The sequence below is a fragment of the Azolla caroliniana genome, unplaced genomic scaffold (genome assembly GCF_043228905.1).
Source record: "Azolla caroliniana isolate FFs.n. ecotype wild unplaced genomic scaffold, voAzoCaro1.0.p SCAF_2, whole genome shotgun sequence".
In the NCBI taxonomy this organism is placed as follows: Eukaryota; Viridiplantae; Streptophyta; class Polypodiopsida; order Salviniales; family Salviniaceae; genus Azolla; species Azolla caroliniana.
The window spans coordinates 23,213,979-23,339,055 of NW_028230437.1; the positions used below are offsets into that span (position 1 = coordinate 23,213,979).

Below are 125,077 nucleotides of genomic sequence, written 5' to 3' on the forward strand. Positions count from 1 at the left end.
CCATAGCTTCCCAAGTTCATATTCCCATCACTCACAACTACTAGAGTTCCTAGCCTCACCATGACTAGTTCCATGTTTTTCATCCATGCTCTGTCGTAGTCTGCGGTTGGTGTGTCCGTGACAGTTTGAATCCCTTTCAACTGGAAACATCACCCATCTTCATCATTGCCCTTGCTTCTAGAGTTACCATCATCATCGTTGTTGCTTCCATGAGAGTTACCATCATCAACATCCTTGGTTTTAGAGACGCCATCATCACCATAGTCATAGTTGTTCCTTCTAGAGATGTTTCCTCATCATCATTGTCTTCACTGCCTTGTCTTCACCATCATCATTTTTTAGCACCTCTTCTTGTCTTCATCAATGCTACGTCGCCCAACCTTCATCATCATCAACACTACTTTTCATGATCTTTCAATATCGTTATTGTTCCACCCTCTTCATTGTCATTGTCATCATCTATAGGTATGATTTTGCATCACGATTTTGGCGAAGATTGATTTTCGATCGCTCACCTTCACTATTCCGGTGGGGGTTACAACCACTCACTTTCATGTTGGGGAGCAAATCATTGCTCACTTGCACTCCATTTTCATTTCGGTTGAAGTTTCACTCCACTTTCCTTTGGCGATGATTGATTTCGATCGCTCACCTTCACAGTTCCGGTGGGGGTTACAACCGCTCACTTTCCTTGTGGGGATCGAATCATTGCTCGCTTGCACTCCATTTTCATTTTGGTCCACATTTCGCTCCACTTTCTTTTGATGAGGATCAATTTTGATCAACCACCTTCTAGTTCTTGTGGAGGTTACCACCGCTCACTTTCTTGGTGGGGGTCACGTCGGTTTCTCACTAGTGCTACCGTTTGTACCATTTCTGCTATGTTTTGCACATCGGTTTCCCTCTCGTGATAGAAGAAGTTGAGTCAACCGCTTCACCTATACTCCTTCGCCCGTTGTTGTTCCAGTTCCCCGTGAAGACCGCACATGGTCGCTCACGTCCGTTGGTGTTCATGTCTCTAGTGAGGACCGCACATGGTCACTCACACCCGGTGGTGTTCCAGTTCCTTGTGAGGACCGCACATGGTTGCTCACATCCATTAGTGTTCGTGTCTCTGGTGAGGACCAGCCATGGTCACTCATGTCCGTTGGATTTCATGTCTCTGGTGAGGACCGCACATGGTCGCTCACGCCCATTAGTGTTCGTGTCTCCAATGAGGACAACACATGGTCACTCACATTCGTTGGTCGTCCAGTCTCCAGTGAGGACAACACATGGTTGCTCATACCCGTTGATGCTCCAATTCCCGTTCACCCTTACACCACGCTTTCGAAAAGTCAGTCGTAAAGGGGAGGATAATGTCACGACACAATGACATCAAATACATAGTTGATGAGGATTATATTTGCAACCTCACATCAACAAGATGTCATGCTCAACCATTTTGATATGAGCATGTATTTTTATATAAAAGTTTAGTAGTCTAACATATAGTACATTTCAAAATCAAAATATTCTAGTTGTATGGTATATTCTAGAGCTATTCAATCTCAGAACTTGTATAAATACTTGTAACCTCTGTTGTCCCTTCCAAGGGATTCAACACCAGTCATTGACAGATCAATCTAGTATTCTCATTGCATGCCATATTTTCTCCTTCTTCTTCATATTTGTCTTTATGCTCTCAAGTTAACCCTAGCTTCTTATGTTCATAGTCTTGTCACCCACAGCTTCTAGAGTTCCTAGCCTTGTCACTTCCAGTTCCACTTATCGGTCGTAGCCTCATCATCCATGCTCCACCATAGTCCATGGTTGGTGTGTCCTTGATCAGCTAATCTCACCTCTCCATCCATATTATAACGTGATCCTTTTGGGGAAAAGTAACAAATGGCAATAAGATTGTACTACTTAGTCCTTCGTGATGAGGACTCTGATCCACATAAAACGGGCGTTTGGATTTGTTCGTAGTTACATTTCTTTCTTACTATATAGCTCTCTTCAAAACAATATTGCAACACCTCCAAATCTTCTTGTAATATGTCCAAGTGAAGTTTGTCTATTTGGGCTCAAGTGCGTCTTTACTATGAAAAGTATATTTGATATCTCTATAATCTCGTCTAATCAGCCAAGGTCTATCCAAAATGCATCATTACAATTCCATAGGGTCATCTTGTTTTTTATCATTTGTCCCATGGGTCATGCATCGTCAATTAATGGCGTGATCATTTATTGTCACTCGTCCGGAAAGAGAGAGACACAAAAGCCCTACCATATTGAGAAGTAAGGGTGTGGATAATCAACATCAAAAAGAGGCGTGTGGTTGTTGATCGTTGGGAGTTTACATCGAAACTCAAGGATCTTCTTCTTCTTCTTCTTTTCCACAACATATTTGTTGTCATATAGTTTCATTTATTGATTCACCATGAAATTTAGGATTCTTAGTTTATATTTTATTTTCTAGAATTTTAACATCGTTGTAATCATTTACCCAACAACTTGTAATCACTATTTTATAAACTTGGGAATTTCTTCCTTAATCTAGCATTTCTAGAATGAATATTGTAAAACCAATTCGTAATCTCAAGATTTTTGGGTCAATTACGTGTTAATCTCACGCATAATTCACTGTTTTGATCGTTGCTTCGTTTGACTTTGGGCTACCTTCAATTCTAGGTTATCTTTGAGTCTAGCCTACCTTCGAATCTAGCCTAACTTTGACTCTAGGCTACCTTCGAGTTTAGACTACCTTCGACTTTGGGCTATCTTTGACTTTGGCCTACCTTCGACTCTAATAATCATTTTACAGTGATGAGCCTTCAAGTCAACCATCCTCTCTAGTTCAAGTCCCCAATGGTCCAGCTCAAGTAGCACACGTACGCACCTAACTTCATGATGTCGTCTTACGATGAACAATTTGCATCTTGGTGAGGTCTTCATCCAGGTAGATAGGGTCCCCTCTTAGTCCTTGGAGAATTAGTCTCTTCTTAAAAAAGGCCAGTCTAAAATTCCAAGTCTTTAAATTAAAGGACTAGGGCGTTCTTTCTAGTATTGTCACTCATGGCCCTTGAGGTTTTAGTGATAGGTATGGCCACTATATACCCTAACATTTTCCTGAGTGTTTGCGCATCTTCATCAAGAGATGCACACCTTCCTTGAGTCTGGTGATACGTACATTTACTAGGTGTTGTGCTCGACACATTTCTCTTCCTCAAGGAGAGTGTTTACAATATTTTCTTCTTTTATTTATTTTTTAATGTTTCATTTTACTACATCCACCCATCCTGTTTTAGCTAGTTCCATGTCATTTTTAACTTCCTCCTTAACTTTTTTTATCTCTTCCTAAATATCTTCCAAAGAGGATATTTCGCCATCTTCCCTAAATACCTTGAAGTTATGGATTTATTTTGAGGCTGATGTTTAGGGAAAAGTGTGCATATTTGATCACTTTTATCACTTGTACCCAGCGCCCCGTCTCACATTGCAATGCATGTGAGCTAGGTCTCATGGAATCAATGGTTTGAATGACAGACAACATGATGGGATCTAACATGTATCAATGTGTGTGGTTTCCCCATTCCACAAAGAAGAGACAGAGAGAGAGAGAGAGAGAGAGAGAGAGAGAGAGAGAGAGAGAGAGACGCAAAGTTGGGAGATGTTGGAGAAGGACAAACACTATTTTTTATGTATCTTCTTGCTACGTTGTCTGTTTCCTTTGTTCTTTGGCTCTTTTCGAAGCGTGCGCATAGTGCTTTCTAAATAGTATTTGCACGTATCATTTGGTAGTCTTGGTAGAACGTTACGAGTAAAATTTCCATTCGGTTGCATGCATCTCATGATCGCTTGCTTTGATTCCTTCTCCAACACAATTACTTGTAAGTGAGCTCTCTCCTATTTCTTGTCATATGGATGGTAGTGTTTTCATGAATATGGACGAGTCTCCAAATTCTTCAAAGGATGCATGCATGGTTGAGTCAGTATCGAGCCCAAGAGGGGATGGTAAAGAAAACGATGTATTAGACATAATAGTAATGACATGTCTTATGTTGATGCAATGTGACAAGATGATATTGAGAAAGATGATAGTCATTGGGAACATTTAATATGCATGGCAAATATATTAATGGAAGATTGTACAAGGGAGAATGTAAAAGTTGTTAAGGAGTTTGTTGACGATGAAGTGGCTAAGGTAGAAATAGACAATTAAAGGAGTTTTTGGGCTCATTTGCTAATTTTTGTGATAAAGGGGTCATATTGTTTTTCACGGGGAACATACCTTTCCTTTTGAGGGTCAAACAATGGTTATGTGGGATTTTACAAGTTGATTGTGTTCAAGATGTTTATGTCGGTCGTTGTGGATTTTATGAGGTTGTTTTGGTATCCCAAGAGTATAAAGAGAAATTACTCAATAAATTGCCAATTTTTTATGAGAAAAGTTTGGTTCATATTGTTCTGTGGAGGCCACTAGTGGAATACCAAGATATATTAAAGCAAGATTGTCCCGTATGGGTTGAGGTAGAGTGCACATATTCAGTGGTTTGGCCAATATTACGATCAACGATGGAAAAGTTGGGAAAGATCTTGGTGCCTCCTAGTGTTAATGCTCAAAATCTATATCGAATGTGTATTCTTTGGAATACTGTTATAAAGAGGCCAAGTTGTTTATAGATTGCATGCTCTAGTATGCCACCTATGTATTTTCAACTTAAATGGGGTACATTTGCAAGATATTGTTTCCATTGTGGTGTGTTGGGGCATTTTATGGCTGAGTGTCCTCAAAAAAGAAATAATGTAATGGAAGTGGTACATGATAAGATTCAAATTTTGACAATTTCAAAGCAAACAAAGGAACCACAAATTGTGAATGAGAAGGATGGAAAGACTCTAGAGGATGAAGGACAATGGTCAATAGTTTCTGGAAAGATGAAGAAGTCTAATAAGAATGTTGGGCATAATGTATCTATGGAGAAGGTCACACTAATTCAACAAACAAATCCCATGCGGATTAAACCATGGGCTCATCAAGAGGATTATCCAAAGAAATTATCATTTGATAATAAAGGTAATTTGTATGTTCCTTGGAATAAATGGAATCGGTGCTTCGTTCACATGACGAGTCATCGGGGTCTGGAGTTTTGCATTCCCATAGTAATTCATATGCAATCTTAGGGGATTTATTTTAGGATATGGGAGAAACATTAGCAGTGAAGGAGAAGGAGATTTCTCGAATAAAAGGAAAAAATAAAGTATGAAGATCACCACACGGAATGTGAGGGGATGGTGTTCTAGATTTAGAATGCATGAGGTTTGGAGGATTGTGTTAAGTGGGCAATGGGATGTTTTATGTGCAATAGAGCATAAAGATCATCGTAATATTGGTTTAATTAGTTATTCTAAAGGTTATACATTATGTTATGCTTGCAAGGTTCTTGGGGATTATTTTGGGATTGTCATGTTTATAAGAGATCAATTTCACCCAAACTTAATTGTTTCAGATGAATTTGGAAGATTTATTGTGGTAGAGATATGTTATGAAGGGCAAGTTCTTTGGTTAGTTGGTGTGTATGCATCGTGTCAGGAACTCTATTAAGGCAGAGAAGGAATTAGTACTAAAAGAAGGATTAGTACTATTGTTGGGGAATAGTACTAAGGCAGAGAAGGATTAGTACTATGAGAGGTGTCGAACTTTGAGAGAAGGAATGAGTGAGTGAGTGAGAGAGAGAGAGAGAGAGAGAGAGAGAGAGAGAGAGAGAATGATGATGCGAAAGATATATGTATTATATGACGGAAGATATACAACAGTAGTTAGAAGGCTTAAGACTGGCGTTGAACCGATTTGGTTCGAACTAATGCCTTGCGCCTCCTTTTATAGTGTCTTCAGGAATACTCCTGAAGTTTCTAGAATGTTCCAGAGAAATCTGGAATATACATCAATTTCCTAATAAAACCTAAATGAAAATAATATCCTTCAAATTACAACTCATAACCTAATGGTAAAGTCTCGACCCGCGTAACAAAAGGTTATGGGTTCGAGTCTAGTTATGACACTATCCCCCCTTTAAAACGACGAGTTTCATGAGTCGTTTTGGATTGAGGACCCGGTTTCTCGGGATATCGTCGATGGAAGTCTTCTAGAAGAGCACGAGCATTGGTCACATTCTCGATCGGTTCCCAAGTACGCTCGCTGGGACTATATCCTAGCCAATCGACTAGATAGTAGAGCTTGTTGCGAACAATCTTGGAATCGAGGATGGCAGCGACCTCATACTCAGGTCCATCTTCGAGCTCGATAGGAGGTGGAGGTTGTATAGTACGTCCTGGGATAGTGCTCTCGTGATAGGGTTCGAGGAGAGAACTATGAAACACCGGGTGTATCCGAAGTTGCGGAGGTAGCTCGAGACGAAAAGCGACATCATTAATCTTCCCGATAATACGGAAAGGACCTAATCGTCGATAATCCAACTTCTCACATGGGCGAGTAGTCTTGATGTGTCGTCGTAGCAGCCACACCCGATCTCCAATGTTAAAACTGGATGGAAGTCGATGACGATCTGCGTAGTCCTTGTGTGATTGTTGAGCTTGCTGGAGTTGAGTAGATAAATCCGCTTGTATCTTGCGTAACCGCTCCAAACGATCCTCCGCGCAAGGATTTGTGGACACTTCTGGGGTTTCAAGGACACACCACCGGGGATGATATCCCGTATAAGCGTAGAATGGCGTGACTTTAGTCGATGCGTGGATAGCGTTATTATAGGCAAATTCGGCGAACGGAAGAATATCTGCCCAGTCATTCTGATGATAGTTGAGAAAGCACCGCAGATACTGCTCCAGTGTTTGATTTGTTCGTTCGGCTTGACCGTCGGTTTGTGGGTGGTAGCCGGAGGAGAGGTTACAAGTGACCTTCAGCATTTTAAAAAGGTGCTTCCAGAATTTTGACACAAACTGGGGTCCACGATCGCTGATGATATTATCAGGGAGTCCATGATGCCGACATACTTCCCGCATGACAATTTCGGCGGTGTCTTCACTAGATATTTCTTTAGTACATGGTAAGAAATGAGCCATCTTCGTATATCGATCCACCACTGTGAGAATCGCACTGAATCCCTTAGAGACTGGAAGATCTGTAATGAAGTCAAGAGCAATGGATTGCCATGGCTTGCTTGGAATTGGTAATGGTTCTAATAAACCATATGGATGATGTCTTGGCATTTTCGCTCTGCAGCATGTATCGCAAGTCCGAACAAAATCTTCGACAAATTGTCGCATACGGGGCCACCAGAATGATCGTTGTACTAAATCTAATGTTTTAGTACTACCAAAATGTCCTGCTGTATATGTGTCATGGCAGTTTTGTACTACTCGAAGGCGGCAAGAACCATTAGGAACATACAAAAGTTCTTTAAAGAAGAGTAATCCATCACAGTATTTGAATTGCCGATAATCCGTACCTGGTGATTGTGATTGTGAACATGACGCTCGAGAGGGGTCAATTTGTGCTAGTATAGCTTGGGCGAAAGCGTCAGTCTTCAAGTCCTCACGTATAGTATTGGTAATGTCGGAATCCACGGGCATGTCAAAGATCTGTGCTGCTTGCAGTCGTGCTGGACCCAAGATTACTTGCTTCTGGTTATCGAAAGCTGGCTCACCGGGACGTGGTGTTAGATACGAACGCCGTGATAATGCATCTGCCTTCCCTTGGTGCTTCCCCGGACGATATGTAATTTTGAAGTCGAAGCGTGTGAGGAAATGGGCCCACCGAGCTTGACGTCGATTCAGTACACGAGCATCTTGAAAGTAGGCAAGGTTCTTGTGGTCACTGAATACAGTGACCTGATGAGGAGATCCCTCCAGGAAATGCCTCCATTGCATAAAAGAATCAACTATTGCTAATAGCTCTTTATCATGAATTTCGTAGTTGATTTCGGCGGCGTCAAACTTACGGGAGTGGAAAGCCACAGGATGTAGCTTCTCGTCGTTACCCTGTTGTGACAGAATGCTCCCCAATGCGAAATCCGATGCATCAGCTTCGATAATGAATGGTTTTTCCGGATCCACATGACCTAAAATTGGAGCTGATGTAAACGCCTTCTTAAGACTCTCGAAAGCCATGTCTGTCTCTTTAGACCAAATGAATGATTGTCCCTTCCTGGTGAGCTGTGTGAGAGGCAGCACAATTTTTGAGTAATTTTGTATGAACTTCCGGTAAAAATTTGCAAAGCCTAGGAAGCATTGCACATCCCGCACCGAACGCGGAGTGTGCCATTCTATCACCGTTTTGACCTTGGCTGGGTCCATAGATATGCCTTCTGAGGAGATGACATAGCCGAGAAACTCCACTTGGTTGCACCCGAAACTACATTTCTCTAACTTTGCATACAGACCATGTTCTCGAAGTCGTTTTAGTACTAATAGTACATGAGAATCATGTTCTTCTTGGGTCTTTGAATAAACCAGTAGATCATCCAAATAGATGATCAAAAAATCATCCAAGAGGTCTCGAAATATATCGTTCGCCATGTGCTGGAAGACTGCCGGCGCATTAGTGAGTCCGAACGGCATGACCGTATACTCGAAGTGCCCATATCTGGTGCGAAACGCGGTCTTCCATTCATCTCCTGGTCGGATCCGTACGAGGTTATAGGCTCCTCGTAAGTCGATCTTCGTGAAGAACCTGGCACCGTTGATCCGTTCTAAAAGACTTGAGATAAGGGGAAGAGCATACCTATTTCTTACTGTGACCTTATTCAAGCCACGGTAATCTACAACGAGTCGAAGCGAGCCATCTTTTTTCTTGACGAAGAAAATGGGTGCGCCGGCTGGAGATTTCGAATGCCGAATGAAACCGTTCTCCAAATTCTCCTCTATATAGGCTCGAAGGACTTCTAGCTCGGTTGGTGACAAATTGTAGATCGGCCCCCATGGCGGCTCTTTTCCCGGTTGTAAGTCGATGGCGCAGTCGTACGGCCGATGATGAGGAAGTGTGTTGGCTTGTACTTTATCGAACACATCAGCATACTGACGATACTTCTCGGGAAGTTGAACGGTGGACTCCTCTTTGGTGGTGCTGGAGGGTTGTACTGATATTGCAAAGAGAAACATTTCCTCCTTGCGCCCTTCCTCACGCAACTGACGTAGCGAAATGGTTGCAACCTTCTGGGTAGATCCTTGGGTTTGTCGCAACCGGATTTCCCTTGTCCTCCAATCTATGTCTGGGTCATGTAACTCGAACCATGGTAATCCTAAAACTATGGGATGTTCTGGAATACTAATAATATTAAATGATACTACACATGTTAAGTTATCTAGGACAATATTAACGGGTTCCGACTCTTCTATGATATTACCAGAAGCAATGGGACGACCATCAATGACTACTACTGAGGCTGGACATGGGAGCTTTCTGAGAGATATCTGATGAGCTCGGGCAAAATTCCTATCCATGAAGCAAGAATTAGCTCCGGAATCTAGAAGGGCTAAGGTATGTACTGGAGGGGTACTTTTAGTACTAACTGCTACTTGGACTACGAACACATCACTAACTTGCTTAGAGGGAATGGAACCACTAATGGGCTGCACAGATCTAGGGCTGTCCAACCAAACGGCTCCTATTTTGGCTGGACTTAGTCGTTTAACTCTTCTTCTAATTGGCTAAGGACATCAAATTTGTTTGCGAGATTCGGACTATTAGTACTATTAGGACTATTATGACTATGAGGATTATCAGAGATTCCTACTGACATAGACTCGGGTTTAGTATAGTCAGAACTAACAATGACTTGGTTTACCTGCCTTCTTGGTCTATGGGGACAGTTTATCGCGATATGCCCTGGTCCACCGCAATAAAGGCATAATCGGTTTGTTCGGCGTCGTTGCTTTTCCTCCTCCGATAGCGGCCCACGACGACGTGTAGTGTCAATTTCCATTGGAGTTGGAGTACTTACTGGAGGCGCATTATGTGACTCCCTTTGAAAAGGTTTCGCTACCATTGAGGCATAGGTAGGCTCGGATCTTGCCCTCGGCATCTGAAATTGTCGTTCCGAACGTCGCTCGAAGAGGCGGTTGTCACATCTGACCGCTCGACTGATTGCTTCTGTTAATGATTTTGGCTCTTCAGGGAAAGTCAAGAGTAAATCCTTGACATCGTTGCGTAGACCATAGCGGAACTGCTCCATCAATGCTTGATCATCCCAGGGGATATCGGCGGCGAGTAGGCGGAAATCTGCAGCATATGCGGAGGCTGGACGGTCACCTTGGCGTAATCGCCGGATTTTGTTGATTGCAGTCCTTATGCTGTCAGTATCTCCAAAACATGCTTTAAACTCACTTATGAATTCTTCAAAATTATTTAGTACTGGAGATTCCTTTTCTAGTAGCGGAGCGAACCATGCTAATGCTGAGCCATTTAACAACGTGCCTACTAAACCCACTCGTGATGCATCGGTGGGATATCGGGACGGATGCATTTGAATAACTAACCGTACCTGGTTAAGAAACCCTCTAAACTGCGATCGCGTTCCATCGAACTTCGTGGGAAGGCCAATCTTGGGTTCTTTATGAATCCCTTGTGCTCCGTGCCCTTGTTGTTGCATTGCTACGATGGTTGCTTCGAGTTGTTGCACGCGTAACGCAAGTTCCCCATGCTGTTGTTGCGTTTGCTGCTTTTCTAAGGAAATTTGCTGAAGATCCCCCAACAAGCGTTGATTTTCTTGTTCCAAAGCATGAAACTTCTCTTTCAAGCATTGAAATTCCGAGAAAACGGATTGATACTCTTCAGCGCTAACGGTGGCCATGGGATGAAGGAAAAGGGAAATAAGAGACTAGTAGGAAAGGAGAGAGACAGAAGGAAGAGGGAGACTAGTAGGAGGAAAATCGGTTCAAACTGTCAGGAACTCTATTAAGGCAGAGAAGGAATTAGTACTAAAAGAAGGATTAGTACTATTGTTGGGGAATAGTACTAAGGCAGAGAAGGATTAGTACTATGAGAGGTGTCGAACTTTGAGAGAAGGAATGAGTGAGTGAGAGAGAGAGAGAGAGAGAGAGAGAGAGAGAGAGAGAGAGAATGATGATGCGAAAGATATATGTATTATATGACGGAAGATATACAACAGTAGTTAGAAGGCTTAAGACTGGCGTTGAACCGATTTGGTTCGAACTAATGCCTTGCGCCTCCTTTTATAGTGTCTTCAGGAATACTCCTGAAGTTTCTAGAATGTTCCAGAGAAATCTGGAATATACATCAATTTCCTAATAAAACCTAAATGAAAATAATATCCTTCAAATTACAACTCATAACCTAATGGTAAAGTCTCGACCCGCGTAACAAAAGGTTATGGGTTCGAGTCTAGTTATGACACATCGAATGTTTCACAAGAACGAAAGTTGTTATGGAGATCTCTAAACTCAGTGCTTGATCATGGTAGACCGGGTTTATTGATGGGAGATTTTAATGTTTGTTGTGAGACGAATCAATCAATATCTATCCACTCTATTATGGGTGGACCAGAGACTCAAGAATGGGGAGATTTTGAGACTGAAGTCATGTTAAGGGATGTATGGAAATGGATCAAGGGAGATGAACCTGGTTATACCTTTCAATCGGCTCAATATAAGGATACTTGGAGTAGGTTGGATTGAATGTATGTAATGCATACCGAAGGATTTTTACTAGAGATTTTGGATATTTCAGTGTCTTATGGGTCAATTATATCAGATCATTTCCCATTAATTTTTGAATTCACTCACCACTCAATTAGAGCTTTTCGTGAGTTTTTAGTAAAACCACCGTTGATTTTTAATTCATCATTTTTGGATCATGAGGTCTTCCATGCCTATATATGTCAATTGATTGATGCATTTGCCTATCGTGTTCAATTTGATGGGTTTGAAGCATGGGAAGTATTTATTGCAAATGTTCAGAGGTTAACTAGGTATTATGGAATTCACCATGCTTTTAAAAGGAGAAAGAAATTAAGTCTCCTAATTAATTTGCTTGATAAATGCAACTCATTGTTAACTTATTGGCCAATGGATGTAGAGTTGATGGGATATCAAGAGGTATTAATTTCTGCGATGCATGATCTAACGGCAAAAAATTATCAATATGCTAGACTACATCGTCTAAGACAAGAAGTGGATGATGCTAATTGTCAATGACATAAGTTTTTTCATGAACTTCATGAATCACATGCACGCATAATGTGGTAAGGTTAGAGAAAAATGGTATCATGTGTTATGATCCTCAAGAAATTGTGAAGAAATGCATAGAATATTGTACAAAATTGTTGGATGTACAAGTGTGTATCGATGATAATGTTAAAAAGGATAGATATGTATTTTTTAATGGAGTAAAAAATCATGTATCGCATGATGTGGCACAATCATTAGATGCTAATATTTCCGAGAATGAGGTGGAACATGTCATGTCACATCTAGCTAGTGATAAGAGTCCTGGGTGGGATGGATTAACACATGAACTCTTTAAGAAATATGTGATTAAGTTAAAGGGGCCTTTTAGGGTCTTATTTCAGAAGGTGTGGACATCGGGGGAAATGCCTCATTCTTGGAAGATTGGTTTGATAAAGCTTTTGCCAAAGGTGCCTTCTCCATCTTCCTTTGCTCAATGGAGGCCTATTTCATTGATGGGGGGAATGTACAAGATTTTTGCAAAAGTAATGGCCAATAGGTTGCATAAGGTTTTACCTTCTATTATTCATAATGCTCAATATGGGTTTTTACCAAAAAGAGACATTTTACATAATATTTTAAATGTTCAAATGGAAATTGACTATGCAAAGGAGTCTAAACAAGAATTAGTGTTGTTACAATCGAGAAAGCCTATGATCATGTGGATTGGTCATTTATAAATCAATTGATGTCTCATATGGGTTTTGGTGATCGTATGCCTAAGTTGATATAAACATTAGGGGAGGGTTTGGTTTCACATGTGATGTTTAATGGCGGAGTAACACAACCAATTTCTATTCGGAGGTCAATTAGACAAGGATGCCCGGTAAGTCCTTTACTATTCACTATTGTGACACGTCCTATTCTTGTTAAGTTACACAATATGGCTATGGAAGAAGAATTGCTTGGACTAAGGTTGCCATCAGGGAAGAACCGACAAAGGGGGAGACAAGAAGAAGAAAGGAGTCGAGTCGACAAAGGAAGTTGACACATCCGAACAAGTCGGAACAAGCAGCAACGGCGGCAGAGTCAAGAAGGACAGAGCCGACCGGAAGAAGAAGGCCAAGACCCGGACATGGTCCGATGTGGTGAAGGGCCTGGAACCGGAAGACGAATCAGGAGCGACCAATTCGGACAAGAGCTAGAACGAGTCAGAGACAGTCGATTCGGTTCAACAAACAGATTCAGAAGAACCGGATCAATTCAAGGCCAAGAGGACGAGAAGGCAGCAAAAGTCGACGCCAACACGAAGGAATGGGCAAGTCGACAAGCGCCGAAGTCACAGCAGCGAGGGAGCTGATTTGGGCCTGTTGAGCAGACAAACCGACCAAGGAGGTCGAGGTGCACAAAAACAGAAGGGTTGCGGCAAACGGGACCGGACCAGATGAGGAGCCCGAGCAAGGCGGAGTGATGCTAGAAGGAGCCGAGTGGAAGGACTGGCTGCCATGGAGACTGACACTACGATCCGACCTCAAGATTGAGCTTGAGGGGGAGTGTTGAGCAGCAAGCTCAACCGAATCCAAATCAGCATCCGGAAGGATGAGCCGGATCGGTGAGCCGGTAAGCAAGTGAGTTGGTGAGCTGGGGTGCCAGTTAGCCGGATCCATTAGTAACCAGAAGCCTAGTAGTAGCCTAGACTACTAGGTAGTTAATGTCTTGTAGTTAGTGTCAGACGCTCGTGCGAGCATTGAAGTACACCGTACTTCTGTCAGTCTGTATGGACTTGTATAAAAGTGTTCACTGAACACATACGATGTATAGTGTGTTACAGATTGAGTAATATGTTGAATTGAACTTTCGTGCTCTCTCTCTCTCTCTCTCTCTCTCTCTCTCTCTCTCTCTCTCTCTCTCTCTCTCTCTCTCTCTCTCTCTCTCTCTCTCTCTCTCTCCTGCGTACTATGTATATTCTAATATCTCCATTAAACCTGCGTTTCTATGTTCGGTTTTCTATTGCTTCTGCACGTTATTCTTTTACATAGGGGATGCATTAAAAAAAAGAAACATTACTAAAGGATTGTGTTTCTTTTGTTTGGTGGAATTGGAACATAGTAGGCATTGATTTGTTTTATGCCCGATGGCAAGGATGGTTTGGAGGTGTATTAGTTTAGTGTGGATGGCTCTAACAAGAGTAAGTCTATCTCCCTTCAGTTGGGTTTTTGCACATATGGAGAACAATGAACCGATGCCTCATTTTAAAATTATTTTTGAGTTCTTGACTAACATAGTGTATGACCTATCATAATGGTCCTATGTGTATTTGGGTCCATGGGGTTCCCTCCTTTATGTACGGGGACCACAATGGTCATAGTCCACTATGGTGGAACACCCTCAACGAGGGCACACTTGAAGATTAGAGTTAGAAAGCGAGTTAGGCAGTCCTATGTGGTCCATGGACTTCCTATGTGTTCTGCTCGCAGTCCTATGTGGTCCATGGACTTCCTATGTTGTAATTTCTTTATGACCTTCTTGACCCTAGAGGTCGTGAAAAGTGTCCCCATGGTAGGTCAGGGTGTAGAAGGCATTGTAATGGGTGGTTGGTTTGGGACTTGGTAAAGTCTCTCTGTATATGTGTGGCAAGTGTTGGGATCCTCGATGGGTGTTTGTGGTCTTGGTTCCCGTAGTCTCTTCCATGCAGTGGCGCAATTGCTACTCATGAACATATGGTAGAGTTCCCAATATTGGGATGCCTCCCACGCTTGTCTCTTACGATGTGTCAACTTGTGCATTTCTTTGCAAGCTTGTGCCATGTCTTTAAATTGTATGTAGCTTTAGGGAGTCCTATTATATAATCAATTGTGCTTTCCCCTCCTCTATGTGGGAAACATGTGAGCTCTTCCGAGTCTGGCCACTTGGCTAAACCATTATATATGACCATCCAATGCCGACTACCAAGTTCGAGCAAATGATGGCCAAAGCTCGTGGCATCCACACCATGATCTTTTGATCTACGTGTGGTGCTTATATCTAAAGGATAATATGGGATTACTTCATCCGATAGAGGTTCGTATGGAGAAGGCCCATGTGGCACTCTATCATCAACTAATCTCACATTTCCATCCATATTATGATGGGATCCTGTCAGGGGAAAGTAACAAATGGCGAAAAATATTGCCTAGTCATTGCTAGTGAAGACTTTCGCCCACATAAAATGAGCTTTTGGGTTTGTCCTTAGTATTTCTATCCTATTAAGTAGCTCTCTCCGAAACAATATTGCAATATCCTTTGGTAGTGTGTCGACGTGAGGTTTGTCTAAATGCGGACTCCCAACGAAATCCTTCAACTCGTGGGAGTCCTCTATTTGGGTTTTGGTGCATTTCTACCAAGAAAAGTATATCTGATACCTTTAATATCTCCTCTAGGCAATTGGGGTGTGTCTATAGTGCGTCGTTACAATTCCATAAGGTCATCCTAAGTGTAATTTTTGTCACATGGGCCGCATGTCGTCAACTAGTAGCGCGATAATTTATTATCACTCGCCCATCTCGATAAAAGGCATGATGCCCTTCTTTATGATCTTGCATGACTCGTGGCATACAATTTTTGCGGAGCTCAATATGCATCTTAGTGAGGTCTTCATCTAGATAGATAGGGTCCCCACCTAATCCTCGAAGAATTGGTCTCTTCTTAAAGAATGTGATTCTAGATTCCAAGTCTTTAAATTGAAAGACTAAGGCTCTCTTTCTAGTTGTGTCACGTCCGACCCTCCTAACTTTGGTGATAGGTGGGGCCTCTGTGTACCCTAACATTTTCCCAAGTGTTTGTGCATCCTCGTCGGGGGATGCACTTTCCTTGACCCCAGTGGCACATACATTTAAGTGTCAGGCCTGACGCATTTTCTCTTCTTGAAGGGTAGTGTTAACAATATTTTAATCTCTCATTTCTTTTCTAATGTTTCTTTTAACCATGTCTACCCAACCCGTTTTAGCTAACTCCATGTCATTTTTAACTTCCTCTTTAACTTTTTTAATCTCTTCCTCTATATCATCTATTGAGGATATTTCACCATCCTCCCTAGATACCTCAATGTCATTAAGTTTTTGTATTTTGACCTTAAGGGCGTCTTTTCCTCTCTATCTTTTTTCTTGTGGGTTTCAGTGTCTTTCGCCCATTTTCTCATATCATTCTCTATTTTTGCTAAACGATTAAACATATCTAAAAGTATTCTTTACTTATAGCCTCGTCTTGTATATCCTTATGTTCCTTAGTTCATTTAGATGTCATTGTGGTGTCAATAAGAAAAAAGATAAAAGAAATGGGTGGGAGCCTTGGCTGAGTCTATGTGGACGTCGCAGTCACATCGGCATTTCGTTGGTTCGCATGTAGCACACTCAAAGTGAAACGCACACACCTCAAAGGTCCACCAAGGATGTGCACTTTACAACGGTAACAAGAATGCAGTCCTTGTCAGGGGATGCACCTTCCTTGAGCCCAGTGAAACGTACATTGACGCATTTTCTCTTCCTTAAAGGTAGCGTTAACCATATTGAGTGTGTGTGTGTGTGTGTGTGTGTGTGTGTGTGTGTGTGTGTGTGTGTGTGTGTGTGTGTGTGTGTGTGTGTGTGTGTGATTAGGAAACAAAATTCAATAGAATGATTGAAAGGAAAGGAATAAACAAATAAAGAATGTGAGGAGAAAGAATGGTAGAAATCATTGGAAGGATAATCAAACAATCAAAGAAAGTAAAAAACTTAGTTATTTTACAATTTCGACAATGGAAATATAATTATGGCCCTCACCACCTAATGGCACTAGGGTATAACAAAAACTATATGGTCTACATTGGTTAACTTTATAATAGATTGAATGCGAGTGCATCTTATGCAAAAAATTAAAAAAACAATTGAATTAGATTTTCCGCACATTTTGACCCATGATACATTCATGATGATGTCAAATAATCATGTATCATAATGTACGAGATGCTAGATTCATCATAAAGATTAGAACTATTATAAACTATCAATATCCATATTCTGCATCTCAAAATACAAAAAGAAAAATATCCATTCATCATTTCTTGTGTTGTGTTGCAAGGGAACTATTTTTTTTTATAAGAACTAGGGAAACATATGCATAGCCTACGTTGGCATGCGTAAAAAGTTCATGGGAACTCTATAATTATTTAATATATGTTCATAACCATAAACCTAAAATGCACAAAATGCATTTACCTCTTTTATAGTAAATGATTTGGCAGAGTCAGTTACCCATATATATTTGAAAATTGTCATCTAGTGAACAATGATGAATCACCTCAATGTTTGAATGGATGAACGAGAGATAGATAGATAGATAGATTCTATTATCATCTTCGGAGGTCAAATATGACCTATGAGACCAAAAATATTATATTTCGTATGATACATGTGAAAGTGTGCAGCAACTCTTGATGTTCAAGAACTTTACCAATGAATGTTGCAATTGAAAGTGCACATTGTGGTTGTAAAAGAAATTTGTGCAAGGATTGGGCTTGGCCGAAGATGTGTGGAAAGCATGGTTGAATATGAGAGAGAGAGAGAGAGAGAGAGTTTTATTATTGTTAGCGAATGTCCAATATGATCTACGAGACCAAAAAGATAACATTTTCATGTAATACATATGAAAGTGAGAGTGCACCCTTGAGCGCCCATGAGAGGATTCATGAAAGGATCCAATAGTCGAACGTGATCAATGGTAGAGCATTTTATTGGTGTGATACTCAATCCTAAACTTTTTTAGAGCAAAATGTCATTAGCTAACTAGTCTCATTACATGTGTCCCAATGTACCAGCTCACATTAAAGTGAGTGTGAACTAAGTTGTATGGAAAAAATGTTTTAGATTACAAACAACAAAATGGGCTCTAACATGCGTTGATGTGTGTGGTTTCCCTGTTTGGCAAAGAATATGGTTTTGTAGTTATGTGCAATATGTGATGTAGTATAATATGTGAAGTGTGAGCCTCCACATTTTCCCCATGCCATGATACATTGATATCGCAAAAATGCCCCACTCATAAAGGCATCTATTAATGCATCATGAAACAAGTGTGTTGCATCATTTTACAAATCATTTCTCTATATCTTGCATCCACCCATAACACAAAATTTTGCTTTTATTCATCTTTTGGATATTTTTTCTTACTTCCCATCTACTCGAGAATTTTTTGAACTGTCAGCATCTATTCAACAACTCTTTCCATGGCTATGATCTCAATAGGAAGTGATCTCGTCTCAAGTAGGAGGGTGTATGGTGTTTGTTTCTTTACTTGGGGGACACTTTTGTAAGAAAATGCTTTGGGACATTTTCAAGTCTCTCCGCATGGAATTAGGGATGTTGTCATAGAGAGGGGTGGGGGGGGAGCATTGCATTGACATCTTACAAACAAAACATACACACCACATGTCAAAGTAAAACTTATTGGTGGATGTCATACACAAATCACACAATTTAGTGACAAATAAATGATTTCATGGTGGGGGAACTAATAAATTATGCTTTGCGTTAATGAATTGCCTTAAAGTAAAGGTAAACCAAAAGGTGTAGAATATCGATGTCATCCCTTCAAACCTACTAATTTTGGGTTATATTTAGTATGTTCGTAAGTACATCTTAATAATATACCTTTACACATAATCCTGCCAAGGAAATGTAAACTTAACATGATCATGTTTGCAAGAATTTAATATTGATTATCCTGCTTTAAAGGCACAAGTACTCATGGTGACCATTAAATGGACTTTCTAATCCATCCACAAGTTTGTCTTTTGACTTGGCCAAACCTTGTTTTTAAGATGTAACTTATCTATTCAACTTTGATAGCTTTCCAATACAGTTGCGTTGATTTATATAATGTTATTTTAATAATCCAAAATGGGAGTGGCCATTACATGAATGAAATCCATGTGCAATTGTGATTTATGAAGATGAAAGTGGATTTCGATATACATATGACTACTTGAATAAATTTTATGTGTTAAGCACACATTTTAGTTAAAGAAACAAAGAAAACTCATGCATGTTTGGAGTGTCATTGAGATCGACTTGGAAATCATGGGATGCATATTTACATCAAACCATTGGCATATGATCACACAGAATAATCAAGCACTCAATTGCATGTAACTATGTTTTGCATTTTCAGAAAAACTAAATATGGCAAGCAAGGAAATGATGCCATAGTTCATATAGTATCCCCACAATATAGAGTTTCCAAGTTTTTTTTTTTTTTTCCAAAAAAAACTCTTTCCATTAGTTATAAAAATTTACAAATGAGACGATTATGTACAAATCCCTAAAGGGACACGATAGTTCCATCTTATGTGGATGCCCACTGACTCAAGAAAGGGAGAGGACGACCACTGTTGGATGAAGGCTATGCGTTGTCTTTCAACTCCCTCGGAGCCGCCCTTAAGGCCATCATATTGGCTCTTCAGAGTGGCTACAATTTCACTCCATATCTCTTGCAGTAACCTTGTTGGATGGGCGGTTTGGTTGGAGAAGACTCGCCTACATCGTTGTTTCCATAGAATCCAAAGGGTTATTGGGCTGACCAATTCCAACACCTCTTGAGATTTGTCATTAAGAGGAATAGAGTGGACATTGTCGCTAGAGGAGAAAAGGACCTCATGTGCTTTTATCACCAAAGTCATCCCCTCCTCCTGATGCTCGTATCCAATTGCAACCTGCCATGATAGCCAACATACACTTGATTAAACCTTGCACCTGGTATAATTGCAGCAAGCGGCCAACCCCCCGCCATATTCGATGGGACATTGGGCAGTCCCACAGAGCGTGTCATATGGATTCTACTGCATGTCGTATAGAGTTTCCAAGTTTTGAAAGACACTTTGTTGCATTATCTTCGACACCAGATCAAGTGGTTTGCAATTAAAAAATGTGCAAGAGTAACTTTGATGTAATAACTTCATGGAAACAATCAAGAGGCAACAAATCATGTTGTATTCATGCAAAACATTATTTGTTCATGCCCCTCTTACTAACACAAGAAAAGGGATACTATATAATGGCCCCATCTATATAATGATCACCACACATTGTGTGCAATGTCTGTATGTCATGGTTTCCTAACAAACTATCCAATCTACAATCTAAGCCCATGCAACCCCCCAAAAGGAGATACATTGATATTGTTGCACTACATTCAAGATGGCACTATATCCCTACATCAATGCTTCCTAATGTGTATGGATTGCTACTAATTTCGAATGAAAGTGAATGTTATATTTACATACATAGTAAGGAAGGTGACCGCCGATGAAGGCAATTAGTAACAAGTGTCACAAATAGAATACACATAAAGATGATGGTTTTTTTCGTTGTTCACGATATTTTCTCTTTTACGCGAGAAAATAGCAACATAAAAACTTATGACAAAGGTGAGGAAGAGCCATTCCTATTCCAATATTTAAGTTGAAATATGGCTTTCTTTTTATCCATACATACATATATGCACATATTCCAAAAGAGCAATGCATCTTAGAGCTTCCATCCTAGTTCAAGAAATCATAATATATCGCATCTCTCTAGAATTAGGCGCCCTTTGAGGAAATGAGTATGAGATATAGGTACTTGGCAAAAGTGTCATACACACCCTTGAATATAAAAGCAAACCTCTTCATGAAATGAAGGATTGCATGTAATGTTGCACCCTTTTCATACAATCCTCAAACACCTTACTTTAACGAGAATACCTTTTCGTCTGCAAGCATACTTAAGGCACATGTTCGCACAAATGCTCAGCGTAGTCCTTTTTTTATTGCAAAAGTATTGGAGACATGATCATATAGTCTTAGGTGCAACGAGAGGATGCAAAGCTTGCTTGTACCTATCATGGGGCCCATACAATACATTTAGTGCCAGAGATGTCATTATTAAAGTGTTGCTTTGACCATGAAAGGTGTGCTTCTTTTCTCCTCTCTCTCTCTCTCTCTCTCATTTTATTTAAGTTCATCCTTACATAGGGTGAAATACTCTACTTTCGGATAGGCGTAATCATATACCTTAACAAGTCAAATCGTATTATAACCTCGATGGAAGTAGGATGTTAACCAGGATGCTCATAATGCGTGGGTATGGCACATACAGTTATGACCTTAGTGGAGAAGTAGGACGTGAACGTACGAATACGGGAAGTGCTCATAAATAAATGCATGGATAAGGCGACACACACAAACACAAACACAAACACAAACACAAACACAAACACAAACACACACGTTCGAAGATCACAGAGGAAGGCTGATTCGCGATCCGGAGTGAGAATCGTTGTGTTTCGACGACGGAGGGTTTTCTGCAAGAAGAGGTCCGGTCTCTATGTGAGGATTTCGAGCACGGGAAGTCTCTATGGTTGGCCTCGGCCGCACGGCCCACGACTCTCGGATGGGCACTCGGGAGGCTCGGGAAGAGAAGCCATGGGATGGGCGGGGGGGGGGGGGGTATATGTACGTACACAAAGAGAGAGAGAGAGAGAGAAAGAGAGAGAGAGAGAGAGAGAGAGTCCCAAAAGGAATCAAAGAGAGGAATAAAGAAAGAATGGAAGAGAATCCTCATGAATCCATGACTTTGTGAAGTGGAGAGAAAAAAACAAACAAAAAGATAAGGAAGAAGAGAGAGAGAGAGATTCAGAGGGGGACAAACCCTAATTCCATAACAGAGATGCACACACGAGAGAGAGAGAGAGATTCTAGGGGGGGGAGGGGGGGTTGGAAACCCTAATTCCATAACAGAGATGAGGGTAGAAACCCTAATTCCATAACAGAGATGGACACACACACACACACACACAGAAGCAGCAAAAAAGGAGGCCTTCCATTGATTGGACGAATCGTCCTTCCTCCTCCATTCAGTTTTCCATCTAAATTTCTCTCTCTTTCTTTTTCTTTTTCTTCTTCTCTCTCTCTCTCTCTCTCTGGATCTAGTACAGTTTTTCTTCTTCTTCTTCTTCTTTCGTATATATATATATTTCCTTCTTTCACAGCACACACACACACACAGACACAGATTCGGACATGGTGCCGCTCCTCGCCTTTTCTTCTCAAACAGAGCCATGGTGACTCCTTTTCAAGGTTTCCCCTCCCCTCCCTTCTACTTGAAATCCAAATGAAAAATTGACAGATTTACGGAAGCTAGACGACATATTTTGGTCTTTCTGATTTCTTCAGAAGACGGAGCTATGGCGAACCTTGTTATTTTAGGGTTTCTTTTTGAAAAATCCAGAGATTAGAAGTGGAAGGTATTTTTAGTTTCTTCGGAAACAGGGTTATGGCTACCCTTTGTTTCAAGGGTTTGACTTTAAGATACAGAGATTAGACCTTTGAGTTCTTCCGATTTCTTCTAGAACTGTCCTTTTTAGGGTTTTTGTTCAAAGCCGAAGTGAAAATAGACAAACTATGGAGATGAGACTTATTGGGTCGTTCTGATTTCTTTCAAAAACCAAATCTACGTGAACTTTATCGTGGGTTTCTATCTGAAACATATGCGAAGAAAGACAGATTTACAAAGATTCCATATATTCGTCTGGTTTAGGGTTTCTGCTGGAAATCCAAGTGAAAAGGCCAAATTTGCAAAGAATAGACATTTTCTGGGTCTTTTTAGATGTTTCTTCTTTCTCCTTTATAAGAAGAAACAGAGTGATGGAGAGAGAGCTTTGACTACTGTTTCTATCTTTAGAAACTCTAAGTAGAAGAGCTTCAAACAAAAAGACAGATTGACAAAAAAAATAGACTTTCTGTAAAACTTTCAGATTATTCCATATTCCACTTCTTCTTGTTTTCTGTTGGGTAATTCTTTCTAGATATGGATGACGGAGATGTAGGCCATCTCTTTGCAGATGAAAGCGATAATTCTGTCGAGAATTTCCTAGAAGAGCTATGGAAGAACACACATTCTTGCACCCACACCCACACATGTAATCCTCCTGGTCCAGATAATGCACACACTCACACATGTACCCACACACACACTCAGCTTTTTGCCTCCCTTGATGGCAAATCTCTCTCAGCCGGAGCGCAAAATATTACCTCTTCAGATCACCATAGCCCGTCTGAACCTTCGTCTTCCTCTCTCAACCTAAGGAAGCAACCACAAGGTGTTGGGAATAGAGAGGCAGTGAGGAAGTATAGGGAGAAGAAAAAGGCCCAAACTGCACATCTTGAAGAAGAGGTCTTGAAACTTCGGGCTATGAATCAACAATTGGTGAAGAAATTGCAAGGGCATGCCAGCCTTGAACAAGATGTGATAAGATTAAGGAGGATTCTGGCTGAGTTCCGGGGCCGAATCGATGGCGAGATCGGTCCCACATCATCAGGCTGCAGGGGTCGAAGCCAAATCGATGGTCGAGATGTGATTGCACCCACATCATCATTGTTGCATCAGAGCCAGATTGATGGTGGAGATTTTATGCCTGTATCATCATGCTGGGACCGAAGAATGGATTGTGGAGATGTTATCACTGCACCACCTTCATCTTCATTGTGTCCGAATAAGATTGATAGTGGAGATCTCGGCGGTCCTGAGCCCACATTGTCATCATCTTGCCAGGTTGGTCAAAGAATGGATGGTGGAGATCTCACATCATCATCGTGCAAGGGTGGTCTAAGAACTGAAATAGACGTTAGAGATTTCGCAGTGGCTGGGCCCACATTGTCATCGAGGCGTGGTCGGAAGTCCACACAACTGCCGGAGCCCGTGAACACCACCACCTGTGTTGTGTACGAGAAGGAGAGGATGGGTGTGACCACCATAACTGCTGCCCAACCACCACCGCAACCCTCACCAGCCATCATTTCAGGTGGGCATAACTATCTCAATTCTTGCAATGTAGAATGTCATTCCGATGTCCCTTGTTTCTACTCGACCGTTGTGGTGGGTAGTGTGGAAAAAGGCTCTTCTACTCCTCAAGAGCATAGCTCTGTTGCAGGCCGAGGATCCTCATTATCATGTGAGGATATGGATGGTAATGGCAACTATAGTTTACGATCATCGAAAAGGAGAAAAAGGAAAGGTTTAGAACCATAGGCTATATATATACACACACACATATGTAGTCCCATGTATTGTTGCATTTTTCTTCACATTAATAGGCCTATGGGCAAAAATGGACGCAAAATGAAGAACGGAACTATGGATGATGCATGGCTAACCATGGTCTATACATAGTTTCTCTAGTCTTGTGTTTTGGTGGTGTTTTGTTACGTCATACTTAAGATCGAAATAGACGAAGGAACTGAACCATGGGCAATGGTGAATATTACTGCTCTGGTTGCATGTTCTAGTTGATTTTTTTTTTTGTTTACTCGGTACTGTATGTGATCTTGAAATGGGCGAACAAGGAAGCATTGAATCACAGGCTGGGCTATATATGGCCATGTATGACTTCCCTAATCTCATGTTTAAATGAGTTTTTTGGTTTTTGCTTTATGCATCCGATTTCATGGCGAGTGCTTCATACCTGAATTATACGGCCAATGCATGTTTACATCAATGAAAGAATGATACATGGCCGATGTCTGTATGTAGTCGATGATGCTCGCATATATGGTGTCTTTGTGCCCCAAACATAATGCTTTACATCTTGTCATGAAAGTTTGTCAAACAACATGAGCCAATCTAAATAAGGATTTGCTTTAGTTTGTTTTCCTCAAGATGGTGGTAGAGAATAAAGAACGTCCAAGTAGGGAGAAATAACTTGGATTTGATGTACATATATGCTTCCTGAAGCTTCGGATCTTTAGGGTAGGACATAATCAGGAAAAAAGTCTCGTAGGTCAAATGTATGAAAAAGAAAATCTGTATAGCTCAGAGGAAATAAAAAGTGCTTTGAATCATCAGGTTATTTGTGTTGCTAACTTGTTCTGTTTCTCATGGTCTTTCTAGTTTAGCTAGTGGTTCATCAATGGTGGTTTATGAAATGATGGGCAGTCATGACATTATTGTTAATGTGGTGGGGCATGTTATGGACAACATGGTTTCATCAAGGTTGGCATTGCTTAATGATCACCCTTAATTAAGTATAGAATGATGTTTATGTTTTCATAGTAATGATCATTGCATTTTGTTCTCTGTCCTCTGGTATGGAAATGATGTGTCAAAACAAAAGGGTTAATAAACATTGACATTTATGAGTGGAGCGTGAAGCTTATGTATGAAAACAATTTGCTATGAAAATGGCATTTTAAAAGGGTAAAACATGGCTATATATGAGAGACTCTTCTACAAAGGCATTTTTAAAGCAAAGAGGGTTCAATGTATGTATATGCATCATGTCTATTATGTTCATGAGCTGTATGGTTAGTTTGTCATGCAAGAGATGGGGCTTTTAAGTTGGGATGTGGATTCTGTTGCAAACTCATGTTGATTCATGACCTTGTGAATCTTCCAATGTGAGAGGTATGTACAAAGATAAATTTGGTGGTATCATGTTTTTGGAATGATTTGGGATCATAAATGAACACCTTGTAAAATTGATGTGCCAATAATGAATTGCGATGCTATAGATTGACAGGTAAAAAGAGATAAGAAATGGGTGGTTTGGTCACATGTGCTTTCACATTTCTATGACATAGAGCTATTTGTTTCTTTCAAGTGTAAAAAGAAAAAGGATTGATGTGGTACTGTGGTTTTCTACCATTGTATGTTGTCAACACATCAGCACGAGGTAATGTCTTTTCATATAAGATGCTATAGACAATGCTTCGTATGTATCTATAATCTTCGTGCCTTTTTCCAATGCTATTTTTGTAATTTGTAATATGCATACGGTGGTTGGGATTGAGATATTGTTTGAAACTTGAGTGTGATACCAACGAAGTATTTGTAACCTTTGAGAACATGATAGTGTGGAGACAAGATTATGGGTGCTCACACCTCAGGTTGTGTAAAAGTGCATGGGATAGTCACATTATTAAGATGAATGGAAATATGCTATGGTTGTCAAAATATTGAGTGCTTAACATTTTCCAATATAATTTGCTATGCATAGTGATTTAGTATGATCTAATTTACAAAGATTTGTAATACTCATATTTCTTTTCACTATCAAATGTTATGCATTGAGAATAATTGTCTAGCTATATACAATGTTATTGTTTTCCATGAGTCAATATTGGGAACTTAACAAACATATCGGAGGTTGTGGAGATAAAGGCAGAGATTGTTTTGTTGTATTAGTGCATGCATGGCTTGGTTGGATATGCATAAAGCTTGTGTATCTCTTCTTCTAGCCCTTTTTAAATGGTAAGAAAACATAGAGATTGAATACAACTATAAATGTACAAATAATTTTGGAAGATGGAGAAGCGAAAAAATTTAGAGGAGATTGTGGTAGAATGAAGACTCCAATGTGCAAGAACTAAAGAGGTGACAACATATTATTTAGTGATGATGGATTGGTTGTAGAAAATTGGAAGTATACAACACATTGCTAACTGACTTCTTGTAGAAATGAATGATGATTGTCAATGAAGATGGAATGATTACAAATGGATAAATCTTATGTGGCCACTGGCCACCCATACATTTCCTTGTTACTTTGCCTTCTCTAGGGATTCCCTTAATTCTCTTACACATGCCCCTCATCTATTTGTCATGTCGCCCCCCCTTCATGGCTCCTAATTTATTTCAAAACTTATCTTAGTCACGTATACATAGTCCATTTATGTTTATAATATTTTGACACCAAGCATTAGATTGTGCTAAAGGAGAGGGTTCCTTATCACTCACTATTTCCCTATAAAAGTAAGACAAACTCCTCTAAACTTGTACCCAACCAATAAAGTGTGTCCTTGGTTGGAAGCATGACCTCAAATGCTACCAATCTTGTTGTTTTCCTAAACACAAGGTAACCATTCAACATTATAAATTATATTTCCCTCTATGATCAAGGGATTTGTCTATTGTTGAATTGTGCATTGGCGTCTAGAATATAATATCCATCTCTAGGCTTCAGCACATGACCTCAAGGTTATAGATTTTGAGGTTTACTAATTAACCTCGAGCAACTACCGGAAACTAAGTAATTTATTCTCAACCAGAAGATTTGTCAATGGGTAAATAATGTATTTATGTGTCCATTTATATCTATTTGAGTTATGATGGACTTGTTAAACTTGGTCACATGACCTCAAAGTTCTAGATTTTGCAATTTGCCTTAATAAAACACAAATATCACGCCGCCTAGTAGGAAGAGTATTGGTCCTACCCCAAACATCCCTTGATTAAGAAATAGATACAAGCCATGTGCTTAAAATAACTTTTTTAACATTTACTTCACAATATTAATTAGCATTGTGGTTAGTGCTAATTACAACTCTCTATTATGAAATTAGACATAATTGTAAAAATTAACATTATGACTAGTGTTGAATATAGAAATAAATAGTATTGAGATCAATGCAGTATTTAGTATTGTGACTATTTTGATCATTAGCATTGTAATCAGCACTAATGATAATGCCAAACACTCTAATTACCACACTAATCACATTTCTAGTTTAGACATTGCATTGCAACTAATTTGATAATTAACATTGTATATTATTGCAATCCCACATCGCTAGTTTAGGTGTTCTAGCTTGTTCATCCCACCAAAAAAATGATCCATGTTGGAGAAATGGTTTCACAAATTAGTAAATACATATGATTCTAAAAATGTGGGTGTAATTACTTCTTTTCTTTTACCAAGGACACAAGCTAATATTTTTGGAAATAACACGAACCAAATCAATACCCCTAAAAGTTAGAAATGACCCATTTTTCCACAACCAAGTTAATAGTTCGTGAATTTGTATCTATAGTTCATAAATATGTGTACGTGTGTGTTCGAATGCACACATGTGCATTTGCCAATGGAAGTTGGAACAAGTTGTCCATTTCTAAGATATTTTCTCTTCCATAGCTAATATCAATGTTTTAAAATTGCATTATTCTTGATAAAGTTGTAGAGAATGGTTTAAAACTAGCTTACCAAGCTTGTGGTGTTTCTAGAATTTCTTGAAACCAAATGCTCATTTATACCTATACATACTTCATAGATTAGAGGCCATGCAGTTCAAAGGATTTTTTTTATCGTAAAAGATTCACCGTAGTATTAATGGAATGATGCCCAAAGGCTATAAAGAACTCATACAAGAAAACATAGCCATCATACCCTCATCACCCACCATGTGGAGTAGCTAAAGCCCTCACCCATATACCTAAGCATGAAATCAGGGTCCTTCCAAGACGGGGGGCGGAAAAAGCCATCTCAATGGAGCATATCTCCACTTTATTCTCTCCCCAAAAGAGGTGAAGACCTCTGCCCTTTTCCACATTTCTCTAAAATGTTGTTGCTTACGAAACACAACATCAAGCTCACTAGTTATTGCCTCATATTGGCCCCTTAGAGTATGCAGAAGCATCAACCATATCTCCTTGACTAACTCAATTGCATTATGTTTGACTTTCTAAAGTTCACGTTCTCATCTTGCCTCCCACAATACCCAAACTACTAAAGAAAATATCATAGACCAAACCTTGTCCTCTACCAAACAACAGATTGTTGTAGTATAAGAGACCTCCAATACATGTCTTCCATCGAAGAGGAGAAGAAAATCAACACACTCCTTTTCGTATTTTTGTATTTCTTCAACCAACCTCCCCCATCTCACAAAACCCCACGTGTACATATATTTATCATAAACAAGATACAAAATTCTCAACATTCTCTTCCAAACTGCTCTAGCAATAGGACATACCCATATGACCACAACTATCACATTTTAAATCATGGTAATACTCCCACATCCATGATTTCACAGGGATCCCATAATGTACCAACAACCATCTAAACAATACAACTTTTTAGGAATTTGCATGGCCCATAGCCATTTCCAATAAACACCCAACCATTATATTGTGGCCCCCCAAAGGTGTTCTGTGAATCATTAACTAGTTGGCATCCTCTCATGTTGGTTGTGTACAAACATTTTGCAAATTCTTTCTCAATTACCTAAAGGTCATATTTTAAGGTGGATTCAAATAAGGGCTTTTGTGAAACTTTAGCACATTAGTGTCACATCATGCTCATGCCAATCATGCATAAATCTTTGGCAAACTAATTGTCTATTGTAATAAGGAATCCCAATGAGGGATTAACCAACTCAAGGTAGAGAAGTCTTTATGATTCATAAGTTTGACTAATGTAGTTTCTCCTTGTTGATGGAAGCAACTCCACCAACGTGGAACGTCGACGAAAACTAGGAAAATGGGATTGATTGGTTATTTCAACAATTCACACACAAAAAGAGGAGAATGTTGAGTTCTCATCCTTTGAATGTGTAAACTCAACCAAATAGTTAAGAGAAATTGTGCAACACAAGTATGGGATTGATGTGGCGTTAAGCTCATTGTATACTCATGTGATGCATATACATGTGTAACTCTTGTCGTTGTTAAGTTTTTCTTAGGCAAGTTTGACACACTACCAAGTCCTAAAAAGTTAGTGCATATACTTCTAAATGACAAAGAATTTTTAGCCTACTTTTAGCGACTTCTCTTTTTTTACCATAGGCAAGTGACTTGACGTGATAGCATAGAATTCAATCTAGAGCCCTATGCGTTACATACTGGCATGCTCACACACCTAATGCCCATGCACCTAACAAATTTGTTAATGCTTTACATATCATGATTCATAATTATGTTATGACAAATTCTATGTATAATACCATGTTGTGCTCAATGCAAGAAAAGAATTTGATAGGGCATGCCATGTTCACTATAGCCCTGATTTATTCTACAACCATGATGCACACATCCATGACAAGGAATTTGATAATGCTTCAATGAGCATGTCATAACAACATGATTTATGAGAAATAGTTAGTGCGAAGAAACAAACTTGTGTTACTTTTCAAGTACCATCCCTTCCTTGAGTCCTCGTAAACATGAACATGTCTTTTGAACAATGTGAAGTTGAATACATGCCAATGTTATCTTTTCGTGATGTGAATGTAAATCTATGCACACCTTATGGTTAACATGATGCTCTCCACTAGTGAGACCATAAGCTTAAGGCAGATATGTACAAGTTGGTGTTGGTGTGCAAAGTCACGTGTGTATCATGTTATTACACATGATGAGATTGTGTTAATAAAAGAAGAACATTTATCCACATATAGTTTGTGTAGACACATTGAGTAGTGCACCTTCAATATCATGGATACCTTTATACATGAAAGTCTAGCTTGAGGGAGGGATCTATGGGGGAATAGGTCCATTCCTAGAGGTTTGACAAATGCCACAAGTAAGATGAAATTTCTTAGTATGTTATTGCCCCTAAACGAGGTTGACCTTGCCCTAGATGGAGATATTATACCTCAATCCCCCTTTGGATATGAGAACCAAATGGTCTTGCTTGGTGAACAAGAATGCTAAAGAGCAATACGTGCTTATTTATAATGAGTTGCCAATATATCCTTTTCAATGTTATTCTCTTAGCCGGACAAGGCCTAACACAAGGTGTCACGGAAACACTTCACCAAAGGGGTGATTACGGCATAGGATTAATATTCAACGATTACACCGACTTACATAGGTTACACGATTAGAATGCTTCGGTTAATTACACGCGTAAGATATAACAGTAATTACAGAACGGAAATCAAGACAGAAGTACAAACATCATAAGCTCTATTAATTATCCGCTGTCATTACAATGGGGTCCGGGCCTTTAAATAGGTTTCCGGCCCGTAGTACAAAACGGTGCCTCTCGCACCTATTCGGGATCCGTCCGGATCTGGAACGGCATACCGTTTCCAGTCCGTCCGTCCACACTATGCTCATTTACAACCATCTAATTAATTCCTTCACTCCGTATTTTGGACTCCTTGCCGGCCGGTAACACATGGCACGCTCGTGGGACAGTACCTTGTACGTCGAACCCTTCTCGGCCCCTTCATTGTTCACCCAAATTGTCCAAAATACTTGGTTCAAGAATTTCCACTTGTTCTTCCGGTTGTGGTTGTTGCGGCTGTGCTTCCTGCTGCTGCTGTGGTTGAGGTTGGGACTGAGGCTGCTCCGGCTGCTCTGCTTGCTGCTGCTGCTCCATTTGTTTCACTGACTCCGGCATCTCCGTTTGTCTCTCTGGCTCCGGCATCTCCGTTTGACTGCTTCCGGTCCGGTCTCCTTCCAGTAACGGTTCCTCATCACTGAGGTTGACCGTAACTGGTTCTCGTTCTTTCTCTCCCCGGATCCGGGACCTCTCGTAGCTTTCAAACTGGATCTACGCCTCCAGCCTGTCGTCGTCCAGCTGAGCTACAAGTTGCCGGACTTGCTCTAGTTGGTCCTCTGCCAAGGCTTGAAAGTCTTCGGCAAGCTCATCTCTTATGCCGGTGAAGTCTTCGGAAGTCAGCATATAGCAATCCTCTCCCTCCTTCCGCCGGTTCTCTACGTCAGCCCGGAGCAACTGGAGTTCCGCCGCGTTCGTGGCCCACTTGGTCCACCATTTGACGGAGCCGTTGTAAATCAAGCTCTTGGTCTGGTTCAACCAGGCCCGCATGATATCCTGGATGCGACTTGCTCCCATTTGTGCTCTGCTTTCCACCACTTGTCGCTCCTCCTTCAACTGCTTGATGAGATTTGACGTATCCTCCGCCTGCTCTCTGTAGCGCGTCAGCTGCCCTTGATATGTCGTTTGCAGCCTCTGCAGTACCTCCGCCGCTCTTTCTTTTTCCGCCTGCTGTTGCCTGAGGAGCTCTGTCCGAACCTTCTCCGCCTCTTCCAACCGTCTTCTGTTTTCCGCTTGTTCCTTGGCGAATGCGGTTGCGGTCCGATCAACTGCTTGCCGGAGCTCATCCATCCGTTCCTTGTGCTCCGTTTGCAACCGTTTATACTCCCGGTGCAAGTTCTCAAATTCCTCTGTTTTTAGTTTGAGCTTGCCGTTGATCTGGCGATGGTTCCGGTCCTCCCGGTCCTTTACCTGCCGGAGTTCCTCTTTCAGGCGCTCTACTTCTGTTTCGGCGTTCCTCCGGAGTCTCTCCTTCTCTTGCAGCATTTTCTCCTTCTCCTCCTTGAGCCGGTCGTACGCTTGGTGGCCTTTCCGTAAGCTCTCCTCGGCCCGGCGTAGATTCTCAGCAGTCTTTTTGAGTTCTGCCTCCGCTGCCGTCTTCAGTTCTCTTTCGCGGCTCCTTAGCGCTTCTTGGGCAGCAAGCTCATCCTTTAAACCCGCAAGCTCTTGGGCTTGTGCCGCATTTCTCTCCGGAACGGTTTCCGTTGCCGGGGTCTGATTGCTATGTACAGGTTGATCTGACACTTTATTCTGTACATTGCCCGGAGTCACCGGTGCTTGGACTTGTGTTTCCCTTGTTACCCTGTCCAAGTCTTGTTCAAGGCTCCGGATTCTGGACCGGGCCGTCTCTAGATCTACGGTTGTGACGAGCAACCGTTCCTGGTGCGCTCTCTCTTCCGCCTCTATATACTCGACCACTCCGGCGATTTGCTCGCCTACCCACCGTAGCCACATGCTACTGGTGCCTTGTTGCTGTACTGGTCGGGTCGGCTCATTCATTGTGGACTTGTCTGGCCTGAGTGCCTGCATATGCCGTTCTGGTTCTACTCCTTGGCCGCCGTGTGCTCTGGCTGGGCTCGCCGGCTGTTGAGTTCCGGTTCTCGCCGTCTCCGGAGCCGTTGGACTGACTTCTTCTATAGAAGTCGACAAGACCGGTTCCCTACGCACCGGTTCCGGTTCTTCCCTTGTGGTTTGCTCAGGTTGAGTTGGGGGCGTTTCTGCCTCTCGCGGGTACGACCGCTCCCCTCCTGTTTCGGCGGTCCTACTTCTTGACCGTCGTTGGAGGTGCTCTTCTGGCTCCTCCGTTTCCTCTTCCTGTGTCACGGCATGTTTCTGTGCCGTCAAGGGTTCCGGTTCCTTCTGTCCCGGTCTCCGTAAGGTTATCTTGACGGGTCGGACCGGTGACACCTCCTCCGGTTCTGGGACCCGTTTCTTCCCTTTCGTCGCCTTCGACGCCAGCAGCTGCTGACGTTTGGACGCCGGCTTCGAGGTGCTTCCTTCCGATACTCTTGGCCGCTTCTTTGGCTGGACGGTGTCGACCGGCGGCACGAGCAATGTTATCCATTGAGCTACGGCGTGCCAGAGCTTCCGGCCCTCCTTGCCGTCCTTCCCTCGTACCATGTCGATTGCCATGCACAACCCGTCTGCAATCAACACCGGCCAGTCCACCTTGATCCCTTCATAGGTGGCTATGATCATCCCTGCCCGATTTTTTGGCATGACAGGGGGTCGGGGGTATACGTGACCGTACTCATGGAGCACTCGAGCTATCTCCCTGAATAGCGGATCTTCGCCGCCCTGCGTCCGATAGCCTTTGCCGGCAACAGAGTACTCACCGAAATATCGGATGAGTTGCTCCGAGGTTGGGTTATCGATCTGAAAGATTCCTCCCTCCGGAAGGCCTGTTAGCGCGCGGATCGCTTCCTCGGTGATGACCTCTGTGGCGAGCTCCTTGATGACCCGGTCGGCTTCTCTGTGCGGCGGTGCCTCCATGATGGCCAAGAACCCCTCCAGTCCGTTTTGCCTGAACCATTTCCTGGCCGCTTCCGACAGCGTTTGTGGTTCCATGTCTGCTTCAAGGTCGAGGGAAGATGGCGAGGTAGAGTGGTGATGAGAGTGAGAGCGAGAGAGAGAGCGTTCTGAGCGCGGGGGTTCTCTGCGTGCAGGTTCGCGTTTGCTCAGCTTCCACTGTCTTGGTGCTTCTGTGCTTCTTGGCTCGCGAAATGAAAAGGTCTCCATGCGTTCTGCTTCTTCTTTGTGCGTTTTGGCGCCTTTTTCGAGCATGCACACGTCGTGTACCAATTTAGTATTAAGTAGCGTGGCGTCTCTTAAATGCCCACTACGTACCTTTTCGCGCCTTGCTTTCACACCCGTTCATACCTCGATTTTTAATGTTTTTTTTTTTTTTTTTTTTTTTTTTTTTTTTTAAAAATTTTAATGACGGTGTGTGACCTTACACATCCGTAGGTCCCTTCGGACCCTGACCGTTTTCCTTACGGGTTGCCGTGTCTTCCTTCGTCTCTACTACGGGTTCCCCGTCGTCTTTTTCTTCCGGATCGATCCGTACCGATCCCGGACAGGTTCCCGGTATAGTGCCGGTGAGCTGTATAAACGGGTTCTTTGGCATCGGTCCTTTATAGGGCTTTAGTCGAAATCCATTCACCCACTTGCCTAGTACTTCCCCGGCAAGTGTCCCTATCTGATAGGACCCGTTGTATTCCCGTGTCAGCCAATACGGGCCTGTCCATCTGAACCGTAGTTTACCCGGCATTTTGCCCATCCTCGTTTGGAATACTAGAACCGGCTTTCCGATTTCGAACATCTTTTCGTTACCTTTCCGGTGACGGTCAACGAACGCTTTCCGTCGTCGTTGCTCCAGTTCCATGTGGAGGATGCTGGCCAGCCGTTGCTCCTCCAGTTCGCATAGTGCTGCTAGCCGCATTTCCTCCGACTTCTTTTCATTCAGCCGTTCCCGTAGTTGGATCCGTAAGCTTGGTACCTGAAACTCGACCGGCATGACCGCTTCTAAGCCGAATGCTAACCGGAACGGCGTTGTCCGGATACTTGTTTTGTATGCCGTTCTGTACGCCCATAGCGCGCTATGGAGCTTTGTATCCCAGTCCGTCCGGTTTTCGTTGACGATTTTGCGGAGAATGTTCTGTAGAGTTTTGTTGGTGGACTCCGCTAATCCGTTCGCCTGTGGGTAGTACGGTGTGCTCCGTTTATGAACCACGGCATAGAACGTTGTTAAGCTTTTCACTACCTGGCCGAGGAAGTGCCCTCCTTGGTCACTGATTAGTTCAATCGGACATCCATATCGGCACCAAATGTTCTCGTAAAGGAATTTTGCTGTGGATGACGCGGTATTGTCTCTCAAGGCCTTAGCCTCCACCCATTTAGTGCAATAATCCGTTGCCACGATGACATAACGGTTACCCGTTCTCATTGCCGGTGGCTTGAACGGTGTCGCGTTGTTACGCAAGTGCGTGTGGAGTCGAGGCGGGACCGCGGGGGTCTCGAACCAAAGAGCAAGCGAGGGAGGAGAAAGAGAGAGTACCGACTACGCCGGACCGGGGATACGCAGGGACACGGCCCTTCAGCACGGAGAACGCAACAGACACCGACTCAGACAGATGCGAATGACTAAGTATGTATATTAAGAAAATGGCTAACACGACTACAACCCTCGATGGGGGACAGGTTGGTTACAACCGAACAGGCCGGCGAACAGATGCCGATGCCTGTTCGCTTCGAAGGACAAAGGGGTAGCAGGTCGGTCGAAGGTGCTGCCGGAAGCACTCGGGCTTTCCTCGAAACAGCGCGAGCCTCCTCCGAACCCTGCACAGAAAGCTATGGAGCTCAAGAAGCGAGGAAACAGAGAGAGAGAGAGAGAAGCGTCCAGAAACGGTCCGACAGCACTTCGTCCTCTCCGCGCCAGGCCTGCAACAGCTCTTTCCTGCTCCTTATATAGGCCGACGAGCAGGCCGTCATGTCAGCTTTATTCCCTGTCCCTTTTGGACAGGGATCCGCTCCGTCATTCACGCGTCCGCGTAGTTACGCCGCCGACTCGTACCGTTCCTTCGCTCGCGCGCCCGACCGAAAAGACTGTTCGCGCGGTCTTTGTCTCCACTTGTGTTAGGGCCCGTTCCTGCCGATTATCCTCCTAATTCGCTTCTATGCACAACTTGGAGCTTGCGCGCGTGAAGAACCGGTTCCCACGCCTAGGTGCGCCGATTCCGCCTATGGACGGTTTTCTTCACGACATCCGCCCCCACCTAACTGCGCATCCTCCGGTATACGCCAAGAGAGTTGGGACGGAGAAAACCGGCCCGTCTTCATTCCTCGCCCGTCGGTTCTTCCTCGTTTTCGGATCGTTCGTCACTGCTGACTAGGAGAGCCGGGTCCAGCTCGTCGTCATGTCGCTTCTTGAACGCTTTGATCCGCTTCCCTGCAACCGGTATCGCCATTCTCGTGCCGTCGAGTTCCGCCAGGTGATATGTCCCGTTGCCATTGGCGCTCCGTACCGCGTAAGGCCCAAACCACCTTCGTGCGAACTTCCGTGTAGCTCGGTGCTGGTTGTCGAGGCTGCTGTCGTAGACGAGCACCCAGTCACCTTCTTCGATCTTCTTCGGTCGGAGCCGGTGCGTTCGGTCGAACCTGGCTTTGTTCTTTGCCCTCGCCACCCGGAGCCTCTCCGTAGCCAGTTCCACGTCCTCCGGTCTCCGCTCGAGCTGTCGTATGCGCGCGCCCAACAACTCCTCCCGGCTCATCTCGTCCCGCCAGGCGACCGTTGCCCACGAGGAGATCGTCCGTTCCATCGGCATGACCGGCTTCTGGCCGAACATGAGCTCCGTCGGCATGTACCCGGTTACCGAACTGTGCGTGGTCCGGTCTGCCCATAAGGCATAAGGTAGCAACCGCGGCCAGTTACCGACTTGGCCTCCGCACGCCCGAACCAACGCCTTGACGATCGGCCCGTGTCCGCGCTCCACCTTCCCATTCGCCTCCGGATTGTACGCAGTGGTGAGCGAGAGCTTAACTCCGAGCCGGTCGAACAGCTCCGCGGCTTCTTCGGTGTCCAACTCCCCTCGATCAGCCACGATCTTCCCGACGCACCCGTACCGGCATATCACGTCCTCGATTAGGAACCGACATACGGCCGCGGTTGTTTTGTTCGGGAGGGCTCGGCCTTCCACCTGGTTCGTCAGATCCTCCCGTGCTAGGACCAGGTACCGCATCTGTCCTACCCCCATTGGCATCGTCACCAGATCTACCATCCATTTGAAGTGAATGGTCGGAGGGTACGTAGGGTGAAGCTCGTCCCGGTGTCGGACTATGGAGTGCATCTGACAGCTCTCGCAAGTTGTCACGAACCGATGCACGTCCTGGTACTGCCCCGGCCACCAATACTTCCCCTTCAGTTTCTCAAACGTAGCCCATGTTCCACGGTGTCCAGCCCAAGGGCTGTCGTGGTAGGCCGTCAGCAGCTCCTCCTGTTCTTCCTTCATCGCCACCACCCGGAGCGGAGCGCCGTCCCTCTTCTTCGGGTGCTTCCATAGATGGCCATCCCGGAGAAAGAATCGGTAAGCTTTCTTCCGGATCCGGTTGGCCTCGTCTTTCGTCCATGACGCATCCGGCGCCATTGTCCTCAAGAACCCGCCGATCTGCAGCCACTCCCCGTCGTACTTGCTCGCGTCGAAGTCGTTAAGCGCCGGAGTGCTCGGCCCGCCGGTTGTTACGTATGCTGCCTCGAAGAAGTCCACGCCGACCTCCTCGTCCTCCGAAACCATGGCGCCCTCGTCATCGAATCTCGCCCTTGAAAGCATGTCGGCCATGGCGTTGTCTTTCCCGGAAATGTGTCGTATTTCCGGGTCCAGGGACTTGATGTACGCTATCCACCTGAGCATTGCCAGGTCCGGCGTCGCGCATCCGGAAACCATGCCGAGAATCGGCATGCAATCCGTCTCTATGATTACCTCTGTCCCGATCAGATAGTCCTTGTCGGCCTTTACCGCCGAAACGATACCCCAGAGTTCGCGTTTAACCTGGGCGTATCCCCGTTGCCGCTCACTGAGGACCTTCGCGCCGAATCGGATTGGAAACCGATTGCCGTCCCCGTCTTCTTGGTTGACGACCCACCCGATTCCGGTCGGACTCGTGTCAACCGTTATGTACACTGGGGTGCCCTTCCTGTAGACGGCCTTTCGGAGCGCCGGTGCTGCCGAAAGAGCCTCCTTCAGCTTCCGGACCGACTCCGTGTGCTTGTCTAGCCATTCGAATCTTCGCCCTTTCTTCAATAATCCGTACAGCGGCTCCGCGACGTGCGCGTAATGCGGGATCCATATGTGGTAGAAGGCGCATGCTCCCAAGAATCTTCGTACTTCCGTGACCGAGCTGCAATCAGGCTTCATCGCGGAGATGGCTTCTATCTTTGCCGGGGACGGTTTCCGGCCATATGGTCCACATAAATGTCCGACCACCATGATTTCCGACTGCCCGAACGCTGACTTCTCCCCCGAGAAGGTGAGCCTCGCATCCTCTAGCCTTTGCAGCACCTTCTCGCAGTCGTCGATGTGCGTCACCACGAATCGCCGGCATCCGTCCGGCCCGATCGTCTCGTCCTTCTCTTCTACCGGGCATCCCTTGATCGGGATGTCGTCTAGAAACGGCATGGTGATGTCCGGGATGCAGTCCCTCAGCACCTTGTTCATTGCATTCACCATGTGGGCCACCGAGTTGGTCCCTCCTTGCGGCAGCGTACACATCCGCACTAGACCGAGGGGAGTTCGCATCGTCGTAATGTCTCTGCTCTCCACGGCTAGCTGGAACTGGTCGTACCCTGAGTATAGATCACCGACCGAGTAAATCGACCTTCCGGCGAAGGCCTCCGCGAACTCGTCTATGGTCGGTCCGATCCCTGCGTTCCGAATGGTCACCCTATTGACTGGTTGCAAGTCCTGAATGAAGCGCAATGATCCGTTTTTCTTTGGTACGGTAAACCATCGGTTTGAATACGGGGCGCTCGATGGCTCGAGAATGCCCATATCAACTTTCTGCTTCAACAGCTCCATCAACTTCGGGATGTGAGCTCTCGGAACCAGAATTGGCTTGAGATTCCACGGTACATGCGGCACCGTGAATATCACCATCGGCTCTACGGTCGTCGGGTCTACGCACCCGATTTCCTCCGGCGAGAATGCGAAGGCTTTCCCGTGCCTTCCGAGCATCCTCCGAAATCGGTCTTCCTCCGCCGGTAGTAGGAACCCGCCCCCACCGATCTTCAGCTCGCGGAGCGTCTCGTTGGTGAAGGTGTGTCCTATGCAGGCCGGATCTCGTAAGCTGGGGTCCGATGCACCCCCTTTGATTCGGGATTCGCTGCCCTCCGGTAAGGGCGCCGCAACTGGCCTCACCTTCCGGTCCACAGTCTTGTACTTGGTGCTAACTCGGGCCGTCCGATCTGACTTGAGCCCCCGACCAAAGTCCGCGATGACTTCGTACATTTCTTCGGAACATACCGGTATCGTCCGGTCTTCGTTAAGGTCTTCTTCGACTACCTTCCCCAGCATTCCCAAGGTGTCGTCGAAGGAGACCGCCTCCACGGCGCCACTGATTCCTTCGTCAGGGCCGAGAACTCCGCACGCTCGAAGTCTCCCCTCCGTCTTTGTTTTCTCTCGGCCGGCGATGCCGACCATCGTACATGCTCCGCTGTCGGAGAAGCAAATTTTCCTACCTATTGTACACGATTTTATCGTACAGATGTGGGGTTTTCCCGGAGCATCCGGACTGTCGCGGCCCCACGCCTTGGCAGTCCTCTCTAAAAATCCTCTCGGCTTTCGGAACCGAGGGAGTCGCGGTTACGTTCGTGGTTCGGCCGTACCGTCAGAAACTGGACCGAATGGCGCCCGTCTTGGCTTTTGACCCTCGCGTAGGCCGAACCATTGTCCAGCACCTTGGTCTCCATCCTCGCCGCCGTGATGTACGGCTCTCCCAGTATGACCGGATGCGAAGACGTCTCCTGCACGAAGAAGTGCTGGTCAATCTCGACGTCGCCGATCTTGACTCGCACATTCGGACAGGCCCCGTGCAGTTCCTCGGTGGCGCGCGTTGCCGCCCTTATTTTCCATCCGTGCTTGGTGTTGATCGGCCATTTGCCCTTCTTATAGAAGTCCATGGACATCAAGTTGATCTCCGATCCGTGGTCCACCAAAGCTATCACCGGTTCCTGGACATCGCCGATCTTCACCGGGGTTTCCGTGGTTGCTCGGGCCCAGTGTGGTCTCGAATAGTGGCTTTCCGCCCACTCGTCTCCCAGCGCCATGTCGTCTAGGTGCGTCGTCCGCACTTCCACCGGTCTTTCCGGTTCTGTCTCCGTCGACAGCCTCTTCCGCTTCACTAAGTCCACGATGGAGTCATGGAACTCCTTCTTGGCGATTCCCAGCACCTCTCGTAACGACAACTCCACCTTGCTGTCGAGGATCCGCTCCTCCAGGACCTTTCGTAAGTCTGTGGTCCTTTCTATCTCCGTCCCCAGACGGTACCCGCCCTTCTGGGGCTTATCTTGCGTACCGGCCCCGCCGGCTTCGTCCCGTCGTGGCCCGGACCGGGTCTCGTATCGTTGCGAGGGCCCGGTCGTCCCGGGTTTCCCCACCCGCTTCTCTTCTACCAGAGCCTCGTAGTTCCGGCAAGCGGCTTCCACGAAGCCCGTCTTTTCCTCGACCGGGTCGCTCCACCCGGTCATCTCCCGTACCCGTTTCTCCGCACGGTCCGATTCCTCCCCTTTAAGCCCTGCACCGGCAAGGCCTTCTAGCATCGTCGGCCAGAATCCGGCTTTGCTTTCCTTTCGGGCCTCGCCGCCCCCGACTCGAATGCCGGCCGACGCCGAGTAGTGGACGGTTTCCGCGTGTCGGGCCGCCGCCTCTTCCATCAACCTTTTCATACCACCTCGCCCGTCGTTTCGGCTCAGGGCCCTTCGGGTGTCGCTGGCATGCACCCGTCCTTCCCACAGGTACACCACCCTGTTCCTCAGCGCCTCCGCGAAGTCGCCGCAGTCCTTCCGAATGTGGCCGACTTCATCGCACCACATGCACCTGTTTCCTGCCGCCGGCCGTCGGTCACGAGCCGGTTCGCCTCCTTCCCTTCGGGCCTGCGCGATTTGGAGGTCCTTTATCGCCTTCGTCAATTCCTCCAGCGCCGGTCCTCCGGTTGAGCCTCTGACTACGCCGGTCGAAGCCGAACCGGTTTCCAACCACTCTCGGGTCTCTTCCTTTCGCACCTGTGGCGCTGGTTCGAGCTTCCTTGCTGCGACCGAGCCCGACCCGGTTGCCCCGTTATCCGCCCATTCTCGCCGTTTGTCGAAACGGCCACAGACCTTCCTGACAGCCGCCCAGTCGGTAGTGAGCCCGTCTTCGGTTTCCAGCAAGAGGCCCACTTGCTCCCGATCCCGCTCGTCGACCGACTTGACAAACAGCAAGACCCGGCTCGTGTCCAGGATGGTTCGGTCGAGCGCCGAAAGGCGCGCAAAGTTTTCCTCGAACTCCCGGAGGAGTGCCGACGCGTTTCTTCCCTTCCCCGGGGATTCCACCCATTCCATGAACCTTCGCTTCGAAAGCCGGAGCGCATCGTCCAGCCCGTATTTCTCTAGGAGCCGACCTTCGAACTCCTCCCAGGTACGGCTCTCCGCCCGCACCTCGAGCACCTCCGCATGGATGCCCGGCATTGCGACTTGGGGAAATCCGGCAAGACGCCTTTCTTCCGGAATGTCCCGCATCAACATTTCCGCACCGTAGGACGCCAGATACTTCGTGGCATCCCTCCCGTCGAACCGGCCGATCGTGCCGACGACCGCCTCAATAGCTCTGTCGAGGGCACCGGTGCCCTCGCGCGCGTTTACAATCCGATCCACGGCCGAAGCCATGGCCTCTGCAAGATCCGACCCCCTCATCTTCTGCTCTTCTGCCGCCTCTTTCACGTCGGGTTCACCAAAGATGTCACGTTGTTACGCAAGTGCGTGTGGAGTCGAGGCGGGACCGCGGGGGTCTCGAACCAAAGAGCAAGCGAGGGAGGAGAAAGAGAGAGTACCGACTACGCCGGACCGGGGATACGCAGGGACACGACCCTTCAGCACGGAGAACGCAACAGACACCGACTCAGACAGATGCGAATGACTAAGTATGTATATTAAGAAAATGGCTAACACGACTACAACCCTCGATGGGGGACAGGTTGGTTACAACCGAACAGGCCGGCGAACAGATGCCGATGCCTGTTCGCTTCGAAGGACAAAGGGGTAGCAGGTCGGTCGAAGGTGCTGCCGGAAGCACTCGGGCTTTCCTCGAAACAGCGCGAGCCTCCTCCGAACCCTGCACAGAAAGCTATGGAGCTCAAGAAGCGAGGAAACAGAGAGAGAGAGAGAGAAGCGTCCAGAAACGGTCCGATAGCACTTCGTCCTCTCCGCGCCAGGCCTGCAACAGCTCTTTCCTGCTCCTTATATAGGCCGACGAGCAGGCCGTCATGTCAGCTTTATTCCCTGTCCCTTTTGGACAGGGATCCGCTCCGTCATTCACGCGTCCGCGTAGTTACGCCGCCGACTCGTACCGTTCCTTCGCTCGCGCGCCCGACCGAAAAGACTGTTCGCGCGGTCTTTGTCTCCACTTGTGTTAGGGCCCGTTCCTGCCGATTATCCTCCTAATTCGCTTCTATGCACAACTTGGAGCTTGCGCACGTGAAGAACCGGTTCCCACGCCTAGGTGCGCCGATTCCGCCTATGGACGGTTTTCTTCACGACAACGGTCCGACAAAATCCAACCCCCACTTCTGGAATGGCTCTAGTGGAAGTACCGGTTGGTGTGGCATCCGTGCTTGCTCCGTAGGCTGGCCCATTCGTTGGCATAGGTCACATTCCTTAGCATACTTGACGGCGTCTTTTAACGTCGTGGGCCACCACAAGCCGCTCTGCCATACTTTCCTCGCCGTCGCTTCCCCGGCATAGTGTCCTCCGGCAACCCCACAGTGTGCTTCCCGTAAGATTACTTCTTTCTCGTCACTTCGGACTGCCCGTCTCCATATTCCATCTGCTCCCTTGTGGTAGAGAGTGTCCCGTAATAGACAGAAATTGCGGCTCTGCACCGCCAGTCGTTTCCTCTCGTCCCGGTTCATTTCCTCCGGTGGCAAGCCCGTGCTTAGGAACTGGTGCATGTTTGTCAGCCACCTATCTTCTGATGCCACCGTGTCGTCTGCTGCCGTTTCCGGGGTAATACGGAATAACTCTGCATCCGGGAATTCATCCGCTACTCCGTCGCCTGCTTCTCCGGACTCTAACCGACTCAAATAGTCCGCTACGGCATGCTGGATACCGGGCCGGTGGAAGATCTCGAATTCGAACTCCTGCAACAGCAAGGTCCAACGGGCCAACTTACCGGTTAGGGACGCCTTGGACACTAAGTACAGAAGCGCCGAGTGATCCACATGAAAGGAGAACTTCCTTCCCAATAGGTAGTGCCGAAACTTTGTGACACTGTAGATCATGCCCAGGGCCTCCCGTTCCGTCGTTGAATAGTTCTTCTCCGCTTGGGACAGCTTCCGGCTGGCGTAATATACCGGCCGGTACCATTTGGGCTCCGTAAGCTGCATTAAGGCGCTGCCAATAGCGATGTCGGACGCGTCCACGAACACGTGAAATTCCTTGCTCCAATCCGGAGGCTGCACGACGGGTGCTTGCGATAAAAGTACCTTCAGGGCATTGTATGCCTTATCCTCCGTATCCGTCCATTGGAACGGTGTCCGATGTACCGCGGTGTGTAATGGTGTAGCCAAGTCCGCCAAGTGACAGAGCATCCGGCTGTGCCACCGGATCTGTCCTAAGAATCGGCTTAGTGCTTTGGCCGTTTTCGGCGCCGGTGCCCCTAGTATGGCGTTTACTTTGTCCGGGTCGACCGCAATGCCCTCCTTACTTACAATGTGTCCCAGCAATATTCCACTTGAAACTCCAAAGATGCATTTTGCTGGGTTTAAGCTTAGCCGGTATAACCTACACTTTTCAAGGCATAACCGTAGGTGCTGCAAATGGTCTTTTCCCCGGCTATAGACTGCAAAATCATCCAGGAAAACTTGCATGAAGGCAGGAATGTATTCGTCGAAGATCTCCATGATGATTCGCTGGAAAGTTGCTGGTGCCGTTTTTAGGCCGAACATCATGACTTCGGCCACAAACACCCCCCATTCGGTGACGAACGCTGTCTTCTCCTGGTCGTCCGGGTGCATCCGAATTTGATTGTACCCGCTGAACCCGTCTAGAAAGCTATAAACTTCATGACCGGCGACGGCATCCAGTACTCCGTCCGTGAACGGAAGAGGGAATGCATCCGTAATTGTGGCGGCATTTAGTTTCCTGTAATCTACACACACACGGATTTTACCGTTCTTCTTGGGAACGACGACGATGGGGCTCAGCCACGTCGCTTTCTTTACCGGCCGGATGAAGCCCACTCTTAGGAGTTTGTCGATTTCCTCCTTCACTTTGGCGGCGTAGTTGGGGTTCATTCGGTAACGTCGTTGCGCCACTGGTTTCGCGTCCTTGCCTAAGTGGATCTGATGCTGATATAATTGAGGGTCCAGCCCTCGCATGTCCTCGTATGACCAGGCGAATACGTCGCGAAACTCCGTGAGAAGTTTGATCATCGCCGCTTTATCTTCCGGCTTCATTTCTTTGGCGATGTGAACCGGCTTTGATTCGTCCTTGCTTCCTAGGTTCACTTCGTCGAGCTGGGATGTTTTTACCCGTTGGGAAACGGCCATTTCCCGTTCCAATGCTTCCTGTGCTTGCCGTAATTCCCGAATCGCATCTTTGTCTGGTTCGGCTTCGGTGTCGTCCCGCTGCGGCAAGTATGGCGCTACGGCTTCAGCTACGTCAATCTCGAAGAGTGGTACGATCTTCGGGTGTTCCTCCAAGTACTGGGCTTCTTCGTCGTCTGCCAATCCTTCAAGCATGTTCACACATTCCGCATACAGCGGTGTGCATTCCTTACCATTGCTTGTCCGTGGTTGTGTCGGAACCCGGACCTTGGCTTTTCCTCGCCGGAAGGTAATCATATTTTTCCGCCAATTTTGCTTGATGTGTGCTGTTTTCAACCATGGTCTGCCCAGCAGCAGTGGGTACGCGCCTTGCGCCTGTAGCTGCAGCACTACCGCCGAGATGTGAAATGTGTGGCCTCCTATGGTGACTTCCAATTTCCGTATTAAGCCCGTCGGCCGTACCGAGCTCGTATCCGCCATCCGTAGCCAGAACGGGCATGGCTCCCATTCATGTATACCCAAGGCATCACACGTACGGAGGCTTATTACGTTCACCCCGGAACCTCCATCGATTACTGTGCCGGGAAGTTCGTGCCCTTTGACAATAGCTGTAATCACCGGACTGCTAGTGTCCACTACCGTCGGTCCCTCCTCCGGGTTCGAGAAGAGGACTGGTGCCGGTGGGGCTATGCCGTCTGTCATACCCGTTTTTAGCCCTTCCGTAAATCGCGGCACGAGCTGCAAGAGTCTTCCTAACGGCAACGTGATCTGACATTCTTGCAGTGCTTGCCATGTCTCGTTTTCTGGGTGGCTACCGCCGGCACTCCCTATGGTATTTGCCTTTTGCCGTTCCGCGTCCGCGACGTTCTTTTCATTGGCTTCCTTCACCCATTCCGTCGCCTGCTTTCGTATGGCCTCTTGTGTTTCCCACTCTTTGGCTATGCCTTTCGACCGTGTGGTTACTTGCTGTAAATCCGCCACTTCCGGAACCACCATATTAACTGCTGGTCGTTTTTCGTAGCTCTTTACCGGGCACTGGTTACTGTAGTGGCCTTCCTGCCTGCAGTAGTAGCAGTACTCTTTACGGGTATTGCTGGATTCAGCATTGCTGGTAGCCGGAGTCGGTCCCGTAGCGAGTGGTGCGTTCTGTGCCGGTTGGCTCCTTGGGGTTCCATGTTCCGGGTCCCTACGGTGACCACCTTTCTTGAAATTACGTTTCTTATTATTCTTATTTTTATTTCGGTAGTCCGGTCGTGCTGGATCGTAAAATCGGCCATAGTCCTCCTGGTGCCTTCGGTAACCAGGGGAATGGTCTCTGTCGTATTGCTCGTGTCGTCTGTTGGGCTCCCGATAACGGTCCGATCGATCATACCGGTCGTAGTTATCACGCCGATTCCCGTATCGGCCATCATTATCTTGCCTGTCTCCGTACCGGACATCCTGTGCCGGTCGGTACCGGTCCATTTTTTGCCAACGATCTTCATCTTCGTCTTGGCTGCTTCTTGGCTCGATCCGTCGGACGGGTGGTGCTTGTCGGTTTAACAGGTTGTACTCGCACCGGTCCGTTGTATGACTCTTGGATTGACAAATCACACACTGAGTGCGCATGGTGCACTCCACTGCCGAGTGTCCGGCATTCAAGCAGATTGTGCATTGAATTGCCTGCCGGAACCGGAGATCTTCCTCGGTGGGTAACGCCCGTTGCAGTGTTCCCAGCGTAAGCCATGAGCTTGTCTTTTCCATTTCTCTGACCCGGTCAATGACCTGATCGATGGTGCATCCTCGAAAGTCGATCACCGTACACACCGTGCGTAACGGTTCCCGGAGTGCGTTTAAAAATATCGTCCGTAATTCCTCCTCCGGGGGTGCACGGGCAAGCTGGCTATGCATCCGTTGGAAACGGATGACGAATTGGGGAATGCTTTCCCCTGCCTCCTGCCGGATCGTATAAAACAGGCCCACCATTGTCGTCTGGTCGACCTCCTTGTGGAAAAAATGCAAGAATTTTGCTTTTAATTCTGCGAATGTTGTGATGGTCGCCGGGTCCTGCGACCGCCGCCATCGTGTCGCTGGTCCCTCCAACGTGACTCCGAATTCCGCTATCTTCGAGCGTTCTTCTTCCTCCGGTGTCATTCGCTGGGACGTGTGATTTGCTTCCCATGTCTGCTCGAAGTCATCCACATGCGCTTCCGCATCCGGATCATCGCGGTACTTTGAGTATTGGAACGGCATGTCGTCGTCCAGTATTAAGCCGCGGTTTAGTGGCGTTTGTTGATATTTTTCCGGTTCTTTTTCCGGCTCTTTTTCCGGTCCCTTTGCCAGCTCTTTCGTTGGTGTTGGTGGCTTTGCTTCTTCCACTTCCGGTGTTGGTGGGTTGACGGCTTCCGTTTGTGGTTCCGGATAGCCCTGGTTGCGCGGTTCCGGTTCTGGAGTCGGCACGGTATCCGACCCGTCGTCTTCCGGGCCGCCGGGGGTATCGTTGCTGCTCCGGTAGTTCGTGTGCACGTTGTATCCCCCTTCGGAATCCGATTCGTAGGCTGAAAAGGCTTCTGCCTCGTTTTCTCCGCTTGCCAGCGCCTCCAGGAGTCGTTCGGTTTCCCGGAGACTACTTAGACTGCTTCCGTCGTCCTGGTCGCGAGTTTGCCGTAACCGGAGAGATTCCTCCGCGACTCTCCGGATCTCGTTGGAGAACGAACGATCCGAGCAAATTTCCTGCGCTGCTTGCTGGAAAGTCTCACGCCGTCTTTGCCGTTCGGCGAGGCGTCGAGCTCGGTCTGTACCCAAGTCGTGCGTTGGTCTAGTCATCCATTACCGTCGTTCGCTGCGAGAAAGCAGGAATCGTGGTCGCCAAAACTGTGTTATTCTCTTAGCCGGACAAGGCCTAACACAAGGTGTCACGGAAACACTTCACCAAAGGGGTGATTACGGCATAGGATTAATATTCAACGATTACACCGACTTACATAGGTTACACGATTAGAATGCTTCGGTTAATTACACGCGTAAGATATAACAATAATTACAGAACGGAAATCAAGACAGAAGTACAAACATCATAAGCTCTATTAATTATCCGCTGTCATTACAATGGGGTCCGGGCCTTTAAATAGGTTTCCGGCCCGTAGTACAAAACGGTGCCTCTCGCACCTATTCGGGATCCGTCCGGATCTGGAACGGCATACCGTTTCCAGTCCGTCCGTCCACACTATGCTCATTTACAACCATCTAATTAATTCCTTCACTCCGTATTTTGGACTCCTTGCCGGCCGGTAACATTCAACAGTTGGCTTCTCATTTGGTTAGACAACGACTTGAATAGAGATGACAATGAATCACCTTCTTCATGTGTCTAAAGCCAATATAGGAAAAGTTTGGTTATGTTCTTGATAGCCTAGATGAATCATGAGAGAATAGGACATAAGCCTAGGAGAGTATTTTTAGGTTTGGCTATTAGGAAGTTGAATAACAATAGTCTTACATGTAATAAACCTTGCCATCATAATAAAAATATTTTGTTTTTTCTACAAATGATTCTTGCGAGTTGACTCAACTCCTCATGGATATCATAGATATAATAACCATGATGTCAACTCCTCAGTCTTAAGGATGTGCACCCCACCATAAGGTTCCACCAAACTACATGACCCGCATCATGAAGATGATTAAAGAAGTACTTAGGAATTGCTCTCCAGACATAACCATGTATTTTTTGGACGATACTCCCATCAAACGATGCCTAGAAGAAGACCAATACGAGACCTTTAGGAAGGATGGGTGGAGGTGCTTCATGGTTGATCACATTATTGAATATCACAAGGCGTAACAAAAGCTAAAAGAAATTGGGAAAAAATAAGCATATTTGTGGGCTATATGGACCGCCAACAACTCTTCCCAAAAAAAGTAGATGTCATCCACTAGATGAAAGAAGGTCTGTGGGATGCAATTTGAAGTGAGGTGGCTATTGAGCCCATGTGCATTTACAACTTTTGGATTTCACATTATGCCCATGTCCTTGAGCCGAAGGGAAGAAACTTTAGGTGGGTCAAGAGTACATTAAATCAATGTGAAGATTAAACAAACTACAACTTGAGGACCACCTCTGAGAAAATCCCACCATGCATATGGGGCTTCCATCTTTGTAATGGGGATGCAAGCTCGACAACAATGATTAAGTCGTGAATCAAGAGAATAAAGATGAGAGTCACTATGTGTGACATATTATCTAGATCCAAGGATGAGGGGAATGTTGTTGGATGATGAGGGTCTAGTTCTTGACTTTTTTAAGCCTACAAGTGTGATCACCAAAAAATTGATTGGGAAAACACTTTTCAATGTCATGACCAACATGACACTAGACTTGAATGTCTAATAATTTATATGTGTTAATATTTTGTATGGTTAGTCTAATCTTAAAGGAGTGGTCACAAGGTGACTTGTACACATAGACTTGTGGGTAGCATGTCTTGCATAGAGAGATGCAAGGTGGCACACATTCATGATGTAACTTGCATACTTGATTGTATATAAAGGGGGTTCCCACACTAGTTGTCCTCAAGAAGTTCAATACTAGTTATTGGGCGTAATGGATTCTACTTAGTCTCATCTTCCTCATCAATGGTCTTACGTCTCTTTTTTCATCTTTTTGTATTCCATTATATGTTGCTCATCTCACAAATACTTCTTGCATGAAGGGTATTGATGGAAACACTGAAAGAATATTCTATGAGTATCGCTAAGGGAGGTGTATGAGAAAGATGAGCAAACTGTCTTGCTAACTACGTTTTGTGATAGCCCATTGGACAAGACATAGAGGCATTTGGATGACATTCACAAAGCTCAAAGAAAGATATTGGTGACTTAAGTGTAAGGATGTGTCACATTTTCTAGAGTCATGTGAGACTTGCCAATTGCACTCAAATGTGGTCGTGAACAACATTGTAATTTGGTACATGTTGACGAAACTTATGTGGAGACATAAGCCAATAATGCCCTTTGGGTAGACGATTACATCATAGGCAATCGTCCAATGAAAGGAAGATATGAGTAGGGAGGACCTTCTTGTGATGAATGTTTTGAAACTCGAAAGGTGCCATTCAGACTTAGAGATAGAAATTGAGTGCCTAAAAGAAGTGAAGTTCAAGAACAAAATATGGTTTCATAGATAACATCTCCTCTAATAGTAATAGAGAAGAATTGAGGGAGGAAATTGGGTGTTGATTTACTTTAAAAAAATTATTTTACTGTGTTTACTTGTCATCAAGGAGAGTTGCAATACAGAATCTGGTGTGAGTTTAAGTGACCAATGGTTGGAACACTTGCAAGTGGAAGAATGTTGGAAAACCCCATCTTCTTTTGGTCGAGAAATTTTAGGGTTATCAAATATTTTATATTCCAACCTATGCTTTATGAGTAGTTGTCACTCTATTGTTGAATCATGCATCCAATAGACTAGTCAACACTTTCAAAACCCAAAACAAAATTACACAAGATTTTACTCGATTATGTGGAAAAAAAAATCGGAATTGATGGCTCACCTTTGAAACAAACAATGTTTGTGAAAATTGCCAGTAGTAAACTTGAGAGTGGATCTCAAAGTTCAACCCAATTTCGACAGGATTTATTGTTTGTGCTAAGTTTGGTATTTAGCAAAAAATTGGCAAAAAAGGTGAGAATGGGAACAAATTACTTATTAAACTACTCTAACCAAACAAATTTGGCCTAAGGCATTCCAAAATCCACCCTAACTAAGGTTGATTACTAAGTTAGCCCTAAATAAGGTTGATTGCTAAATCAACCCAAGCTACAACCAATTTAAACCAAACTACAAGAGGAGAAGGATCTCAAGCTAAGGCAAACTTGCACATCGGTCATTTGAAGGGAGCACTTGGCACAAGAACACCACTCCGATTCGAGGCATCGTAGCCGTCGGAGGTAGTCGTGGTCTTGATGGCCCACTTGGCTCACACCTTTACCAGAAACTTGGTTGACTCCTCAAATTGTGTTCCGTTTAAGCTAAATGGTTATCTTCCAATCGTTCAATGTATCACTTCTCATTGTCGACATTGTAACTAATCATTGTGTACATTTGTAACCCAGTTTATATATAAAGGGATGTTTTAAATCTTCTTAATCTAGCCTTTTTGGCCTTCAAAGTGGCCCGTCTGTCATATTTTGGTTCCTCGTGCTAATCGCGTATTTTGATCTTAACCTCATGTGTTAATCACCATTCGACTTGTCGCTCTGTTCGAGTCCTACGAGCCTTCGACTTTGACGAGCCATTGAGTATGGAGGAACCTTTGACTCTGACAAGGTTTCGAGTCTGGAAGCTTTCGAGCCTATCATCCGTCTAGCCTTCGAGGTTGACGAGCCTTCGACTCTGGGAGCCTTCGAGTCTGACGAGCAGATCCTTCGAGTCTAGAGATCCTTCTACTTTGATGAGCTTTCAACTCCCATGAGCATTCGGTTCAACTAACGTCCGCATCTTCTAAAAGTCGTTGTGTCCTCCCTGGTCGAAGCTCCCTCGTGGTCGCGCTCGCTCGAGTAACACACGCGCATGCGCATTTACGTGACACCGTGTGCCGGCACGAGAGAATAAAGAGACATGTCAAGACCCCATAAAGGGAGCTTAAAGAAAAGAGCATATATATTTATATATATGTATATATGTATGTATGTATGTATGTATGTATGTATATGTATATGTATATATCTATGTATATATGTATATGTACATGTATATGTATGCATATTTTGGAGAGAAAGGCAACATAAGCAAGCAACTATAGGAAAAGCCCAATAGCAAAGAACCTGGATGGATCAATACACAGAACAAATTCACTATCAATAACCAGTCAGCAATCTCTGTGCTGTGATGTACCCCCCCCCTTTTCTTTTCTTCTCTGTCTGTATCTGTGTTTTGGGTCTCTTTTGTTTCCTCCTTCTCTTTCATGGATCCGTTTCTTTAACAAATTGCTTTTGGTTTCCCAACAGGTGATTTGCTGTTGTATATGATCCAATAACGAACAGATTTGTACGCACATCGAGAGAGAACAAATGGGTTCTCTCTTTGGAGATTGGCCTTCGTATAATCCTCATAATTTCAGTCAGTTGAGAGCGTCTGATCCATCTCATCCACCGGTAATACCTTCCTTATTTCTATAGTATAACCCTTTATAGTCTTTCTGAGAGTGCTTTTCTGTTTCTTTGTTCGATTCAGAGTGATGAAAGTCTACACCAGAATGAAATTCAGAGAAGGAAAAGAAAAAAGAAGAAGAAAATATTTATGAATGTCTATACTTAGAATGTAGTCATCGTGTCATTCTGTAAATAGAAGAAAAAATTAGTAACGTTATTATCTAAAGATGACCATTCTCTACATTTGATAATGGAATTAAGTGAAAGCTGAAGAAAAAGAGAAAACAGGATCCAAAAATGACCATTTTCTTCATTTGATATTAGAATTTGTAGATTTACACTCACTGGATATCATCGTCTTTGCCATTAAATTGAATAACAAAGGTGGAGTTTGCTACATATGATAAGAGGGGCAAACGATGAACTTTTGCGACATGTGATTCTGGAATTAACAGAAGGTTAGAGAATAAGAAGAAGAAAATTTAGAATGTAAATGCCTGAAAGAGTATAATCACATCTACCTGTACAGAGAGAAAAACGAGTTTGCTAAGCATGAGTAGTTTCCCTATTTTTTTCCATCTTAGGATGAATAATTTCTGGAAAGATGGCTATTTTTTAAATGAAAAGTATCTGAAAGGTATATGATGATTCCTTGCTATAGGGTGCTGTTAAGTGAATAAATATTGGAAAAGTCTTTTCAGTTCTGCCCCCGGATGCTCAAATGAGAAGTATCAAACCAATAATAGAGGTATGAGCTGGGTATTAGAAAGAGAGGAAGGAAGGAAGATATATTAACATCTGTGAAGACCAAATTTAGCCCATGAGACAATTATTACAATAATGGGATGTGTACCCAATCATCGAAAATAAAAATAAAACAAACATAAATAAAAGAGTTTTAGCATGGTACTCTAAAGGAAATGGCTGTGTGCTGAGACTAGTTTCATTTCTATCCAAGTCTCTCGAAAAGGAGATGGCGATTTGAAGGGTTTTAAAGCAGATGTGGCCTGTGGTCTTGATGTAAATGGTATCCTGAGCATAGCTTCTAGGTGGGGTAAATCACGTTCCCTTATCTTCTTCATTGCTTCTACATGATAATGAGTGACTTTGAAGTCTATATCTGACGGCGTTTGGTTGCTCTTCGCTTTTCTGCTTTAGAGAGGGAGAGGCTGAGTGGTGCAGGTGTTTATGTTCATCATCCCCCCTCCCTCCATCCCTGAAAAAATTCAGTGGTTATGTGTTGGTGATTAGTCGAAAGGTTATGATTGACATTTGTAGCTTATTCTCTCTATGTTGTTTTAGCTCTAAGATATACCTAACTACTATCTTTATGTCTAATGTTTCCAATAATTAGGAGAGGGTCCAAGTATGTCTTGGTATTTTTCCCTTATCTTGACGTAAGGTGGACATTTGCATGTAAAATGGTACTCATCCTCTATCTCTATGTGACATATTCTATATATCCTTTCCTCTTTGAGAACACCATTAGCACGGCGTTTTCAATCTCATGTTGGTTGGTGGGATGATACTCTAAGTTGTCCAATGGCAACCCTTAGTGCATTTGGTAAGACCACATCTAGATATTTTGGTTGTATAATAGAACCTAACTTAGAGAAATACATGAAATGTTCCGTATAGTGCAACATTTTAGATGGGAGTGGCTCTAGTGGGTTGATCCATCTATGTCTAGTATAAATTTGCCATATTTCTTGGCATATCTCTTATTACGGTCCCCATGAGAGACTAAATTTTTATCGGCCTCGTGGTCATACCTAAGAGGAGGTAGGTTATTAATGTGTAGGCCATTTGCAAAAAGCTAACTTACAATAGTATTATTTATACCAGGAGCTCGTATCTCCATACTCATAGAGTGATCGATATGCATCGAAAGCTTGACGACATATTGTATCTTGTGATTAGCTATGTATCCTATTAATAAAAACTACTACTTGAAAAAGTGCTTTTACCACAACTCTACTCTAATGATTTAATGTGGCATTGTTGATTTGCTTCTGATTTGTTGTGTTGTGATAGCACTGTGACCAATGGTCTCTCTAATTGCGACTACATGAAGGGTGGTAGCCCTAGAGCCCAAACCATTGATACACACATGAGGGAAGGGGTTACTAATGAGTCGAAGAGCCATCCCTATGTTCGTGGCGCTTGGAAGTTTGACTGGTGGCATTGTGTCTCTAAGAGTGAGAGAGACACATATCCGCTTGTTAATCTATCTTTTGCTGCTTTTTTTCATTGAAAATTTACCTATGCAAGCACTAAAAGTGACTCCAAGATATATGATCTGACTATCTCAACTTGTCATTTGAAGACTATCGAAGTTGTAGAGTAATAACCACTGCTATTAAATAAACCGACACATGATTATTGAGCCTTTTTGTTCTTACAAGGGAGAAATGCATGATATCAATAATCATTATTAGATGTGTTTTAGTGGGCTTCTAGGAAGAAAACCCTTACCTGAGATCATATAGTTGTTTTCATTTTGCTCAGAATTGTGAAGGTGTTCCCCCAATCAATTTATATCATTTGTATAGTGTGCCCTTTCTAATGCTGGCATTTATGATTAGTTGAGCATTTCTATTTGCATCATGTGTTTTCAACACACATATATGTCATTTTGTAATGCATAATATTACCACTAGGGAACCTCAAAGTGTCGTGAAAACCCACACAAAATGTTTAATATAGATCAGAATAGATTCTCCAAAGAATAGGATATAAATGTGGGCTTCAGTATCCTAGGAAAATAACTAAGAGATTGCCTTATGGAAAACCTGAATAACTATAGGAATCAGACACAGATTGCCTACAATTTTGCTGATTGCCTATAATCCATACTATCCATTTGAAGGAATAATCCAAAATCAGACCCATGCAAAAAATTGCCAAGGGGCAAGTCCAATAGTAAAATGCAAAAGCACCATTGAATCTTGAGCAAGATTTGGCCAAGGTGGCATGGGTCAGTAGTACTTTGTATTAAGATTCAACAGATGTGCAAACATTGGAAAGGGGTTCTTGGCTATCCTCTGTAAGGTGCTTAGATACAAAGTTTATTTAAAAACTTTATAGATCGGAGAGCATGATTTAAACTTAGGGCTACAATGAGCCTAAACTAAATGCAAGTGGAAAGGAGGAAGAGGAGATGGTTAAAAGTTCGTTTTAAGGTTATTAGGGTATTAGTGTTATAGGGTTGTGGAATTTGGGATTGGGGTTAGGGTTAGGATTTAGGATCAGTTTGAGGGTTTCGGGTTAAGGATAGTGGCAATTAGTCTCTTATCACTAACCATGAAAGGAATTCAAAAATATAGCCTGATGAGATTGAGTAGATGAATGATAAAATAACTAATTAACACAAGAAAAGATAGGAAGATAGAAATTAGATAATTAAGAAAACATTAAAAAAACCAAAAATTGAGAGATGGAAGAGCAAGATAAACAGCCAAAAATGAGGTAACTTTATAAGGGCAAATACATTTCATCTTGCAGAAAGACTCGGCAATGCCAAGTTACCTTTGTTTTTGAAGCTTGAGCAAGATTTGACCAAGGTGGCATGGGTCGCAGTCTACATCATGTATTGAATGGTGATGAAGTTTGCATAGAGGCTGCTATACTTCTCTCTGATGTGCTTGTAAGCTGGGCACTTGCACAAACTGTTCCTCACTCTTGATCTACCTTGACATAATTTGCTTCAACCTCTAACTGGTGGAAAAAAACTCTAAGTTGGACTACTTCTTTGCAAGCACCATGGGGCATGTACACATGCATATGCCTCGTGATCAGCGCTGATTTGGTGAGGTAGAATGATGAAGGCTTTGATGGTTTGATTGGCTTCCCTTGTCCTGAGGATTTAATCAACTATGCTTCTGCTGCCTCCTAGTGAAAAGCATGCAAGGCAGTTCGTCCAATTGTAGATAAGTAGGTGGTGTCAAGATTTCACCAATACATGTTTGGAATACCCTATATTGTTCTTGCATTGGCTGCCACAAGTTCAAGGGTCCGCAAAAGATATTGAGTGCATCATCTCTTGGTTTTCCATGTCATAGGTACCACATTTTATATTTTGCATCCTGGCATTGAAGTCTTCCTTGAGCAATACTCTGCCTAGAGTTGAGTACTGCATAATACTCTCAGATAGGACACTATAGGGCAAGTAGTCGCTTTGTGTCTGTCATTCAGTTCCTTGATTGCCCTCGTTCATCTCTGCATATCTTGATCCTTTAGGAGGGAAGTAACATAATGCAATGAATAAGACTCATGCATCTAAGAGCTCGAGTCGGATCCACATGTATCTGGCCTCTGTATCCCACGCCACTACCTGTATGTGTGGATGTAAGGTACCTGTGTCACACTTCACTACCTGTATGGTACATCTCACCTGGCCCTCGTGATGTACCATGTCTAGTGGTTTGCGTGTATGCAGACTCCTATTGAACTCTGTAATGGAGGTACACCTTTCTCTAGGTTTGGGTGTTTCTCTATAATGAGCATTCTCATCCAGCCATGACCTCTGCCTTTCTTCCAAGAATGTCCAAAGTGCTCCATTGCAGTTCCAAATCCGTATTTGGTGGCCTTGCTATGATAATGAAACGACCATCATGGCAAATGGCATTCTTGCCTTTATTGTGTACAGTGTTTTCTGTAGTTAATTTGCATCTTTGTCATGTTGTTGTCAAGATAGGGGGCCCATCCAACCCACAGGACTTACTTTTCTATAATTTGTAATATGCGTATCCGAGCATCAGTGGTGTCTTTTCCTGCTCATCAAGATTTGATGAATTGGATCGCTTCTTCCTTGCTAGAACTGAGCTTGGTTCAAACTGTCCTTCCTTCTTGATTGGGAGTGGCATTTGGTACCTCAAGGATGCCCATGGCTCACACATTGACTCATCTCACAGCATCATCCACTCTTCCTCAATTGCAGTGTGTACGATTGGATATCTTGTCATTTTAATTGATTTCTAGCTACCTCCACACATCCAGTCTCCTTGTACCTGACTTTTCTTTACACCAGACCCTAAATGTAGGACCAAACAGAGAGAAAGAGGGAGAGAGTCTGATTGATTGCTTTTCTTTTTCAGCAACTTACACCAGCCACATACTACGCCACACACAATCGAACTATTCCACCTGCACATCAAGGTAGAGATAACCCTCATGTGTTTTTTCTCCACAATATGTAAGCTTCAATTTGGACAATAAATCGTGAAGTATATTCTGTCACAATCTTTGCTCATTGCAGTGATATCAACTGAAGCAACCAACATTCTGATCCGACAATTTTATCAGCAAGCTGAGCAGAAGGTAATAATACGCTCTTTTAAATTTCATTTTTTCCCTAAATGTGGATATCTATATCTAGAATTTCTAGAATCTTTCTCACAGAAATATCGAGACAAGGTTAGTGTATCTAGATAGAACCATTAATGTTTCAGCTTCTTGGCATCGAGATTGTTACATCAGTGTAAAGTGAATACCTTTTCATTGAAGTTGCTTCATACAAAAGAGAACTTCATCTATAGAGCTCTAAATCTCTCCAAACATCCAATTGCATTCATAGGACACAGTTATTAGTTCTTTTCAATGTCAAAATGTTTTCTTCATAGATCCAGTGGGTTCTCCATGTATACGAATTTGGTAATTACCATTTTCACTTTGCCTGCTTTAGGTTAAGTTTAGTTGGAATTTATCCTAAAATCTCACAAAGTTCTGGAGATTCCTCCTTATTCTAGAAACATAAGGCACAGTTATTAATTCTTTTCAATGTCAAAATGTTTTCTTCATAGATCCAGTAGGTCCTCCTTGGACACAGATTTGGTAATCACCATCTTTACTTTGCCTGCTTTAGGTTAAGTTTAGTTAGAATTTTATCTCAAAATCTCACAAAGTTCTGGAGATTCCTCATTCTAGAAGCATTTAGTGTCATCTAGTTTTGGCATTTACATCTTTTTATGCTACTTGGAAATTTCGTGAGAGGTCTATTAAACTATGATTCTTTGCCCCTTGTTGTACACTTCTTTGACAGAAGGTTTTTACCTTCTTAGTTTTACTGTTTAAAGCTTTATCACTACTATTAATGAACTTTGATGCACCCTAATTAAAGAAGCTCATTCTCCTAGTGTAAGTAGTTGGATCTTATGTAACTCTGAGGGAATTAGTCTGAAAATTTTTATACCCCGTATACTCTCACTGAATAAGTCTAATTTCATGTCCCTTGTTAATGTTGTCATTACTACACTCGATATTAAGTAAATTGAAAATATTTGAGGTCTAAGATTAAGTCCCTCATTTATTATGTTTTTTATTGTGAATAGCACCATACATATATGTATTAATGTATGTGCAGGGAGAGAACTCTCTTGCTTTTCCAAATTTAGAAATATATATATATATATATATATTATGTTTTGAAAAGACTATAATGGCCTTGATACCTTATACAGATTACAACTGTTAATGTTATCTCCCCAATACAAGTAACAGAAGAAGAATCTCTTTCTGCTCTAGCTTGAAATATAATCATGAGTCACTAGTGATAATATATGGTGCCTGATTATGAAATTGAAATTGCAGCTCTCTTAAAAATATCCATTATGGGGTGATCCAATATGGAAACATTAGTAGGACATGGAGTGACGGTCTCTGATAGTGTGTGATGATGGCTTTGATCTTATTGAAGATATGCACATCAGAGTCAGTAGTCTAGGCTGGTGTCAGCAGAAATGAATGGTGGCTCTAGCTGTCATTACTCCTCTTGAGTTATGACTCCGAAATCTCCACTTTAGTCGGGAGTTTCATGTTTTTGTGAGTCATTACCCTATTAGTATCTGGGTAGAAGGAATCTGTCAAAGTTGTCCTCCGCCTGGGTGGATGTCGAGTGTCAACCTCTCCTCAAGAGTTTATCTTTGTCTCCTTATCTCTAGAAAGAACAATGTTGAGCATCTTTGATTAGTGAACTTCATCAGTCTAGGGAAAGGTCTAAATCCTTTTATTTGGGCGAATGACACACATAGTGCTCCTCGTAATCAACTTCCTGATTGCACAGCTTGCATATAAAGTATATTCTTATATTGTCCTGTCTCTATCCCTGGCTGATGAAATGACTTCAAAGGGTTAAACTGTGTGTTTTGTGATGTGAGTTCTTTTACCGACGATCTTTCATCGTTAATTTTTCCGGGCTAAATCTTGCTAGCTATTGCTTCTTTTAGAAGGACGTTTATTCTGTTGGAGGGTGGCAGCTCCGGACTTGCACTCTCTTTCATCTTTATTATCTCTGTACCACATTCTCTCTTTTCCCAGATTCTTCTCTCCCTAGAATCTGCAACTCTTTAAATGCCTTCTCTCTCTAGAATCTGCAATGCTTTAAATGCCTTTTCTCTCTTCTATTTTTTCCAAGATATTCCCTTTTATTCCTAGTTTTTTGTACCTGTTTGGTAGTACAAGAGTCACTTAACTACCAAACAGCCATTTCACCCACATTCCCCAATTTTGTATAAATAGGCTATACCAGCCTCTTTTGTATAGTTTTCATTTTCTATTTTGCTACTTAAAAACAAGCTCTATTCCTTGGCTGCGTCTCTACTCTTTGCAACCATTTTTTCTACTGCTGTCTAACAGCCTTCTCACAACTTGGCTGTGTCTTTTTTGTTTTAACTCTTCTGCTGCTGCTATTGACAGCTTTTCTCACATATTCAGTCAGTGGCGATACTTAAAGTAGATCTTCCTCTTACTTAGTGCCGGAATTCTTCATGGACATGACTCTTTAAAGAAATGATGGAAGCTTAGTACTTTGCTTTACTTTGCTCTTTTATGTCTTCGTCTGGGTTAAAAATAAAATTTAAAAAACCCCTCTCCTTGTATTACCCCTAATAAATATTATATGTGTTTTTATATCATATACTGCCTACTCCCTATTCTTGTTAGTTAAACATATGAACCACCTGAAGAATATGTTTTTGTCTTTAAATGGATGTGTATACATACATTGATTCATTGGTTTGTAACTTATTATTGTATTCAAATGGTACATCATAGTAGTTACACAGACATCAGTTAATGATACTGTATGGATTATATTGATATTTAGCATTGTATTTAAATCGTTTACATACATACGTGAATGATGCATCAATTATTCGCATGACTTATTATCTATCTTGGTATTATTGAGGTTTGCCACTTTTTGCTTACGTATATACATTACTAATGCAGTACTCATTAGCATCAAAATTTGTCACGTCATGCGCAAGGGACTGATGTGTGGGTATTATACCACTTTACTTGTAACTGTTAGCATTAGGAACTTAGGAGATTCTTGAGATGAACCTGGAGACGGATAAAATAAGCTTAGTGGGTTGTAACTACTGAGCATTAGAAATTAAAACGTTCATAACATGAATATACAGACATGAAAATAGATTAAGTGAGTTCTATTGTTTTATTTTCTTATCTTCAGTTGAAAAAAAGGCCTGCCCAAGAATCTCCAGTGGTAGAACATGAGCATGCAAATAAGCAACAAAAAGGCTTAAATGACCCTGGTTATAGTGAAACCGAGTTATCTACTGAAGTTTCTGGTGGAATTCATCGCAGATAGCCCTTTTTGCCATCGTCCAATACAGCCATTTGTTTAATAAACTTGTATTTCTACATTCAGTTTTTATCTCTTTTTTTGGGCAACAAAAGAAGTGAAAAGAAATACTTGATCATGTTTAATCTCTAGTTTTAAAACATTCTTGCGAGGAAACCAAGGAAATCAAAAATCAGATCAGGAATTTTCAAAACAGCATGATCATGTTTTTATAATGGTACATGTTAACCATTTGACCTTCCCCATCATTGTATTCCATCCCACTACCAAATTCTGATTTATAATAGTAATACCATCTATCTTGAGTTTATAGTCTCCTTGTGTTTCCTATTGGTTAATCTCCAATAGTTATGTCATTAGTCTTAATATTGTCATTATGGTTTACATAATATGTTATGCCCTATAGCTATCATGACCAAAAACTACATTTTGGCCAAACACCTTGTTTATATGTTACTTTTGGGCCAGGAAGCTTCTTTTTGCTTATTGGGTTGGATTCTTGAAAGACACTTGTTTAGGTCCAAGTTCCTTGCTTGTTAGTAGTTATTGATTTGTTTCTTGGCTTGTATGTGTTCATGTTTAGTTATCAACTATTTAAATTCAAGGTTCTTAATGATTGTCATCTTGGATCACCATGTGATTAGTGGTCGCATTGGTGATCCAAGATGACCCTTCATTTGTTATCCTAGCTCTACACTTGTTCCTATATTTTTTTACCAACGTCTTGATGTATGGAAATGGTTAACAACATCTAGTGTCATTACACAATTCTACATGAATTACGCAAAAATGTTTCATTTTTCATTACATGGTCATATTTTACTTTTGAGGGGGATATTAATCTCTCTCTCTCTCTCTCTCTCTCTCTCTCTCTCTCTCTCTCTCTCTCTCACACACACACACACACACACACACACACACACACACAGTTCTATAGGTGTAGAGTTCAAATCTGTAACAATGTGACGCAGATTAAGGAGCATTATTCCTTTTAAAAACCATGTTCTTCACAAAACGGGGAAACCGTACACATCAATATATGTTAGAGCCCATCTTGTCGTCTACTATTTGAACCATTGCTTTTATGTGACTTAGCTCACATGCATTGCAATGTGAGACAGGTCGTTGGGGCACAAGTGATGATTGTAGTTGACTGTGCACACTTTGCCAAGCTCCAGAAGCTAGAAGCTTTTAGAAAGCTCCGAAAGCTGGAACATTCCAGAAGGTTGTGCATGAAAATGAGTCTATGCATGGAACTACATTTAGAGCCCACAAACATGTATAAATATAGGGGTTCACCTTGGCCTTGTTCAAGGTGAACATCACTAGTTACGAAAGCATAATTCAGTTCTTGTTCTCTTGTCTTTTCTCTCTCTCTTTCTTGTTCTCTTGTCTATGCTCTCTCTCTCTCTCTCTCTTAGTATTGAGCCTCGTCTACTCTTTCGTGACAGGTCAAAACATCTCAGTGGAAGCTAACATTCTTTATCCATTGAAACAATTGCAACCATGTGTATGTCTTTACAAGCAACAATGATAAAGTTACAAAATGAAGTACATGCTTGCAATGTGAAAGAAATGATGCTTTAACATACGGTGGATTTGCAAACATTGGAGATAAAAAAGTTTGTAAAGTAAGAAGGATTCGAAAAAGTTACTAGTGGGGATAGAGTTATGGTTCTCTTGTTATATGTAGATGATGCATTTTTTACAAACACTCTAGAATATGCACAAAAGCTTGAGAGTGTATTAGAAAACTTTTGTATACATAGAAGTTGAGTGTCAATAGCTCAAAACAAAGCTTAGACTTGTGAAGACTCAATTTTGTAAGGATAAGTTTGCATTGTGTTTGATAATGGGTCACTTAAGTCAATAGATGACACTAACAAGGGTAAACCATTGGGATAATTATATTATGAATTCATATTCTTATCATTGTGTTACACACACATGCTAACTCATAGCAATGTTGCTTGCATGCATCACACTCTAATACATGGGCACCAAGTAGCACTCACACATCACATCAATCTTGAGCTTCTAGTCATGCCCCTAGTTGTAATGATCTAATTTACTTAGTAAAGTTTGAGAATTCATATCACCTTGATCAAATCACCATTCTCTCTATCTTTCTCCGCACACTCGCTCTCTTACATCGATCACTCTTTGCTCACTCTCAACTCTCTTTTGCACGCTCTAACATTGAATGGATGGAAGATATAAATAAATGGTTTGGAGAAAGGAATTATCACATTTGCTTCATGATACATCAATAGGTTCTTCCATGAATGAGGCTATTTTACAATTCCAGAGTATCATGGCTTGGAAAAAATCATACATTGGATTGTGTATGCGACACCAAACTACAAATTTGACTTCTTTTCCAAATGAGAAGACCACATTCATCAATGCATGGTAGAGCCCATCCTTTGCTTGCAACTTAACTTACATCATTTCTTTTGTGTGAGTGAACTTGCCTTCTCTTCATTGTGAGGCAAGGTTTGAGCATAAGTTTGGAGAATTGTTTACTATTTTCTTGGGGTGGTTCAAGAGTTTTTTTTTCCAAAAAAAAACTCCTTCCATTAGTTATAAAATTTTACAAATGAGACGATTATGTACAAATCCCTGTAGGGACGCAATAGTTCCATCTTATGTGGATGCCCACTGACTCAAGAAAGGGAAAGGACGACCATTGTTGGATGAAGGTTATGCGTTGTCTTTCAACTCCCTCGGAGCCGCCCTTAAGGCCATCATATTGGCTCTTTAGAGTGGCTACAATTTCACTCCATATCTCTTGCAGTAACCTTGTTGGATGGGCGGTTTGGTTGGAGAAGACTCGCCTACATCGTTGTTTCCATAGAATCCAAAGGGTTATTGGGCTGACCAATTCCAACACCTCTTGAGATTTGTCATTAAGAGGAATAGAGTGAACATTGCCGTTGGAGAAGAAAAGGACCTCTTGTGCTTTTATCACCAAAGTCATCCCCTCCTCCTGATGCTCGTATCGGCCAATTGCAGCCTGCCATGATAGCCAACATATATTTCCCCACTTGATTGAACCTTACACCTGGCATAATTGCAACAAGCGGCCACCCCCCCGCCATATTCGATGGGACATTAGGCAGTCTCACAGAGCGTGTCGTATTGATTCTACTACATTTGGGCACTCTACACAATTAGGAGAGATAAGGTTCCCACGTTGCCATGCTCCCACCGGTAGGGACTTATGTATTAATAGGGGTGGTTCAAGAGTTAGAGTATCATATTTTGAAATAGTGCAAATATGACTTAGCTCGCATTCTCTTCAATGTGAGACAAGGCTTGGGCATAGGAATCCCAAAGTCAAAGCATATATTTTGAAACAATGCACATTTTTTCAACCACATCTTAGCTTCTTTTTATGCATAATCAATTCAAACCACTTCCTACACACGTTCCTCTCACAGTCATAATGTGTGTTCTCTATTTAAATGGTTATTGGTAAAATTCTTGAACATTGAGAGTAACTCCATTCCACATGTACTATGTAAAAATGCTTGATTTTTGTGCCATAGTTCATATTTGACCTTTGAGACAATGAGAACAATAAATTTATCTATCTATCTTTGGGATCCCATTTGTATTGACTCCTCCAACTTTATGCCTATGTTTGAAAGGATGAACATTTTTAGGGAACCCTTAGCATGTAACTTTAACATACATGTAAAGGAGGATCATACATTTGGTCAAGACATAATATTTCATATTGGATCTTGAGACTAGACGCTTAAACATAACAATTGTTTTCCCCTACATTATGAAGTGGGAATTTCATTTTGTCCATCTATGTATGAAGGTAGAGGATTCCGCTAGTTTACATATGATTTTTATGCTCTTTCCTAGTGAATTCTCGTCTTTCAAAGGACAAGTTTTGTTTGGTCTTGATTAACTTCATCCCTAGTATATCAATAAGTTTACTAGTGTTTTCTAGAAATGATCCCTTGCTTGAATGGGATGTGCCTTGGAGCAAACATTTATCATCAAATTTGTGCATAATCATTGGGAATAGAGCATTGTGTGATGTTTATGTTTTCAATGGCCCTACATATGATTTTATGTTCTTTCTTGATGGATATTTCTCTTTCATGGGACACGAATTTGTCCATGACCAACTTTATCTATAATATCATGAGACACGAATTTTCTAGTGCTTTTCGGGAGAGGCTCCTTGCTTGACTGGGGCATGGCTTACAAGTGAGCAAGCATTCATGGTCCAACTTGTGCATAATCATTGGGAACTCAACATTTTGTCATGTTTATGCCTTTAGTGGCCTCATATCCTTTGGTGGAAAGTAACATTAGGACAAAGATTCCCCTTATAAACAATTTCTTCATTAGTGCTACTCTTCCACATGAACAAAGGTATGGTAAAGTTGTGATAATACATAATCACATTTAGAAAAATTAAATAAATATGACTAAAGAGTAAACATCTAAAATCCAATTCATGAGAACTTAATTGCTACCTAATCATCCCCAATAATTGTAAGAATATTAAGGAATCAAAGGTGTGCTAAAGTTTCTCAAATGCCTTGAAGCATCACTAAAGCGCACATCGATTTACAACTATTGGGGGGACAAGGGGCGGATAAAAAAAGAAAGATCCAATAACCCTTCCTTTACATGTGGAACCTATTATGCATAAAGATGGGGCGAAACTCCAATAATCCATAATAATCTTCAATAAGGTGAGGTTTACATAAATAATGGTCACAAGTTATAACTTATAACAATAAAAATGTGAATGTTTATAAAAGATAAGTCCATGTAAAGGTCATCCTTTGAATACAAAGATATGATCCATTTCTTTCTTCACATCAATTAGCATTGCCTCTCTAGAATGAAGGAGTCTATGTTTTGAGAAGCCTGGTTCTAAACAGAAACATTATTTGTGAATGTTAAAACTAGTTAGTGAGAGGACCATTTGTAATAGGTTGCCCCTTACCTTATGTTTATTTTCCACATTATAAACATGGAGAGTCTCCATTAAAAAAGTCTACAAATGGAGTAAGATCATAAATACTTAAGTAATTATTGCACGAACACTTCATTGTATTGTTTGACATGCTGTCTCTTATGAAAATGGTTCAATTGCTCATACCCATGCATTTTGATTGTATTGAACTATTGAATATTTCGGGCTATGATAACACCTTAACTATAGAGGTAGACTCTCTTCCACCTTATTTAGAGTGTTATAACTAGAATGTTGACATGAGTGCTTATAGAGTCATCGAATTGCCTACTCTACAATGTGAAACGAGAATAATGAACGTTGTACATTGATGGTCGTTTTCCGATTTTTTCCCCCCAAAACCCTACAATCTTTAAGGTCTGTGTGTGTAGAAGCCGTAGTTAAAAGTGTAAAACATATGATTTCACTTCATTTTGAAGGTTATATTTTATTGTATATACTTCAAAATATAACAATTCAGCTAAGTAGCAAGAAGGGTGAGCCTTGATCCTTGATGGTTTTTCTTATTCATTAGTTATAAAAAGTTAAATTCTTGGAGGCATGGGGAGGGAATAAGTAGTAACAATAATGCGATGTAACATAAATGCATATTTTAATAATTAAATGTAGTCCAATAAACTGCCCCCACAGTGGGTAAGTTAATCGTAAAGTACAAGCAAAGAGCATGTGTTAAACATTCCAATTTGCACAAGTTGTAGTAATTGGATCATTTTTAAAAAAAAGGATGAAAAACTTTACTTTTTCATTAGGTCATCCCAATATACCTACAAATTTTCATACTATGCTTCATTTTTTTGGCGTAACTTTATCTTTGTTCTATTTTCAAAGGAAAAGTGTTTCTAATACATATAAGAACGTGAAACCGAAGGGCGCATTTTATACGTAAGCCTAAAACAAAGGGCGTTTGAAGTCAAAAACCATCAACGGACAACCCTAAGCGTAATGCTCCAACTTCATTATTATTCGCCTTGTTGGCATTGCCCCATCAATCCAACTGATATCCCAACTAAAAGTTAAAAAAATGGCCAACTATTCACAAGTTATAGATGCCCAAGTAGCTAGTTGGAAAACCTCTTGTCAGAGCTTGGTTTGACCCTAGGTGGAAAAATTTGTTCACTCAAATAAAAATTCTATGACTTGGTCATCCAAGTGCATGGTAACAAGTGGTCTACCCCACAAATTTTGCAACTAGCAATTTTGTAATATGTCGTCTTGAATATGAGTTTATGATCTCCTCATTGGAGGTATGGCAACAATGCCCTGTAGAGTTGTCACATACGAACTAAGTTGAGGTAGACACCCTACATATTCTATCAATGATCTCTTCTACATTGCATAGATCTAGCAATGCAATAGCTAACTAAGCTCACAATAACTAGCAGTCATTTTACAAAACACAACTATACAACTAGCATTGTTGCCTTCTCACAAGCCCTAATCCTTGTCCTTAAAATATTTATGGTCTAGAGAGTTCACACTAGTCCAACCAAATGGCATTTTCCTCGGACTGCCCCATTTACAACAGCCTCCAATTTTTGTGGTCAATTTTTATTTATTTGATCATTCACCTCCACCACCATAGATCTCATGTTAACAATTTATATGCCATTTCATCATGGACTTTCGTCAGCACACTCACATCTAGTCGTACTCATTGGCCCACCTATAACATCGGAACCAAAGATTGCATGCCAAAAATGTCACAGGTTTCCATTTGGGCGACTCAATTTCCGAACTTTGTCCGCCCAAAATCCAGTGATGATATTGGCATTGTACCACAATAACATGGATTCATTTGATCTCCCCCCCCCTTCTCATCAAAAGACAATGGCCGCCTGACCATTTATGCACGTTTGTGAGCGGTGATGACCGTGTGCCATGTAATGAGGGATTTCCTTTGCATGGTCATGCACGACACACCCGTAGCATATTTTCCATGGACAAACGAGATTTGAGCATGTATTGTCGGTGTCGAGGAAACATGCCGGCCATCATAAGGAAGAGGCTAAATGTGGAGATGTATGTCTTGGTCCTACGGAATCCGAATTTTCTTTGGATTTTGTGTGTGTGTGTGTGTGTGTGTGTGTGTGTGTGTGAGAGAGAGAGAGAGAGAGAAAGAAAGAAAGATATATTAACATCTTCTAAGGCCAAAAAATGAGTATTTATCCAATCATCATAACTAAAATAAAATAAAGTAAAAATAGAACTTAAGCTAAAAGAGTTCTAGTAGTGTGCAAAACATGGTATACTCGATAAAGGAAGTGACTTTACACTAAGCTTAATTTTATTTCCACCCAAGCCTCTCGAAAAGAAGTGGGAGGTCAAAGGGTTTTGGTGTGGGTGTGACCCGTGGTCCCAATGTAGAGAGTGTCCTAGCCATGGTTTCTAGGCAATGTAGCTCACGTTCCCTTATTTTCATTTCTGTTTTTGCACCACGTCGAGTTGATTCTGGTTCTTCTTTGGTTTTCTGCCTCATCAAGGGAAAAGCCAAGTGGTGCAGGTGTGTCGACATTCGTTGTCTCCCCTTGTTCCTGAAAAACTTCTTTTGTTACATGTTGGTGAACATTAGCAACATTATTGTCAACATTTTGTAACTTATTCTCTCTATGTTGTTTTAGTTCTAGAATGTATTTGCCTAATTTCTTTATATCTAGAGTATCTAATAGTTTGGGGAGGGTAGGAGAGGACTCAAGTAGGTCTTGGTATTTTGCCCTTATCTCGGCGTAGGTTGGACACTTGCATGTAAAGTGATACTCATCCTCTATCTCTATGTGGCATAACCTACATATCCTTTCCTCCCTAGGGACTCCATTAGTACGATCACTCTCAATCTCAAGTTGGTGGGATGATATTCGAAGTTGTCCAATGGCAACCCTTAGTGCATGTGGTAAGAATACATCTAGATATTTTGGCCTCGTGATAAAACCTAACATAGAGAAGTGCATGAAGTGTTCCTTATAATACAACATTTTAGATGGGAGTGGCTCTAGTGGGGTGATCCATTTATACCGAGTGTAAATTTGTCATATTTCTTGGCGTATTACTTTATTGCGGTCCTCATTAGAGATTAAAGTGTTATCAATCATGTGGTTGTACCTAAGGGGAGGTAGGTTATTAATGTCTAGACCATTCGCAAGAAGCCAACTCACGATCATGTCATACCATGAGCTAGTATAACCGAACTCATACAGTGATCGAGAGGCCTTAAAGGCTTGATATTAAGATATTCTATCATGTGGTTGGCTATGTATCCTGTGAATAAAGACTACAAGTTGGAAAAGTGCTTCTACTAACATTGGGGGTAAAGTGAACGCAGCCCTAATAATGTCATGTGGTACTGTCGATTTGCTTCGGAGTTGGCGTGATAACATCATCACCAATGGTCTAAGTTCCGTAGAGAGAGAGAGAGAGAGAGAGAGAGAGAGAGAGTGTGTGTGTGTGTGTGTGTGTGTGTGTGTGAGAGAGAGAGAGAGAGTGTGTGTGTGAGAGAGAGAGAGAGAGTGTGTGTGTGTGTGTTATATACATAGAAAGAAAAGAAAGAAAGAAGATAAAAGAGGAAGGTGAACGTTCTGTCTTTCTATCCAGTTTTCTTCAGAACAAGGTAGAAGGTAACATCTCTTCCTCTTCTTCTTCTTCTTCTTCTTTGGATTAATTTTGAAAGCCTTCGTTTTTTTTTGTTGTTCTCTTTATCCATCTTTTTAATCTTATTTTCTACATTAGTATTTGAAATTTTTTTGATGGGTCTTCGTCTTAAATATATGCCTTCCTTTTCGTCTATTCTCTTAGCATGTGCTCTGTTTCTAAAATTTAATCTCTAATGTATCTTAGTATGTTTTGAGGCTCTAATTTCTGCTCAAAAGCTTTTAGATATGTCTATTGGGTAGAGACAGTTAATTGATCATATAATAGACAATCATTTTAGCCAAAAAACTGTTTTTTAGATATTTCATTTTAGCATAAAGAATAAATGTTAATAAAATAAGTTTTACAGACATTGATTTAGCCAAAAAAAAAAAACCGACATTAAATTTAGCATAACAATAGGTTATATAGGCATCAATCTAGTATAAAATTTTCTAACCACAAATATAGGGGGAATGATTCAGGGATTGATTATTATCTATTATGGTTGGTTGTATGTATTGTATCACTCACTGACTGATTTACAAAATTACACAATATAAGAACTAATATAATGTATGAAAGTATCTCTACTGTTCATGGATCGATCCAAAATGGATAACTAACTTTTGTGGCATTCATTGAATATGCTCTTCGATGTATATCAAACCTGTTACTAGAATAGATTTTTTAGTTATATATACTTGGGATGAAAATTTGTATCTCTGTTGTGGTGATTAGTATATCACCATCTTAGTGACCATAACTTGTATACTGTCGTAATTATGATGGTTTGTATCTCTTATCAATGGTGGTTTATATCTATTATCTATGATGATTTTTGTCTCTTCTTAATGATGACTTGTATCTCTTCTCTATGTTGTTTTGTGTTTCTTATCAATGGCGACTTATATCTCTTCTCTATGATGACTTGTGACTCTTATCAATGATGACTTGTACCTCTTCTCTATGATGATTTGTATTCTCTTAGTAAGGATGTATTTGTATCTTAAATTTTGATCAATACTACATTATGAATCGACGAATGCATTTGATATTATTGATGAATCTGCACAATTTTTGTCAGAAAAAGTTGGATTTCTGAGATTTGGTTTTAGTGCATAATCTAGTTAGGTTTTTTCATTCTATAGTTCCATTTCTTGCTGAGACATACCATAAATGAGAAAAACTTCATTTCATTCTTTTGGTCTTTTTGTAGACATTTATGAATGTGTCTTTTCTTTTCTTTTCTCAATGATTCAGGTATGGATATGGATCGAAACACAGCAAAATACCGTGGTTTTTCCATGGCTATGTTGGGTATTCTAGCAATCATCATCGTGTCAATGTGCCCTATCCAATTAATAATGGCTCTTCCTGGAGGAAGAGAGACAATACCTGATGCTCAGAGCAATAAAGAACTACAAAAACTTGCCAATTTTGCCGTCACACAATATAGCTCTCAAAAGGTACGAAGGCCTTAATTTTATTGAAAAAAGCTAACTTAGATAGATATTCTCTTATGTCATTCCAGTTCTATATTTCCATTAAGATCATATTGAATAGAGACATATAAGTTTTGCTTCACTATTAACATATTCATATGATAATAAGTATCATTGGTATGCATATACTAGACTTTATCAAGTTGTGATTGATCATCTAAACGTAGCTTTGTTGAACTATATTCTTTGCATATTCTTTACACAAGTGCATTATGATAAACAATAATGATAAGAAATTAATCAAAAGATTAAGAATTGAATGGAGTAAAGGTGCTTTAACCACCCCAGTACAAAGGACAAGAGACAAATTCAAAGTTCCATTGACATCCCTTATCACTGAACATGTCCTTGTACTATACCTGGAACTCAGGCAACAATGGATCTGAAATATGAGAGCTTTTGCCTCACCAACAGAGTCTCTACAACATCTCTGAGATGTTATGTAAGAATAGTTTGTCCCCTTCATATGGCTGAACTGCTTAGGCTCCCAAACCGTTCCCGCTTATTCTACCTTTAAATTCATCAAAACGAAACTTTAACACTGGCCTCCCATTTTATTGTGTTGATGTCTACTCACTTTGTACACATACGTAAACCTTCAGGTTGAAAAAACCATGTGAACGGCCTGCGATATTACCATTTTATCCTATTATTCATGAACAAATGTCATACAATATTGTTACTGTTCTTGGAACTAAAAGATTTGTGTGTGTTTCCAGGGATTGAGACTTAAATACCTAAAACTAGTTTCAGCGGAGCAACAAGTTGTGTCAGGTGTGATGTATTATTTGCATCTTAAGGCGAGTCCGAAGCGAGGGAAAACCTGTTCATATGAAGCTCAAGTTTGGGTACAAGCTTGGAGGAATTTTAAGTCTTTGCAAAACTTTGTGTTGGAACAATGTTCATAATCAAAGTCCTTGGCTTGACAGTCTTTATAAATGATCGATCAATTTATACCAGAAATTGTAATCGTTGTAATGATGAAGTTGTAAGAACGATGATCAATTTTTGGCATAAGACTACTCTGTGCTATCTTTTCCAAGGATATGGATATTATGTGTTATTTTGTGTATAAGTAGATCTTTGAGGAGTTTCAAAGTCTTCAAGTGAAAACAATGTTTTGCTAATCAAAATCCACATGTTTGCTGCTAATAAGCCCATACTACAGTCGTGTTTTAGTTGGTGTTTCATGATGAAGTGTTTTATTGAACTGAAAAGCTAATTAGCCAATTCCATGATTTCGCATAAATCGTGCAAAAATCTCTTTTCCTATGGGGAATAAGTTTCTGAAATGAGAATAAGTTTTTGCATTGATTGTAGGGCTTTTTTGTAACGTGTTTCTAGAATGTATGTTACATGTTACATGTTACAATGGGCTTATTGTATATTATGATGTTGTGAACTAAAATCTATTAACTGCTTTTTGAAAATTGTTGATTATTTTTCCCACAAGCATGTAAATCTCTCTCTCTATATATATATATATATAAGCACACAATTATTTATGTTAATTGGATGTAAAAGCCACTTGTTACCAACTTCTTAGTCTTCTGCACCTACCTATGTAGGGAGAGGGACATCTTGTAAAGCTATTAAAAACCTGAATATGCACTTTGAGGAAATTATCTCCACATGCTCTAACAACCAAAATTTTCACTCAAGAATGCCATCACCATGCATTTGACTTACATTCCACACCCTTTTTGCTTTATGTGATAGTTAAGATAATGATGCCATAGCATAATGATATTGTATTGACCTACAACAAGCAATATACCATCAATCCACCCAAAGTGCAACATTTGTTTTCATTGGCCAAATATCCATGCAACAATAGTGTATCTTGTAATTTACTCCTAAATAAATCAATAATATGGTGGAATACATAATGATCCTGTCTCTCACACACCATAATTACCTTACCCTAGTGGTAAGTTGTTACACCGCTAGCTCTAGATCTTGGGTTCGACACCCAATACTCTCACCTCTATTACTCCTCTCCTTAATTTATTGGATACCACTATGGAATGAAGGGGTTGAACCCATGACCTCCTAGTCTGCGTAATCCTATGTTATTAGTGGGAAACCTGAATATTAGTATAGTAACCTTCACTCAAAAGAACTTGAGTTGTCGGGTAATATCATGGACCTGGACACAGGCAACGATTGCCTATGTGACTGCAAGAATAAAATAGAATTTATCCATGGCAAGTTGATTAAAGGCCCTATGGTTGAATGATGACCACACATAGCATAATTCTAAAAATCTTAGCCAATTGAAAATTTGGATGAATTGTGTGGTAGCTTTGGAAATGCAACCAAATATCTATAAGTTAATTCCAAAATGAAGTTCTGGGGAATAACCACAGAAATGTTGGCTTAACTTAGCCCCTTCCAGAAAATCTGCACTTCTGTAGTACCATCAAAGCAAATTAAACCAATTCCATATCTCTGGTATCTTGCTGAGGTAATACATCTTGGTTGGAGATTTATTCCAAATAGTAAAAACCAAAGTATGCAAGTTTAGATTAGGAAAATTCCTCAAATACTGGATTCAACAATGCACCACAATGTTTTCATAATATAAAATCAGTCCAGCTATGAAAACAGATCACACACATAAAACAATGATATAACCCATCCTTCAACAACATGAAAGAAGAATAGATCAACAAATCTTGTGTTGATCCAAAACAAGATATACATGAGTTAGATATGGAAATTCTGAATAACTCCCATGGTATGAAAGATAAAAAACATTTTCGCTAGTCTTTACCATGTACAAAAGAACCTATAAAGTATTCCTTCAAAGAACACCATGCTTTTGTTAAACAAAATTCAGCAAAATTCTAGAACTCTTGGTCCTTGAGATAGAAAGAGAGAAGCCTCTAAAACTTTTGCTGAATGTTTTTTCCATAACTTTGCTTCTCTGCTAGGCATTTTTTCTACTTTTTGGAAGATATAGGTTTCTTAAATCCAGGTTTGTATGTTGATCGATATGTTGTCCAAGCATCTGATATGGTCTTCTTCATGTCTTCATCTCCATCATCGTACATATTCTGCATGCACAATGAATACATGTTAGCTAAACAAAAGAACAATAAAGAATAAATGCATTGTTTTCGCATCAATTAAGCTCCCATAGATAAATTTATGTATAGTTAATTTTACCCTCATCATCTCCATCAATCTAGCCATGGGTTCCTTCTTAGACTCCTCTTCAGACTTGATTTTTTTGACATAAACAAACATCAATCAAATATGTGTCAATTCAAGATAACAGTAGAACTGAAATAATAAATCCATTGCTGCAGATACAGTATTCATAGGTAACCTCTACCTTATCTTCTTTAAAATACAATTCTTTCCAATCCTCCTCTTCGAGTTTCCTCAAGGAGATTATTATTCTTTTAGGCTTGATGATAATTCGACAAGCATCAGGATCGATGACTTTATGAAGTTTTTGAATCAAAAACCGATAATTTTTTCCTTCAACATTGTGAATCTTCACTTCGCATGTCCAATCCTCAAACTTTGATGTCACGTTCTCTTCCGTAACACCTTCCAAGGATACATAGATCTATATAAAAGAGAGGTGATTAAAAAGAGGATAACTTACAGCAACACTAAAATAAGGCTTAAAATAATAGAAAACCACAATCAGAAACTTCATATTTAAGTTATTAACCGTTTTTGGGTTAAAGGCAGTTGACAGTTGTCATGGCTTCCAAGAGGTTATCTGATACAAAAACTACATTTCAAAGCGAAGTGACACTATAGCCTTAAAACAAAAGGAAACACTCTCACCTATACTCCTGGAAAAAGCTAATGAAACATAGTTCCATAATTTTCAATTTCTTGAAAGTAGGGGAGAATTACAACAGCTTGCAAAAGTATCAAATAATCCCAAGATTGATGAGTGTTTAAGAGGGTGTTTGCAAACCTCTGGATTTCTTTGACTTATGAATATACATTTTCACAGCCTTGGAAAAAGTTGAGGCTTCATTACAAGTCCAAAATCCTCCTCAAACCCCCAACAAGTTTGGTTAAAGAAAAATTTCTTTTAAGACTTCAATGCATTTCAAATTTTAGGCCAAAATGGCCCAGATGGTTCTTTGCACACTAAAATCAGTTTCAAATTTACAGCAAAAAGTTCCTTGAAGACCAAAATGGTATTCAAAATGGGCAAAGTGTTATAAGAAAATTATAGTAATTACATCACTGCTTGAGAATTATAACTAAATAGTTACATACAATAAAACTTAACAAACCCATTTATCTTAAACTAAAACTAACCTTTACTCTTTCACTGTCCTGCTCCCAAGATAGGTTATTGAGGGTAACGTAGTGAACTTCAGGGATAGTGGGCCCTTCCTCTGAAGCAGCTCTTAATTCTGCATCAGTAGCAAGCTGGAAACAACGGAGACAAAGGCGCCAAAGAAGAGATGGAAGAAAACAAAGCTAGGTTTCAAGCTTCAATTGAACAAAATAAAACAAAGAAGAACCCACTTCTTCCACAATACAAATAGAAGCTAGATACTAAACAAACATCTTAGGAAAACATACACACGCAGCAGAGAGAGAGAGAGAGATACTTCATCAATAATAAACACCATAGATTCTACAGAAAACATCAGCCGGAAAAGAACCATAGAAAATACACAAATAAATAAATTTGGGGAAAACATATAGCCGAGAATGTTTCTAAACTAACAAATAACTAAAAACTTCAGAGAAAGCCCATATAAAAGAGATAACCAAAATTAACAAGAAAATGAAGAGCAAATCAAAAATTTGTGTTTTTACTTTATTCTCTACTATGTGTGTGTGCGTGTGTGAAGACAGTGTATAACAGATAACCAAAATTAAAATGAAAATAAAGAGCAAATAACTAACAATTTGTGTTTTTACTAAAAACTTCAGAGAAAGCCCATATAAAAGAGATAACCAAAATTAAAATGAAAATAAAGAGCAAATCAACAAAAAAAAAAATCTTTATTCTCTACTCTGGGGTGTGTGTGTGTGTGTGTGTGTGTGTGAAAGAGAAAAAAGAGAAGGTAATAGAAAAACAGACCTTTTCTAGGGTTCCAATTTGAGAAGAAAGGAAGAGATGGACGTGTGGACGCTTGGCTTGGCTAAGGAGGAGCTTGAGCTCTGTTACATCCCTCCTCAAATCACAAGCCATGGTAATCCTCTGTCTCTCTCTCTCTATGTATGTATGTATGTATCTATGTATAGATAGATAGATAGATAGATAGATATATCCTCTTCTCTGTTTCTTCTCTAGCTCTTTCTCTACTCTCAATCTCTCCTCCTCTTCTTCCCTATCTCTTCTCTTCTCTTCTCCTTCTTCCAACACAGAACCTACTAATCCTCCTTCAGCTTCTTCTCTGCAATGACCTCAGAGGTTTTCTTTTTTCCAGGATTTATTTTGTAACAATTACCCATTTTTGGGGGTTTTTTTTTTTTAATTATTTGTTTTTTAAACGATTTATTGCTTAATTAATATTTACCATAAATTTGTATATGAGGGAGGGAGAGAGAGTATCTTCTCAGACAGGGAGGAGGGTTGAAGATATTTTTCTTTTGGGAACCCCTGTCTTCCTGTGTTCACACTTGTCCGGACAACAACAATTAGAAGAAGAAGAAGAAGGAAAAGGAACCGCAAGCCGATTCACACTCTGATTAGATAGATGATGATGATGATTATGTCTAAAGTAATTCTCGCATTGTAATGGGGCATTGCTCTGTATCACGTTGTCTTTGACATATGTATGTTTTTATCTAAGAGGAGAAGCAAGAATGGTTTGTTATATATATAGACCTATTATTACATGAGAATAGCCTTATGCACAATCTATGATTTCTTTTGTCGGGTTTTCAGTCTTGGATGAACAAAAATATCGACCTCATTCGAATAAGTGTTGAAATAATTCACACCTCTGGAGACACCTTTCGTTCTGAGTTCTCATTTCGCATACTAAATGAGATATAAATAAGCTTGGGTAGTCGTGGTAGATGATGAGTGGTTTGTTAACATCTAGACTTTCCAATTTAGGTGAAGGTCTATATCATGTTAAGCTTATTGACTGATTGTACAAACAGCTTGAAGAGAAGTTTATATATTTAGACGTCACAAACAACCTTGACCTTTTCGTGTAAGACTTAAGATGGTGTAGTCAAATATGATACCCATGGATTCTTATTATCTCCTTGAATTTTATGGTCAACGAAGGCTATTGACAAAGTGATGAATTCAATGTGGAAGAAAAGAGAGAATTCTAGTATTTCTTTGTTGACATGGAATCATATTGTACTCCTAAATGACTTGGCAAGGCAAATATACTGAATTGTATGATCATATGGTGGCCTATAGAGTTTCTTTGCTTAAACTTATCTTTCGAGGCGTACAATCTCAACCAAAAATGGTGGCATTCTTTCTTAGAAAGATAGGCATTCTTTTTTAGAAACAATGGTTCAGATGAGAAACGGATGGGCTTTAACATGTATTGATGTGTACAGTTTCCCCGCTCAATGAAGAACATGGTTATGTAGTTTGGTGCAACTTATTTAATATAATGTGTGAAGTGTAAGCATCCACATTTTTACCATGTCATGATACATTGGCATTGAAAAAATGCCTCATTCACATAGTAATATATTGATGCATCATGAAGCAAGTGTGTTGCATCACATCTTCTGAACCACCTTTATTATATCTTGTATTCAACTAGAACACAAAATTTTGTTTTTATGTGTCTTCTAGATATTTTTGCTTGTTTTCCATGTGACTCTTGCAAGTCAATGTAGGGGCTTCTTTGAATCTTAAGCATGTACCAGAGATGTTACCGCCCATTACTTCCACCCCATAAAGAAGCACCAAAGTCACCAAAGTGTCGAAAAGCTATTTTTTTGAGGATCCAACACTTAATTTCTCAATGATTGCATGTGTCCTCAAATACATAATATGTTGGCTTTCCTACCTCTAGGTAGTGGGTAGCATATCCTTTCCATCTTTGATTTGAAGGAACTTCAAGGCCAAGGTACTTAAACTTTCTATAGTTTCAAGTGGTTCATTACTATACATAATGCATGGATTATCCTTATTTTGGCTCTTCACAAGCATCATCTTTGTTTTAGAGTTATCAACACTCAAGTTCGTAGACATGAAAAACTCTTTCAATGTCCTTATAAGCTTTTGTGCATCTCCTAAAGTAGGCCAAAAGTATGGCATCATCTCAACGACTGCATTCCCAATGACAAAGTTCTTCAATGTCGTCTTCCTTTACAAACTTGGCAATCATTTGTTTTAATTCATCAACTCATAGGCCAAATAGAGTTGGTGACAATAGGCATCCTTACTTAACACCAATAGATGGCTATTGAAAAAATCTAAAATTCTATAGCCCGTACACACACAAAATGTAACATTCTTACATATTTGGGCAATTGCAAGTATATATTCGCTTGGCACCTCAAGTTCTTCTAAGGTGACCCTTGATTGAGTGGGAGATGGAAAGACGTTATCATCATTTGATTGAAGATCAACCATGTTTGATGGTGAAGTCGAATGTGAATGATGATGGCATGTATGTAGTTGATGTGAGATTACCCTCCCATATTATATTCATGCAAAAGGGTTTCTTTAACTGCCAATTATGAATGAGTTTCTTTTAGTGATGGCTTTAACACACCAACACGCCACTTAGTTCACTTTGCATTGAGTTTCTTTGAAGTCGTACTTCGTTGCATTTGTTGGTTCCCCATGTTTCATTTTGTGTCACTTCCTCAATAACCTTGTCTTGAATATGTCCAAAGAAGCTAGTGATTTCTTCATCATATTTGAATAAATTATTTTAGTATATTTTGTACATGATTAACACACATGCATTAGAAGTTTCAAGGACTTTAGTGTTTCCTTTGTTGTTGTCAACTATGTTTTCCTCCTTTCTTCTAATATACATGATCCGCGATCTAATGACATGCATTAGTTTTGTCTACCCATTGTTTAGTAGTTCATCATGGTCGCCAAAATTGTTATTGTTGGATTCTTTGTTAAGAAGGCGTTACGGCTCTTCTTAGTGCACGTCGGATCGTGATGTGCAGGATCGTTTGTGTTCAAGGGAGAAAGAAAAGGGGAAGGAGACTCACCTCTGAAACATCCCAAAAATGTTCTGTTTCATTACACATAGAAAAAACCTCTCTCGTCTATTTTCTCTTCTTTACACTCTCCTACTCACTCTTACTTTTTTACCTAAGTATATAAGTGACTTACATATTCAACTAATTAGTTGTGAGTAGCTAAATAGTTGTTTTACCTATATGTCTAATAGTAGCTAATTTCCTAATAGTTACTAGAGAAGATCTCAATTACCAATAAACATCACATGCTTTTGTTGAGCTTGTTTCTTAACACTCCCCCTCAAGCTCAACTTATCCACTCTTGAGATCATCTTCAATCTTCTTTTCCATCATGCAGCTATCATATCAATGCTTATAACTCCCATAATGTCCCTAAATTGTGTATGTTTTTTTTCTATGCTCAGTCCCTTCGTAAGAATGTTAGCAACTTGTTGATTTGTACTCACGTACACTATATCTACTTCTCCATCAATCACTTTTTCTCTAACAAAGTGATAATGCACTTCAATGTGCTTTGTTCTTGCATGGAACACTGTGTTTTTTGCGGGCTGAATGTTGCTCATATTATCACACCAAAGTTTGACTACACCATCTATATACTCTCCCAAATCAGCAAGCAATCTTCTAATCCATACTTCTTCACAAGTGGCAATTGCAGCTCCTCTATATTCAGCTTCAATACTTGATAATGCAACAATAGTTTGTTTCTTGCTACTCCATGAAATAGTTACACTTCCCAATGTAAACATATATCCACTTATGGATCTTCTATAAGTTTGGCTTCCAGCCCAATCAACATCTGTATATCCTTGAAACTTTATGTCCAGATCAGCCCTGTAAAACAGTCAATGGTTTTGAGTAGTTGTTACATACCGCAAAATTCTTCTAATGCAATCCAAACGTGGCTTTGTTGGATGTTGCATAAACTGGCTAACTAATCCAACTGCATAACTTAAATTAGGTCTTGTTATAGTCAAGTATATGAGGTTGCCCACCATAGACTTGCACATGTTCACATCTGCAATTTTTGCTCCCAAATCAGCTCTCAATTTGCAGTTCTTATCTAGTGGTACATCAATAGGTTTGCATCCAAACATTCCATATTTTTTCAACACTGTTGTAACATATTGTTTTTGCAGCATATATATTCCACATTCAAATATGGTCATATCAATACCAAGAAAGTATTTCAACTCTCCCAAATCCTTCATATGAAACTGCCTTGCCAAAAAAAAATCTAGTTTGCTTATTTCATCCATAGAATCACCTCCAATGATTAAATCATCTACATAAATCAAAATCACAACAATGTAATCATTCACAATCTTTACATACAATGATGGATCAACCTTTGACATTTTGAAAGCAATTTTTTTCAGAGATTTTGAAAGTTCCTTATCCCATGCTCTCAGTGCTTGTTTTAGTCCATAGAGAGCCTTTTTCAGCTTACAAACATATTTTGGATGCTTCTTATCTTCAAAACCTGGTGGTTGACACATGTATACTTCAATTTCTAAGTTACCAAGTAAAAAACCATTTTTTACATCCATATGGTGTAGAACCCATCTTTTGGCTGCACTTACAGCAAGTAGTGTCCTCAAGGTTGCCATTTTTGCAACCAATGCAAAACGACTCATCATAATCAATTCCTTGCATTTGGGCATATCCCTTTGCAACAAGTCTTGCGTTATGTCTACTTACATTCTCATTGGAATCATGCTTTGTTTTGTAGACCCATTTGCGACCTACCACATTTTTTCCTTTTGGCAACTTTACCAAATCCCATGTTTTCTTTTCAACCAATGCATCTATTTCTTCTTGCATTGCATTCACCCATTTCTTCTCAACTTTTTTAAAACTATTTGGATCAGGGATTTGTACCACTTTAGACATATATGCATAATGCATAGCCATGTATGTATCATAACCATATCTTTCAACAATTTTTTTCTTTCTATCTAATCTTCTCAGTTTCTGATTTGCATCTTTCATTGCTCTTTCAACACCAGGGATTTTCAAGGCTTGTGTACCTAGCTCATCATCCAATGATACATTTGAATCTATATCTTCCATGTTTCTAGATCCTTCATCAAACATTTCATATTATGGCATCTTCTCTTTTCCCTTTTTATCATCATATTTTTTATGTCTTACATTTTTCCCACTCCAAGCATTTGAATCAGATTTACTACCTGAGTTTGTAGATGGTCCAATACATGCTATCGATGTTGGACTTTGTTGTCCAACCTTATTTCCATTTCCATGGCAATCACTTTCATTTTCAGATTTGTTTCTATCTTCATTTTCATTGTCTTCATCAGTTTCTCCATTATGTTTTGGGTTGTACCAACTACCCAACTTATCAAATATCACGTCATGGCTTACTACAATCTTTTTTGTCAAAGGGTTATAACATTTATACCCTTTTTGCTCCTCTGAATATCCCACAAAAACACATTTTTCAGCTTTTCGATCAAGCTTATTTCTTACTTCAGTAGGTACATGAACATAGCCAATGCATCCAAACACTTTTAAGTGTCCTAAACTAGGTTTCCTACCATAGAAACATTTTTCAAGAGTTACTACATGTACTCCAGATGTTATGCGTCTATTTAGAATATAATTTGTTGTATTTACAACTTCAGCTCAGTAATACAATGACATAATTTTTTCAGTCATCAAAGCTCTTGCTATGTTTACCAAAGTTATGTTTTTCCTCTCAGCCACTCCATTTTGCTGTGGAGTATATCTACATGTGAACTATCTATCTTCTTATTCCTTGATTGCATAGAAAATCATAAATTTCATTTGAGAAGTATTCTCCTCCTCCATTAGACCTTAAACATTTTATCCTCGTTTCGGATTGCTTTTCTACCATGCATTTGAACTTATGAAAACACTCAAATACTTCACTCTTCTCTTTCATGAAGTAAACCCATGTTTTCCTTGAGCAATCATCAATGAATGTTACGTAAAACCTGCAACCACCAATTGAGGCATTTTTTTGTAGGTCCCCATACATATGTATGTACCAAATCCAACAAGTTTTTGCTTATATGTCCTTCATGAGGGAAAGGCAGCCTATTTTGCTTTCCATTTTGACACGCTTCACATATTTTGCTCATCTCACAATCTTTCAACTTTGGTAGTCCAGCCACTACATTTTTTCTCAACATATTTTGCAAAGTTTGCATACTTATGTGTTTGATTCGTTTATGTCACACTTCTACATCTAAGATTACATTCAATCCTCCTGCAAACATGGTTGTGGTCATTTTAGAAGTTTTCCTTTTGTTATCAGCTTACCATGTTTCTCTATAAAGCATCCACTTTGCTTAAACTTTACTTGCATTCCTTGCTCTACTATCTGTCTAACAAAAATTAGATTTTTTGCAAGATTTGGAACATGCATAACATTCAACGTATACTTTGTTTTCCCTCTTTCTTCCCACAATGGAATATCTCCTACATGTTCGATTGTATGAATAGTATTGTCACATGTCTGTACATAACTAGGAATATTTGGTTCTCTTAAACTTTCAAACCAATTTGCATGTTCTATCATATGATTAGATGCCCCTGAATCTACATACCACATATAATCTTCATTACATCTCTATGAACTTTCAACCATTGTTGCTATTTCATGTTGCATCACAAAAGCACCCTCTTTGTCACAGTTTCCACTAGTTGAAGCATAGTTATTTTGTTGTCTCTTCTCTCTTTTTTCATCATTTTGCTTTTTATAACATTCAACTTGTGTATGGCTTGTGTATGGCCTAGTTTTCTACAATACCAACAACCATCATCACTCAAATAAGTTTGCTTACCTCTGCCTCGATTGCTCCCCCTGCCTCTCATGTTATTTCTTCCACTCATAGCTTGTTGTCCTTTTCCTTGATAATTATTAGTGGTTCAAGTTGAACCAAATCTGCCATGGCCTCTTCCTCAGCCTCTTCCAACACCATTGTAGAGAGCTTGCCCCTCAGTTTCAAAGTTCCCTTTGTTTGTATCTTCAATCATATTTCTTTCTTCCACTACTAGCATTGAAACCAGATCTGCAAAACTTGGGATACTATCCCTTGTGAGAATGGATGTTTTGAAACTTTTATATTGACGTCCTAAACCCCTTAAGCATACTTCTACTTTATCATCATCTTCTACCTTCACATTAATAGAAGCAAGTGATTCACATATGCTTTTTATTTCCAAAGCATACTCATTGACTAACATTTTACCTTTTTCCAAGGTATTTCATTCAGCCTTCAACTGAAGTTTTCTTGCCTTTGTGTTTACTGCAAAAAGTTTCACCAAACTGTCCCAAGATTCTTTTGGAAGCAAAGCATCTTGTATATGTCCAAGCATCGAATCTAAGATGCTAAGTGACAACTAATGCAATACTTTTCTTGCCCCTTGATTCCAATATTTAAATGCTTTGATTTGTGCAACAGTTACATTTTCTTCAGGGATCTCTGGAGCCTCTTCTAGGTCTCCTTCAATGTAATCCCAGTATCGTTTTCCCATCAAGAAATTTGTCATTCTTAATTTCCACACAGGGAATTTGTTTGTATCCAGTTTTTCTGTGACTATTTGGCTTCCATTTTCAGATTCAGCCATCTCTCTGTCAATTTAGGGCTTTAGCTACGATTAACTTCCACAAGAACCTCTCTGATTCAGATCAGCAAATGGAGAAAATTTCTCAGATCTGTATTGTTCTTCTTTACGAGTAACTTTGCTCTAATACCATGTTAAGATGGCGCTACGACTCTTCTTAGTACACAGTGGATCGTTTGTGTTCAAGGGAGAAAGAAAAGGGGAAGGAGACTCACCTCTGCAACATCCCAAATACGTTTTGTTTCATTACACACAGAAAAAACCTATCTCGTTTGTTTTCTCTTCTCTACACTCTCCTACTCACTCTTACTTTTTTACCTAAGTATATAAGTGACTTACATATTCATCTAATTAGTTGTGAGTAGCTAAATAGTTGTTTTACCTATATGTCTAATAGTAGCGAATTTCCTAATAACTACTATAGAAGATCTCAGTTACCAATAAGCATCACATGCTTTTGTTGAACTTGTTTCTTAACAATCTTTACTTGTAACATGTAAAGACTAATTGCACACAAAATACAATTACTCAATAACACAATTATAGAATATGCCATGTCGTGGTATGTTATGATCGTAATCTATTTTCAACTTCATGCTTATATTTGTTCAAAAAAATTTAAGATGGTAGAGGACACATGTCTTTCATATCATATTCTAACTTCCACTCCTCCATATCTTACTTCCCATGTTTGAATAAATTGACATACTCCATGTCATTTATTTTTTATTACCTATACAGTATTTACATAGTTCATCCTTCTGATAAATGGATTCACGAATCTTACAAGTAGCTATCAAGATCCTCATTTCCTTCTTATTATTCCAACTCCATGTCCTTTTTCCCCTATCATTTATATTTGATTACATGGACCTTCACATACTTTGGAGGGCTTGCAAGTCATGCCAGGTTTATGTCCATTCAGCATAACCAACCATTGATGCTCGAGAAAGAACTTCTCAAGGGAAAACTTTCATATATCCTCCCGTGAGGCCTAGGTTAGCATTACCCAATCTCAACATTCAATCGTCTGCCAATTTCACAGTGACTTGATATCACCGTGGCTAGAGCATTTGTTACTATATTTTTTCCTTCTAATATTCTGCCTCGTACCAATGTCATGGGCCATAGCTTGAACGTTGACCTTGATCAAGGACTAGTTGAGATTTGGTTCAATTATAGAGGGAGAGGGAGCCATGTGTATTCCGCCCATAGTTGTAGGATACTTAGCATACAATATGCATGCGTATGCTAAGTATTCTAAATTTTTTTAAATACTTAGAATACGTATTCTATGGATAAAACATGTAGAATACATGTAAAATACTTTTAAATACTTCTTAAAATTTGAAGTTTATTTTGAAAATTATAGGTTCTTGATTTCTTCTTTAAACTTATTGGAAACATTAAATACGTAGAATACATATAATACATTCAGTATTTTTAAATGGTAGTTCTAAAATGTAGAATATTTCGAAGTATTCTAAAAAGTATTATGAACATAAAATACGTGTTTTGTAACAACCATGCTTCCATCTCTTATTTATATTGTATAGTCTTTGATCGCTCCAAATGATCCCACCACCATTTTCCGTTGGCCCTTACTTCCTCAAACTTGTTGGTCACAATGACCTTCAATGGGAAACCGTCCAGAAGACAAGTACAATAAATACACATAAATGTGTCCATTTGTACCACTCATATATGTATATTCACAAGAACACTTTTTAAGTAAGGTTGGGAAAAAGAGTCAACTCCTCACCCCCATTATTTAGGGCTATATTCTCTACACATTGAGTAGACTCCTTGTAAGGGAAACCATATAACATTTAATGTAGTATTCGGTTATCTATACAAGGTAATCCTTACTGATGTTAAGATGATCATTAGTGTGTAAGTAGAAAGATTTCTTAGAACATAATTGTTGAGTATTTTACAATATGTAATTGATGGATCATTGGCCATTTCCACCTATTCACAACATATGCCTAAGTCTTGGAAATTAATGCGAGGATTGGTGACTTGTTACGTATCATATAGTCTTTATGTCAATGATTGTTTGATATCACACATGGAGGCATCCCACCCAAACGAGGTCCATCACATCTATATTGATTGTCATTGAGAAAGATTTGTGCCCGTCATAGCTGACTTGTTAACCCTTCAACATTGACTAAGCATAGGCATTGACCAACCACAACCTTTGACTAATGAAAAATCTTTGGCCATGACATTGCATAAATAAATTTAGGTGATAGAATGTTACTCAAAATGAAGGTTAGAACAAAAAGGGAGGATGAAAAAATTGTGCATGGGTAATTAGATTGTTATAAAACGTGGTATATGTGTCCAAACCTTAGCTATTTAAAAATATGTCCATGCACATGGTTGAGTCATGAAACAATACATCAAATATTTGACATGTTGACTCTTACGGTTTATGTATGTGCTTGAGAAAGTCTAAGTATATAAGTATAGTCTTTCATGGTTGTGTACACGATTATCCCTGTTGTTATTTTTTCTCATCTCGTCTTCTTATCTATGTTCCTTGCATTGTTCCAAAGTATGAGCCACGAAGATTGTGATTGTGGTATGGGACACGAGCACCCTTCAAGCCGGTTGTTGAAATGTCACAACTCGAGGGAAACAAGTTGGATGGAAAGTATACACAACCCCCATTCTTTAATTACTTTCACGAAAGAACAGGTCTTTGATCCTCAAAACTCCTTAGAGTGACCACCAACTAACTCATCGAGGGCAATACGTGTTAATTATAAAATAGTAATAAGATGAAACTTAAAATAAAAGTTGTCAAACTTGCGTCACATGTTAATCATAACATATTATAACATCACGATTAAGTTGGAATATATACTAATTTAATATTTGATGTGAATGTCTTCCATATGTAGTTCATTTTCTCTCTCTTCATCTTCATGTATGTCCATATGCCTAATAAAAGGCCACATATAACATGTCCATCAAATACATTCTATATCATATTGTTTTGCACAACCATGCCACATTGATGTCTATATTCATTAGAGCCTTTGTAAGCCACACATTTATTTGTAACACGTTCATGCACCAACCAAACCATTTCTTACCTTCATTTATGCACTTTACAAAAAATTAATCAATGACACATTTCCTATATCATGCCATCATGATACCTACTTGACATGCTAGTCAAGCAGGAGCATTTATGTCAAAATAATAGAGAAAACTGAGAGGTTTGTAGGCGCAAACCTCACCTTTGACAATTATTGTATGTAAAAATCTGCACTTGGGAAGATTGTAATGTCATGAACAATCCATAATTGTATAAGTCTTGAAGCATACTCGTTAGTAACACACACATGCACCAAGATCAAATTCAATTCTTTCATGAGGCCCATCCATATGGATAAAGACATAAAGCAAATGAGGATTATGTTTACAAACTTGAAAATGAAATTTGTAATAGAGAACTCAAAAGTTGATGTCTTTCTAGAATCGACGTAGACATATACCATGCATTGAAATTTTGATAGAATGAAACTAAGTATATCCATAGGACATGATGTATAGGTAGCAAGAAGACACGATTTAGTACAATTTATCGTTATATTGTGAGGAATATGAAATTATTGTTTTCAATATATATGACATTTAGAGATTATCGAATTAACTTTCGGATTGATGTATAGTGGTAAACCACTTTCCAAGTTTTTTAGACAATGAGTAATGAGAAACCCAGTGAGAAAAATATCAACTATAAATGGGCTCAATAATACTACATAACCTTAAATCCGATAATATGGATTTTATCAAAAGGCATGAACGCATGTTCAAAACATTTGTGCAATGCTTTATAACGAGAAGTCTAATGTTTTGGACAAACTAGAAAACATGTTAATTTAGCGTGCCATTTTTATTGGTTCAAGGTTTAAATATTTAACCAAATCCCACCCTATATGTATAGACTAAAACCGTGATTTCTATTGGTATTTAGTTCATGCCATGAAAATCAATCGGAGGAAACATTCTTTACTATTTTAGCTAATAGTCAAGGCTTAGAACTTAGCTCAACTTGCCCAATATGGTTTGAAACTTTACGATTTAGAGTCAAGGATTACAATTTAATTTTTCCATAGGTCAAAACCACCTTATCATATATGGTTCAAGACCGATCTTGAACCTGACCCCATCCTAAATGGGTAAAAGTATGCCATTTAAACTAGTTTTTTAAGGTGTAGAACTTGGGTTTGTGTGGAGTAAAACTATGCAATTTCTATTAGGTTCAAGGCTTAATAAATTACTCGATGCCAACTATGTGTGCATCAAAACCATGCCATTCCTAAGTTGTTTGACACTTAAATTTTTATTATTGATGCAACTAATTTGCTTATGCTAATGACATCATTTCCAGTTGTCTTAACTAGTTTATCACTTGGCAATTAACTCGAACACAGGATTGACATTATGCCACTTTAATTGGTCCATGGTTCATAGATTAACTTCATGCATCCTTCTATCGACGTTCATTTTTTACTAACTCATTGGCAAGCATGTGCTATCTTCGCCCACTATCATTTTTATAATTGGATTGAATCGTACATCTGTTAAATTGATGTTGTTTTAACTTCTCAAACTCTTTGAGTACGTTAGATAATTCACTCAACTAACCCTCAAGTGTAAATGTTTTCCATTTTAACTAATCCACGTCTTATTATGGGTTAATAGACAAATGTTGCAAATTCAACAATGTTAGAGCATTAATAGAATACACGAACCTTTTTATGCTAGTAGAACATAATAAAAAACATGATCATTGTTGGATGCTCGACAACATTAATTGAAAAGCCAACAAGGTGCAATATGCAAAGACCTATAAGAGTTAACACACCACAATCTCATAAAGTATTCCTTGTTCCAATTGTGGTTGTGTTTTTGTTAGTAGTGCCATCATATTTTGTCCACTAACGTAACCTACATTGATGCATGCCCATAGTCGTTGCCAATCACCATCCCAATGACCAATCGTTGCATATATCAATGAGTGAAATGAGAGGATCAATCCAAGGTTAGTGAGCAAATAGATAGATATCTTTTTAACATCCACAAGAGACCAATTAAGATCTATGAGACTAGGCCTAGCCCATGGTGAAGATCGAACATGATAAGAATGGCCAAAATGGGTAGCACATGGTAAGTTTATGTGGTGGTCTATTGATAATTCAACTTTTGAGGGTTGTGATTTCTTAAAACATTGCCTACCTACGTGATGAATGAGAGAGAGAATGTCATAGTACAAGGCAAAGATCCAAATTGGATAATACATCACAGTTCCGTGTGATGCGCCACTACAAGGATGGAACTTATGAGCTTACAATTCCATGAGATTTTGCTCACTTTTTATGAGATGACATTCATTTCAAGCTTACTACTACATCATCAAAACGTTTGGAATCGATTAATGATGGTATGGGACATCGAGGAGGTATGGGTCCATCTGACGCCGTTGTTAGGGGGCGATGGAGTGGTTTGGGACCCCTCTTTCTCTTCTTTAGTCTACAATTCCTTATGTTCTACTAAATTAATTAGTTAGACTCTAACAGAGCCCTTAACCGACATCCAAGTGAAAAACGTTGCCTTTACCAATTCATGGTTGGGAGCCTCCGACTTAATCAGCACTTAGAGGGGTGTGTGTGTGGAATAGGGCTTGGTTCAGACCTGTTGGAGGCACTCGAGGAGGGCCTTGGTTCGAAGTCCTTAACTAGCAATTGACGTGTTAAATAAGCAAGTCCTTTCAAAATAGGATCCATTTGGTCGGACAACCAAAACCTGTATAGCTAGTGCAAAGTAACTGCTCCACTTCATTAAAAGCAAATTTACTAGGGGGTTTTGTGGCACAACCAAGAGCGACCATATACATATCGAGACTTTCGAGAGGTCCAAATGTGGGGGGAGAGATGTGATTCTCGAGCTTCTTCTTTTTTATATCCCCCCCAAAAAAACTCCTTCCATTAGTTATAAAATTTTACAAATGAGACGATTATGTACAAATCCCTAAAGGGATGCGATAGTTCCATCTTATGTGGATGCCCACTGACTTAAGAAAGGGAGAGGACGACCATTGTTGGATGAAGGCTATGCGTTGTCTTTCAACTCCCTCGGAGCCGCCCTTAAGGCCATCATATTGGCTCTTCAGAGTGACTACAATTTCACTCCATATCTCTTGCAGTAACCTTGTTGGATGGGCGGTTTGGCTGGAGAAGACTCGCCTACATCGTTGTTTCCATAGAATCCAAAGGGTTATTGGGCTGACCAATTCCAACACCTCTTGAGATTTGTCATTAAGAGGAATGGAGTGGACATTGCCGCCGGAGGAGAAAAGGACCTCTTGTGCTTTTATCACCAAACTCATCCCCTCCTCTTGATGCTCGAGCTTTTTTTTTCTTCTTTGTAAAATATCCATTCATTTATGTACTACAAATAAGACATGTGATTCTCGAGTGATCAAACGGGGAAGGGGAAGGGGAAGGGGGGGGGGGGGGGCAGAATGAGGGAGAGATGTCGTCTTGCCCGTTGCCAAGATTTGAGTATATGTACGTATATATGTATGCTACGATATGTATGTATGTTATGTATATACGTATAAGTAATGTTATGTACATATGGTATGTATATATAAGTAATGTTATGTACATATGATATGATATGTGTGTATGTATGTATGTATGTATGCATGACATACTCATTTTGGGATATAGTACGTAAAATTCGTGTTCGTCTAGCATAACATTCGTTTTCACACGTTGGAAAACGAATGCGAATGCGAATGCGAATAAAACATTCTTGTGTTTTTTTCCCAGTTTTTTAATGAATTTTTTTTTCCTATTTTTTAGGCTTATTTACCTCATAATAAATAGTTAATCCAAAAAGTATGGTATTTATCATTCTTTGAGGGTGTTTTTTTTTCTTTCACGCGAATGATTTCAACATTCGAGAATGCGAATGCACGTATGGTTCATACTAATTTGCAGGTATGTATGTATGTAATGTATGTAGTGTCTGTCTTTCCCACACATTTTTATTCATATGAGAGAGAGAGAGAGAGAGAGAGAGAGAGAGAGAGAGAGAGAGAGAGAGTATGTGTGTGTGGGTCCTTCATCTCTGAGCATATCCAAAATGCATACAGAAAATAGGGATCATATACTTTAGGTTTTGATATGGTGGGCTATGGCGGAGCTTGGCCACTCAGAGAGAGAGAGAGAGAGAGAGAAGAAAGGAGAAAGAAGAAAGAAGAAAGAAGAAAGAAGATAGATAGAGAGAGAGAGAGAGAGATGCAGGGCTCCCTCCTCCTCCTCCTCCTCCTCATCATCATCATCGCCTTTCTTCTCGCCTTTTACAAACTTCTGTTCATTTTTGTTCCTTTTATACCTCCGTAGAGAGACATTTTCTTCTTCTTCTTCTTCTTCTGCCTTTTTTGCTTACCTCCCCCCTCCCCTCTCTATCTCTCTTCATCCATTCCTTCTTCGTCTTCTCTCTCTCTCTCTCTCTGTCTGTCATATCCGATCTTTGCTTTCTGGCTCTCTTCATTCTCTTCTTTTCTTCTGTTTCCTTCATCCAATTTGAGTCATTTTTCCCAAATTTTCTGAATTAAATGTAGATCTATATTTCGCTCCATATATTCTTTCATTAGGACGGGTTGTATTATCCTTTTACAAACAACCAGCACTTTGTCGACACTGTTTTTTAGGTTTAGTTTCTCGCATTAGTAATTTCTTTCTTTCTTTAGACTTCTGTGCATAAAGGATCCCTTTCTACACATTACTTTAGATTCAATTTAGCTTATACTACTTTTCGGGTTCGGGTGCACACACACACACACACATATTATGTTATGTATATGATTGATAAAGGAAGAAGAAGAATAAGACGAAGAAGAAAAGACCTGCATTTCTGTTAAAATTAGTAGATCTTGGAAATATCAGATCAGATCAGATCTCTTTGTACATTCTTCTGATCTAATCGTCATCCATTCAGATCCAGATTTTATTTATTTATTCACTTTTCTAACCACTATCATTTTTTTTCTTTCTATTTTGGAACTCCTAATCCAAGGCGTTTTATCGATTCATATTTAAGTTACTGAGGAATACCAAAGCATAATTAAGCTATTATGCATATTTGATCTATTTAATGATAATAGGTCTATCTCATCATTTTTAATCTATTTAACCTAATTAGGCTATTTAAGCTAATTAAGGTTATATAAGATTCTGCCCACATATGGATTCTGATCAGGGGAAGCTTTTCATTGGTGGGATTTCATGGGAGACTACAGAAGAGAAGCTAAAAGATTATTTTGGATCATTCGGAGAAGTAACGGAAGCTGTGATAATGAAAGATCGAGCCACGGGCCGAGCTCGAGGATTTGGATTTGTTGTATTTTCTGATCCGACAGTGTCTGATATAGTCGTTCTTGAGAAGCACAACATTGATGGTCGTCTGGTAAGTTTCCCATTCAAAATCTCCCATTGTGATCTCAAACTGATTTAGAAATCTATGCAGATTCTAGATTTTTGTTAATTCTAAAATGGTTAGAAAACCTTCACCATTATTGATAGATATAGCAGCTTTTTTGTGCCTTTTTGCATCGACTGAACCAAATCAATTCTTAGGTTGAAGCTAAGAAGGCAGTGCCAAGGGAAGAACAACAAAGTGTAAATAGAAATAGCAGTATTAATGTGGGTGGAAGCAATAGCACAGTACAATCAAACCCATCTCGGACAAAGAAGATATTTGTAGGGGGACTAGCTTCAACTGTTACAGAAAGCGACTTTAGGATGTATTTTGGCCAATTTGGTACAATAACAGATGTAGTGGTAATGTATGATCATGGAACTCAAAGACCACGAGGATTCGGGTTCATTACTTATGATTCAGAAGATGCTGTGGATAGGGTTCTTCAAAGGACCTTCCATGAACTAAATGAGAAAATGGTTGAAGTAAAAAGAGCAGTTCCGAAAGATTCTTCTTCACCGAGTCCAAATAGGAACAATGTTGGATTGACTTCTGGATCTGGGAGAAGTGGTAACTACACCTCAGGTTATGGTCATACATTCAGTACAAGTCCTATATCATCGTATGCTATGAGAATGGATGGTAGATTCAGCCCATCTCCGAGCAACAATAGGACTGCTAGCTATTTACCCTATGGATCTATTGGATATGTAAACAATGCTAATCATAGCAGCTCTTCGATCAATGGAACACAGAATTTCACCACATATGGAAGTAGTGGCTATTATAGGAATGGTGGATTTGGAGGTGCTTCGACTGGTAGTAATGGTGCGTATGGAAGTGTTGGAAGTGGGTTTGGGAACAACAATCACGTTTCTTATGGTAATTCTCCGGGAAGAAATTTATGGAGTACTGGAGGAAATAGCTATGGCAGTATTGGTAATCCTGGGGGATTTGTTGCTAGTTCAGGATTGAACCTAAATAGTTATAACGCAATTAGTACATGGGCCTCTTCTCCATCACAGACCAATAACAGTGTTCCGTATGGCAATCAAAATTATGGCAGTAGTTATGGAAGTGGAGATGGAGCATTTATTAGTTCAAATAGTTCTAGATACGAACGACAAAATAGTGGTTATGGAAGCTCAGCAGGGGATCTTGGAGGTAGTAGATGGGGGTCGGGAAGCAATGCTTCTTTTGGAAATATATATGGTAGTTCAGGATATAATGATTCCACATGGCGAGTGACTCCAGCTGATGCTTTGAATTCTGCTAGATCTGGATCCGGAGGATTTCACTTTGATTTTGATAATGGCAATGGGAGTGAGGAAAATTTATCGACAACTGATGGAGGATATGGTGCATCTGGAAGACAATCCTACCGAGGTATATATCTTTTCTATTTGATGTGTCAGTTTTGTTGTGGTATGCCAGTAGTGTTTCTATATAAATGTTGTCTAGTTTGAAGGAAATAAGACTTGTGGCATGATTGGAACATAGGGATGTATGTTTCTCTCTAGTGTTTGAATAAGTAAAAATTACCAATCGGAAGAGTTCTTATGATGGGTTGTAGCAAGTTTGCACTGTAGGGATAATATAATTCTCATCAATGAATTTAGCTATAAATAAGCTCAATATAATTTTATCATTTCTTTCCTGTAGCATTGGAGAGCTTACCATGATAAGATGGTTTATAAAGTCTCATTGGAACATCTACAATGGGAATCTGAGAAAATAAGCCACTTTATGAGACAATGCCTGGTTATGCCATGAAACTAGTTTTATAATAATCTACATTGTTAATGTGAAGTAGATCGGGGCGTGAGGTGAATTTGGTCTTTTGAGTTATTTAGTTCTTATTTCTAAACTAAAACCATATACAAGTTAAAAGATAAATTCATTCTTCCTAAAAAGTTGAAAACCTTATTCTGATGAGATGGCTGACAACAGTGACACCTTAATCTCATAAAAATGGGCAACAGAGACAAGAAACAACTTTATGAGACTGAGTATGCGGTTTGGCAATGTCTCTTGCTAATAGACTTGTTCAGGAAAAATCCTGAATAAAGAATCCTTGAACATCCTCTAAGATTAGAAGCATATTAAGGTCAAATATGTAAGCATATTCACAGAATAAGTAATATATATATTTTGCAAGGAGTCATTATAATTTATGCATTACAATGGGCACCACTCATGAAAGAGTTTGGATCTTGCCCTTTTGTTGAGTTTTCAAGCTATGTTGAAGATTGGTTCTTCATTAAAACCTTTGAAAAGTGAGCCTTCTCTCAAGAAGTTGGAATTGGATTACATCATCAAATGGTTATTCAGCTCAATTGGGGCATCTATGAATTTAGAGAATGGTTTTGCTTATGATATCAGTGAGTTGTCCAATGTTGCCAGGTTATATTTCAAACTTAGTTCGTTCCTCTCTCTTTTAGACGTGCATTAGATTTTGTACGTTGTATTTATTGATGGGCTCTACCCATTTTATGAAATCACTTGAAACTGGGTGTAGATGCCTGAGTTTAGAAGCAACATGGTTATTTTTGGACGTTGATCTATCGATTTCCACGGTCAGGAATGTAGTGAAGCTGGCATTGACTATGTGAAGACACATCTTTACACATGATTGTTTTTGATGTGAAGTTGGTTGGATTGTGATAATCCAACGATACTCGCTTTATGAGTAGTTATGAAGGGAATGATCTAATTATTAGAATTTTATATTGATGGAGGGTAGTTCCTTCTTCTTTGGTAGGTTTTGTGATGCACTTCAAAAAATCTTGCAAACGTATGTTGATGGAAATAATGGGATTTACTAGAGCCCTGTGTTAGTTGAGTGTACAATGTATATGCAAGTTATGACTTAAATAATACAGCAAAAAAGAAAGATAAAACCAACGTTTTTGCTCACTATAGAGTTGTTGATTTTGTTATACTTGCATGCTCTTGTAGTAAAATGGAAGGTGTAGAGAACTGAAGATAGAATGACAGTTGTCTGAAATATCTGAAGGCAGAGATATAGAAATTAAAAACAATTATGGGGCTTAACGCATAGGAGAGATTAAGGAAAGCAGAAGCAATTCTGCAAAACAAAAGCCCATTGCTTAAAGATTTTACAAGGTAGGAGTGCACACATATATTTGTGCTATTCAAGATACAGAGAATATGCTCTTAGAACAAGAGCTTTAAATGCTGATGATGGGACACCTAAGTCATGTCCTCATAATGATCTATTTAATGCTTGTCCAAGGATCCCATTCAGTGTACGAAATATTCTTTTAGGAGTTGTACAGTTCTTAAAACGAGTCTGTCTCAACTGTAACAAAAATCAGAAAATATAAAATTATATAAAAACCTTTATCTGGTTTAATCCCAACAAAAGGTTCCATTTATTAGAAGCCCACAAGTAGGAATTGCCAATGGCTCGGTTGAGATGAAACCAAATTGAACGGCAAAACGTGGATTAATGACTTAACTGGTTTGGTTTGGTTCAGGTTTAAAAATTTGTAGATGCTTCTGTTTGCATTGGGGGCTCAAGGGTTTGGTTAGAGCCATTATTGTCTTAATGGTTTACTGGCTGAACAGTTTGTGGGAGACTTTAGAAATATTTATTAAATATATAAATCAACTTTATAAACTTTATAATATGTAATATTATGAAGTCTTAACATTGAACCCAGACAATTTTTTAAGTTCTGAAAAAATGACCCTCTCTTGAAAAGTTGAAAATTGAGCTTACAATCGCCAATAATTTGGTTTGAGCCAAAATTGAACCACAGAACCACTGCTTAATGGCTCAACGGTTATAGATCTCTTGAATTGTTTGGTTTGAGCTTGAAAATCCCTTTAGTGGTTTGGTTTGAATGGTTTTAATTTCGGAACCATTGCCGATTGCGAGTCGCTAATACTTGATGATGTAATTATGGGTCTGATTGAAGATTATCTGCTACATCTTATTATTTGTAAATTATGGGACAGATAACATCATGCCCTGCCAATCTAGTCCATTGTAATCACCATTTAATTACTGCTACTATGCATTGTGAAGGACTTTTAGAGATGAATAGGGACTCCAACTTTGGATGTCGGGAAATACCTTCACAGTCATAACAACTGTGAACTAGCCCTTGGGGGACAAGATTTGAAGTTGTGATCCAGAGATTAACAATCTCACTCCTCTATTGACTGTGCCAAATGATGCTGAAATACAAGCTGACACAAAATCTATGACCTGTATTGTAATAGGGGAAGTCGCCAAAGAATGGCAGAAGCTTCTTTTTAGCAACGTAGTGCAATCTACCTTGAATTACCTTTTCTGCCCATGAACCAAGCAAAAGTACGAAATATCTGGTAGCTTTTGCAATTTAAACACAAATCTCTATCTATCTTTTGGATTTTGTCGTCACCTTAGTTTTCTTTCAAAGTTCTGCTTTAATGCCTATAAACCATTAGGCAAAATCTGAGAAAAGTTTAGAATGTTCTGAATTTTCAAAAAAGTCATCCACAGTGAAAAAGTTAAGAGGACTCCTCCAAAAGACATTGCATACATCATTCTGCAGAGCCCAACATGAACCAGAGCTAGAGAATTTGATATGTTAGAGGAGGAAGCTTTTGGAAACAGAAGCTGGTGTTGTTTCCTGAACTGGTAAGCAGGACAGATAGTTTGGGAAAGTGGAATAAATTAGAACTCCTCTACCACAAGATTTTCCTGCAAAGAAACATAATTTAGATGATCAAACCAAGCATGCTATACTTCCATACACAGGAAGATACATCGTCTTGTGATAGTAATACTTTATACTCTTAATTTGTAGAGAGAACTATCCATTGTGCTGTGAGCCAGAACAACACCAGAGGCAACATTGGAAATGATGACTTGCAGCCACCAAATGTAATTTGGGTACCCTCAGCATCCGGGGCAGAGACATATAGTAGATTGAAAAAGAGGTTGGGGGTATATGGAGAACGTTGATGGATTATAGGTTGCTAGCTTTAGATGAGTAAAAGATTGGAATTCGTTCGACTTGGTAAATTAGACCCTATGAGAGTCACCAGGCATGATGTAATCTCTCCAGCCTCTACAATTTTACCACTGGCTTATGTGGAATGGTGTGCATGATGGGTAGCCGCTAAGAACACCTGGGCATAGGATGTGTGTCTTCATATGTGTCGCTGAATTAACAACTTTAGAAGTGTAATACATGGATTGGAAATTTGGGCTCTGATACCATGAAAGGGTTACTTGATGAAAAGGTAAGATAATCACCAAAGATGAATAGGCAATAGTTTGGCTGTCAACCACAGATTGGTTGAAGTTAAAACCATTCAAGTTGAATGCCATGGTGCTGATACCCAAAGCGGTGAACCAGATGCCTACAACGGGCCAAGCAGCTAAGAAGAAATGTAGAGAACGAGAGTTGTTGAAGCTAGCGTATTGGAAGATCAAACGGCCGAAATAACCGTGAGCAGCTACGATGTTGTAGGTTTCTTCCTCTTGTCCGAACTTGTAACCTGTATAGATAATAGCAGAACTACTGATTAAAATGCAAGGCTGATACAATGGAACAGAAAGCGTTCAACTACAGATGGTTGGTTGATAAGCAGGAACGTATCTTGGCTGCATTGAAGGAGCAATAGTCTTTCATATTGGAAGGAACAATGGTAAAGAGTACTTTGGTGGTGAAAGGAAGTAAGTAAAGCATATTATTAGGTGTAAGGATATCAAGGCATCAATGGTGATAAATAGCTTGAGCTATGAGCTTGCCAAATCAGTCATTATGCCCTCATTTCTAAAGACATTCTACCTCCATGTGAAATGACCAAATGATCTGCTGAGGAGACAGTATAATAAGAGAACAATGATGTGGGCAAGAGCATGGTGCACCAAATGTAACTAGTGTATGTAACTTGGTTGTATTAACTGCTGAAAGAGAGTGAGGGTTTGGGAAGATTGAAGACGTAACAGATTTGTCATGTGGATCTGAGAAACAACCATATGTAAATAAATTAGAGTATAAATCTTAGTATAGACTGCGTTAAAAAGAGTGTTTCAGAAGATTCAACTTTGTACATTGACTGGAAGAGCTAAAAAGGGGATGAATGGACCACATAAATTGTGCTTTCAAGAGGGCATTGAGGAAATAAGGAAAATCCAGGGGCATTTAGGGTAATAATGAAAACCTAGGGGAAATCATGGGACTAAGGGGAATTTGGGAAGTAATAAAAGCTTCAGCATATTGGGGAAATAAATAAGGAAAAGGTTGGGTATTCCAGAGCTTTTCCTGTTCTCATTATTATGCCTTCGAATGCACCTGACTCTTCACATTGCCAGTTTATTAGTTTTGCTTCTTTTGAAATGTGACGAAATGGTAATGATTCTTTATATTATTAATTAATAGTGACATCTTAACCAATGTATATGTTCTAATTATTTTGTTTTTCTGTTGTTGCAGGAGTGCCAGTGTAGATGGGTGGCTATTATTTGTAAACATGTGGGAGATTATTGTTACCTTGATTGAGATAAGATTTTAGATTGTTAAAGTTTTGGTAGTGAAAAAAACAAAATTAAAAGGAAAAAATTCCACACTATATGCTAAAAATGGAAAGATATATATTTTTCCACACTGTAGCGTTAACCGCTCTTTCATAGGCCTCTATTTCCAAGAAGGATACCATTCTGTATAGAATGAGTATATTTTTAAGATGACTAGTGGTTTTTATTTTGAATAGAATGTACACTTAGACATACCTAGTCATGTAGTGCAAATAAAACCAAGAAGTGAACTCATCATCATGACCACTATTACTTGATTACTTATTTTTTTTTTCCCTTTCCATTTTTTTTGGGGTTGAAGTTGATAATGTATGGTAAATGGCAACAAGACTGGTCAGTTACATAGGATATGTGTGATGAATAACTGTCATGCAAGACAATGTAATCATTAATAGAGTATAGTATTTATTTGATCTAAAAGAATGATGGCGGTTAGCAATGTTTTCATTGTATATGTATACATGGATTTCTTGGAAGTGATAGAAATAGAAAACATGGATCAAGCATTCTTAGTATAGATGTCAAATTTATGCAAGAAGTGGTATTCAATCATTTGCCAACTTTCGATTTGTTTTTTTTTATAATTTATGTATATAGTTTAGAGCTTGTCTTGCTATAGATCATCCAAAAATGAAACAAATAATCTCACTGCAAACTTTCGTATTTATTGATAAGTTTACACAAAATAAGAAATTCAGGATAGAACATTCTGATTTTTTGACATTAAGAATGTTGTGAGTTCTTTATGAAAGAGACATGATGGGGTGTCATCCTCACAATAACTTTGTATCTAGTCTTCTTTGAAACATGTGGCAGTTGATCAAGCATGAGGGTCATATGGAAGGAATAAATATTAAATTTAATGAGGTGGCCATGACATCATTTTCAAAGAGTTAACAAATAATATAAATAGATTAAAATGTTGTTGCAATGCAACTCTAAAGGAGCATATTATCATCATTTTACTTTTTGATTCACATTTTCTTAACTATAAATACTACTCAAGGTCCATTAAAGATATAGAACCAAGTTTCCATTTTGAGATGTTTTTATATTTAAAACTAATATGACTTTCAGAAACAAAACATACGTCTCTTTTTTAAATTGTAACCAATATGATTGTTACCAAGCCATATTGCATATATATTTAGAGATGATTGAGCCAAAGGCAAAGATTATTTATGCTTGGGTAATACATACATAAGGGAGAAGTTTCATGTACATCCATGCATACATTACCTCCCCCATGTGAGTGATGCAAACAAATAACATTATTTTATTGAAATTAGATCAGGCGATCATATTTAAATAGATAAGATAGTGCAATTGTTGGGGATACGACAATCCGATGATTAGAGATATGTAAGGAAATAAGGTACGCATCCTTGAGGATGAGGGCGAAACTTCAACACATAGTATAAAGATCTGAAATACAAAATAACCAAAATTTACAGCTCTAGGTTTTTAATAATAGCATAAAGTTTGAGCCTAACGAAGAGCCTCTTTTACATGACCTTTCAAGAAAAACATGTAAATCTAGTGGTTGTGTTAACCAAAATAGCCCTATCTCTATTAACTACACCAAACTTCTCACCAAGCTACTTTTCCAATCCGCCTTCAAGAAAATGAATATTGTTGTCAAACAAAATGCATAACCGATGTGAGGTTGGTAGTATTCTTAATTAGTTGCAAGACTTGTCCATTTATCTCATTTTATATTAATAATCCTACGAGTCACGACCTAGTGCTTGAAGTGAAATTCAAGCTGAGAAAAAGATTAAAAGTTATGAAGCTTTTAGATGTGGCCTTCACATGCTACAAATATTTATGTGCTACTAAGTTTGAAAATTGTCAATGTAAGAAATTTACCACCAACTTTAAAAAATATCATACTAACAATATGTATGAAAGATTTAGGTTGCATTGACTTCTTGTCAAGGTAGAGAAATCCTTGAAGAAAAAGAGGAGGATTAAGAAGTGTGGAGAATCAAGGTCAACCTTTTTTTTGTTTTATAAAAGATTTTCTTCAATAATATTAAGAATAAAACGCCCAAAGGCTACAACTTGAACCTAGTTACCAAGGAGGTTACAACTTTTCCTATACCATGCTGTAAAATACAAGGATGTTTACATTTGTTGATATTCAAGAAAGAGTCCATGGAAGTCGATATTGCCATTGAGGTCCTTGAGTTGACATTGTGAACAAGGGCACCCTTTTCCATAAGTGAAGAAGCTTTTCCTTTTCTAATCAAAGTCAACCTTTTTGTGCAACACACATGATGTAACTTGTAAGCTTAACTAAATATAACTTAGTGTCAAACTATAGAGTTAGAATTAGCCTTGAATACATATTCTTGTAAAGTACATTAATAAGTGTAAGAATACTCCTTAGAAGTTGACTCTAGAAGATGTGTAAGAGAATGCTAAAGTTCATCGATGTTGTAAGAGTTAGTGTAAGAAGTAGATGGATGAACCACAAGGATAAGTTATAAGAGGCTATAGAAAGTCCTCATTGTGCTCGATATATCTCGATGTCATAGTGTGTTAATGTTAATTTGATTATATCTTATTACTATTACGTTAATCCTCTTTTCTTACTCTCTCACATGTTTATTATATGTACATTGTCACCCCTCCTCTAGGGCTATCTCACACGTAAATTGTTTCTTGCTGCTTTATTACATAATTAGTACTAATTGTTCATATAATTAGCTATCCAATTATTTGCAAGAAGTGTATTAATGTCCCCAACGAAACCAACATGGCCTATGAGCTTGTATGCTTGTTTGAAAATTGAAACTTATGACATAAACTAAGTTAAAAGAGGAAATGCAAGATCAATCATGTTCAATCCAAAACTCCTAATGGGACAACTCATCTTTGTGTTGGTGTCTCAACTTTAGCCTGCAATCTTTCTTACTAATTGTTCTAATTATATGTTTGGGGATTTTCTCATTTTTCTTCTAGGCAATCTTCATACTCTCTCTATCTATTGGCTTGGCCGTTTACATTGTAGCATCATATGTCATAACATTGAGAGGATCGAAGCTCAATCCACACCATGGGCTAGGCGCTATCTCAAAGATTTATCTATCTATCTATTCAATTCTCATATGATGAACTTCTTCACCTCCTAGTTGGGGTGGGGGAATATGTCAATGCTACTATATTCTACTCACTTAAGGCACACTAGGTTACACCACCCAAGGGTTAGATTAGCTCACACTAGTAAAAGAACACTTATCCATTTTTCCTACTCAGATAAGAGTCCTTTTCAAGAGGGTGACAAGGTGACTTTGAGTAATGTTTTACCTCATATTTCCTCCACTACCTTCGTGCATATGATCTCTCATGCACACTTATGTAGATTAGAGAATACTAGAGAAAAATAGGATTAGGAGGCAATCACAATATGCTTGCTTGCTTGCGGGGAAGAACCAAGGTGGTGGATGAACCCGCTGCTTCATCAGCGAGATGAAGACGATTAACGCTACTTATCGGCTATGGTAAAGTCAGACGGCCCGATGGGGGAGTTGGTAGCAGAAGCTAGACATTTGCTAGCGGCCCAACATGAAAAGAAAAGAAGCGGATTGACGTGGCCGCAGTCATTCGACCTCCCCATGCTATCTGAGTGGATGCACCTCACCCTTCCACTGGCTATGCGGGGACTGGACCAATGTGATCTCGCCTTGATATTGGCGGTCTGGCTTATGGAGAAGAGACCAACTGTGGTGTGGCCTTCTCCAACCAAGAGTCACACCAAAATTCAAATATTGCAATGGTACCACGTTGAACACAAATATCGCATAGACTAGCTTGTAGAGCGGCATCCCTCCCACTTAAATAACAACTTTGTTCTCATGTTTCCCTTGGCACACAATGTAGGCCAATGATAGGTTCCTATAATGAAGAAGAGTGTCCAAAAGCACGATATTCAAAATTAGTTCCTCTAACAAATGAGTGTATGAAAGCATAATACTTCTAGAACTAACATTGTACATACACAATCTAATTTTTAGGAGGACGAGATATTCATTATGAATACCTAAATCAGTACTAAGGGCTACACATTTTAGTATTCCTAATTCTTATCTTTATCCATGGAACTTATGCAAATGATATAAACAAATGTCAACTAGCACTAAGCTTAGTGACATTTTGACTATCTTAAGGTGCTCATTCATCACCAACCTTGCCATTTTTTTAGAGAGTATCACTTCAAGCTCACTCACTTACCTTAACCACATACACAAATGTAACTGTAATACCTAATCACTCTTAATCCTATGATCGACTGCCTACAAAGACACTCCCTCTCTCTGGTCGTACGATGATCGACTCTCAAAACAACAAAATAACAATGAAGGACAGAGTACTCTAAAATAAAATTATATTAAATTAATACACTTATCGTTTCTTTTACAATGGCTTGTACCCCTTTTCATAGGTGGCACAAGAAGTTCTCTCCAAGAAACCTCAAAACTGCCTTTCGGCAAGAAACATAAAACAACAGTTATAATTACCTAATTTTTACTTGGCCTTTTACAACTATTGAGCACCTCTCATGCTTTTGCAAGTGTCACCAAAGCAATGTCAAGCAAGATGCCCTTCATAACCTTATAAGAAATATGATTGCCTTTGCCATGGATACCACAAAGGTGAAAGTATTTTTTATGGCAATCTACATATCAAAATGTGTAATAAAGTACACGGACAAGAGACTTCTCTAATACTTATTGATTGGCAGAATATGGCAGGGGGAAAACGCATAAAATCTGTAGCTACATCAGGAAAAACAAAAATAAATAAATCTAGGGAGAGCAGAAGAGAATGTTTTCAGTAAAAATGCTTTAATTTCAAATAATGTGAGACTAGAAGTCAAGCTTTAGAAACATTCATGAAGATTTGACTGAATATTTCTCCTCCTAAATTCAATGAAGGTCACATGAAAGCATCAAGAGTAATGATGAGAACCGTCCAGATAAAGGGTCTGCTACAGCTACATACACTCCGACATGAGATCAGAGCATTCTACCCAGTTGTTACCATAGCTTTTGAGAGTATGTATTATGGCAGAAATAGTTTAGAATCACAAGAGAATCCAAAGTTTACATTAGCATTGCCTGTAAATTGGATCCCAAATATTGTTATAGATAGATAATATTGAGAGAATCAAAATTATACACCATTTACTCATTCAAAGTTGCACTAGCATTGTCAATCGATCCCAAAGTACGGCTATAAAATTTGCTAGCTAGCACAATTGAATTGGGGAAGAGCAAGTTTAATTGCCAGAGGATTAAAGCAGAGCACACAGGCCTGAACATGAAAGGAAGTTGCTCATCCAGAAAAGAGACTTAGCTGAAGGTCTGTCTCCGAGGAATCATTCTCAGCTTCATCAAGATTTATGATAATGCTACTACTATTGGGGGCCTTTTGAAGCCTTAGGATCCCATTCTTTCCACAATTGGTAGAAGCAGTAGCCGTAGTATAATTAGAAGTAACAGTGTTGTTACGATCAGGAGCATCTGTCTCACTACATTCAGCTGTTGCTTGCATGGCGACCTGAATTCCAACACATTAGTTATCACACCATCTTCTATATATCTATAATATATATATAATAATTGACATCCCTACTAAAATATGTTCACAACAAGATAACCTACAGGGGTAAGTCTTGCAAAAACCTAAAAAAGTAATCCTTGCTGCTCAATTATGAATTTTCCTTGCTTTTCTTTCAAAATTAATCTATTGCTCATGCATTAAATTAGTATATCGGTCAATAATTTGATAACAGTAGTTATATAACTCCGTTTTTACCTGAAACCTTAACATTTCATTTGTCTCCGCAAGCTCTTGGCCCTAGTTAAGTATATACAAGCCACAAGAAAGCCCAAAACATACACGTTATATAGAGTAATTTTGAGCTGGTTGAGAGAGAATTATTAATAAAATTTTCTTTTGTTATTCATGAAACAGATTAGAAAGTACTCAGAGTTCACCTTCACACGCAGGGCTTCTATCTGCTCCATCACCTTTCTTGTCTGTTTTCAAATACAAAAAAAGTCTCAAGAGTTATCATGATGATATGGGTTAATCACGTTTCTTGAAGGAATTAGAATTTGTATATACAATATGCATTATAAAACCAAAGGTCTACACAATCACATAAATCCCTCTACCTATGTATCTATCTACACATAGATTTTGCGTCCAAAATGTGTCAATCTACTAAGGTTTTGCAGCCCAGTCGTTGATTGAAAAGAAAAAACCGCCCATTATTGATACATACATACATACGTATATACTATATATATATATATATATATCTTATATCGATCACTTATATGAGAACATTTATACAAGTCGTATAGAAAATGTCGTTACACAGAGATTTATAGCTGATGCTAGAATGCCAAATAGTTAGTACATATAAGTAATGTATGAACCTTTGGAAATTCTGTTTTGAGCCTAATTTTGAGATTTGGCATACTATCAAAACAATCTAGGGACACTTTTTGAGTTATAATGTTGTTGGAGCATTAAAAATTTCTTTTTTTACTAAACTTTTGTTATTTTAAATACTTATTTTCCACTTAAACCAGGTAAAAGTGGAGGCCAACAATAGGCAACGGTTCGGTTCGGTTTGACAGGCTCAAAACCGAACCCTTTAAAAATGTTGAAACCTGAAACCGAACCGACAATTTTTTTTTCAAACTGTTAAACCATTAAAACTGCGGTTTCGTGGTTCGATTTTGGTTTTCAACTTAGATCAAAATTTAATTTTTTAATTTTTAAAATTTTAAAATTTAATTTTTTTAGTTTTAAAATTTTAATTTTTTCGTTTTAAAAATTTGAATATTTTTTAAAATTTAAAGATGTTCTTGAAAATGAAAAGATTGTTTAAAAACAGTTTTTAAAAATTGTTTTTAAATAAATAAAAAAAAACAAAAACAAAAAAAAAAAAAACCGTTAAACCATTTAAACGATGGTTGCCGATTGTTAGTGGGGCCCCTAAAATAGGTTGTCTTAGGGAAAATGTGGAGTGGCTAGATTCTGAGAGTTTCCAAAAATTCTAGTGAGGATCCACTTCCTACTCTGTTCGCCCAATTAGGCAGCCAAAGAGTCCGTCCGTCCGTTCCAACCGAAGATGGAGGAACACTTACATTGTGCCTAGGACTTTGCCCAACTCTACTATTTGAGACACACTTGCTCGCACTTCTAACCCTCTTTAGTGAGTGGGAAAAAAGTGCATCTTAAGCCATGGTGTACAAAATAATAAGGTCAAGGATCTTTGGAGAAAAATGTATTATGGTCTCATCCAAAAGATGTAAGAAGAATCCAGTTAAGAAAGAAGGTACACGGTGAAAGGCAGGCCCATACATAGGGAGTGTAGTACGAGGGTTAAAAGCCAAATACCCCTCATAGGGAGAACAACCTATAGATATAATGCGGCAATTAGCGAACGAAAGAAGGTGTAATGGCTTAAACCACCAGCATGCAATGCAAACCTTGACGGGTCTCATATCGACCTATTGAAGAACCCAAGGAACAAAAAGGTTACTTTATCCTCAATTCTCTTGGGCTCTCCTACGGAACCTTAATAAATTGTCCATTTTGTTGATCGAAAAAAGACATTCACATAATTTGAAGGGTTAGCAAGTAGGTATGGGCCTGGTTCAGTTCAGTTTTTTCCTTTTTTGCCTCGAAACAAAACCAATCCATTTATAGATAACCACCACGAAATGAAACAATTTACGGACTCCCAAGCCATTTAAACCAAACCATTTAGGGGAAAGCCAAATCAAAACCAAACATAACCAAACCGTTTACAAATCTCAAATCCAAACATAGCCAAACTATTTAATCACAAATCTCAACCAAACTAAACCAAATCATTTAAGTCAAATTAATTAAAACTAAAAACCATTGAAAATTAAATAAGCATTCAAGTTGAATGGATTAAATCAATAAACAAAAAAACATGGATTAAATCATTAAGTTAATTAATCTATTAAAGTATCAGAAATAAGCAATTTAAGTTGAATGGACTAAATCATTAAACAAAAAAAAAGGGTTAAATCATTAATTTAATCTATCTATTAACCTCCCCAGCCCCTCTTCCATTCCTATCACCTTCTTTCCACCCTACCACCACCATCGCCATCGCCATCACCACCCTGAATCGCCCACTACTCGAATGTAAAGATAATGCCTACCTAAACCAAACCATATGACCAGAAAACAGTCCCTCAGCGAGTATCTCCTCCAATGTATCCACAGCGGAGTAGTGTGTCTTGAAGGCCAACCTAATTATGTTGGAGATCGGAACCTTCTCGAGCAGGCCCAGTGTAGATCGTAGAATCTAGTGGGACTGCGTGTTCTTCAAGCCCACAAAGGCAGGGATAGAGCAATTAAGAAATACTTGGTTTAATAATTCCTTTTGGAGGGTTGGAAGCGATAGAATTGCCCAAGACATTGGAAGCAATATTAATAATAAGAAAGAAGAGTCACTTATAAATACTTTATTTTTGAATCATTACTCAGTGTTAGCTACCACCTTACCCCTTGACAAAATGGCTTTTCCTTCTTTTGCCACAAGCCATGGGTTGCAAGCAAATAGCATTGGCAAAAGCAAACCTAATATATATGGGACATGGGTCACATTGCCTAACGTGTATATCTCTTTCATAATATTTTACATGCATCACAAGATTAGATTTTTTTATAGACCTTTCTTTCTTGTTTGAGCATACTCAATTGCCTCAATCATCCCTCCATCACGATTCCTCTCAGTGATCTTACTCAAATTCATACCATTTCTTTCAATCAATGGATAAATTTATGAGTGTATCCTAGCAAGTTCACATTGATGATATGTAACCATAAACCTTATGTTTTTAACCTTGAGATTTAGTACCTTTGAGAACCAAACAACTATACTACTTTTGGGTTTTGATAGGATCGCACAAAAATTAAATGTGCATCTATCAAAAAGAAGTTTTGGAAGGGAAATTTATAATTAAACCTTTTGTGAATGTCATGGGCTCCTCTAAATGATACACAATGTGATCTATCTCAATGACACATTCACCAATATTTGAGGTCGTCATAGAATCAGCAGATTGTGAGCCTTTTTTGAATGTCACTATGGATAAATCATGTGCTCCTGTCTATGCCACACAATGTAATCCATCCAAAGGACAAATCCACAAAGATACGAGTTTAGTGGTGTGGGGATTAGTCGAAGGACTCTTGTTTGAAAGGACATAGCAAGGCAAAGGTTAGACTGCAAAACCTTTTGTATTGCATCGATTGCCTTTATCACAAGGATAGGGCCAATATCAACATGGTTTTTAACATGGTCATTATAATCATTAATTAGGATGAATTTGGACCAGTAAATGGAAAGGTGAATTTGACTTGCCAAACATGACTTGATCCACGGTGCATCTAAACTTGCCACCAATACACACATCATATAAATTGTGTGATATAGTTCAGTTAATGAACAAGATTTGCCAAATTTTGTTGCAAATGAGGATTTGTAACAAAATTAGGATAACACTGTTATAAAGAGGAAAGTACACTGCCTATCATTATATATGGAGGAATGAGCACCATTGCAAGTTTATGTGTTAATGTGACGTCTTAAAATTCTACTTTTTGGCAATAAATGGTCCTAACAAATTCTCAACAACTAGGCATAATTGAGGACCTCATAAATATGTCATTAATATAAAGTTTGTTTTGCATAAACTTCAATTGATATAGAGTCAAATTTGCAAGTTTGTCTAATGATTATTAGCGTTAATGAAATCTAGGAACAGGAAAGTGTCTTAAACATTAAACTTCCATCATGATGAAGTTTCCTTTTCTTTATCTAATGGTAATACATCTCCATACTCTCTGCCTAGTCATCATCCACTTGAAATTTCCCTCCAGCTTTAAACTAGGACATATAATCCCTACCAAATCTTACTTTTTGGTGTATATAGATAAGCTAAGCCCAAGAATGTATTGTGTTGATTAACAAACTTTGTATCTATTAAGATTAACTTTATTTAATGGCGATGCATTTTCATATTGTTTGACTAATATCCATCCACTTGAACAATTTCTAACGATTCATTTGACAACCTCTCTCCATTATTACATTAGGAAATGTTGTCCTTAACAGTTCTTACTTTTGAGAGCATTTAGATAAGCGAAGTCTAAAAATGATATTTTATCGACTAACAACTCTTTGTGCCTATTAAGATTAGCTTGAAAGATAATAATATAGAGATCACAAGAAATTATTTTGCATAGTTTTTATCAACCTTATATTTTAATGCGATTATCATGTAATGAATATCTCACCTTCATTGCATTTACTCGAGATATGCCAATTTCCAAATCTTTTTCTAACTTGTTTAAATCCTGGAGTAGAAGCCGTTCTAAATTATGTCCAAGCATGTTTCTGTATTCAAATTGAAAACACATTCGTCTTACTTCTCTCATATTCAATGAATTGGTTACTATAGATAAGATAGTGCACCTGTATTTGTCTTCCAATATAGTTAGCTGCTGCTTCATCTGGGTTGTTACGTGCTCCAAATACTAAAATCAAAATGTATTCAGTTAAAAGTATAAAATGTATATCCTTCATATAATTTATAAAAACATCACATCAGATAGAGATACACATATCTTCTAACATTAGTAAAGTGAGACATTTCTTGCTTTTATACGTTATGGCTACACTCATAAGCTATTGATATTCGAAAATTCAGTATATAAGTACAATGGTCCAGTGCTGAAGCTTTTGCTTTGCAAAACTTACATTGTGTTTGGATGTTCAGCCTGGATTCTTGTCGATACATATGCATTTTTGTATATTTTTACACATACATACATCATATTAACGTTTTCTCATGTGGATGGATATCTTTAAAGTCATTACTAAAAATCAATCACTACTGATTTGTATGATCGTAGGTGCTTAATGCCTTAAAAGTCATTATTAAAAAACAATCACTAGTGATTTGTATGACTGTAGGTGCTTACAATGTGTTGCACATGTATAATATTACATAGCGCAGCATCAACCAGGTAAACGTGTATGATTTGAGTTAAAGTGAAAATTCTCATAGTATTGTGATGTTGGTGGCTAAAGGATATTGTATGTCCAAGTTCATATAATATATTAAATGGAAAATTATTAGTGGGATAAAATAAAATTCAAAGAATGTTGTGTTCAAAAACATGTAAAGAATATTTAAAAGCTGTCTAATTGAAACTTCATCGCAATACCAAAAAAGTGCCTAATTGATTTTCACTCTATTCCATACCTATTGCATCTTGTTGAGGAGATGGGTCTTCCCTAGAGAACACCCCAACAAGTAAAACTCCAAGCAAGAAACATCAGAAGAACACACTCTCCTATAAAGACACAATATCCAAATTCTTGCTGAACACTTGTCCCTTGCATCTTATTGAGGAGATGGATCTTCCCTAGAGAGTTACCCCAACTAGTAAAACTCAAAGTAACCAACAAAAGCTGTCCAAATTCTTGCTAAACACTTCCCACCAATAACGTGACTTAAGTAATCTCCATAAGTTTATCACTATGTTATTTTAACCATGAAGTGGCATGGAACAACTGGCATAGCTTGTTGGCTATAATTTGTTCATTCTTACAGATTTGGCGCCACTAACCATGTTCCAATTTTATAAATGATTTATATGTGTACAATGATGGAAAAGTCAGCCAATTATGGACAATCTTCGATTTTATACCACATTTCCCTTTAAGAGGACCATGGTGTATACATATTTACTCCCATATTGAATCTAATGGCCATCAACTATCAATCCTTGACTTGGTATACACAATTTTTAGAAATAAAATATGAAATTTAAGGTTCTTTGATCCACTAATGTAGAAGGGAAAATGGCACTATTGTACTTCTCAAATATACATCCCAAAGGATGGTGGTGCCAAAACCAAAGAAATTCGATTTTATGCATTTGTGTACTTATTTGCCAGCCTTTTTGTCCATGTTTGCACATTGTTGATTTCCTTGGTAATATGTGAATCTACAAATTCAGTATACTCAAACCTCCCAATGAAACATTTGTGTACTTATTTGCCAACATTTTTGTCCATGGTTGGGCATTGTTGATTTCCTTGGTAATATGTAAATCTACAAATTCAGTATACTAAAACCTCCCAACAGTTTCATTGGAGAGTATTTATCTCATGAGGACAATCTTTAACCTTTACCTACATGTTTTACCTTCCAAAACTGCTTGGAGGTATCTCACATGATGTTTTTAATCACAAATGAACAGCATATATCTATGACAATTCGTTGGAAGAGTGTCCATGTTTCAATTTTCTAAATAAGATATAAACAGTGAAGTGTTAATATCAGACTATATATATCCAAGTTGTAATCATGCCATAAAAGAAATTATATACTTACAATCCATATGACTTAGAAGGATCACCTGTACGGAACTATGAAGGAAGCTAAGATTAGAATGGCTTTAGCCTACAATGGCGTGTTCATAGAATCTCTTTTATAAAATTACACAATTATGTGGAAGATATTGTAGCCTAAATTGTGATCATATCTGAAATTGTCTTTTGTGCTTGACAAGTAATTAAGTATAGAACGTAATTAAATTCTGAGGACAACAAAGGGCTAAGGACCAAGTTTAATGAGCCTACTCTAGAGGTTTGAGGCGGCCAGAAATCTTTGCCTTATCTGCGTTTATGGAGATGAATGCCTTTTAAGGATCTTAAGTAAATAACACAATTAGAGAGTCAAAAGAGCCCAAAAACAATACATAGGGATCTTAAGATTGCTTCATTTATTCTTAAAAAAACTAACGCATGGAAATAAGAAAAAAGCTAGCTTAGTGTCTGTCTAGACAGAATCAAAGCAGGAAACCCTACTCCAATACTGGGAGGAATTAGGGGAACCTCTTATTAGAACAATGAATGCCCAAATAAAAGATGGGGAAATTCAGCTTGATCTACATATGATGTATACACTAAGAGTCAAGGACCTAGGTTTATTCAGAGCAAAGAAACTACCTTGAATCCAACCACATAAATGTATTTAAAACCGACGCAAGTTCTGTGGACTCCATCCGACATAGTGTAGATGCCCAAGACCAAGAAGTGTCAGTAGGGCTAGAGAACCGCCCAGAGCTTGAGTTCTACTGAAGGGAGTGAAATTCAGGAACAGCCTTCATGTACCAAGTGTTTAAGGACACAGTGTGAAATTACTCGAATCTTTACCTGAGGGCCAAGGTGAGAAAACTCCCCTAAAACAACTGGATAAGCATGCAGCCCCAAGTCCATTGATAATTAAAAACGACCTAAGTTGTGAGCAGCGTTTCTATAGTTCTACGTTTGAACAACAAATCAAAGCAAAAAGATAAGCATACCTCACTATTTGTTGCTCCTCGATTTCTCTGCATGGTTTTGCAATGGTTCCTGTATCTCTCGAGTGTTTGCATCATTCTGCTCCACAATGAATGAACACAAACTCTTAGTGGCAGAATAACACGATGAAAATAAGCGTATCCAACAAATTATACTATTATATGCCTCTATAATTAAAAGAATTCTCTTATGCATCTACGAGAATAATTTTTTGTAAATGAACAAAGAAAAACAAAGAGAAATCATGCATGCATCTTTTCCACTCTTAAAAAGTATGGATAGTTTATATACTTTAATGTTTCATTAAGAGTTTCATGTATGTCTAAGCTGGATATGTTGAATTCATCAAATTTACTGAGGTGCATTGGATCTATCAAATTTACACAGTAACATTGAATTCATCAAGTTCACAGAGTTGGATTGCATCCATCAAATGTACACGGGAACATTGTATTCATGAAGTTTACAGAGTTGGATTGAATCCATCAAACTTACAAAGTAACATTGAATTCATGAGTTAAAGTAACATTATGTTACTATTATGATTTTGGGGCCACGAATAAAGTATTTCTAGGTAACGTTTGCCTTTTGAAACTATAGTAAGTAAAACTATTAAATTCGTACAAGATCTACATCTAGATCCATTTGATCCAATATGCATTATAAATATCATGTTATTTCAGCTTTTCTTTATTTTATTTTATTTTCCAAAACCACATTGTTCAATGTCTTGATATCAATTTATCTACATAATAATATGATCGTATAATATTGTTGTTTACTAATCCTTTGAGCAATAAATAATATTAATTCATTATCCATAAATTCATATAATTAGTAAGAATTTTTTCAAATACCATAAACCTCAACTTTGCTATTAGTCGGCTTTTACTATATAACTGTTCATGGTATAGAGGAAAATTAGTTTGATTTGACAGTAGGCTCGTGTAGAGTGATTTCTCATGCTACATTTGATTCTACAACTTGTGCGAATTGTTATGCAGCTAACAAGAAGAAGTTGTTTGAAGCAAATATACCATATTTATGTAAATAACCATGACGATTAATCTTTGCTTCTGCTCCACTGGTGGTAGAAGTACATAGGAAAACACAGTGTGAGTGTGGGTGTCGTTGCTAGGCTACATGAAAGTACCTACTATTCCAGTCAGAAGAGTTTTGGGCAATCCATTTAAGTCATATTACGGGATTTGATCGCTTTAAGTCTGTTTCTGTCTCATCATATTACGAGATTTGCACAATCCAAATCAGTTTCTTAGGTATGACCCCTTGAAGTCTGTTATGTCTCATCATATCGTGGGAACGGCCCAGTCCATATCGGTTTCTTAGGTATGATCTCCGACATGTTTGATATGTCTCATCATATTACGGGATATGCATTCCATAATACATTGATGCTTTTTTTACCTTTCTAACATGAATGTCTTCCGTTGGGTTTTACCTAATTCAAATGATTTTTGAACTTAACACCAAGCCATTTTGAGGTCAAATATACCCACTTACTAACCCTAGTCCACGGCATATTGCCTGGTTGATGGCAATGCACTGTTTTGGTTGTCTCTGCTCGACTGCAACTTCAAACAATCACATGAAATGATCCTCAAGAAGCATGATACAAGTCTCGTGATCAAGGTTGTAGATACATTGTACCACTATTACATCAAGAACCAATATTCAAATTTGCATCAATCAGAAAATATCAATATATAATGACAATGGTCATGGCAATGCACTTTTCTATTGGCCTTCCGTTACGAGCGCAATACCAAATGCTTGACTGCAATGTCATTATACATCATAACTTAAAAGAATCACATGAGATGATCCATAAGAAACATTATGTACGTTCCAGATGAGATCAAGGTTGTAGATATCGTGTATCGCTATTACATTGACAATCAATATTCAACATTGCATCAACCCGAAACATCATATACTAAGAATGGTTTCAACAATACATTGTGCTAACGTTCCGATACCAGCACAATATTGAATATTACAACTGCAACTTCATTATCCATCATAACTTCAAACAACCACATGAGAACATGTTCAAGAAGCCTGATATGGGTGTCATGATCAAGCTTGTACATGCATTGTAGCACTACTACATCAAGAATCAATATTCAACCTTGCATCAACTCAGAAGTATCATATAATAAGAATGGTCATGAAAATCTGAATCCTTCCCTTACTAACACAATACCAAATGCTCGACGACAAGTTCATTATCCATCATAACTTTAAGCAATCATATAAGGTGATGCTCAAGAGAAATGAGGTCAGTCTCATGATTGAGCATGAAGATACCTTTAGTACTACTGCATCAACAATCAAATTTTAATCTTGCTTCGATTGGGAAGTATCACATAACAAGAATGGTCATGGCAATGCAATATGTTGCCTTTCTATTACTAGCACAATACCAAATGCATGACTGCCAACTTCATTACCCATCGTCACTTCAAGAAATCTTTGAGAAGCATGATATAAGTCTCATGATCGAGATTGTTTTAGCACATCAAAAAGCAATGCTCAACCTTGTATCGATACAAAAGTATCATATAATAAGAACAGTCATAGCAATGCATTATGCTTGCTTTCCGTTCCTAAACAAATATGCCAAATGCTTGACTACAACCTTATTATCCATCATAACTTCAAACAATCTCACTAAGCAGTGCTTGAGAAACATGATGTAACCTCATGATCAAGCTTGTAGCTACCTTGTATTTGCATCACATTGAAAATCAATATTCAACCTTGCATCAATCAAGAAGAATCATAATAAGAATGATCATGAATATGCATTGTCTTGCGTTTCCATTACTAACACGATACCCAAATGCTTGACTACAGTGTCATTACCCATCATTAGTTCAAACAATCACACAAGGCGATCTTTGAGCCTCATGATCTAAGTCACAATGATCAAGCTTGTAGATACCTTGTAGCACTATTGCATCAAGAATCAATAGTCAACCTTGTATCAATTGAGAAGTATCATATAATAAGCATGTTGATGGTAATGCACTATGTTGCATTTCAGTCACTAGCACAATTCCCTATAAGTAACTACAACTTCATTTTCCATCATAACTTCAATCTGTCTTAGGATTAGTGCTCAAGAAACATGATGTAAGTCTTATAATTGAGCTTGTAGCCCTACTACATCAATTGATTGGGAAGAGTCATGTACAATAAGAATGCATCTATGCTCTACCTTCGATATCCATCATGTAGTCGTGAATGGCCTAGATTTTTGCTAGCTTGTATTGTTACATAGATAATTAAGAGAGAACCTAAGAACTAATTAGAACCCATCACATAGTAAGGATGGCAGACTATAACTTCAATATCCATTGTGTAGCTTCAAAAACAATTGAGGTTTATCTATTGTTACATATATTACAAATCATATATAGTCTACATATAGTATACAACTTATGATGTTTTTCATCAAAGTTTGTCACTTTATTGTCACAAGGTGTAACTTACCTAAAACTAGGCCAAAGTCTAGGAAACCATGATAATTAAGCATGTCATAACATTGAAGGTATTTTCACAAATCTTGACTATAAAAAAGAAACGTTAACATGAGTTCAATGCAAAAGAAGTTGAAGTACTTGAAGGTGCCAAGTCATTGAGTCATAAATTAAATGCACAAGAATCCATCAAAGAATCTAGTCATGTATTATTTGTCCAACAGAGATACCCTCTGGAGTTGCTAGTATATTCTTAGTTACCTAGGTACTTGGGAATCTAGAACATATCGTTTTAAAATAGGAGATCGTTGCCTACCTATGATTCTTCCCCGAAGGCATTTGTTTAATTGTTTGTATGGTTCATTGCTTCATTATGTTTGTAGTAATCAGTGTAATCTCCCTTCAAGTGCAAGTTTCACTTTCACTGTTGTAACGACATATTCGCATTCTTTTGCCCACACCGAAAGTTGACCATTGGGGCAACATAAAAAAGACAAAGACAAAGAGAAACCCACAATAGGATAGTTTAAATAATAAAAGTGAAATAGTTAAAAGTTACATGATATTAGTCTTTTATAGGTTGTTGGGATGTTATATTGGTTCGGAAGTGTTGATCAGATAAGAAAAATGGTTAAGAGATGTGCATTCATTACACAATCATCACTTTAAAAAATAGTTCATCTAAATCCTTAATTATTTAAAAACTCTCTGTTATAGATTCCCAAGCACCTAAGTATCTAAGGATCTTGTAGTAACAAAACATCCAATCTCATTGGGCAACTCAATTGGACACAAGAGACACACAGGATATTTGGGAGTTTCAAGCTCTTTTATGTCTTTATGCCCTCCAACATAAACCACCAACAATGAGCCATTTTCTAGTATAGATGAGACGATACTAACAGGGATGATGGAAGTGATGCCTTCAAACTAGGTGAGTGTACATGGAGTGCTCGCCACAAGTTGAAGTATGATTTGTGACCGACAACAATGATGGTGGTGATGGTATCATACCATCAATCATTCATGTAGAGAGTATTGGATACCAAGTTTTTTTCTCTCTTAACTTATAATATTATATTAAAAATATGCTCTCAAGATCCTATATCATTAAGTGTATGTTGATTTAGTATAGCAATGTCGTTGGGAGGACTGAAAATCCTTTGGGCAGTGGTTCAAAACCACTCCTAAACCGTGAATTATTAGGTTCAAATGTAAATTATGCAAGTGTAACTAAAACCTGAAACCTCTTTGAGTTAGAGCCACAAAGCTCTTTATATGTCCTTAAGTTGCTTTTTCGGGCAGTGGTTCAAAACCACTCCTAAACCGTGAATTATTAGGTTCAAATCTAAATTATGCAAATGGAACTAAAACTTGAAACCTCTTTGAGTTAGAGCCACAAAGCTCTTTATATGTCCTTAAGTTGCAAGAGCGAAGCAGAGAAAATGCGGCAAAGCCACTAGTGTTCACGGGAATGCATACACGAAGGCGAGAAAGCGCTGTAGCTTTCGGAGACAAGGTCGTTCATGTTCCCATCTGTGTGATGTGGGTGCCACAGTACATGCTAACCTCGCATAACTTCTCCAAGAACTTTCCATATAAAGGGATTCCGCTTTTTAATCATACTCCTGGCAACCCGTAGATTATGAGCAAGGTATCATCCAATCAGGTTAGGAATCACGAAGGCTGGAAAAGCTCGGTCGCCAAATCTCAGGGCAATCTGCATTGATGTAACGACAGAGATGGACCTACGATAACTAAACGACCTGAATAAACAACCCAACGATTAGATTCTCACGGAAATCGTCCCTCTTTAACCTCAACACCCTCCCAAAAGGATTCGTAAGGTCCATTATTGATATCTCTCATTGGATGTCCACGTATACTTTTATCTATAAGGACATCCATGGCTTCTTCCCTAATCCTCGTTCGCTGCTACTAACGCAGTCTCTGTTGATTTCTTTGAGACCAAAGCTTCGCTTCTTCTCGATAGAATCATCAGGAAGCGAATCCAGGTTTTCTCTACTCATTCAAATAGGCTAAGGCCTTTTCAGTAAGTAATTCTAATTAACATAAAAGATGCCGCCACATTGCCACTATCGACATCCTAATTCCACCAATAAAGTCGTTGACTAGGGGCTTGGCACGGATGCTATCATCGCTGATAATGAGCATGCCATAAATTTGAAATTTTCCTTCAATAATTCAAGCAATATAGAAGAGGGCCATGAAGATGCAGGATAATCAGGTCGATAAAGAATGAGGCAAGAAAGGCCGCTTGCAAAAAAGCATAAAACAATTGTGTGGGGTAAAATTAGAGGATGGCCAAGCAATAAATCAGGTCAATGATTGAGTGATCATTGAGCCAATAATCGATAATTGTTAGTTGAGAGGCAAGTAATCGCAGCACCCTAGCCCAATTGATAATTGACAACTGAGAGTCCAGCCATTGCTAAGTGATAAGTGGGCCGAAGGTTCATTACCGATCCTCAAGATGATCAGAGAGTCAAGCAATCACCAATATTCAATTATAAGAGCAAAGGATTGTCAATTATCAATATTCATCAAGCTAAGTGAAGTTGACTGATGGTAAATGAAGCAGAGAACCTAACAATGGTCGATCAATATTGAACTGTAACTAATAACTGAGGGATCACTGACTCGCCTACTCTTCATAGATGGAGACTATTGATCGTTCTTTCAAAGAGTTGAAAAGGTGGGAATGATGCTTCATCTATTGGAAAATGCAAATTAGGTATAGTAACAACCAACTTTAATGGTAGTTGTAGCATGGTTACCATAGCAATACACCACAAGATATGGAGAGAGCCTCACATTTGTGGCACTAGAGGTTGCATAAATAGGGACTGACATTCGTGGCACTAGAGGTGCATATACATTTCCATCATTGACTCTTCTAACGAATATGTAATGTCTTTAATTATTTATAAAGTCGATTTATAAACCTTGATCTTAGAGTTAACCCTCTCAAAAATATTTGGAGGGTTAACCTTAGTAAAGATTATATAGTAAGATCGCGTGGCACCCGTGCAAAGGTTGCGAAAAAGAGCTTCTTGCACCTTTTTTCTACTTTTATGTCTCATATTTTAGCTTTAAACTGTACGTATTTTAAAGGTTTCGCGAATAATTTTAGTTCACTTATTTGCTATCTATCTATACATAGAGAGAGAGAGAGAGAGAGAGAATATGTAATGGTTTTTATTATATATAAAGTCGATTTATAACCCTTGATCTTGGAATTAACCCTCTCAATATCTTTAGATACTTAGCTTTGGTAAAGATTATGCAATAAGATTCTGTGGAATCCGTGCGAAAGTTGCAAAAAACCGCTTCTTGCACTGTTTTTCTACTTTTGTATCTCATATTTTAGCTTTAAATTATTGGCATTTTAAAGGTTTTGGGTAAACAATTTTAGTTCAGTTATTTGCTCATCTATCAGAGAGTGTGTGTGTGTGGGTGAGAGAGAGAGATTACCGAAAGATATGTGTGTGTGTGTGTGAGAGAGAGAGAGATTACCGAAATAAATATGTGTGTGTGAGTGTGTGTGTGTGTGTGTGTGAGAGAGAGAGAGAGAGAGAAAGACTATTGATAATGGAAGCATCATTAAACTACTCATACACTTTATTTCCTGTATTAGTAGTACGTATGGAGAACAGTTACACTGTTGCTTTTCCAAATATATCTAGATATCGAAGCATCATAATTAAACTAATCACCACACTATTCTATATGTAGCTACATATTAAACACTGTTAGACAATTACGTTTTATGATCATATATCTATACATATTGCTAAATATTGGTGCATCATTAGACTTTAACTTTTCCATTAATATTGGGGCGTCCTGATTAAATCAATAGTCCTTTATAAGCACAATTTATGAACTAGGCATATAATATTAATTCTATTCTAATGAATGTTCAACATTTAACAATGATAACTGGGCATTAAAATGCTACTTCTCTACATAAACTAGCTAGATACTAAAGCAACCATTAAACATAAGGGGAAATTCATATATCTAAGAAATCTCATATTGCCTATTTTGGAGATTCCCTTTCATGAAAAATGAGCATTACTAAGGATATGATTAAGCAAACATCCTAACCATGAGCACATGAAAGAATGAGCCTCTAGTAAGTATAGCTAATTAGGGAATCCGGCTTCCAATAAAAACAAAGTTGAGAAATAAGAGAAGCCAATAAAAACAAAGTTGAGAAATAAGAAGTAAATTTTGATAATTAAGGCTGTCATTATCTCAAGCAGGGTATCCAATTATAAAGTAATTAATAACTATGACAATGTAATAAGCAAAACTCGTTTCTAATTATCCTAAATCAATCTTCATTAACCTCATACGTAATTGTTTTCTATGGTTTTCTTATGTATCGATGTCATAAGGAGCCTATACTTTGAGTATATATATGCATGTAAGAAATTTCGATAAATAAGTAGTTGCTTTCTCTTTTTGAAATTCTAAGACATATAAGCCTATTTTGGTAAATATCCCTAAACGTTTTTCAGGTTTTTATGGTAACTCTTGCAACATTGATGTAAACTTCATAAGGTGAATGAGAGAGGGAGAAAGGCAGTAGGCAGTGTTTTAGTTAAAGAGCCAGAGACACACATAGAGAGAGAGAGAGAGAGAGAGAGAGAGAGAGAGAGAGTATTTACTTTGAACAGAGCAAAATAATAAAATACAAGGGGGCTTTTGTATTGTCTACGTTTTATTATTTGTTCATTACTCCCATGGAAGGAATTAATGAAGAAGAAGAAAATAACACTGAACTGCCTTGTTGGAGATATAGAAGAAAAGGAAGGGTAAAAAGTGAGTAATGTACTTACTTGTTGGAGCTCGAGAACTCATACAGCTTTCCAGTGGCGGAGAAGATGATGAGTGCGATCTCTGCATCACAGAGAACTGAGAGCTGATGAGCTTTCTTGAGCAAACCATTTCGCCTCTTTGAGAAAGTAACCTGACGATTCGAAGTGTTCTCGATCCGACGAATCTGAATCTTTCCGCGATGAACTGAGCTCACATTTGCCATTAACTTATCTCCCCCCGCTAATTCTTCATTGTCTTCTTCTTCTTCTTCTGCTACTATGTCTTCTTGACCTCTCTTATTATTTCCTCCTCTTTTGGTTCCCCTATCTTTGTTGTGATTAATACTTTGAAGAGTAGTATTTACTCCTTGATCACCATTAACTACATCAACATTAATTATGTTGTTGCTGGAACTCATGATGATGCCTGCTGTATTAAAATTTCTTTGCCTTTTTTATTCCTCCTCTCGCTCAGCTTAATATGGTTATCTACTGGTTCATTGATATAGTGACTCTGAAAGCTTTTCTGATACTCAAAACATGATTATTACTGTGTTTCTGATACTTTTCGGCAGCACAGAAACGATTGTTTGCGAATTAATGTAGTTTCTTCCTTCTGCAAAAAGTCGGTTTACCCTAACTCTATTGATAATCTCACCTCTTCGTTACTTATATTTGTTGCTTCCTTGATTCAATAATATTTATTAAGAGTTAACACAGTGCTTGGAAACGGCCGTTTTGATAAAGTGTGCAGCCATTTTGATAAAGTCTTAGACACGCCCTAGATTTCAATAACGTTTCCGATCTTCGATTTGATTATAATTAGTTATGCATACATCTATGAAACTTTCAGAAACAATTACTGCCACTGCTCAGAAACGACCATTTCATTTGCAGTTAATGACGATCTTCTCTTTTGTTTGAAATTATAAGCAGAAAGAAGACCTCATCATCGCGTCCCAGCAAAGGTTAGATGTTGATTAATACAGCAGATTATAGAGTATTCAATGCCAAGGAATTAGATATGGCACCAAAATACAACCACTGATCAAATTGTTATCAAATGGGACTCTGCGCGTTCCTTAAGTGAGTATAGTACTTCAGTAAACGACGGGTTCTGATTGCTCATGCTATGATTCAACTGCTGTTTCCTCGGTGTTGAGTAAACAATCAAAACTTTTCAGTCAAATGATAGGTATCAGTCCATGTAGTGATCAGATCGGCCGTTCCGCCTTTGTGGACAGACAAGCTACAGATTTCTCAGCCTTCCTAATTTTGATGAAAAAGTTAATATAAGAGATTCAAAATGGAAGGCTCGAGGGAAAACTTGTTCGTTATTTGCGTTTTCCCTGTATCATTCCCTGCAGATAACTATAATCTGCTGTTTCTATCTTGTGCAAAAGAAGAAAGAAGAAAATCTGCAGAACAAAGGAAAACTATTAGCTCTTTGGAAAAGAAGAGGACAAAGAAAATCTGCAGAAAAAGAGGAAGACTACTAACTCTTTGGAAAAGAAGAGGTCAAGGAAAGTATGTAGAAAAGATTTAGAAGAAGACGATGAAGAAGAAAATATGGAGGGAAAAAGGATATTAAATCTGCAGAAGAAGAAAATATGCAGAAAAAAGACTAATTAGAAGAAGATGAAAAGGAAAATATGCAGAGAAGATAACCATTAATTCTGCAGAAAAAAAGGACTAATCAGAAGAAGGAAATATGCAGGAAAAAAACTATTATTTCTGTAGAAGAATAAAATCTGCAGAAAAAAAAAACGAGTATTTATATGAAGATGAAGAAAATATGCAGGGAAGAAAGACTATGAATTCTAAAGAAGAAGAAAATATGTCGAAAAAAAGACGATTAATTGTGTAGAGGAAAGATCTAGGCGAAGAAAATCTGCAAAGGAAAAAAAAGAAGCAAACTTTTGAATCGTAAAACGACGAAGAAGAGTGATTCAGAAAGAGGATATGGAAACCTGCGGGAAAAAAGCAAGAAAACGAAATACGAAGCAGAAAGGCGGAAGAAAAAAAAAAAGAAGGAAAGAGAAAATGAAGCGAAAAAAATGAAACAGCAGCAGAAGAAGAAGAAGAAGAAGAAATATGAAGCAGACACGCGTGTCTGCGGAGGAATAAGAAAACTACAGAGAAAATGAAGAGAAAAAAACAAGGCAAACGACAAAATGAAACAGCAGCAGAATCAAAAGCAGAAGCAGAAGCAGCAGAAGCAGAAGCAGAAGCAGAAGCAGAAGGAGGAGGAGGAGGAGGAGGAGGCAAGATCTGCAAAAGATTAAATGAAGAAAGAATTACTTGCAGGAAATAAAACTTAAGAAGTCCATGCTTAAGGTAATGAAGAAGAAGAAGAAGAAGACAGATATTATTGCAGAAAGGCACATGAATAAGCAGGAGAAGAAGGCAGATAAGGAGAGAGAGAGAGAGAGAGAGAGAGAGAGATCAGATTAACAGGAAGAAGGAGACAATGAAGAAGGAAATGAGGAAGAAGAAGAGGAGGAAGACAAATGAGGATGTGAAAAAATAAAAGCAGATTAGAAGAAGAAGAAAGAGAAGAAAGAGAAGGAAGATTTGCTGGAGACAGAGAGGGGCAAACTCGCAGAAGTAGGGGTTCTTCTCCGTCCATCTGATTCTACTACTACTGTTACTACCTTTTTCCTTTTTCCCTTATGTTTTTTTTTGTTTTGTTTAATAGTATTTGTTTTTTCTCTCCCCTCCCCCCCATACTTTCTCGTTTTTTTGGGCTTTCGCTTTTTATTTATTTATGTGTCTACATTTCGTTTAGGACGTGAAAGGTGCTAAAATGGAGGTGCGGGTTTTCTATGCAGATTAAATATGGAAAACGTGTGGAAATGGCGAGACAAACCCCACCACTCCCCCCCTTTCTTCTTTGTCACGTGACACTCGTCAGAAACACTATAAATGGGCATCAATATATGTATGTATATAATAAATAAATAAATAAATAAACTATACATTATTTATCTCCTCCTCTTTCTCTCTCTCTTTCTTTTATGTTCACAATTCACATTCACATCAAGCGTCCTATCCCCAAATTTCCATCATGTTTTCTTTTCCTTTTTTTCTCTGATTTCTGGTCTTTACATTTTATTGATTCGTTTTTATTTTGCTGGATGAGACCTTTGCCCCCCCCCCCCCACACAAATCATGGATTTTTGGAGGGAAGCCACGCTAAATTCAGGAGAGAGAGAGAAGAAAAAAGAAAGATGAACCAGACCCATAGGGCCATATGTATTCAAGCTAAATGTGGAAGAACGTAGATGAAACGTAAAAAAGAGTTCTATCATTTTGAAAATTGAAGCCCACTTTTTGAAGTATGTATGTATCATGATTGGCTGACAAAAACATAAAACAATAATCAAAATAGGTCGGCATGCTAAATTAAGCAGTGGAGCTAGAATTAGACCAAGCTAGAAGGTAAATATAGAAGTTTAGGGAGTGTCTTGGACATATGAATGATGTATGTATGTATATGAAGCAGATTCACAAAGTCCATATTTGGAAACGAAGCTAAATGTGGAAGTGATGTTATCCAGCATAGGCTTCAAAGTTCACATCATAAACTTCATCTTCTTCTGCCGTTTCGTTTGTCGAAGTTTTTGCTTGGCTGCCAAACTTGCCTTTCATTTTGAAAGCCCTTGATTATCTACCGCGTTTTCATGCCAACAGCAGTAGGAGAGAAGCTACTCCAGAAATATTAGGGCATAAGAAATGGAGTTCAAGAAAACCAATCTTGCTGTTTTTAATTCAACTCAGACAAAAAGATGGAGTTTGTGTCCCAAACTTGGGGATACATATGGAAAAAGTTTGTTTACAGTTAGTTATAAGCGCGTTTTTTCCATAGCCTTGCTCTCCCGAGAAAATTTACAGGGATTCTGAAGGAATACTCAGAGAGCTCCGCAGTTTCTGTTCTGTTCTGTCTATCTTATGAATCCACAACTCCAAAAACAAATCGGCCAAAGTGCGAACGGGAAAAACATGGGAATTCGGTTTGTTTTTAATTCCAATTTCTTCGGATATGGCTGCTCCTCCTGCATCTTTCCCTTGGCACTAAAAGAAAAAGCACCATAAATGTTTCTGCCCATCGCTTGTAAGAGAACAACAACAACAACAATAACAACAACAAAAGAAAGAAAGAAAAGGTATAATTTAAAAACGGGCTTCTAAATTTAGCACATTCTGTTCGAAAATTTTCCAAAGATAAACACGCTTTCGAAATGGTTGAGGGTACCAAAAGGAGGGATGTCTTTTCATCAGAGTGCCAGATACGGCGTGATGCTCTCTGCCACTATCTCTCTCTGTCTGCCACGGATTGGTTCCCTTTGTTAAACTTGCCGGGTCTTAAGTTTTAACTTTAAAAGGAGAGAATGAGACAGCCACAACGTGACAAAACATTGGGTCTTTTTCACTCCCTCCCTTTCAATGGATTATTAAATCCCACCCCCCCCCACCCGACCCCCCATATGAGCTTCTTCATGTTTATGTGCATTCAATATGTCGAGGGTATTTCACTAACAAATACTTAGCCAAAATAGAACATTGACAAAAAACAAAAACATCTATCTTACACATACATAGTAACATATACATACATCTACACCAATCTTATGAAGGCTCGATCTCGAAGTCTCGATCCGAAAAGGCTCAATCTGGAAGGCTACACATACATAGTAACATATACATACATCTACACCAATCTTATGAAGGCTCGATCTGGAAGTCTTGATCCGAAAGGCTCAATCTGGAATGCTCTGATATGAATGCATATTTGCCACACTACAAAACAATCCCACTTCCAGGAACGACAATCTATTCCGTTGAGTGGATCATCTCATGTGGTCCATAATCTCTATGGTACATCTTTAGTAGGTTGAGTGATGGAGAAGAGTTCAAGGAAAATCGATGTAATGGACTTATCTTGTTAATCGTCAATCAAGTATGTATACCAACAACTGCAACTGCACAATCGCTTGTCGAAATTACTTGGATGTTGCAAATTTACATGCTAGCTAGTTATGATGCAAAAGTTATACAATAAAGCAT

The 125,077-nt window shown here is 39.6% G+C and overlaps 6 protein-coding genes and 1 long non-coding RNA gene across 9 annotated transcripts; 5 read left to right on the forward strand and 2 right to left on the reverse strand.

Annotated features, from left to right (window-relative positions):
- Positions 1-22,384: 22,384 nt before the first annotated feature.
- On the forward strand, positions 22,385-24,462 carry LOC147867673 (uncharacterized). Its single transcript, XM_087315452.1, has one exon. The coding sequence runs from the start codon at positions 22,980-22,982 to the stop codon at positions 24,198-24,200; it is 1,221 nt and encodes a 406-aa protein (XP_087171578.1). The 5' UTR covers positions 22,385-22,979; the 3' UTR covers positions 24,201-24,462.
- Positions 24,463-51,274: 26,812 nt separating this feature from the next.
- LOC147867674 (DET1 complexing ubiquitin ligase) lies at positions 51,275-60,563 on the forward strand. Of its 2 annotated transcripts, XM_087315454.1 has the most exons (5): positions 51,275-51,390; positions 51,508-51,654; positions 56,748-56,808; positions 56,909-56,970; positions 60,122-60,563. In XM_087315454.1, the coding sequence occupies exons 2-5, from the start codon at positions 51,571-51,573 to the stop codon at positions 60,257-60,259; spliced, it is 345 nt and encodes a 114-aa protein (XP_087171580.1). In that variant the 5' UTR covers positions 51,275-51,390; positions 51,508-51,570; the 3' UTR covers positions 60,260-60,563. The 2 variants fall into 2 exon arrangements, with proteins under 2 accessions (XP_087171580.1, XP_087171579.1); XM_087315453.1 differs by lacking the exon at positions 51,275-51,390 and having other exon boundaries at positions 51,473-51,654.
- LOC147867675 (uncharacterized) lies at positions 58,074-60,086 on the forward strand. Its single transcript, XR_015529370.1, has 2 exons — positions 58,074-58,889; positions 59,362-60,086. It is a non-coding gene; the product is annotated as an uncharacterized LOC147867675 (long non-coding RNA).
- An 8,195-nt stretch (positions 60,564-68,758) lies between the features above and the next one.
- Positions 68,759-71,523, forward strand: LOC147867676 (cysteine proteinase inhibitor A-like). The gene is made up of 3 exons (XM_087315456.1): positions 68,759-68,872; positions 70,149-70,354; positions 71,110-71,523. Exons 2-3 carry the CDS (start codon positions 70,151-70,153, stop codon positions 71,296-71,298), a joined length of 393 nt encoding a protein of 130 aa, XP_087171582.1. The 5' UTR covers positions 68,759-68,872; positions 70,149-70,150; the 3' UTR covers positions 71,299-71,523.
- Positions 71,524-73,007: 1,484 nt separating this feature from the next.
- Positions 73,008-75,699, reverse strand: LOC147867677 (uncharacterized). Its single transcript, XM_087315458.1, has 5 exons — positions 75,465-75,699; positions 74,687-74,800; positions 73,731-73,970; positions 73,562-73,615; positions 73,008-73,449 (listed from the first exon to the last, which is right to left on the reverse strand). The coding sequence occupies exons 1-5, from the start codon at positions 75,573-75,575 to the stop codon at positions 73,336-73,338; spliced, it is 633 nt and encodes a 210-aa protein (XP_087171584.1). The 5' UTR covers positions 75,576-75,699; the 3' UTR covers positions 73,008-73,335.
- A 14,955-nt stretch (positions 75,700-90,654) lies between these two features.
- LOC147867678 (heterogeneous nuclear ribonucleoprotein 1-like) lies at positions 90,655-98,502 on the forward strand. The gene is made up of 3 exons (XM_087315457.1): positions 90,655-91,645; positions 91,816-93,043; positions 98,116-98,502. Exons 1-3 carry the CDS (start codon positions 91,424-91,426, stop codon positions 98,127-98,129), a joined length of 1,464 nt encoding a protein of 487 aa, XP_087171583.1. The 5' UTR covers positions 90,655-91,423; the 3' UTR covers positions 98,130-98,502.
- Positions 98,503-103,305: 4,803 nt separating this feature from the next.
- LOC147867679 (MADS-box protein SOC1-like) lies at positions 103,306-121,428 on the reverse strand. Of its 2 annotated transcripts, XM_087315460.1 has the most exons (7): positions 120,032-121,428; positions 111,663-111,738; positions 108,760-108,821; positions 108,582-108,681; positions 104,222-104,263; positions 104,040-104,081; positions 103,306-103,781 (listed from the first exon to the last, which is right to left on the reverse strand). In XM_087315460.1, exons 1-7 carry the CDS (start codon positions 120,427-120,429, stop codon positions 103,557-103,559), a joined length of 945 nt encoding a protein of 314 aa, XP_087171586.1. In that variant the 5' UTR covers positions 120,430-121,428; the 3' UTR covers positions 103,306-103,556. The 2 variants fall into 2 exon arrangements, with proteins under 2 accessions (XP_087171586.1, XP_087171587.1); XM_087315461.1 differs by lacking the exons at positions 111,663-111,738; positions 120,032-121,428 and adding an exon at positions 111,514-111,591.
- Between the last annotated feature and the right edge of the window lie 3,649 nt (positions 121,429-125,077).

Excerpts from the sequence above, each read along its gene's own strand:
- LOC147867673 (XM_087315452.1), top strand. The coding sequence starts at position 22,980 with ATGGATGACGGAGATGTAGGCCATCTCTTTGCAGATGAAAGCGATAAT.
- LOC147867674 (XM_087315454.1), top strand. The coding sequence starts at position 51,571 with ATGGGTTCTCTCTTTGGAGATTGGCCTTCGTATAATCCTCATAATTTC. Across the intron at positions 56,809-56,908 it reads TATTCCACCTGCACATCAAG|TGATATCAACTGAAGCAACC; the intron begins GTAGAGATAACC and ends TGCTCATTGCAG. Across the intron at positions 56,971-60,121 it reads ATCAGCAAGCTGAGCAGAAG|TTGAAAAAAAGGCCTGCCCA; the intron begins GTAATAATACGC and ends TCTTATCTTCAG.
- LOC147867676 (XM_087315456.1), top strand. The coding sequence starts at position 70,151 with ATGGATATGGATCGAAACACAGCAAAATACCGTGGTTTTTCCATGGCT. Across the intron at positions 70,355-71,109 it reads CACAATATAGCTCTCAAAAG|GGATTGAGACTTAAATACCT; the intron begins GTACGAAGGCCT and ends GTGTGTTTCCAG.
- LOC147867677 (XM_087315458.1), bottom strand. The coding sequence starts at position 75,575 with ATGGCTTGTGATTTGAGGAGGGATGTAACAGAGCTCAAGCTCCTCCTT. Across the intron at positions 73,971-74,686 it reads AGGACAGTGAAAGAGTAAAG|ATCTATGTATCCTTGGAAGG; the intron begins GTTAGTTTTAGT and ends TCTTTTATATAG. Across the intron at positions 73,616-73,730 it reads TGTATTTTAAAGAAGATAAG|TCTGAAGAGGAGTCTAAGAA; the intron begins GTAGAGGTTACC and ends AAAAAAATCAAG.
- LOC147867678 (XM_087315457.1), top strand. The coding sequence starts at position 91,424 with ATGGATTCTGATCAGGGGAAGCTTTTCATTGGTGGGATTTCATGGGAG. Across the intron at positions 91,646-91,815 it reads ACAACATTGATGGTCGTCTG|GTTGAAGCTAAGAAGGCAGT; the intron begins GTAAGTTTCCCA and ends ATCAATTCTTAG.
- LOC147867679 (XM_087315460.1), bottom strand. The coding sequence starts at position 120,429 with ATGAGTTCCAGCAACAACATAATTAATGTTGATGTAGTTAATGGTGAT. Across the intron at positions 111,739-120,031 it reads GAGTTCTCGAGCTCCAACAA|AATGATGCAAACACTCGAGA; the intron begins GTAAGTACATTA and ends ATTGTGGAGCAG. Across the intron at positions 103,782-104,039 it reads ATGAAATGTTAAGGTTTCAG|GTCGCCATGCAAGCAACAGC; the intron begins GTAAAAACGGAG and ends GTTGGAATTCAG.